Below are 144,179 nucleotides of genomic sequence, written 5' to 3' on the forward strand. Positions count from 1 at the left end.
CAATGGTGGAAGCCTTTACCTTCCACTCCTCCAAGGGCCTTCATGGCCTGTACGGAGGTAATTTTGCTTTTGCTTTATTCATAGCGGTCTGGCGGGCAGAACACGCTTTAACACGTGCTTGCAATGCAACACAAAGATTTGTTTAAAAATGGAGTTAACAATATGCTTCACTGTAAGCATTAAAAATATTTAGAGGTTGAATTTTTTAAAAATCTTCTAGCGGTTCGATAACATGAAAATATTTCTATATATGTACATACTGTATATACTTTCACAAACGAATGGACCACTAAGGATCACGCTACAAATTCATTCCTTTCTCTTCGTGCGGAGTTTTCTCTGTGTCCAATACTCCTCCATGCGTCCGCTGGCCTGCTTCCGTTGTTCGTCTGTTCAGGCTCTTCCGGTCTTCTTAGTTCTTCCTGCGGATTGAATACCTTCCAATTTCTTCACTGTATTCCTAAACGTATTCATTTCTAACAGATGGACTTCCAAGATGCTTACCCTTTCCATATCCTTCTTCCATGCTGTAGTGGTATTTTTTCTCCAGAAGTAATCAAATATCTGTTTGGTAAGTCTGTTTGGTTTCATTCTGCTAAACTTCTTTGTTGCTCCGAAGTTTCCATCCGCTTTCAGTTTGGACAGCTCCCATAATTTTTCTGAGGATTCCTCTTTCCAGGACCTCTAGCTTCTCCAGCTTGTAGTTCATGGACAGGCATTCACTGGCACGGTGTTGTAATATTTTAATTTGGAATTCCAGGATAAGCACTTCTTATTGTAGATTTTTTTTTTGTCAAACTGTATGCTCTCTCCATTTTTCAGATCCGATCTTCCGTTATATGTTTATTAAAATCGATTTTTATGTTGCAAAGTGTGTTAGGAACATAAAAAACAAACAGCCGCATCTCTCATCAAAATAAAAATTTCCATTTACTGTATGTTTTCAGTAAGTTTATTAACTATATTCATAGAGAAACATTTAAAGATGGCACATATTTTATAGGGTAAATGCACTTGTTTATTTTGCAAATGCTGTTTAAATTTGTAAAGTTTATTTTTATTTCGGAGGGGATTTGAACCCCCCTATCCTCCTCCCTGGGTAAGGCCCTGGTCAACGTTACTCCACACTACCAGATTTGTTGTTCACATAGCAATTCAGTGATTTCATAATTTTATCCTAATCAATCGATAGTGATAAGCGAGTCTGCTATTTATAAAGTACTGTACTTTCCAGTCATTAAACTACAAAGTGTGTCAAGGAGAGTCAAGTAATCAATATGCCGCACTGTAACGAGTTGTCTGTCAGTAAAGTAGAGTGTGCTAATCAGAACATTCAGTGGTTCCTCATCACATGAGTGATGTGAAGAGTACAAGGAAAAGAGTAACTGGGCTCGATTACATTTACATGATAATTTCCTCAATTATGATTATAAATTACTTTTTTTAAAGTAATTAATAAAATTGTCCGCCTCTGTGGTATAGTGGTTAGTGTGATTACCTGTCACCCCCGGAGGCCCGGTTTCGATTCCCTTCTCAGCCATCCTTGAAGTGGTTTTCCGTGGTTTCCCACTTCTCCTCCAGGCAAATGCCGGGATGGTACGTAACTTAAGGCCATGGCCGTTTCCTTTCCACTTCCTTGTCTATCTCTTCCAAACTTCCCCCATCCCCACCACAAGGTCCCTGTTCAGCATAGCAGGTGAGGCCGCCTGGGCGAGGTACTGGTCATCCTCCCCAGATTTATCCCCCGACCCAGAGTCTGAAGCTCGAGGACACTGCCCTTGAGGCGATAGAAATGGGATCACTCGCTGAGTTCGAGGGAAAAGCCAACCCTGGAGGGTAAACAGATGAAGAAGAAGATTGAGTAAAATTACAATTTCTTTACAGAATGTTGATCCTAGCCCGGGAGGAAGCTCGCTGCGGTTTTTTCGATCGCAGTAGTGTTTGTTTGTTTGTTTGTTTGTTTGTTTGCCAGTTGTTAAAATATATGGCGTATGGCTTTTAGTGCCGGGTGTGTCCGAGAATATGTTCGGCTTGCCAGCGGTATGTCTTTTGATCTGACGCCCGTTGTCGACCTGCGCGGCGTAATTTGTATTTATTTATCCGTGTCCGAAATCACTACAATATATTTACAACTACTTTATTTACACTTTGTTTTTCCAGTATTCAACTGTCGAGATGGCACATTCATTGGCTTCCACCAAATCCTTCATACTACATGGTTTAGGCAGATTTCTACAGATGAGAAGGTGTCCATGATCTTGCTTTTCACCACACTCACACAAATCTTGATCGCCTTTTCAGGTTGGTTTTACAACGTGTCACTCCAGATCTTCATCTGTTAAGTGTCTTCCAATGTCCATACTGAAGATGATGTCCTGCAGCTGGCTTCTCTTTCACGTCCCATAATCCTACAGGCGACTTCTTTCTCCAGAGTTCCTTTCTTCTTCTTCTTGCTAGGGGCTTTACGTCACACCGACACAGATAGGTCTTATGGCGACGATGGGATAGGAAAGGCCTAGGAGTTGGAAGGAAGCGGCCGTGGCCTTAATTAAGGTACAGCCCCAGCATTTGCCTGGTGTGAAAATGGGAAACCACGGAAAACCATCTTCAGGGCTGCCAATAGTGGAATTCGAACCTACTATCTCCCGGATGCAAGCTCACAGCCGCGCGCCTCTACGCGCACGGCCTACTCGCCCGGTCAGAGTTCCTTTCGCCGAGATTCGGCTGATGATAGGATTGACGTTGTTGTTTGTAGGAAGCTCTTCCTCGATTTCAATCTTGATGGGTGGGCGTGAAGTCCAAACATTGGATGTCTTGGATCTGTTTCTTGCTTCTTCTTCTACTTCTCCTCGATCTCTGCTGCATTTTGTCTCCTAACATCTGGAGGTGCTACTCCCATAAGTGGAAAGATCTTATTAACAGGAGTTGGTCGTAAGCAGCCTGTAACAATGCGACCTGTCTCATGGAGGGCAACATCCTCTTGATTTGTATGAGCGGAATTCCTCCAGACTGGAACAGCATGCTCTGCAGTAGAGAAACACAGGGCAAGGGCAGATGTACGGAGGACATTAGGCTGTGCTCGCCATGTTGTGGGTGTGAGTTTGCGAATGAGATTATTCCTGCTGCATACCTTCTGTTTGATATCTATACAGTGCTGTTTCTAAGTTAAGGCACGGTCCAACTTTACCCCTAGATATTTGGGTTGATCACAATGGTTTAATTTGTGTCCTTTCCAGGTTACATTCAACTCCTTTCTTGCTTCCTTGTTGCGAAAATGGAATGCACATACCTGAATTTTCTCCGGATTGGGTTTCAGGTGGTTCTCATCATAGTAGACAGATAGTTCTTCAAGAGCTGATGTCAGTTTTAATTCTACTTCTTCAAATGTCACTCCTTGAGCAGCAAGAGCTGTGTCATCTGCATAGATGAAAGCCGACCTGCGCGGCGTGATGAGGATGAAATGATGATGAAGACGGCACGTAACAGCCATCCCCCGTGCTAGCGAAATTAATCAAAGACCCTCGACCCTGCCGGGAATCGAATCCGAGATTCCTGTGACATAAGGCCAGCACGCTAACCACTTAGCCATGGAGCTGGACGTCAATTGTTGTACTGCTCTCTCGCCCCAATCATATCCCACTAGGAGGTACTGGGTAGCACATACACCACTGTCCATCCCTCAGTCGTGATTGTGTTAATGGTGGTGGTGGTGATTATTGTTTTAAGAGGAAGTACAACTAGGCAATCATCCTCTATTTAACAAAAATCAGAGAGAAGAAATGGAAGGGGTCCGACAATTCGAAAAATGAAGATATCGGCCAAAGGAAGACAAGGGCCACGAAAGGCGTGAAAATGAAAGACTTCCTAGCCCTCGCAAACCTAATAGCGTCGGGGTCGGAAAAGAACAAGAGTTGACCAAGGGAGGTCGGATAGGATAGATGAAAGTGAGGAGCCTGGCACAAGTAAGTGGAAGCAATGCCAGGACTCAGTTGAGGGCCCCGTGGTCGCCAACCCACGCTCCTAAGTTCAGAGCCCCTGGGGCTAATGCGGTGGTTGACAGTGCATTTAGCCCTGTGGAGTACTGAGTTTCTCACATTTATTTTACTGCTTATTCCTGTATTTTCGTTGTTTTGTTCAGTTAACAGACTGTATCTTTGACTTTATAATGGATCAGAAAGAATAGGAAATAGGAGACACATAACGAAGCACGTGACTTATTGTTGCCTATCCAAGGCTTTTTCTTAGCGTAGATCATAGGAGCCTACTGATAAAATTAGGGTGGACTAGAAAACTTAGTGGTTAAATGGGTGGCTAAGGAAACAAACATGCCACGGAGGCTTTTGGAGGGGTGGAAAGTAACGGCACCGTAACCTCGGCACTTGGTGGAGTAGAGTGGTTAGCTCTACGACCGGCCGCCTTTGCCCTAAGGAAATAAGTTGGTAGTCATTTTTGGTGTAGGCTGACTGAATCTCAGGGCCATGTACACCTCCGGAAGTGGAAGTCTCGTTTCTAAAGTTTTACGACTTCCTAACGTGGAATCGAACCCATACCATTCCGGGCGAACCAAGCAAGCCTTTACCGCCTCGGCCAGGCAGCCCCTGTATGGGTGTCTACATTTCTAGAAAATAGAACTCAAAGAATTAGAGTAGGTGAAGCGTCAATTGAGCCTGTAATTATTAAAAGGGGGGTCGCACAAGGCGCTGTTATGGGACCTTTGTTTCTTCTTATGTACATAAATGATATGAGTAAAGATCTGGAATCACAGATAAGGATATTTTCGAATGATGTTATACTGTGTCCGCTTATGTGGTGTAGTGGTTTGCATGATTAGCCGCCACACCCAGGAGGCCCGGGTTCGATTTGAAAAGTGGTACGAGGCCTGGAACGGGGTCCACTCAGCCTCGGAGGGTCAACTGAGTAGAGGAGGGGTCAATTTCCACCTCAGCCATCCTGGAAGTAGTTTTCCGTGTTTTCCCACTTCTCCCTCAGGCAGAATGTCGGGATGGTACTTAACTTTATGCCACTGCTGCTTCCTTCCCTCTTCCCTGTCTATCCCTTTCAATCTTCCCATTTCCGACAAGGCCCCTGTTCAGAATAGCAGGTGAGGCCACCTGGGCGAGGTACTGGTTCTCCTTCCCGATTGTATCCCCCGATCCAAAGCTCACGCTTCAGGACACTGACCTTGAGGCGGTAGAGGTGGGATCCCTCGCTCAGTCCGAGGGAAACCAACCATGGAGGGTAAACAGATTAAGAAAGGAAAAAAGATAATGTAATTTTAATTCCCAGTATACTTACAGCACCGCTACTCTATCTACGATACCCTCTACACAACTTACATGTTCGTAGAATGGCAGCAAATGATTCCTTCTAAGCGTCGATTCACGGGGAATGTCCCTTTTGGCATATTTTTTCAAGAAATATCCTGAAAATCATGATTAATTTTCTTCATCAAATATAGACGGCTATCATAGCGACACAAATCTCAGGAGAGAATTCGTCACTGCCTATGCCATTTGTCTCAGGACCAGAAAAGGATAGCGTGTGTCCTTATTTCTTCATAGTTTTTTTCTGATGCATCGACGTCTGTATTTGTTGTTCCAGCTAATACCTTTTTTGACATTTGATCTAAAATAATGGCAACATTTTAACGGTCCACTTAATTGGGTAATCGGCCCAAACGAGGATGGTAATGTAACCGTGGATTTCGACACACTTATTAAAAGTAAAATAGAATGACACAATAATAAAAGGATACCACCAAAACAAAGTGTGAAACTTAATTATTTCACACAAGACTGGCAGAAAAATATCCTTCCATCTGCGGGAAAGGATGAATCAGTAGCAATCCATTGCTTCAACAACACACTTCTACAACTTTTATCCTTTGGCATCATCACCTCCAATCTCACACAGAAGTACAAATAACTTTGGAATGACCTGATATGTTCTTAAACAGACGTTTTAAATATAGTAATATACCTATGCCCGGGTCCGTCAACTTCGGTTACGACTAAACCGTAGTAAAATGGTGCTTGTTGTTTAAAGGGGCGTAACATCGAGTAGTAAAATGGATAGCTTACCATGGTTAAGTTGAATTTCTGTTACATCAAGCCCGGTTTTGAAATTCGTGACGTTTTACCGCAGTTAAAATTAACCGGTCCTGAGCGAGTGGTTAAGCAGCTAACCGACGCTTTAAGACCTACAGTACGTACGCTACATAACCTCTCGAGTAAGTTGTATATTACGTGCATCCAAAGTGCCGTGATCTTATCGTTAAAATGGACTGGGCACCACATATCGTGGATGATGAAGAGAGAGAAAAAGAGGCTACGGCGTCCTCGTTACAAAATAGGGGACCAACTCGAGTTCCCAACTCATAGAAACAATTATTCTGTTTGGCTAAGAAATAATCGAAGTCAGTGAGCATTTCAGTTTCAGATGCACTAAAATTTGGCGTTCTCGTTCGCCTTTCCTTTTCGATATCGCTGATACTGATAACCTAACGTAACGTAACGTAACCTAACCTAACCTAACCTAACCTAAACCAACCTAACGAAACAAAATGAATTAATCTTAGAAATAAAGGGGTTTAATAGTAGATATGATAAAAATGACTACAATGATGCCGACAAGGAGAAAAATGATTATAAAGCTTTTTTTATACAAGTGTAAAATAATTTAAATAATATTCGTCCCAGAAATAGAGAGACAGCTGACGACTCCAGATAAAATTGGGAACTAGATAAATTAGATATATGACTGTCGAAAATATCACTGCCTTCTGAATACTACTTTGAATTACTTCCGAGGGGGATAATAGCGAGAAAGCGAGCGTTAAGAAACCGAGGTTTAGAAACCAAGGATTAGCAATGGTGCAACAGGTTAATGACAATACCACGGTAAGAGTTTTATCACGGTTTCGTAACGCCTGATATTTACCGAGAATGGTGAACCCGTGAAAGAAAGAAAGAAAGAAGATGACAAGGACTTATGCCAGGGTACACCATTCTCGGCACCATTCTCAGGCGTTACGAAACCGTGATAAAACTCTTACCGTGGTATTATCATTAACCTGTTGCACCATTGCTAATCCTTGGTTTCTAAACCTCGGTTTCTTAACGCTCAGATTTTCTCGCTATTGTTCACCTCGGGAGTAATTCAAAGTAGTATTCAGGGCCCAGTTTCATAAACATATTTCACTAATATTGTTAGCAAAAACTGTAACGGTTCAAATTCCTTTGCAAATATTTTTCTGTATTTTTTTTTTTTTGATTCGTTGTGCCCAGCTGTGGAGCGCGTTTGAACTTATTTTGCACAATGTTTCTTCTTCTTTTCTTCCCAATATCTCTTCATTTTTTCACTGTGTTCCTTTCTGCGTGTTTCTGTCCAGCCTGTATTTTTTCTTGTTGGTTTCTCTGCAAATTTATGTTTGTTTACTAAGCTTCTAAATGTCATTCTATCTTGAATGGTTTCGTCCTCAATACCCATTTCTTGTAGATCTTCATGAATTTCTGCTAACCAATTGTTGCGGATTTTCAGGGTTAGAGCTAGATTTAGAATTTTCTTTGTCAGCCTGTTGTTATCCATTCTGTGTAGGTGTCCGTAGAATTTTAGTCGTCTCTTTCTGATGGTATCTGTGATTTTTTCTGTGAATTGAAAAATTTCGTGTGGTTTCTTTTTCATCCAAATTCCATTTTCGAACTTTGGTCCTAGGATTTTTCTGAGAATTTTCCTCTCTTGTTTCTCAATGCTTTTCATTTGTGACCTGCCGCCAATGATCAGTGTTTCAGATGCATAAAGTGCCTCTGGTTTGATGACTGTATTGTAGTGTCGTAATTTTGCATTTTTTGATATACATCTTTTGTTGTATCTGTTCCATGTGATTTTGTAAGCCCTTTGCAGTTTAGCAGTTCTTTCTTTGTTAGCTTCCTGATTTAACCCTGCTGGCTGAATAATTTCACCTAGATACTTGAATTTGTCTACTTGGGAAATTATTCCACAATTGGTGATTAATGGTTGATTGTCGAATCTTGATTTAGTTCCTTCCATAAACTGCGTCTTTTCAAATGAAATTTGAAGTCCGGTTTTTGCGGCTATTTCATTCAATTTTTCTATGGATTGGATTGCTTCTTGTCTGTTGTTCGAAAGGATCGCAAGGTCATCTGCGAAAGCTAAGCAGTCAAGGTGAATTTTGTCTTTAAGAAGTCTGCCAATGTTTATACCTTTAGTTTCTTTTCTCCATTTTTCTGTATTATTATTATTATTATTATTATTATTATTATTATTATTATTATTATTATTATTATTATTATTATTATTATTATTACCGTGGTTGGTGGATCAGCAGAGGTGAAAGAAGGTGCCGGGGTGAATGGGTCTAACTACCAAATCAAAGTTAATTTAAAACTGTAAGAAGGTTATATTTTTTCTCTCTTTTTTTAAAAAAACAAGTAACAAGGTAACAGACACCAGTAGCAAAAAAACAAGTCTAGGAAAGACAAGATTGGTGGTATAAACAGAACTTGGGCTTCAAGCCCTCACTTTGCACTTCCTGAGCTACACGCTCAACCTAATCACCTTACTTAAGGGCAGAAATCCTCTAATGCCTGGAGCACATGCCCCCAAAAAGTCAATGTCAAGCCTCCCAGAGGCTCTTTTACAACACTTGAAAAGAGCTGACACGCTCTCAATTTTTCAAGCCTCTTAAAAGCAATACCAGACTTTACAATTAATTGCCATCAAGGCACAACTTACAAAAATGATGCTGGGGTTTCTTGTACCCAACCTACTGGGCCTTTGCAGAAAAAGAACAGGTTAAGTGAATGGCCCGAAATACAAAAATGAATGGAGGTGTGTACTTGCACTCCTAAATACTCATTCTAAAACCTAAAAGGCACTAGACCGATGAAACAGGGGCTATTCCCAAACTATGGAGGTGACTCGTATAAGAATAATTTAAGACATTACGGAAAAGGAAAAGACTAGTTACAAACGTAGTCACCTCAAACCAATGTGAAGTGGAGCTCGAGAGGGTACAGCACTCTCTATCCCCGATTTACAGTTAAAGATATTTACATAAGCCAGCAGATAATTACATTACAGAAAAGTAGATTACATCGTTAAAGTTTCAGACCTATCCCTCGGGTTAAACTGCGGAGCTAGCAAGAAATAAAGATGTTAAACGGCCATTACCTTTCTGAAGACCTGGTGCCTGATAAAAGAGGCACCTTCCGCCTCCTGCTTCACATACGCACACTTAGATGTTGATCAAGTGGCCAAGAGACGTGAAAATCCGCAGTTTATAAACCCTCGGGGAAAGTTCGAGACCTTTCGTGAATAATTAAGCCACACCCTCTCAATTTTATTGGTTAATGTAAAGTTACACACTAAATCGGAGAATAAACCTGTGATAGGCTGAAAATTAACTACAGAAATTAGGGATTGGCTGAATTCAGAACTGGCGGAAAGAAAAGATAAATATTGCCAACCCAAAGATGAATGAACAAAATTTAGTAAAGAAAAACTTATGAATACAAAATTTCTTCAAAAAAAGTTCTTTCACTTCGAACCAGGGTGCATGATCATAGTTTTTATAGTGACATATATGAGTGAATGTCCACACTTCTTGATCAATGGAAAACAAAACAAGTTGAAATTCACACAGTACTGGCAACTTCATATTCACAAAATTACGGTAGTGACATCTTCTGAGGAAAAGTTTAAGTAGGTTTAGTTCCAAGTTCAGTGTTTCTCCTGTAGAGGAGGTTTTAATTGGCGCCAGATTTAAATGTGCGGCGTAGAGGTGTACCTCCGGGTACAATTATTATTATTATTATTATTATTATTATTATTATTATTATTATTATTATTATTATTATTATTATTATTATTGCCAACGGCCGTAGCCGTGTTGAAACACCGGGTAATGTGAGATCTCCGAAGTTAAGCAACATTGGACGTGGTCAAGATTTGGATGGGTTGCCACGCGCTGTATGTGGGGGTAAGAGAATGGAGGTGCGGAAAGGAACTGGCCACCCTACCTTACGTAAACTCCGTCTCAGGCATACCTCTGCGGAGGTTCGGACCTGCCTTCGGGCAGAATACACCCTTACCTTATTTGTAATATTATTATTACTATTATTGTAACTAATATTATTGTTTGATTCAGTTCTATAATCTGATTTCGCTATGTATTAATCAATAATCGCTTGCTTTATTGTATTTAATTTATTGTATATATGTGTGTGTGTTTGTGTGTGTGTTAGCATCAAAATCATGTAGAGGGAGACTTAATGACTAATATCAGATGTGGATATATTTGTGATATTACTTTTAAAACATTGCAACATATGGTTTATAACTGTTATAGTATCTGTCGAGTCATCGCTCTGTCATTGTATGCTTTTAGCGATGAGATAATATTTAGGGAGTTCCTAATTTGCCTGAGGCTATTTCAACACAATATGTACAATTTGTAGCTGGATGGGAGTGACCTCATGTCTGTTTTTAACTCGGACGTGGGTGTTGTACCATGTGAAAACTAATGTCTATATAAAGGGCTGTATCCTATAGCAGCTAGTCAACTGGAGTTCAGTTGGAAGGAGAGTGAGGCCACAGTTGGTTGGAAGGAGTTGAATGGAGAGGCTTGCCATGAAATGTTGTAGTCAGATAGATGGAGCCTTCGTCGATGGATAGTCATTTGGAGAGTGAGACCACAGTTGGTCAGTCAGTCAGTTGAAGGCAGAACAGTGACATTGATACTTAGTCCTCGGTGACCAAATGTATTAAATGTACGGACTGTATCGTGTATCTGTTCGGTCGAGTCCTTGTGTCACTTCGGTGACAGCCGAATATTGAGTCGTCGTAATGCAGACTAACAGTTATCAGTGAATTACTTGTAAAGTTGACTGTAAAGTGTGATTATATTTTCAAGCCATGCTATATCTCGTTTGTGAAACTAAAAGGATACTTCACCAAATTAGGTTTGAGATACCTACAGCTGATACCAATTCAAAGGAATACGTCCTAATAACACGCAAAGTGTTGAAGGTACTATTAAGAGAACCAGTGAGGGATACATTTCTTGTACAACTTTTAAATGTCCGGTTAAGAGGATTTCAAATTTAATGCCGAGAGTTTCTTTCAGTTATAACGTCAGAGTTTTATATTATCTTTTGAATTATCGCAGCGGGTCTCACCCCTTAAAGTCAATATTTAAAGAATGTATTTTGTTTAGTATCAAATACAATTTATTGTTTTATTTCGATGGTAGATTAGATAACCTCAAATTTTAGTGGGGAAACCAAACTTCAATGTCCTTTTCCCAGAACCTATATGTTATGCTGTCAAAGTAAGCTTATTACCTCACACCCTAGAGATATTCAAGATTCTCATTCTATTATCGTTACATTTATTTGTAGCTGGCGCCCATCAACAAATGTGTAAGTAATTAGGTAAGTACTAAGTGTGAGAACATAGTTCGATGATTGGATATTTTTTATTTAATGAATATTTTAATTCAGTTTAATTTTGAAAATCAATGAGTAACCACAAAACCAATATTATTAACGAATAATATTAGTATTATGTTTCATAAAGTTATTACATAATAATACTCGTAATTAGTTTTATGAGTCAAAATTATTACGGTAGTAGATGTTCCTAATAATATCAGTAAAGTGTTTCATAGACATCATGACTAATAAAAGTTACTCATATTATTGGGATTGTTTCCATCACTGTATTTTGACTCAAAATCCATATTATTATTGAAACCAAAGTGAGTGGTATTTTGATATTTTGGTATAAAATTGTGAAGATGAGTAAAATAGTTGACTCTGATTCAAATAGTGATCTTTTAGGGCAAGAAGAGCCTATACAGGGTGGAATGGAATAAACATATGAATACCATGAGAGATTTAGGTTAGATTACAGAGCATTTGAATATGTGCATGCAACTTGTATGGCTTCTGAAATGGAAGACAATCCCTTGGAGGGAGAGGATATTCAGGAGGGTGAGGAAGCTCCAGTCCAGACTCAATAACAACTGCAATTCCTTTACGATCTCTTCACCTGAACAGACTTTGTGATGACTGAATAAAAATTAAATAAAAAATGGTATGGCCACCAAAAAGAGTAGTGCGTTTTATTTACTTTGAGGTCTGTGGATGATCCATAACAAAGTTTCCTCCATCATTTACTCTTTAACAATCATTGTTTGCAATGTAAAAATTTTGAGTGTGTGGCTCTTCTTCTCCCGTCTTCTCAATGCCACTTGTGAGGGGGCGAATGTTCAAATTTCAATGATCTTTTCTTTTCCAAACACCTCGAGATCCAGTTTACGAATTTCAATTTGGAGCTTTCTTTTCTTCAGGTATTGTATTTCTTTGGCTGTTTGGGAGAGTGAACGATATCTAGACAGTTGAAAGCAGATATTAGCCTGCAGCTACTCAAGTGCGCGCAGCTTGCTTATTTTTCCCTTCGGTTTTCTTAATCCTCCTCTTTTTTATTCACAATGATTTCAGCTGGAAGTAGTGGTAGCACACAGGTGTTCGCCACCAATAGTGCGGGAAGGAATTCAGTTGGTTGTGCCTAGCGCTGGAGGAGGACAGTTCCTGATGCATGCGTGAAGTGTAACTGCGTGATAACATGTGGTGTGGTCAACTACAGTATTTCCAGAAATATTTCAGGAAACACGTGTGTTGTCAGTGAAATGAAAGTGCGCATGCTAGTGTCACATTATCTAAAGAAATGTCAGTGATATTGTACCGAATTTTAAAGTGTTAAACCCCAGAATTTGCAGTGGTTTTTAATGTGTTCGACGTCAAAGAAATCCATTGCATAAATAAATAATGTGAACATTTCGAAGTGACACCAAGAACATCAATAGTTTACAAAATAATTTTGAGTATATAAATATATTTTTATAAATGAGAGAATAGCGATTCGTTAAAGAAATTCAACATAATTTACGTGTCTTTATGTACAAAGATTTTGATACAATTCTGATATATTTTGTGAAGCAAAGGGTTTTTAAAACCGTTTTATACCAAGGTACGTAAGGGTTCAGATGATTGCTGATTATATTTTTTGAAATATGGAACGATTTGTTGATGTCAGTTTGTTTAGGAAGAATAATTAGTGAACTGAATGCGGAAAAGAACCAGAAACATATTTTTAGTAACAATCAAATACAGGTACAGATTACACTACAATATAAAATATTTTTATCGGCACACTTTATCTTGGTGCATTTGTGTACGGGAGTGAGGAGTAAGGAGGGAGCTGTCCCGGTTCCGATAGTGCTGCCAACTGAATGAAAAGGAATTCTGAATTGAATCGAGATTATGATCGATCGATATGAAGTTTCAAAAACCGTTATTATCTTAAGCCAACAACTATGTCAAATACACGTTATATAACATTATATAACATTTCTCGATGCGAATCTTGTTCCTAGCATGAATTCTATACTTTTGCTTTGCTGTGTAAACAACCATCGCCCTCTACTATGACTGCGCTAATACGCCTTCTCATTCGCCCAGTCTCTCACGTAAACCAGCGAACACGGCGTAGTTACCAGTTCAGGCGCTTGGAGCGCTGAGAAGCTGGCATTGGTCTGCTTGACGATACATGCTCGGTGATCATTACTAAGAGTGCTAGTGTGATTTGAGCCTGTGTTTACCTTGTTTTATTGTTTCTTTTGTCGTGAACCGTTTTAATATTTATGTGCATAATATTGTTTACTGCTGTGTGCCTTAATATAAGATGAAAAGCAGGTCGGGAAGTGGGATTTCGTTTCATGAATTTCCTCTCAACGAGCAACAACGTCATAAATGGCTAAATGTTATTTCAAGAAAGTATTTCTCGCCGAATTTCAATTCCAGATCATCGAAACGATGTTTGCCACACCGAATACATCAACACTTTCACGCTACGAAGGAGATAAAAACTGCGACACTGGAATAACACTCTTAGTAAAGGAGCGCCCCTTAGAAGAAAGTCAGTGCCTAAATGAAGCAGAGAAATTGTGATTGTTGGTAGTCCATCGAACAGCAAATGTTATATGACAAGAAACTCGACACCTTCTTTCAACAGAGAGATGCTTCATTCCATAGAGGTAAAAAACAAAATAAAAGATAACAACATAATAGTAACTAAAGCCGATAAAGGAGGGACTAGTGTTTTAATAGATAAGAAAGATTACATTGAAAAAACGGAAGAATTTTTCACAAATGAGACTTACACAATAGTCAATAAAGATCCCACAATAAGAATCCAACGAAATTTAAAAACACTATTAAAGAATTCCACATTTTTACTCAATGAACAAGAACAGCAAAAACTAATCCTTATGAACCCTAAAACCCCCACAGCCAATGCATTGCCTAAATTACATAAGAAAAACACACCCATACGACCAATCATCAACTGTAGAAGTAGTCCGACATATAAAACCTCAAAATATATCCACTATTTTCTAAAAAGGCATTACAGGTTTAACAATAAATCCACTTTAAAAAAATTCAATAGACTTCTGCGAAATTTAAAAAAATTCACCTTAATACCAAATCACATTATGTGCTCTTTTGACATTACTAATATGCATTCTAATGAACCCACAGAGGAAACTGTAAATATTATCAAAGACAACCTCGCAAAACACAGCAACCTCAGCAAGCCTGAATTAGAAGACTTCATAAAAATCCTAAATGTTGTGCTAAAAAACAACTATTTCACTTTTAATGGTAAACTTTACCACCAAGATGGCCTAGCTATGGGCGATCCCTTATCAGGCATCTTAGCTGACATCTATTTAGATTCTTTAGAACATCATAAAATAATAAATAAAATAAAAGGCCTTAGCTTATGGCTTCGGTATGTAGACGACACATTCGTAATAATCAATGAAGATCTCAATAACAGTACCGATATTTTAAATTATTTAAACAACCTGGACCAAAATATTAAATTCACAAAGGAAGATGAAGTCAGTCGATCCTTAAATTTCCTAGATCTCACAGTAACTCATATTAATGGCAACTTCGATTTTAAAATTTACAGAAAACCTACTCACACCCAATTTAACAATCAAAAATAATTCTTCACATCCTAACTCCCATAAATTGGCCACTTTTCACAGTTTAATTTACAGAGCTTTAAAGATCCCTCTAACACCCAAGAACCTTCAAACAGAACTAAATTATATAAAGGATTTAGCAAATATCAATGGATATAAACCTGAAATGATTAACAGTTATTAACAGTTAACAGTTAACAGTTAACAATTATTAAAATAGTAGACAAAGGAAAGTTGATGAATGAACTTGAAACCATCTGTATATTTTTGTACCAATACTACAACAAAAATCTAAACCTCAACGATTTAATTGAAGTCAAGAATCCATTATACGAAAGTTTACCCAAATTATTGCAAACTCTAAATTCAATACATAACTACATTCTTAAAAATCTTAAGTTAACAGCTTCTAGAACTTCCACTACTTTAACTAACTTGACTCCCTTCATGTCCGCCCCCACAATTCTCCCGCAACCCAACACGACTCCCTCCCTGTCCGACCATGCAAATCTCTCGCAACCAACAACACATAAACTTAACGCTCCGCCTACCCCCTCCCCTCCACCACACCCTCCTCCACCAATCTCACATCGATACAATACTAGAAGCACAAGTGTCAGTCATTTCAACGCTACCATAGCAACTGCATAACAGTCAAAGAAATAAATGAACCTACACATAATGTTGTTTTTCTTCACCTAACCTTTCCATAACTGTTTTACATCTTTACAGATGAAAGGGTAAGTGTTTTATACATTTTCCATTTTTTATTTTTTTAAACCCACATTCTCTTAATAAATACCTTCCTAAGCATTCACTCTCCTCTTCTTACAGACTTCACACCAAAGAGCTCTATCAGCGTTGATAAACCTTCGACTTTCGCTCCTTCAAACAAGATAAATACATCTATAGACAACCGAATGCTTTTTCCTTGCTCCCACAATTACTTAAAGAAAACGCATTCGACTTTCACTCATTCAGCCAGTTAAATAGACTATAGGCAGCTGAACAGCCACTTAAGAGGGCTGTTATCTTATCACAACATACGAAATTGGCATCTGTAACAGTTAAACAGCTTTGCTTTTTCTTACCCTCTAACAGGAGTATTCAAGGAGGCACATTTCTGTTTCATTATAAAGACTGAGCTGATTATTGCTCTACCCCCAACAAGTTTTTCAACGCTCCGGAAAGTATAATCGTGTGAACTTTTGACATGCAGCTTGATACTGCAATTTTAGCCAAGGACATTCTAATAATTTATATGTTTGGACAGACACCTACAATGATATCCTCTTTTTATGACTTGTAAGAGCAATCAGAATCATGATTTTTCACCATACAGATTTGAGTTTGAGGCTGATGATGCCCTTAATATGGGCGAAACATGTCCCTTAACATTTTATAATAATATTTAATTTCTGAAAAGATCTCTTTGTATTGAATAGGTGGATATAAAAAAATAATAACACTTGACTGACTATATATTTGAACGGAAATATGTAAAACACTTAAGTGTGCTGTAATGAACAATCGTAATTAAATGCCAGCGATGCAGCGCTCGGTGGTAGAAATGGGAACTAGGCCCATATCGCTCATATTGCTGTATTGGGAAGGCGTATTAGCGCAGTCATAGCAGAGGCGTTGCCTACGCTATAATAGAAGGCCTGGACAAGCCGACACATTTCTGGTGTACAAAATAGTTCAGGCAATGGCCGCTTGGATCGCGTTTAAGTTCTGTTGTTCTCATGTTCTGCCTATATCCTTATATTGAAGATTCATACAATAACCCGAAATAATACATTTTTATTATTATTATGCCCGGAGTGAATCAGATATAAATATATAAAACAACTTAGAACACACTACACTTCATAGATTTCTTTCATTTTGCACTTGTTTATCACACAAGTATAAAGAATATGGAAATAGGCCTAACTAGAAGTACTCACCCAATTTTTCCCTATTTCTATAATTTCAACACTTTTCTGCTCAGAGGCTTGCTCTTGAATTTGTTTAAATAAATCACAGTCATTAGTCACTTTCTTTGCATTATTATCAAGAACAGGCCTGAAAAATTTTGTAAGTATAACATATGTGATGTGTGCTTGATCACAGTCGCGGCACTGGTCGGCCTCCGAATCCCAAGATAGCGGGTACAAACCCGGCAGAGGTAGTCGGATTTTTGAAGGGCGGAAAAAAGTCCATTCGACACTCCATGTCGTACGATGTCGGCATGTAAAAGATCTCTGGTAATACATTTGGTATTTACCCGACAAAATTAATTAAATCTCAGCCATAGACGCCCAAGAGAGATCCGGTTTACTCTGTCTGCCATCTAGCGGACCTAGAGTAAAACGGAACGTCGAAATTGACGAGCAGACAGCCAGATGGCGTCAAATCGAAATGTCTGCACACGGTAGCTGAGGCCATACGATTATTATTATTATTATTAACGTCTCTTTAAAATTTGGAGCGGTAAGGAATTTGAGCTTTCGGACAAGGTTACATTTTCCGAGATATCCTAACGCCCGCGCTGTAAATATTAACGCATTTTTAAGAAGTAGACGAATTTGCGTCGGCACTTTATTGGGGAGCAGATTTCCCTTCACTGTACTTACACTGTAATCTGATTCGACAAAGTGCAAGCTACATATTCTGGAGTTTATCATTAGGAGCCCAAAGAGATCATTTTCTGCTGCCCTGTCGAGAAATAACAAGCCTTGACTTCTCCCGTAAACTCGGATCTTTAGGAAAAAGAAGAACATTTATATTTGTGTATATTTCTTTGCTGTGTCAGATGTGCAGGTAGGCACGCAACAATAAACCATCTTAACCTACAGAATGGAAAGAGAAACTTGATGGTAATTGATTCCAGGGTCTCTGAAATTTGGAGCGTGGGTTGGCGACCACGGAGCCCTTAGCTAAGTCCTGGCATTTCTTCCACTTACTTGTGCCAGACTCCTCACTTTCATCTATCCTATCCGACCTTCCTTGGTCAACTCTGGTTCTTTGCCGACCCCGACGCTATTAGGTTTCTGAGGGTTAGGGAGTTTTTCATTTTCACGCCCTTCGTGGCCCTTGTCTTCCTTTTGGCCGATACTTTCATTTTTCGGAGTGTCGGTTACCTTCCAGTTTTTCTCTCTGATTAGTGTTATATACAGGATGGTTGCCTAGTTGTACTTCCTCTTAAAACAATAATCACCACCACCACCTTGAGGGTAATTTGGAACAAATGTTAAATGAATCTCAGCAACCATCCATATATTGCAAATCGTAAGACCAAATAAATTTAAAAAAAACCTCTTCATATTTCATGTTAGATAATGCCTTACTTATTAAATGAAGTTTTATATGTTACTTCTTCTCATAAAACATGTTGCAGTAACGCACGTAATCATAGAATTCACGCCAAACAACAGAACATAAACGCGAACCTAGCGGTGGAAAAGAGAAAAACTATTACCCCGCTTTTGATGCAAGAAATTGGCTTCCTGTCCAGGCCTTCTAGTATCTAGTAGGCTTTGGCAGAGGGCGATGCAACAACAGTACTAGTACGTAAAGTGTACGCCAGATGTCGAACAACGATGCTTAAGAGTACAGTGACTCTATATGTACAGTGTGGCCAAGGCCAGTCCAGCCGCCATGTTTTAGCCAAGTACTCAATCAGCTGATAGATGAAGGAGTGTGATATTAGTATATCAATAAAGAATAGACTAGATATGTATATAGGCCTATCAGTATTTGTTATATCCAGAGTCTGACTACCTGACGTAAGACTTCAACATTTAGTTATACGTGGTATAGGCCTACAAGTCACTATTATTGAAGAGGTTGGAAATTCTGTGTTGGTAGCTAGGCCTATCATAACATTTATATTATAATACATGTGGCATAAAATAGTACAGTCATTGTCTTGAATAATGTACGTGATGACTGTGAAGTTAACCTACATATAGATTTTTTCTATTTGCTTTACGTCGCACCGACACAGATAGGCCTTATGGCGACGATGGGACAGAAAAGGCCTAGAAATGGGGAGGAAGTGGCCGTGGCCTTAATTAAGGTACAGCCCCAGCATTTTCTTGGTGTGAAGATGGAAAACCACGGAAAACCATCTTCAGGGCTGCCGACAGTGGGGTTCGAACCCACTATCTCCCGGATGCAAGTTCACATCTGCGCCCCCCCCCCCCCCAGCCGTACGGCCAACTTGCCCGGTCATTTTAAATTTAAAAAATAACATTACCATATATCAGGTTACATGGTTTTACATATCAGAATATACAACGCAGTATCATAAAACTATACATAGAAATGTACTTTTTATATATGACTTATCGGTATGTACAGTATATAAGCTGAGCACGCGCAGAAGATAGAAAATAATATGACTAGTGAACTGATGGGTAGACAAAATTGTATACCTAGCTCCATATTTATGTTAACGTAATATAAGTTAACATAATATACTGTACAATTTTACTCGTGGTACTAATATAAATAATAGCGAAAACCTGCTACTCTTTAGTGGTGAAAACAATGCAACTGCCATGGTCCTCGGGTTGTGTATAGTGCTCCTTTAATGATGGCTACTGTCTGATCCCCGCAACTAGGAATTAAATATTAGTATCACTTCACAACAGGCCTATCGTTTGAGAAAATAGTACTTGTTGCTCGGTGAAAACAAGCCATTTTCCTGGTCCCAGTTTACTTGTATTCGGGACTCAATTATCGACCACCCGCTGTTCGATTTCCGTGATGAGCGACTAATTCTGTGCCCCGGTTCGGTTAGTATTAGTAGATATCCGCTGTATTTTAAACATTCTATTTGCTACTATCGGTTTTGCTAATACTTGTTATAACTGTTATCATTACCTTATTCTTTTTCTATCGCTCTTCCCAGAACTGTGGAGTTGTGTGGGGGAACTGCATCATACATGTGGATTTGGTCCTGTTTAACGGCCGGATGCTATTCCTGACGCAAATTCTATATGGAGGGATGTAATCACTATTGCGTGTTTCTGTGGTGATTTGTAGTGTGGTATGCTGTCTGAGTATGAAGAGGAGAGTGTTGGGACAAACGCAAACACCCAGTCCCCAAGCCCGACCTATTAAAATACCCCACCCGGCCGGGAATCGAATCCGGGACACTCTGAATCGAAGGGCAGTACGCTGACGATTCAACCACGGAGTCAGACTATTATTGTTATTATTATAATGTATGAGAAAACTCAACTTGATGCTAGGCGGCACTTATAACAGGTCCTTTAATAGATGAATAGCCATTAAAGTTTGAATTCGAGAATATATCAATCATAATACCTCATACGGTGAAAATGAATGAGACGTACAGTGAATGACTGGGAGTGACCTTTCCTGTAAGTTTTGTTTCAGATAAAACAGATATTTTCGGTGATACTTGAAAATGTGTGAAAAATAATATAATCGTCAAAATCACTGTTATTTTCCTTACACGGTGAAGTTGCATAAAACGTAAAATGTCGGAAATTATATTCTAAACAACTTTCCTTATGCACAGGTTTTCTATACGGCGAATATTAACGGAGAAATCTGACATTTACTGTTTTGACCTCTATAAAATTACTAACCCATTTTGTTATTATTGTTACCATTATAATGCATGAAAGAACTCTAGTCGTTGTTGGGAGCGTCTCATAACGTGCTGAAAACAAGCAATTGCCTAATTTCATTTTAAAAACCTTTCCTGATCTGTTTCTGCAACCATAAGCATAACAGCCTGGCGTAATTTTCTTCAAAACTCAGACCTCAGAAATACGTAAATTCACACATTTCTTAACTATTATTACTAAATAATCTTCCGTGTTTAATAAACACATATTTTCGGTGTATTAAGGTTAGAACAGGTAGCCTGTACTTCGCTGAAATTGCACAAACAGTGCTGAATACATACGTTTAAATAAGCTGACGGGACATTTGGCTAAAACATGGCGGAGCCAATCAGAATGAAGCACTCGTTGGCCACACTGTACATATAGAGTCACTGTACTTATTTATAGTTTGTGTTTCAAAGGTTGCCAGTACGAATCTCGAAGATCGCCGAGGTCGACCGATTCAGCATTAGTGTGTAAATGCAAGACCGACTCCAATCCTCAGACCTTAATGCTACTCTCGATCGTTCAAAGATGGCGAATCGAGTAGCCGAAATTGTTGGAAATGTGGGTTTATTTTGGTTTGTTGTTATCGTGTGTAGTCAGTGTAATTTTATTAAATTTGACGATAAATGTTAGTTTCTTTGTAGAATATAAGTGTGCGAGTGTATTTATATGAGTCGGTAGGTACATAGGATCTGTAATTATACGCAATAATGTGAGAATGTGCTTGTTTTGATCGTATTTTTACTCATTAAAAAACATGGGTGCACTAGGTGGACCAGTGTTTAGTCTATCTATGGCAATGCCTCTCATATAACTATTCTTAAGTTCCCTACGAAATAGAACATTAGAAGAGAAATCGATTAGGAATATACATCGTGATTATTTTGAAAACCGTAGCGTGCATACATCATTTTGAGGATAAGTATGAGGTTAGGAAATCTAGTTCTCTACTTCCAAACTATTCGTGTTCCTCGAAAAATATTAAACTTAGATAGAATACAATTGATATTGTGTTATTCCGTCAGTGTCTATGTGCTTCAGAGTGTCTAGTGATTTAGATGCAAGTGTATTTTACAATAATCTATGCTTTGCCTGCGGAAATGTTTGGCTGGATCTTGGAGTGTAACAAAACTTATAGTGTGACAGATGGAGCAATCTGTATACTGTTACACAAAATAAATAGTGACTTAGAGGGATTCATGCTGTGGCTATCAGTTATCAAACAGACTGTGCCGAACTGAAGCTCGTGCATGTGGTTAAATATCAATGTTTAGTCAGTAGAGTTTTTCCACTTATGTTATTTAATGGGTAAAAACCTATTAGGCTATATCTTTAGTGTCTGAAAGTTTCATTACTAAGGTTACTATCATTGCGTGAAGTGCTGTTATGCCATATGTCAACATTATATTAACATCATATTAACATAATCATTTCGGGTGTACTTGATCTGAGTGAAACCGAGCTCGAAAGCTGCAGTCGCTTAAGTGCGGCCAGTGTCCAGTATTCGGGAGATAGTAGGTTCGAACCCCACTGTCGGCAGCCCTGAACATGGCTTTCCGTGGTTTCCCATTTTCACACCAGGCAAATGCTGGGGCTGTACCTTAATTAAGGCCACGGCCGCTTCCTTCCCACTCCTAGACCTTTCCTGCCCGATCGTCGCCATAAGACCTATCTGTGTCGGTGCGACGTAAAGCAGTTAGCAAAAAACTAGCAATAATTTGAGAGACGGTTAAGGCGCTGGCCTTCTGATCCCAAGTTGCTGGATTCGATCCTGACTCTGTCCGGCGGTATTTGATGGTGCTCAAATACGTCAGCCTCGTGTCGGTAGATTTACTGGCACGTAAAGGAACTGTTGCAGGACTAAATTTCGGCATTTCGACGTTTCCGAAACCCGTAAAAAATGTATTTAGTAGGACGTAAAACGAATAACATTATGATTTCGGGTGTACTTCCCATTCATTGGGTGGTGAATTTAAGAAATTATCTACCATTTCAAAACTAAGACAACAAGTTATGTTTCACAGTTCTCATGAGAGCGAATAAATCGAGGAATTTTGCACCTTAATTTATTTTGAAATATTCAAAATGATGCTAGAAATATCATTTTAACAGTTTTATCACGTATTTTCATCTATCCAGCGAAGTGAAATCTAAGAGAAAACGTTATTTGACGAATTGAAATGTCTAAATAATCAGCTTGTTGGTCTCTTTTTCTAGTAGAATATATGTGGTTCTAGTTGATTATATGTGGTGCGTACTTGTTGGCGAAGCGTTTTCATACGTGTAAAAGTGATTTTCCTTACGATGTTACATTTATCCGTTGCCTACGTTATATTATAGCGTAGGCAACGCATTTATCATATTAAATTACCGCCGTTTATATGAAATGCACGTGATATTTTCGTGTTAGCCAATACCAGTAATTCGGCTACTTCGGCCGCCATGTTTTTCTTATATTACGGTCTGAGGATTGGAGTCGGTCTTGGTAAATGCACCAAGATAAACCGTTGCCTACGAGATACACAAGGCCGGGACATAGTTACTAATTTGTCGCTGAAAAAGCGGCCCGACCGTGTTCACGGTTTGGCCGCTAGATGTCAGGTTTCCGTTCTGTTCTTGGCGGACTTTAACATTGTGATATGCGGAGTAATTGTGATGCTGTGTTGATTTTGTCCAATTTATTGTGAATATTGTTTCTGTCGGTGAGTGTCTGTGAGGTTGAGAAGAAGATGCACTGTTGTGTACCTCTCTGTATTTCGGATGACACTAAAAAAAGCATGAAAATTGACGTTCCATAGCACCGAGCTCGATAGCTGCAGTCGCGTAAGTGCGGCCAGTATCCAGTATTCGGGAGATAGTGGGTTCGAACCCCACTGTCGGCAGCCCTGAAGATGGTTTTCCGTGGTTTCCCATTTTCACACCACCACATGCTGGGGCTGTACCTTAATTAAGGCCACGGCCGCTTCCTTCCCACTCCTAGCCCTTTCCTGTCCCATCGTCGCAATACGACCTATCTGTGTCGCTGCGACGTAAAGAAACTTGCAAAAGAATAACGTTCCATAGTTTCCCTTCCGAGTGCGGTTTTGAGGGGAAAATGGAAGCAAACTATTTCTAGGCAAGGTGATATAGTAGGATCTCTTTAGGTACCTAGCAATTCTTCTCATAAAACATATTTCAGTGTAAGCACATGAATCAAATTTCCTTCTGTTTTCATTGTGTATACTGTTCACAAACCGGAAAATGTCAAACACAGGAAGCGTCCAGCTCCCAAAAATGATGTATTGACATAAAAATTTAGTAAAAGTTTCGATTCAAATAACGATGAACATACCATATCTTCATACGTCAGCCACAAACGAAAAAGGAGTACAAGTCTCGTGTCTATATCAAGGAAAGTCTACGAGTATCTCTGTTAAATCTAAAAAATGTACGGATGAGAAAATTAAATACCAGATTGCAGAAAATAGTCTGTAGATTGAGAAGTACGATACGGGTAATGAAATCAGAAAAAATGTTTTACGGTATCTGAACTTGACCAAAAAGCAAACCAAATTGAAAAGCTTGCTAAAATTGGTCATTTAGGAGCTTTATTCCTGTTAGAACGAATTTAATTTTCTTCTTCTTTTTTCATCCGTTTACACTCCAGGTTCGGTTTTTCCCTCGGACACAACGAGGGATCCCACTTCTACCGCTCAAGGGTAGTGTCCTGGAGCACCAGACTTTGGGTCGGGGGATACAGCTGGGGAGGATGACCAGTACCTCGCCCAGGCAGCCTCACCTGCTATGCTGAATAGGGGCCTTGTGGAGGGATGGGAAGATTGGAAAGGACAGGCAAAGAAGCGGCCGTGGTCTTAAGTTAGGTACTATCCTGGCATTTGCCCGGAGAAGTGAGAAACCACGGAAAACCACTTCGAGGATGGCTGAGGTGGGAATCGAACCCACCTCTACTCAGTTGACTTCCCGAGGCTGAGTGGACCCCGTTCCAGCCCTCGTACCACTTTTCAAATTTCGTGGCAGGGCCGGGAATCGAACCCGGACCTCCGGGGGTGACAGCTAATCGCACTAACCACTACACCACAGAGGCGAACACAAATTTAATTTTACGGAAAGAAAAAAGAGAAATACGGGTAAACGCCGCTAAATATAGCGTAACGGGCATAACATCGCTCACCAAACAGCGGCTTCAAAACTAATGTCAAAATATCAGATGTGCGGAGGAAATGATTGGATCGCTGATAATTGGTGAAAGGGCGATTAAACCCAAAGTTATTTATGACCGCAATATCGATCCGCTTATCGGATACTCTGAGGCACAATTAAAGTAATCGGTAAGAAGTGATAAACTCGCTATCAGATTTCTCTGCTTCTTTCGTGAATTACTTATTTCGTTTAAGCATATTGTAAGAAATACGTTGTAGAAAATAAGTCAAACAATTGCTCTTGGTCTATCTTTGATCTCATATCTGTTTGCTGCCTTCTGAAATTACTAGTTTTAATGCATTTTTATAGTTTTTCATATTCAAACGTGCTGTAATGAGCGGGCGAGACAGATCAGTAAAGAGAACTCTAGCGGCGCTAGCCGGAAGTATCAGGAGGACGAGTCTAGTCGTTGCCTACGCTATAATAGTATCTAGTAGGCATCGGTCCAGTGTGCTGTATTTCCCGGGCTTGTGTATCTCGTACGCAACGGATAAACAAGAAAGGAAGCAATATAATATTTCCGTCGTAGCAACAGGATTTTAAAATTGAATATTTCTTGATATTTTTTCTTTAATCTGTGTTTTAGTAGAACGAATGAATACGACAATCATTTCACAGTAATATTTCCTGAAAAAGTGTGAATATATGGTAGGAATAGAATAATGATTAGAATGCATGATTTTTTAAAATTCTATTTTATTACGGGTGTTCGTACGATGAGATGTTGTGATATTTCGGTTGTACTAAAGGAAGCGGGTGACCATTAAAACAAAATTCTATAGGCTTAAATTAGTTTGCATTAAAAGCAGTCTTAGGAAACGAAGTGAAGAAAAGTTATTACGATATAGTCAGGAAGGCACTTACTAATTTGAGGGAAAGTTTAATTCAAGTAATCGAAGTGACGAAGCAGGATACTTAAAGTGAATTTTGTTGAAAATGTGAGTTCGTGAACTAAACGTGTGTGACAAAGTTTTATTGTTTTATGAAGTGACTGTTTTTTTGAAATATTGATGAAGTGTATCGAGAGGTTCTTCAGCGCTTGCCATAGGTCCAGGCGATCTATGCATTGCTTCTTACTGTCACTTCTCGTCTTCATGACATGCGCTGCGTTTGTGATCTATCAGCTAAACATCTATCTCACTGCCAGGAGATCATCTTACGTAAACGAATTCCCCAACAAAGATGCTCATCATCCGATTTTGTTCCTGGCCAACAAAAAGAGGATGTGCGTGCCAGATGCTACGGTGACGGTTCAAAGTGGTGGTCGATTAGGTAATTCGATAATGCAATACGCCTCCACGTGGTCTGTTGCTAAAATCTACAACTTGACAGCCTTCGTGCCGCTGGAGATACTCCATCGATTACAGGTAAGAGAAATGTTATAATTGAATCGATTTCTTACGAAATATATAGCTGCTTCTTTCACTTTCGAACACATCGTTTAGGCTGAAAAATAATTCCTACTGGGTATAGAAATTATTGAACAGTAATATCTCTATTTAATTTGGAAACATGCCATATCTTGGAGATGAACTGTTTTCTAAATTCTCTGTAGGCTATCCAATCTACTGCCGACTTTTCCTTGACTTACTTTCTGCCACCAGATTATTGCAGCATAGGCCATCAGCGGTCTAATGATAATTGTGTATATTCACATTACCATTGATGGTCTAAATCTATTAACACTAATCAGAGAGAAATAAAATGGAAGGGATCCGACACTTCGAAAAATGAATATACCGGCTAAAGAATGACAAGGACCACTAAGGGCGTGAAAATGAAAGACTCTGTAGTCCTCGAATGCTCTAATAGCGTCGGGATCGGAAAAGATCCAGAGTTGACCAAGGGAGGTCGGATAGGATAGATGACAGCCATTCCCTGCCTTATCTTTGACGCGTACGGTTGTCTGGTAGCTCCGTGGTGATTGGTGTTTGCGTGGGGAGTAGTGCATTGTTGAAATTGCATTGTTGTCCGACATTCGTGTGCCTTCTTCCTTCTGTGTTCCTGTGTTCCTCTGCCTGAGCCTTTCCACTAATGACGACTGCCCCGCCGGGAGGCGGGGTCCTTGGATCTCTACCTTCTAGCGCTTCTTCTTCTACGTCTTCCCTCCATCAATGGCCTGCTTCCGCTCCCGAGTCCAGGATACATGTGCTTCCCAATGTCGATCCCAGCCTGCTCCAAGCCGTCATCGACACGTCGTGTAAGTCTCACAATTTATCCTCTTCCTCTCGAGATGCTCCTGCTTTCCAGATGTTTGCGAAAGCTAAGCGCAAGGTCGCGGAGATTGAACGCAAACGTTTTAAGCAGCTGAAAACCCGGAACATAGCTGCTCCCGTGCCCTTGGCTAATAGCTTTCAGGTGCTTTCTAATCTTCCCACCAGTGGTAACTCTGATAGTGCTTCTTTAATTCCTATTGTTCAGTCAAATCCCAGTAATGTAACTGAACAGAGCACTTCCTCGCAGTCCCAGCCTGACCCCTCTCAGACTGGGACCCAAGAGGGCTCGAACCCTGGTGATGTTGTAAGTGAGAATATGGAGGTAGTCCCTCAAAAGAAAATCACTGTTCCCCCCATAGTTGTTTTTGATAAGTCTAACTTTCAGCAACACTTTAACTACCTACGTAGTAAATGCACTGGGGAAATTAAAGTTGTTAATCAAAGAGATTCCATTAAGTATCATGTGGAAAATGAAGAAGACTACCACCTGATGAAACAATATTTCGAGGATGCTAACAGTCAATATTTCACGCATCAGTTGCCTAGTAATAGATTACTCAAAGTAATCATCCGAAATATTGTTCCAACGGTTGGGGTCGACTGGGTGCGAGAGGAGCTCATGGCGCTCAGCTACGAGCCCCGTGATATATACCAGTTCACGCGGAAAGACCCCAGCTCGAATAAGCAAATTCCTCTGAGCGTCATGAGCGTAACCCTCCCTAAAACGAAATTCTCAGAGACTATTTACTCCCTGAGATATCTGTGTGGTACGAGGGTTACCATTGAGGCCTACCAGGGGAGAGAAGGTCCCTCTCAATGCTTTAAATGCCAGCGGTGGGGTCACACCGCCAATTATTGCCATATGCGTCTAAGATGCGTCAAATGTGGTGAAAACCACAACGCTGCTGCATGTCCTCTGAAACCTGAAGCCAAGGCTAAATGTGCGAACTGCTCTGGCGAACATCCAGCCTCCTGGAGAGGTTGTGCCTTATTTAAGAATATCATGGAGGCAAAAATGCTTAGAGAGTACGAGAGAGCCCAGAAGAAACGTGCTCTAATAGCGAAGGAAATAGATCCGAACATTACCTTCGCTAACGCAGTAACTGGCGGTACCCCCCCCCCCCCCCACCACTGAACCCACCCCCTCTTCGTCCTCCTTGGGGTCTGATTTGTCAGGCCTTAAGGAAATATTAGATCTCTGCAGGCAAGTTAATTTCTCTAAATTAATGCCTATATTACGTGATACCACTGCGAAACTGAAACAGTGCCAGAACACATTTGATAAGATCACTGTTCTGATAGGTGCTGCATTGCAGTACTTCTCAGAACCTTAGACTTTTGAATTGTTCTGACAATGGACTTGACAGTCTGTGCTTGGAACTGTCAGAGTGTTGTTAATCAGAAATACGAACTTGAGTCGTTTATTTCTGATTACAATATTGACATCATGTTGCTAGGTGAAACGTGGCTCAAACCACCACATACTTTCAAAATTAAAAATTTTACAATGTACCGTAAAGACCGTCTCCACACTGAGGCTGGGGGCGTGGCGGTGCTGATTAAATCTAGCCTTACTCACCACCTCATCGACCCCCTCCCTCAGGGTGTAATCGAATCCCTAGGAATTGAATTACAACATGGTAACTTTCATTATCGTCTAATAGCCGCCTATTTATCACCTAACGCCCCCCTTCATACCCTGGAAATTGACAACATACTTAATAACAATGAGCACGTTCCATCTATCATCTGTGGTGACATCAATTCCAAGCACCCGGGCTGGAATTCACGGGTGACTAATCCTAAGGGGAGAATACTGCAACGTCATGTAAGGGACAGTAATATAAAAGTTCATGGTCCGACGGAGCCCACTATTTATCCGGCCCGCGGTCGCCCTGATGTTATTGATATTGCTATTTCGAAATACTTCTCTCCATATATTACATTTACAGTACCTAATGTGCTAAATTCTGACCATAATCCCATTCTTTTCAATCTTACATGGTCCCGCCTACATGCGCCATCTCCCATTGTTAACCGCATTCCAATTGATTATAATAAGTTCAGGTGGCACGTTAATAAAAATTTACAACCTTTTGAACCACGTAGCAGGGAGGATATTGACCGGGCTATTCAACATCTATATAATAAGATGGGGAATGCTCGTAAATATGCTTCGAATGCTACTCAAAATTCTATTTCGGCCCAAACACGCAACAATGGCGTACACAACAATGGACCTCACAACAATGGCATTCATACTCCCGCCCGACAAGGCGGGAATATGACTGGCCCTGATGATAATAGTACTCCAGATATCATTAAAGACCTTATATATATTAAAAACAGATATAGAAAAAGATGGCAATTGTACCGCGACCCTGCTGACCGGGCCGAATACTACGAACTGGCCCGGGAAGTCCGCAAAAGACTGCTGGAGCGTAAGATTGAAAAATGGGAAGAATTTTGCCGCTCCCTTACAGAACACGAATCAGACCGCAATTTCTGGAGAACCACCCGCTGTCTGACTCGAACCCGGGAACCTAGCCGAGCTATTCACGGCACTAGGGGCCTGGTATTCTCCCCTTATGATAAAGCTGAGGCCTTTGCCGATTCTATTGAGAATCAATGTGTGACACATGACAATATTAACGATGACGCTGACGAACTACGGACCCGTGCCGCACAAAGAAAGGTCTCAACTTTCATAAGACAATGGACTCCGGACAATGACATAGAGAGAGTGACTCCTGCAGAGGTCCGTAAAATCATCAAGGACCTAAATGAGAATAAGTCTCCTGGCGATGACAAGCTTTCCAACAAAGAAATTAAATCCCTGCCTTATAAAGCAGTACTGTTTTTAGCGTCCATCTTTTCGGCCTGCCTTACTACGGGATACTTTCCTAAGCTCTGGAAAACAGCTAAAATAGTTGTTCTTCCTAAGCCTGGAAAGGACAGATTGTTCCCGCAAAATTATCGCCCTATAAGCTTGTTATCGCACTTATCTAAAATCTTTGAGAGACTTATTCTCAAAAGACTCAATGGACATCTTCGTCTGCAGGGCATAATGAGACCGGAGCAATTCGGATTCCGGTCGAGGCGGAGTGCCCCTCTTGCGGCGCTCCGCCTTACTCAGTATGCTACTAGGTCGTTCAATTTACGCCGTACAGTACCCGCGGTATTTTTTGACATTGAAAAAGCCTTTGATACAGTGTGGCATGACAACTTAATCTCTAAATTGCTGGATAAATATCACGTTCCCTCCTACCTAGTCAAAATTATTCACTCCTACCTCTATAATAGAAAATTCTACGTTTCATGTGACGGTGAAAAATCCACCCCTCGGTCTCTAAAAGCCGGAGTACCTCAGGGTGGAACGCTATCCCCCACACTGTACGGCCTATATGTGAACGATCTACCGATAATTCCGGGAGTAGAGATACAGCAGTATGCCGATGACATAGCCGTCTACACTACGAAACGACGGAGATGTGATGCCATTCGGCTACTGCAGTCCTGGATAAATCGTTTTAGGGACTGGTGCAAAATTAATAAAGTCAAAATTAATGCTGATAAAACCCAGGCCATTCCTTTTACTTGGAGAATACCTAGACTTGACCATCTTAGAATTGGCAATACGGTCCTACCCTGGGCCCGTGTCAAATATCTCGGCCTAAGTCTTGATCGTAAATTAACATGGCGCAACAATGTGAACCAGGCCCTAGAGCGAGCTTCAGCGAGGGTGGCCTGTCTCAAGCCACTGCTCCAAAATAAATATATCTCTCCCACCATAAAGAGAAATATTTATTTAGCATGTGTGAGACCCATCCTTCTGTACGGCTGTGAGGCCTGGGGCTACATTGCAAAAACTCATGTACGCAGGCTGCAAACTTTTCAGAATAAAACCCTTAGAAGAATGATAAAGCCTCCCTGGTACATTTCGAATAAAAAGATCAGGCAAGACTTGCGCATTCCCACAATCCGGTTCCAAATTAACAAAATTACTAGGATGGCCAAGTCTAGAATTCTCTCCACCCAGTCAAATGATCCAGGTATCTCTTTGTTGAAACAGGTTATAAAGACCAAGAAGCCGAATACCCGGTTTAAATTCAGAGGCCCTTGGCTCCTTTATAACCCGCAATACCGTTTGTTAAGAAGGCATTGGTATCCCCTCCCATCTTGCGCATATTTTATAACAATGTATAGAGATGTCGGGGGTTTTCATTACTGATTTAGGGGCTTAAACTCCCCTAAAACAGATCGCTTCCCCCCCCCCCCCAGTGCAAGTAACAGTGATTTTCCGTCTCATCGGTATCCCACGGAAACAGATGAGTAGAGGGGCAAAATTCGCCCCGGGGCTCCCACCTACTTGCCTACAAAAAAAAAAAAAAAAAAAAAAAAAAAAAAAAAAAAAAAAAAAAAAAAAAAGGATAGATGACAGTGAGGAGCCTGGCAAAAGTAAGTGGAAGCAATGCGAGGATTCACCTAAGGGCCCCGTAGTCGCCAAGCCACTCTCCCAAGCTGAGAACCCCTGGGGCCTTTTTTTAGTCGCCTCATACGACAGGCAGGAGATACTGTGGGTATTACTCTACCGGCCCCACCCGCAGGGGGATGTTCCTAGCAACCCTCTTTCTGCAGCAGGCGCATGACCCTGCGTTTGTTTACATTGACCAGCCATCGCTGATTATGTCTGTCTGACTGTTAGGTCATCAGCCCAGAGGCTGGTTGGATCCTCAAATAGCACCACCAAAGGTTATGCGGTTATAAGGAAACCCCAAAAGCCAATGGCAGCACCAAAATGACGCGTACTAGGCAAGATGAGAAGTGGGGTAGTTTGCCAATGCTTTCCTCACTGGGTCAGAAAGTACTATTGCAGCACGACTGATCCTATGAGCAGCACCTTTCATAACACTCAGATGCACTAGTCATGCTCTGAATGTCATTACTCAGCACTACCCATACCCCAGCAACTTCCATATTGTCACAGCCATGGATGTTGACTGGCACTTCGGTGGAAGCTACACTTTACTCTGGCCTGTGCCAAGAGATGGATGCAAAAGTACTGTAACCATCAAAAAATGACAGCAGGCAGATTATGTCTGTACAAGAGCAATAATAACTTTGTTTCTATTTTCATTGATCTGTCTCTGTCTTATTGTTGGCTTTCACAGTATGCAAAAGACTGAGGTAGGAGTGATTCCTTATGCAGCCAGTCCTTGTTATGAGTGGTGTGAAATGTTCCTCATAGGGTGGGTTGTTGCATGCGTTTCGGTGGCCTTGGCAGACTGATATGTAATAGCAACTTCTGGCTCGGTGAGGAAAGCAACGGGAAACTACTTCACTCCTCATTTCCCTAGCACGCCTCTTTAGTGATGCCTAGGCCATCTATGACAGCTGATGGCGGAGCTGTAGAGGATCCAACCAGCCTTCGGGCTGAGGACTGAACGTATAGTTAATAATACGTTTCCTCTTGTTATAACACTTATATGACTTGGTGTTTCAGGATGTCTTCCAGCCCTTAAGCATTCCTTCGATCCAACTGTTTCTTAAGAAGAGTACCTCGTGTCCTCCTGACATGACGGCCAAGGAAATTGTGGGTACCATGGAGAAAATTGACATGAAGCAAGTACCGCTTCACAGTATCGTCGAGATGGCCAGGAACAGGCACAAACTAATAGTGCTAGAGTGAGTACCAGCCACACTCTTCTTTTTATTTGCACAATATTCCTCTTCATCCAATACCTTTCCTATCCGACCAACAGAGTTAGCAGAAATACAATTACTAGGCCATCCAGAAGTTAAGTTTCCCCATTTCTTTTCTTATAAAGTGCATGTACTTCGATGGATGAAGAAAAACTAAGAGTGATTGATTGATATTTTACAAAAGGAAATCAATCAATCAATCAATCAATCAATCAATCAATCAATCAATCAATCAATCAATCAATCAATCAATCAATCAATCAATCAATCAATCAATCAATCATCACCGGGCGAGTTGGCCGTGCGCGTAGAGGCGCGCGGCTGTGAGCTTGCATCCGGGAGATAGTAGGTTCGAATCCCACTATCGGCAGCCCTGAAAATGGTTTTCCGTGGTTTCCCATTTTCACACCAGGCAAATGCTGGGGCTGTACCTTAATTAAGGCCACGGCCGCTTCCTTCCAACTCCTAGGCCTTTCCCATCCCATCGTCGCCATAAGACCTATCTGTGTCGGTGCGACGTAAAGCCCCTAGCAAAAAAATCAATCAATCAATCAATCAATCAATCAATCCCCTCAGTTTTAATTACTGCGTTGATGGGGTGAAAGTTCCTTTTGGGGATCATTGCAAGTACTTGGTGTTAATAGAAGGAACGATCTTCATTGCGTAATCACATAAATATGATTGTAAATAAAGGGTACAGATCTCTGCACATAGTTATGAGGGTATTTAGGGGTGTAAAGGAGAGGGCATATAAGTCTCTGGTAAGACCCCAACTAGAGTATGGTTCCAGTGTATGGGACCCTCACCAGGGTTACTTGAGAGTAGCGGTACAAAAATGTTGAAAAGTTTGGGCTGGGAAGACTTGGGAGAAAGGAGACGAGCTGCTCGACTAAGTGGTATGTTCCGAGCTGTCAGTGGATAGATGGCGTGGAATTACATTAGTAGACGAATCATTTAAGAAAAGGCTAGGAAAACAACAGATGGGAATTGATTTGAATCAATCAATCAGTCAGTCATGAATGATCTGCATTTAGGGCAGTAACCCAGGTGGCAGATTTCCTATCAGTTCTTTACCCAGCTTTTCCTTAAACATTTTCAAAGAACTTGGAAATTTATAGAATATTTCCCTTGATCATTTACTCCAATTCCTTACTCCTCGTCCTATAAATGAATATTTGCCCCAATCTGTCCTCTTGAATTCCAGCTTTATCTTCATATTGTGAGCTTTCCTACTTTTAAAAGCCTTACTCAAGCTTATTCTTGTACTTACCTTACTCCACGCCAACTCTCCACTGACAGTTCGAAACATACCACTTAGTCGAGCAGCTCGTCTCCTTACTTCCAAGTCTTCCCAGCCCAAAGTTTGCAACACTCATTTGTCGGAAAAAAATCGTGCTCCTTTCCTTTGAATTTTTTTCCAGTTCTCCTATCGAGTAGTCCTGGTGAGAGTCCCATACAATAGAGACATGCTCTAACTGCGCCCAAAGACTTCTCCTTTACATCCCTACTACGCACAACCCCTCATAACCATGTGAAGAGATCTGTAACCTTTTTGCTTTCACAATTTGCCTTCCCTCGCACCGACACAGATAGGTCTTATGACGACGATGGGTAAGGAAAGGCCTAGGAGTGGGAAGGAATCGGCCGTGGCTTGGTGTGAAAATGGGAAACAACGGAAAACCATCTTAAGGGCTGCGGACAGTCGGGCTCGAACCCACTATCTCTCGGAAGCCAGCTCACCGCTGCGCGCTCCTAACAGCACGGCCACTCGCCTGGTGTGTAACCTTTCTAACAACCTCGTTAATTTGATTACCCCAGTGAAGATCATTCTTTATATTCCTTACAGCTCTGCTCTTCGACCGGCCAACCGAGCAGAGGAGCTCTACGCCTCTGTATTCGGGAGACGGAGAGAGGCTGGTCCCCACCGGCTGTCCTGAGAATGGTTTTCCGTGGTTTTCCATTCTCCTGCACTAAGCCGAATGCCGGGACAGTTCTTAGTATAGACAACGGCCGCCAACCCTGTTACCTTCTCACCTTTAAGTTGTGGAAGGATGTCTGTTGTACAACAGCACATTACCTTTTCACACATAGCCTCTTCATAACTTTAACAGTTTGCCCGAAAATTGCGCTTTTACTTGTAATAGAAGCATTTCCATCATGTTTACCAGGTCGCTGTATTTAGTATAGAAAATAAATAGTTACCACTGGCTCATTTGATGTTAAGAAAACAGTATTGCTCTTATGGAGCTACAAGGAGTGAACACACCCCCTCTGAGACACCCACTTTATTCCTCGTGATTAAGGGATATTATACTGAACTTTGTAATGGATTATGAAAGACAGACAAAGAGGATGAGGTATTTTTACTCGTGATTTATTAAAATAACTACATAATATTTTCTTTTTCATAAATATATTCGTAGGGAGGAAGCACAGTGGCATGAACAGCCATCGCTTCATTGCCTTCCTTCTGTGTTGTTCTGGTACAAGCCTCGTGTAGTCCCTCACTCTGTGAACTGCTGTAGTGAAGTCACTTACAGTATTTATTTGTTGCGTGTGTGTTTTTAGGCTTTAATTCAGTGCGTACTTGTCTTGTGTTGAGTGAGTATTGGTTGTATATTGTATATCATTTGTGTGTGTTCTATTATTTTATTATTTTCCTACGTTATGACATAACTTATACTGATCAACAAAATGCCGTGTGTTTTACTTGTGCTTTGTTTTGTTATTTAGCTGTTCTTTCGTAAGCGCATTTTAATTTTACCATTTTTTACGACCGCATTTAACTTTTACTATTGCTTTTGTTAGCGATACGACAGCACAGTAATACCCCGCGTTGCCTGGGGGAAATTTATTAAATACATCCCTCATCCCTCGAGCCCATAAAAATATTATTTTCCTCTTTTCTCCCCCAATTTGCCTTAAAATTCAATGCTGAGGTTATTTTTTTTATGTGCACCGAGCTCGATAGCCGCAGTCGCTTAAGTGCGGCCAGTATCCAGTATCCGGGAGATAGTGGGTTCGAACCCCATTGTCGGCAGCCCCGAAGATGGTTTTCCGTTGTTTTCCGTTTTCACACCAGGCAGATGCTGGGGCTGTACCTTAATTAAGGCCACGGCCGCTTCCTTCCCACTCCCAGCCCCTTCCTGTCCCACCGTCGCCGTAAGACTTACCTGTGTCGGTGCGACGTAAAGCAACTTGTAATAATAAAATAATAAATTTTTAATGTGCCGTAGGTTACGTCTGAGTCTATACAAACCAAAAATAGTCCTTGTAAACTCCCCATCTCCTTTAGTTCATAAAAAATTGCAGTCTAGTTTGTTCCGCTTTTTATCTTGAACTTACACTGACTGACAGTGACAATGCAACACCAAGGAGGAGTGGTTCGAAAGGGATGAAAGTTGGGGAAAAACAGAGTCGGCACGGAAGAATAATTGATGTTTATTTCAAACCGATATGCAGGTTACACATTGCGCACGGCATCGACTCAGTAGGATGTAGGACCACCGCGAGCGGCGATGCACGCAGAAACACGTCGAGGTACAGAGTCAATAAGAGTGCGGATGGTGTCCTGAGGGGTGGTTCTCCATTCTCTGTCAACCATTTGCCACAGTTGGTCGTCCGTACGAGGCTGGGGCAGAGTTTGCAAACGGCGTCCAATGAGATCCCACACGTGTTCGATTGGTGAGAGATCCGGAGAGTACGCTGGCCACGGAAGCATCTGTACACCTCGTAGAGCCTGTTGGGAGATGCGAGCAGTGTGTGGGCGGGCATTATCCTGCTGAAACAGAGCATTGGGCAGCCCCTGAAGGTACGGGAGTACCACCGGCCGCAGCACATGCTGCACGTAGCGGTGGGCATTTAACGTGCCTTGAATACGCACTAGAGGTGACGTGGAATCATACGCAATAGCGCCCCAAACCATGATGCCGCGTTGTCTAGCGGTAGGGCGCTCCACAGTTACTGCCGGATTTGACCTTTCTCCACGAATCGCCACACTCGTCTGCGGTGACTATCACTGACAGAACAGAATTGTGACTCATCGGAGAACACGACGTTCCGCCATTCCCTCATCCAAGTCGCTCTAACCCGGCACCATGCCAGGCGTGCACGTCTATGCTATGGAGTCAATGGTAGTCTTCTGAGCGGACGCCAGGAGTGCAGGCCTCTTTCAACCAATCGACGGGAAATTGTTCTGGTCGATATTGGAACAGCCAGGGTGTCTTGCACATGCTGAAGAATGGCGGTTGACGTGGCGTGCGGGGCTGCCATCGCTTGGCGGCGGATGCGCCGATCCTCGCGTGCTGACGTCACTCGGGCTGCGCCTGGACCCCTCGCACGTGCCACATGTCCTTGTGCCAACCATCTTCGCCACAGGCGCTACACCGTGGACACATCCCTATGGGTATCGGCTGCGATTTGACGAAGCGACCAACCTGCCCTTCTCAGCCCGATCACCATACCCCTCGTAAAGTCGTCTGTCTGCTGGAAATGCCTCCGTTGACGGCGGCCTGGCATTCTTAGCTATACACGTGTCCTGTGGCATACGACAACACGTTCTACAATGACTGTCGGCTGAGAAATCACGGTACGAAGTGGGCCATTCGCCAACGCCGTGTCCCATTTATCGTTCGCTACGTGCGCAGCACAGCGGCGCATTTCACATCATGGGCATACCTCAGTGACGTCAGTCTACCCTGCAATTGGCATAAAGTTCTGACCACTCCTTCTTGGTGTTGCATTTGCTCTGTCAGTCAGTGTAAATTCTGAATTTCACAAATGTATGTGCCGCCGGTTTCTCGTGATGGTGTTGAGGAGTGTCGTTCGATATGGCAATACTGTTTTCTTAATATGGAATGAGATATATATAAAACTATCCATAACAATGGCTTGTGACTTTTGTGCCAATTCTAACTTTAATGAGTCTGTCCAGTGTTGTGATTATTGGGATTTGATTATTTGGACTCGGAAGACGGCGATGAATTGTGTATGTAAAGTATTTATTCAATTGTTTGTTTTGGTTTCTCCTCAGTATGTGAATTTTGGAATTGTTTAATTTGTTTGAAGTCGATATGATTTTAAAATTATTTGATTGTCATGGTAATTCTGGTGCATCCTGTACCACACGCGCCACATCGGCGTGGGAGATTTCCGGTTTCGTAAAGTTGCATCAATTTCGTAATTTCTAGAGGCTTCCTAAATGTTCTTTGTCAGCACTATTTTTTCTGCGCTCCTATTGGAGAAAATAAAAGGAAATGTGATTGGTAGGTGAAGGAAAACATCGTACGCTCATTGGCCGTGGTAAGATTTCATAATTTCCGGGGAGAAGCGTTGTCGTTGGAGCCTTGCTCTGCGAGGGCGTCTTTTCTGTTTGACCAGTGAAGGGAGCGGTCACCCTCCAAGGTACGGGTCTTCTTGGCCCCACCATCCGGTAAGCACTGATTTTTTTTTTAAACTTTTCAGGTATTCAGTTTCAGATGTAGTGTTTCATTTAATTTATCTTGCCGGAGCGTACCCGTGTTTCCTTCTGCTCCATACTGCAACCTCTCCAAAGGGTAAGGTTACAATTAATAGGTTTAATGAAGAGAAAATGTTTGCTACCGTAATGCATTCACCAAAAGTACTGTACACTAGGCATGTCAATATGTACGAAACTAAATTTGCAAGCACTTTAATCACAGAAAATAAACAGTTTAACCAACATGACTGTTAAGAAAGGATAACCGAGAAGCGGCTGGGAACCATATCCAGGCGGTGGAAGGTATTGGTAATACTGAAGAAGCGAAGTCAATGTAATCCTAAACTTTACTTAACAATTTAAATTCAATTTTATATATAAAGCAATAGCCAATATACCATAAAATTTTGACGGCATGATTTCAACAACCATTACAATTTACAGTTTACATGAGGGTAGCATTTAGTTATGAAAATTATTTTATACCGGAACATCACACATGACGTTCCACTGTCGTGGCGTTACCTTTAAAAACCCAAAACAGTTTGAAATAAATAAAAGGAAGGTAACGTTATACTAAAATGAAGAGATACATCTAAGGAGAAAAATATTTGCGTATAATCATGGAGCAGAGCATCTTCAGTGGGTAGCCCCCTCAAAAACACTTCTGAGAAAGGGTACCCGACATAAAGATGAATATTCCACGATGAAGCGGAATGAATGAGACAGTCCCGAGGAAAAAAATTACTTATAAGGATTACGTCGAAAGGCGTATAACATTTAATTTACAAAACAACAAACGGGAACTATCTCTTAACAAAGTGAGGTGACTTACCGAAACGGCTAAGTCATAATGATAACATTTGGAAGCAGAAGGAAACACGGGTACGCTCCGGCAAGATAAATTAAATGAAACACTACATCTGAAACTGAATACCTGAAAAGTTAAAAAAAAAAAAAAAATCAGTGCTTACCGGATGGTGGGGCCAAGAAGACCCGTACCTTGGAAGGTGACCGCTCCCTTCACTGGTCAAACAGAAAAGACCCCTCGCAGAACAAGGCTCCAACGACAACGCTTCTCCCCGGAAATTATGAAATCTTACCACGGCCAATGAGCGTACGATGTTTTCCTTCACCTACCAATCACATTTCCTTTTATTTTCTCCAATAGGAGCGCAGAAAAAATAGTGCTGACAAAGAACATTTAGGAAGCCTCTAGAAATTACGAAATTGATGCAACTTTACGAAACCGGAAATCTCCCACGCCGATGTGGCGCGTGTGGTACAGGATGCACCAGAATTACCATGACAATCAAATAATTTTAAAATCATATCGACTTCAAACAAATTAAACAATTCCAAAATTCACATACTGAGGAGAAACCAAAACAAACAATTGAATAAATACTTTACATACACAATTCATCGCCGTCTTCCGAGTCCAAATAATCAAATCCCAATAATCACAACACCAGTATTAAAGGAGCATTATTCTTTTGGTGTGTTGAAACTTCCATTACAAACTTCTGGTTAACCATGTCATAAAACACGCTTCTTCCTCTTGCAGGCGTTATAGTTTCATGATTGAGACCATCGTGACTCTCACCCAGGAACTGCGCGAGGAGTTCAAGTATAAGTCAGAGCTGCATGAGGCGGCCCAGAAATCCTTGAGGGAGTTCCGAGACAAGCTCATGAAGGGAAACAAGAATTCTGATCAGCAGGTAGGGGAGATACATCCCAGGTAACTATGTAATTATTATCTATCTATATATATTTTAAATGAAAATCAAGTCAGTCAGTCCGGCCATTCTATCCGGTCGATTTCCTTCATTTTTTAACTGAAAGGTATTCATGCACAGATTTGTCATCAGGTACTATAAATCAATTAACATCCGATTTCCTCAAATTATTTGATTTTTCAATTTTTTTGTCTCTTTGAAGCTCTAATTGAGGTACGGAGTTCGTTTTGGCCTAAGAACACTCAGTGGATCAAGCTCTTTCATTTCAGTTCTCAACTATTCAAATTGGTTGATTCTGAGGAATGTTATGGGTGCACATTCAATTTCACGTCTCATTTCTTCAACATTTTTTCACATTGAAGCAATCGTATCTTTCGTTCTAATTGAAGTACGCAGTTCGTTTTGGTCTAAGAACACTCAGTGGATCAAGCGCTTTCTTTTGAGGTAATAAATACTTAAACTGCTGAAATTGTATGGTCATCTTAAGAGGCTTCCAGAAACCAGACTAACCCACCAAATTCTTAAAAGAGTTGATAAACTGAAGATATTCCCTTGGATACAACAAACAAAAGCGGCCATGAAGAACGCACACATTCAACCTGAAGAAATTTTGAACCGAAATATATATAGAAAGAAAAATGACAAGTGGGAAGTTACTCCAGAGAATGAAGTACCAAAAAGGGGGCCTTTAGTCAACAGATGTAAAGCATCCTAGACCCTTCGCAAACGAAATCATAAATAAAGCTTCTTGTGTTCTGAAAGGGACCATTCACACATAATAATAATAATAATAATAATAATAATAATAATAATAATAATAATAATAATAATAATAATAATAATAATAATAATAATAGTAATAATAATAATAATGACCAGCATATGTACCCGTCCTTCGCACGGGCATTGGTAATCGATTTCACGATTCCTTCGTGAACATATGTGAAATTACATGCCTGTATTCAAAAGTTCAATACGGCATGTTAAACTGATGTTCTTCTACGAAAGCAAGTGGCAGTAGTCTGACGTGAAGTACGATAAAACTGGAGGCAGAATTAGGACGATCACAGAGTTTATAGAACCGTACAGTTCTTAGTCCCAAGTTGAGCGTAATTCTCCCTACTTCTCGGTTACATATTGTTGTTCATCTGAAGCCGACAGTGGCACTGTGGCTGGAGACTAATAAAACCAACCGTTGACGATAACCTCTCTTATTATCTGTCCTATCGAAAAGAGTAAAATATCTTTGTATGTGAACCCTTTAATCCACCCTGAAATGATATGACAGCCTTTAAAAGAGTACATTAATGATATATCCAGTGGCGGCTCGTGAAAAAATCGTCCTACGTGCTACAAAAAACAAGCTAAATACGCTGTTTTAAATCTGCATATTGCCATGATGAACAACGCAACTTCAAACTTGGTAATACTACTACTACTACCACTACTACTACTACTACTACTACTACTACTAATAATAATAATAATAATAATAATAATAATAATAATAATACAACTTTTCTCATAATTTATAACTCAGAACAAATAAAAACATTAATTTGGAAGCAGATGAATTCTTCGACAACTGTCTTCTACGAGATAAATAATTCATTGGAGAAATATTGTTTTTACTAACCTAATGGCGCAACTTACATCAGTGCAAATAGAATCGTGGGAATATAGATCCCCACTAAGAACACTAATTTAATTTCACTTTATATACACTGCAGTGGATAAATTATTTGATAAATCTTCGTATAAACTTTAGCACTAACACAATGACAGAAAAAACACGCACCAGTAATATAACCGCGAGATTAAAAACCGCACAAAGCAACTGAAAGAGCTGCCAACTGATTAACTGAGACCTCCCCTATTACCAGAGTAAATGTCCGGCTCCATGGCTAAATGGTTAACGCGCTGGCCTTTGGTCAGAGGGATCCCGGGTTCGATTCCCGGCAGGGTCTGGAATTTTAACCATCATTGGGTGTACGTGTTGTCGTCGTCATCATTTCATCCTCATCACGACTCGCAGGTCGCCTACGTGCGTCAAATCAAAAGATATGCATCTGGCGAGTCGAACATGTCCTCGGATACTTCCGGCACTAAGGCATACGCTATTTCATTTCACCAGAGTAAATTACATTGTAATGCGGGATAACATTTAGGGTCAGTCAAAGATTCTTTGACTCACCTACGAATTCCTTATTTTTGACACAAAAGGAAGATGGATATTTTAATAAGCATGTGTGAGATAGATTGCCTCCACTTAGGCTTTACTTTCGAACTCAGACGATGCTACTCTCTAGTGGCAGATTCGCTTACCACGTTCAACATAAGCACGGCCGACTGGATCCCTCGCTGCGCTCCGGGTAGCAGGAGACATTGAGTAATTCTACCCCCTTGCGGGAGAGGAAGTAACTATAGACGGGATCAGTGAAAGTTGATCCCGGTTTATGGTATACTCCGCCGGCTAGGGGGAGTGTTGCAAGCTTGGCTGCGCCTGCGTATTGCTTCCTTCAGGCTACAGGCAAGGGCTCACTTCACATGAGCACGAGCCTTGTTCCCCGGGAGAACGGCGCTAGGTGTTCGACAGATCTCGTCCTGATTTTCACAAAACACAAATTCATATCGTACTCAAAACAACGAAAAGGCACCAGGATAATTGTACTGTACATAAATAATATTCCTTACAGTTCCAAGCTACGTGCTGGAGCCCGGTAGCACGTACTGACCGGCCGCCACTGGATATATCCCTTATTAATCCTCGTATCGAAAAGATGGACACGATAACAAGTTTTAGAAATTGGTTTCCATTAAGTTTGGTTGTGTATATTTTGTGGGAGTGCAAAATCACAGTTTTGGTACCGTATAAACCCCAGTCACTTCAGGGATTTAGAAACAATATTGGCCTGAAAACCTACCCAATGACAGGAAGATTCTAAATATGAAGTTTGGTAAAAATATATCCAATGGTTTTCAAGTTATAAGAACTCGGACAAACAAACAGACACCAAAGCTAAAAAATATGCAGATGCTCATTACTACGCCTGAAACGGATAACTGAACGAAAATTTCGCCAAAACAGTCAATGTACAGACACACGGTCGTTACGATTTTATGTAAGTTACATAGAATTTCTTCTTCGTCTTCTTCCTCTTCTCATCCTGGCCCTTCTTCTTATTATTCTCCTTCTTCTTCTTATATCATTCATCAATAGTGTTAGAGAGTACTCAGCTGTTAACCTTATCCCGATCCCCATTTTTTAATGTTTTTCGCCGACAATAAAAACGCGAAAATTGTAACATTCGTTAGTGTGATATATTTCTAGAATTGGACAAATTAATTGTAAATATTAGTAGATTTCTTTATATTATTATTATTATTATTATTATTATTATTATTATTATTATTATTATTATTGCAATTCGTTGTATGTTAATTTTTTCGCAGGTATTATATTATTATACTTAGGAAATGAAATGTTAATTTATATTGTGTTTTACAATAGATATTTTATGTACAGTAGCATAGTAATTTGTTTGTCTTTTATTAAAATTCAGTATTCAAATATTTTTATTTTATGTTATTTATATATTTCACTGGTTAAGTGCAAGACAGAGACACGTGCCCCTAACTGTGCCAGTAAAAATAAACCATATCTATCTATTACATCAAGTGTCATTGGTATCGCTTACGTATCACAGTGCTGAATGAGACAGTTATAACAACATACATACCTTTATTCCTTGCAAGCTGTTATATATTTCAGCGTTCAGTATGCAGACCTCTGGCAATTGAAAAAGCACGCCTTCACAATCCCCTGGCTATTTGCTACTACTGTAGTTCTAATAGTTCTTTGTCGCCGTTGAGACCACACCCTTTTTCTGATTAAAAACTGAATCTAACCATCGTTGTCGTAGTCTGTCTCTACTTTTTTTGTCCTCCATGACTGAGTCCATTATTCGTGCATTATTAATCCTCCTCCTCATTATAATCATCATGTATTCAGCCTTACAACTGGTTTGTCTCTACGATAGGTCTTCTCCAATTCTATCTATCTTGGGCTGTTCTTTTAGCTTCTTCATAGTTTCTTTAGACCAGTACAGCTGAAGAACGTATTAACTTACGGTATTTTTATTTATTTATTTATTTATTTATTTATTTATTTATTTATTTATTTATTTATTTATTTATTTATTTATTTATTTATTTATTTATTTGGGAAACCAAAACAGCGAGAAGCCGAATTACAGCGTTCCGCAATGAAAAATATATTTACAATGGAGTAGCACAATGCAAACATTAAACAAAATAAGTGAAAGAACAATGAGGAAATCATCTAATGATAAAAATAGAGGAAGAAAATGAAAAACTAACAAAATAACTGTAGACACACAACAGTTAACAATAAAACATAAAGGCAGAAGAAAAGAACTAGGAAAATTAAAGATTGAAAAACGAAGATAAGAACCTATATATAGCTAGGCACAGTAAGATACAGATATGACACATAAGTAACGGTATAGTACAGTAAAAATAAATAGATATTACACTATGTACAATAGAGGGGACAGCAATGAGAAGAGAAAAAAGGAATGTAAAGGAAATGAGCTAGGTTAAGGAATAATCGATTAAAGGGGGCGTACGAAGAAAAAAACGTCCAAGTTCCTGTCAGAAGATAGAGTTAAGCAGGGTTGGAATGCGGATAAATAAAGTTCTTTGAACAAGAGAGAGGCGGGAATACGGGATAAGAATATGTAGGGGTGGATTTGTCCTTATTTTGCGAGTTGGGACATGTAGGGAAAAGAAGGATGCAGGTTCAGGGGAACGAAATAAATCGTTAACAGCGTTATATAGTTTGCCCTCAACAGCGCTTTAGACCAAAAATTCTCACAGCGTATACTCTAATACAAGGTATGCCAAGTCCCAAGGTATGCAAGGCCAGCTAGGGTTACAGCTAGTTACAACAACCTTCCCTCAAATGGGCATAAATCAGGGGCCTGTTCCACGAACGAACTTTGCAACTTTGCACTTTGCACTTTGTACTTTTCAGTTCAAATTTCGTTCCACCATCACTTTTCAGATTTAGTTTGCAAAGTGAAAAGTTTGGAGTATTTTCACTTTTCAAGCCTGTTATGTTCCTCCATTGGTTCAGAAATGCAAAGTGCAAAGAAATTAAGTGAAAAGTTTTCATAAGTCTTGCAAAGAGATGATTCCCTTTTCATCTGTTAATTAACAAGTATATACACTAGTTTCTCGGCGTAGAATTTGGTTTAGTGATATCAACATGTTACGACGAGAGGTTTTGTTATCATCAAGTGAGGACAGTGATGAAGAATCCAATAAGAGAACGTACAAAGGCAGGATTAGTTTTCATAACCTCACTTCGACGGAATTTTGCAACTGTTTCCGTATTACTCCAACAGAGGCTGACTATATTCTTGAAACGATCGGTCATTTATTGAAACATGCAACAAACAAAAAAATCCCTTTCCGAGAAAGAACAGTGTAGTACCTAGCAATGAATGGGACATAAAAATCAATGATTTGCAAAACTGTTACCAAAGTCGTAGATGTTAAAAGTAAATGTAATATTTCCTAACATAGTACGTTGACCTGATAATCCACACAATATAGCGACGGAATTTCTAATTAAGGGTGGATTTCCTTCTGTGTGTGGATGTGTTGACGGTACTCGCGTTAATATTGATGCTTGTCATCATTTGAGAGGTTATTTTTAAAGTTGCCAAAAAGATGCCTCGTTTCTCCTTGACAACTTCTAGCAGAGCCAGCTTCTTGTACCCATCTTCCTTTCCCATGATCAAAGCTTTAAACCTACCGGTACCACAATTATACTGTCAAGTTCGCCGCGATAAATAAAGCATTAAAATCATTGAGTATTATACAGTTTGCCCATGGAATAAACTTGATCGGATCACTCATTCGCAAAGACTTTTCACTTTGCGAATAAATTGAAAAGTAAAACCTAGATCATGGTGAAACAGAAAGAATTGAAACGTGAAAAGTGCAAAGTTGAAAAGAGGACATATTATGATGAAAAGAAAAAATCACATTTGAATGCGCTAGTTTGACAAGCTTAATTTGTTTACACAGTAGTTTTCTACTGGACCTACTTTCAGCTGTTTATTTAAAAAAAAAAAAACAAATCCAAGGTGCCACTTTTGATATCCGTCACCCTTATCACTGGAACAAACTTTTGAATTGGTGTATGTTGCAGTACGGTGGGTTTCCAGCCACGTCTTCATATATTTCTCAGCCTTAAATCGGTCAACTGATGAGACATTTGAACATATGAACACAAGGCTCAAGACGTAAGCAACGAACAGTGAAGACCTTAAGTAAGTGATGGCCTGATAATGATGTTCAATCAATCAATCAATCAATCAATCAATCAATCAATCAATCAATCAATCAATCAATCAATCAATCAATCAATCAATCAATCAATCAATCAATCAATCAATCAATCAATCAATCAATCAATCAAAATTTCGAAATAATCAGCTTGTTGTTCTCTTTTGCTGTGGGGTTGTCCATCTATTCTAGCACAATATGTGTGATTCTAGTTAATTATATGTCATGAGTACTTGTTCGCGAAGCGTTTTCATCGGTGCAACAGTGATTTTTTCCTATGATGTTACATTTATCATGTTAAATTACCTACCACCGTTTGCAAAATATGTACGTGATCTTTTCGTAATTTCTGGCTGATTGGACCAGATATTGTGTAGCTCTTTCAGTGGTATCAACTAATAATTTAATGTGACCCCAACTTGGCGGGTTTGATCCCGGCTCAGTCCGGTAGTATTTGAAGGTGCTCAAATACATCAGCCTCGTGTCGGTAAATTTACTGGCAGGTAAAACAACTCCTGCGGCACTAAATTGCGACATCTCCGAAAATCGTGAGTTGGTTTATCGTCGAAATGAAGTTATTGCGTGCTACCAAAACCTTCATCAGTCGGCAGCTACTGCGCCCACGATGTCCACCATCTTGGTTTTGATATTACGGTCTGATATATTGTAGTCGGTCTTGGTTTCACTTAAGCCTTTTAAACTACATTCGGTGTGGACATATTTCAAAAAATCCAAAATTACCCGAGGTTATTGAACCAAGCAACACGTTACAGAAATAATTATGTAAATAAGTTCATTTGGCTAGGATTTCAATCTAAAAGAAAACGACTCAAGAAAGAAGCGACTTTAGGCTGTTTTTCCGGAACTGCACTTACGCCGGAAGTGATTTTCGATTTTTTAAAAGCTTGATAGAACTATTCAAGACTCGCAATTTGAAGAATTTCCTGGCCATTTAGCCCTTCAAGTTCTGGCACAATTGAGGAAATTGCTCAAAGTTACATTTTCCGTAGTATGTGGATCCCGGCTTTGTCTGCAAGAAATATTTTCAACATTAAAATTAAAACGATAGAAAAAAAAGGTTAGATAGTGATGTGACGTACCCACTTGGCCCACAGATGTATGACAAAATTATAACGTGGCGGGTCACTTTAATATTAAAATAAATAAATGATATGTCATTGTTTCTCCAGAAACAGTATCCCAAGGGCGCCAGTCTTCAAGCTTATGGATTGAAAACAAAAGTAGATAATTAATAATAATAATAATAATAATAATAATAATAATAATAATAATAATAATGCGTAATGAGACTCAAAAAACTCCCAGGGGTGAGGTGAACGGAACACAAACCATTAAGTACACTAACTTGGAATTTAAGGATCATTAATAATCATTTCATAAAATACAAATTAGAACAGCTATTTATTAAGATGAAAAACGTGACGTAACGGCGTTTTAACGACATCTGAACTTACGGAAGCAAAATAAAAATTGAATGAAATTAATTTTAAAAATGAACTGTTGCGCGAAGACTTGCAGTAACTTATGCCATAAGCTCACCATATGTAGACTCTGTTGTCTTGAAGCTGATGATGTGTGGATCTCGTACCGGCTGCGTTCTCTGTTGTTGGATTCCAGTCCTACTTCTCCATTTCCTGTCCTTAACACTTCCTACTGTACTCCTTACATAAAGTCGTAATGAGTCCTAATTTTAAGTGTAAAACCACCATGGGTTATGTTCATGGAGAGAATACATTCATATTCTTCCGTATTACGGAACAGTAGCGTAGCTAAATTCCAGGGGCGAATGCTGGTCATGAAAGTCAGGCTTGCTCTTCCATTCGTGAAAGTTGGTGGGGTGGGACATGCATAGTTCTGAATGAATAAAATTTATAAACCCAAAAATCGCTAAATCACACGAACATTTTAATCATGCATTCAAACTGGTTACGTCACACATTCAAGAATGGCCAAAAGAATAACAATCAGACAAATTTTATAATTATTAACAAATCATGACAAGCCAGTGATTATATAATTTAAAGAAGTAAACGTCCAACTACGTACACAGAAAAACTGCAACTATTTATTAGATCTTCCTACTTGAAAACAAACTCTACTCTGCGGCTTCTCTTTACAAAACCATCCATAACTTCATCATAGAAAGAGGACTGTAATCTAATTTTTGCAAGCAATCCTTTTTCAATCGACAACATAGCTGAGATACAGAGAACGAACATACATATTCTCTGTTTTTCTCCCTGTGCCGTGTCTTTAAATCTGGCAGCGCCGGACAGGGCCTACCATTCTTAATAATGTCAGTTTTATCTTGGATAGTCCTCCGAGAAAATAGATTTGATAACAAGCTGTCAATAATGCACGGTTCGGAACCCATTGCAGCACGTCAAATCATTTAGAATAGATGATCAGGAACTTACAGTACACTACTCACTGACATAACACACTAGATATGTAGCTCTCAGACCAGAGCTTCCAACTACACATTACAAATGTGACAGCTTGCAACCGGCTTTGGAGAGAAGAAACCTGCGCGCGCATACATTTCTCGCTGTGTCGACAGCTCCGCTGAAGCTCCCAAGATACGAGCAAGCCTCGCTAGACTCGCCAAGATAAATGCAACATGCGATTTGTATAATGCAGATCTATTACAGATACGGTACATATTGTAATTTTTTAACTCGCCTACTTTAGAAAAATATTGCGCTTGCGCAGCAAGCGTAGCATGCTCGGAGAAATCGCCCCTGCTAAATTCATAATAAAAGCTCTCCTCCCCTATACCAGTCAGAACCGGTCTCCCGTTGACTACCTCTCGTCATTGAAATAACAAGTCCCAATGAGAGTAACTTTTGAGTAGAATATACGCAGATGCGAAGTGAACTAAGTTAAAATCTTCTCCGATGTGTAGACGTAGAATCGTAGTGAGAGTATGAATAAGAATATAAATGAGAATGCGAATGTCCTCTCCAGCCCTTGTCGGTGGTATTTATCGGTTCAAAAGCCTCCTTCCATCAGCCATATCACATGGTCCAGTAAGATTCGAGGTCTCATCCCTTCTCCCTTGTATTGCTGTGAATCCATCACGTTGCTTCATTACGTTCATTCACATAGGCTGAACTTTCCCGCCGAAATAAAGCGTCCCGAAGCTGAGTTTTAAAAGTGGGTGTTAATAATGTATCAACTGTCTCTTCATGAGGTGGAGAGGGTAATATCTCTCGTAACCTCGATGACGTACTTTTCCTGGAACTGGGCTGAAATTAGCCTGCTGACTCTGGTCACCTCACAACGGCTATTGGAAAATTTACTGCAAGTTATAAATATGCGTGATGTTGAAATACTTTACCCAATAATTTGTTCGTTCAGAATACGTTATAGCCGCGATACAAAGAAATGAAATGATGATTGAAATGGATGATAAAAACCCTATATATATACATATTAATTTAAACATGACCTATCAGTGATTAAATATATACATCTTATCAATTAAATATATAGTTCAATAATTAAAAACATTCAGTGATGTCCCAAACATCACAGTGATTCGAACCCTTGCACCTTACGATACCACAATGATACCAGATTTTTTTTGCAAATACTGGCTTTGGTTTATATGATTGCTTTTTTTATATTGAAAATGAAAATTCACAGCAAGGAATTGATGAATGTAATCCCCATCTTGCGGCGAGGATAGGAACCGTGCCGGCTGCCGAAGCCTATCGCACTCCTCTGGGGCAATGATTAATGAATGAGAGATGAAATGAAATGATAGTGGAGAGTGTTGCTGGAATGAGACATGACAGGGTGAACCGGAGTAGCCTACTTGGTGAAAAACCTGTCCTGCCTCCACTTTCTCCAGCACAAATCTCACATGGAGTGACCGGGATTTGAACCACGAAACCCAGCGGTGAGGGGCCGGCGGGCTACCGTCTAAGCCATGGAGGCTTATTGTTGGTATTTGAAAACTGAAACCCTGAAAGCTCAATAATTTAAACCTATTCCAGAACATTTCCAAATAGGTATTACCGGGCGAGTTGGCCGTACCGTTAGGGGCGCGCAGCTGTGAGGTATCAATCAATCAATCAATCAATCAATCAATCAATCAATCAATCAATCAATCAATCAATACTGATCTGCATTTAGGGCAGTCGCCCAGGTGGCAGATTCCCTATCTGCTGCTTTCCTAGCCTTTTCCGAAATGATTTCAAAGAAATTGGAAATTTATTGAACATCTCCCTTGGTAAATTATTCCAATCCCTAACTCCCCTTCCTATAAATGAATATTTGCCCCAGTTTGTCCTCTTGAATTCCAACTTTATCTTCATATTGTGATCTTTCCCACTTTTATAGACGCCATTCAAACCTATTCGTCTACTAATATCATTCCACGCCATCTCTCCGCTGACAGCTCGGAACATACCACTTAGTCGAGCAGCTCTTCTTCTTTCTCTCAATTCTTCCCAACCCAAACATTGCAACATTTTTGTAACGCTACTCTTTTGTCGGAAATCACCCAGAACAAATCGAGCTGCTTTTCTTTGGATTTTTTCCAGTTCTTGAATCAGGTAATCCTGGTGAGGGTCCCATACACTGGAACCATACTCTAGTTGGGTTCTTACCAGAGACTTATATGCACTCTCCTTTACATCCTTACTACAACCCCTAAACACCCTCATAACCATGTGCAGAGATCGGTACCCTTTATTTACAATCCCATTTATGTGATTACCCCAGTGAAGATCTTTCCTTATATTAACACCTAGATACTTACAATGATCCCCAAAAGGAACTTTCACCCCATCAACGCAGTAATTAAAACTGAGAGGACTTTTCCTATTTGTGAAACTCACAACCTGACTTTTAGCCCCGTTTATCAACATACCATTGCCTGCTGTCCATCTCACAATATTTTCGAGGTCACGTTGCAGTTGCTCACAATCTTGTAACTTATTTATCACTCTATAGAGAATAACATCATTCGCAAAAAGCCTTACATCCGATTCCACTTCTTTACTCATATCATTTATATATATAAGAAAACATAAAGGTCCGATAACACTGCCCTGAGGAACTCCCCTCTCAACTATTACAGGGTCAGACAAAGCTTCACCTACTCTAACTCTCTGAGATCTATTTTCTAGAAATATAGCAACCCATTCAGTCACTCTTTTGTCTAGTCCAATTGCACTCATTTTTGCCAGTAGTCTCCCATGATCCACCCTATCAAATGCTTTAGACATGTCAATCGCGATACAGTCCATTTGACCTCCAGAATCCAAGATATCTGCTATATCTTGCTGGAATCCTACAAGTTGAGCTTCAGTGGAATAACCTTTCCTAAAACCGAATTGCCTTCTATCGAACCAGTTATTAATTTCACAAATAATCAAATAATCAAATAAGTACTTCAGATATGGTACTATATCCCAACCCATTGTCTTTAGTATATCCCCAGAAATCTGATTAATTCCAGCCGCTTTTCTAGTTTTCAACTTTTGTATCTTATTGTAAATGTCATTGTTATCATATGTAAATTTTATTACGTTGCATCCGGGAGATAGTGAGTTCGACCCCCACTGTCGGCAGCCCTGAAGATGGATTTCGGTGGTTTCCCATTTCCACACCAGGCAAACGCTGGGCTGTACCTTAATTAAGGCTACGGCCGCTCCCTTCTCACTCCTAGACCTTTCCTATCCCATCGTCGCCAGAAGACCTACCTGTGTCGGTGCGACGTAAATTAAATTGTCCTAAAGAAAGCTTGATAAAATCTATGCCTGCCACGTTATAGACTCTCTTGTCAGTTTTTAAGAAAAGATAAAATCTGTTTCCTTGTAAACTTCTTCCCATTCACGGGTCAATGGGTAAGGCGGAGGCTTGTTCCAAGTTGGCTCTAGGCATCGCCCACGGCAACAGTTCTTATCCTTTTTTTCTTCAAAGGATACACCTGTAAAACTCCAGCGATTCCTGAAAGGTCAGTGGACGAAGAACAACACATGCGTGTCCGTTCTGGATACGGAACAAACTGAGTGTTCCCATCGACTTAACGCTAAGATTACTACTGGATTCCGTTTGACAACCTTACAAATAGATTTAGAGCAACAATTGCCACATATTTCTTTCCCATGGAGCATTATTTTGGTTTAGGGGCGGTGTATTGACACTCATAACTGAATGGTGAGAAAGTAAAAAAGATTAGGTTTGCTGATAATAATAATAATAGTAATTGTACCGGGCAGTACACCCCTACGCCGCAGTTTTAAATCTTACGCCAATAAATCCTCCTCTACAGGAGAAACTCTGAACTTTAAAAACTGGATTAACTCATAAGTTTCTCAGAAGATGTCACTACAGTAAAATTTGTGATTACAAAGTTGTCAATACTGTGTGGATTTCAACGTGTTTTGTTTTCTATTGATCAAGAAGTGTGGACATTCTCTTATAGATGTCTCTACAAAAAAAAAATCCCACAACTATGACCATGCACCCTGGTACGAAGTAAAAGAACTTTATTTGAAGAAATTTTGTACATATACGTTTTTGTCCTTACTAAATTTCGTTCTTTCATTTGTGGGTTGGCAATATTAATCTTTCTTTCCGCCAGTTTTGAACTCAGCCAATCCAGAATTTATTTAATTAATTTTTGACCAATCATGTCTTTCTTCTTCGATTTTAGTGTGTAACTTTAAGCTACCCAATAAAATTGAGGAGGTGTGGCTGTTTTATTCATGAAAGGTCTCGAACTTTCCCCGAGGGTTTAAAACTGCTGATTTTCACGGCTCTTCGCCGCTTCATCAACATCTAGCTTAGTGTATGGACATGTAGCATGAGGCGGGAAGCGCCTCTTTCATCAGTCAGCAGCTCTTCAACAAGGTAATGGCCGTTTAACATATTTATTTTCTTGCTAGCTCAGCAGTTTAACCCGCGGGGTAAGTCCGAAACCTTTAAGATGTAACCCATCTTTCAAACATGTAATCTTCCATCGTTCTTGTAAACTTCACATATCTTTAACTGTAAACCGGGGATAGAGAGTGCTTTACCCTCTCGAGCTCCCCTTCTTTTTTTGGTTTGAGGTGACTACGTTTTGTAACTGTTTTCTTCCCTTCTGTAACGTCTTAAATTTTTCTTATACGAGTCACCTCCATAGTGTGGGAATAGCCCCTGTTTAATCGGCCTAGTGCCACTTAGGTTTTAACAAGCTTTCATGTAGGAGTGCAAGTTCACGCCTCCATTCATTTTTTGCATTTTTGGCCATTTACTTAACCTGTTGTTTTTCGACTAAGGCCCAGTAGGCTGGGTACAAGGTACCCCCGTTTCATTTTGTGTAAGTTGTGTCTTGATGGCACTTTTGTGTGGTATGCCTTTAATAGGCTTGTACAATTGAGAGCGGGTCAGTTCTTTCAAGTGTTTGAAAAGTGCCGCTGGAAGGCTTGGAGTTAAAAGTTGGGAGCAAGTGCTCCAGGTATTTGGGGTTTTCTGCCCTTTGGTAAATATGTGTTTGTGAGCTGAGAGCTCGGGAATTGTAAAACTTGGGGCTCGAAGCCCAGAACTTGTAAAGTCCCCTAAACTTGTGCTTTTGGGCTCTTGTTTGTAAAATTATTCCTTGTACCTGATATTCCATTGTTATTTCACCTTGTGGAAATTTGTTAAATCTTGTTGTCTACTGAAAATATAATTTTCATTTAAATTTTAAGTTTAGTTTCGTATTGTGGATAGGCCCATTCCAGCCCGCACATTCTTTCACCTCTGAATTCCACGGGTAACCCCGTAACAAGTGGTAGCAGAGCGTGGTTGAATGGGTCTCAATTAAGTCCCTTTTGTCGGCTAAACATTGTTTCCATTCGGAACTCTAACAATTTTCTCAGTCGCTGGAATTTTTCCAATTTTCTAAATTTATTAATTGCTGTCATCATGTCCGGCCCTCGCGAAGTCCTCCACCCCGGCTACTTGCGCAAGGAGGGATTGATTTATGAATTAACTATTAGAAATGTTCAGTCTGGAGGCACGGTTGCGGTAGACACCAACAAACTTAAGGATTCCCTTGATTTGCCGATTAGTATCCCAACTTTGGGAGAGAAAGGTATTGATGAGGCTGTCTCCACTATCACTGACAATACTACTGAGCTAGCATCTGTAGTTAGTTTTTTGAAGTAAGTGATGCATCTCTAAATCAATTCAAAAGAGTACAGGGTAGATTGTACCATTTATAATAGGGTGAGCGATCTACTGTCTCTTAAGTTAAATGAACTTCAGGGTAGGGGGGGCTAGTAATCTTGTAGAACATCTTTCTAGAATGTCTAGTAAGGTTAGTCAATTGTTATCTGGATCTGCTGTTCCAAAAACCGACCAGCCCACGGTGGTAAATATTGTAAGTGAGGAGGATTCCTCCAAAGGGGAAGAAAGTAGTACATCTGTGGCTACTCTACGAACATCTGCCCCATTAGAAACCAAGTCCGATCGTTGCACATCCATTCCACCATTTGTTTTGAATAATGCAGTCCCTGGAACAGCTTCTCCGCTCCCCTAGGCCTTTACCTACTATGTCACCTGGGTTCAGTAGCTTGCCTCATCCTTTAGCGATGTTGCTTAGGGGTATTTCTAAGTTCTCCCTTAACACCACCAGTGACATTATTTCATTCTTAACATTTCTAGTTGAGTTCCAAGATCACGCTCTTGTCTTTTCTCTTTCTCCGTGTCAAATTCTTCAAATTATTTACCCTGTAATGGATTTAGAATTACTCCTCGCCATAGTACGATGTATTTTGCATCTCATTCATGCGTTCATATGATTGTCATTGTCACCGTGAGTTCTAATATCGAGATTGTATGGCCTTTCCTCTGTTTTGGTGCTGGTGAGCCATCTAACGGTCGACTTGGTACTAGTATTACGAGCTGGCTAGTTGGTGCTGCTCTCTAGCCGCGAGAAGATAAGCTTGCTATGCGATGAACCGTGGCTCGACAATGTAAGCGAGAAGCGTTTGTTTTGATTCTTGATTCTTAAATTAAAGAAGACGCTTTGGAAGCTAAGCTCCTGGTTGTGCATTAAGGAATAAATTATCACTTCAGAACGTGAATATGGTAATGGGACTCGATCCTGGATGATGGTTTATCCATCTGGGGCATAAGGCCCGAAGATTTGGTTTGTTTTTTCTAATTTAATCGTTTCTAATCGTCCGACCTCGTAAGTAGACTTTAGACCACTTCACTACTGGGTTCACCTAGCCAACGAAAACTACTATTTCATGGTGTTAAGAGACATGGAGACCCTTAAGGGCTTCTATATGTGAAAAATTCTGGAACTAATCTTTCGGACATTTGAGGTTTTAAAAAATTAAATATTTAATGAACAGGTCTTCATCATAACTATGTAATGTTCAAACTGTTTGGGGTTTCAATTTTTAATTGTAATCATGATATTAATTTTACCTTCTTGATACAGTAATTTACAGTTTCATGCACGTAAGAAAAAGAATTTATGTCGAGGAGCTCCTAACTAAGCTAATTATGTACGAGGTGTTTGTATAACCCAGATGGCGGTGTAGTTTCATTTTCCTTATTTATCGTTGTAATCGTATTTATTATTTAAATATTTTCAAGACGTCTTTCGGGCAAGTAAAAAAACATTTAGTAGAAATCTTTTCTAATGAACTCTTCGGTACCTTTTTAGTTGCCACTTTGATTATGGTGGTAGTCATCTCTTACACAGCTGTGTAATGGAATGCAAACGGTTGGGGGGCGTTCCTCTGTTGTATTTTGACATATCAGTATCAGCTAATTATTGATGAGATTGGACATTCATCTGATATGGAGATGATTTTTCGTGCGTGTTGATGACTTTTCTGCAGTGTTGAGTTACTCACTTAATTAAAGTTTCGGTCGCTAGTGCGATATTTGATTATTTATCCTACTTGTGGATTTATTTGCATGTTCATTGGATTACTGTATTTCTTCCTGATTACTGAAGTTGCGTGTTGTTGTGGGTTATGACAGTTTTCATGCACCATTTGGGTAACCGAGTTAGTCCATTAGAGACATTTTCAGCGTTCATAGTGTAATAGTTGTTTTTAAGATTTTAATTTTGAATTAATCTCCCATTTATTAATTGCTCTGAAATTGAGTTGTAGTTTTGGGACGTCGGAAGTTCTTTTAAATGATTTTGCCTTATTAACGTTTTCTTTCAAAAATTTAATTGGGGGTTTATTATTTCAGCCAATTACTTAATTAAACTTAGTTTTAATTGATTCACTTGGCCTCTTGTGCCCTAGCTTCTGCAAATCGCGACGGCCTTTTCTTTGGGATATCTGGTATATATACTGATTATTATTAGTCTATTTCTTATTTGCTTGTTATTATCCCAGGTCGTGCTAACACTCTTGCCTATTTATTTTACTGTGTTTGTTTCTTTACCATAAAAGTAAAATTTATTTTTAAAAACAGATAATTCAGGTTGAAAGATGACTGTCTCGTTTTACATGAGAATAGTATGAGATACAGGATCTTCCTGTCGTTTATTAACGTATAAAAATCGTTACAAACTTAACTGTGATCCGTATTGACAGTTATCAGTTCCAAAATACTTGAAGTAAAGTCAGTCTTACTTGTGATGAGTCACAATCTGTTAGCACATGCTTCGGCCTGCTTCAAGCCATCAACAGCTGACTAACAATGGTAAAGAATCTGTTTTGTCAAGTCAACATGATGTTGAACACACAATAGTTAATAGCTACATTTTTCAACATCTCAATTTTGAGATTTTCACTTATATTTGAGAGATTAAATTAACTAAAGCCTATGTTCTTTTTAAAAATTTAATATGCCTTCAAGTCTTTTTTGACATAAACTAATTTGAAGAATTCCTAATAAAGGTCAATTATTTTAATATGCATTGATTTTAACATGACATTCCTCGTGAAGGTTCATATGTTTTTAATGTATATTTTACATACGTCTTTTTGTTTATAAAAGAATGATTGTTCTTTACCATCGATTGTCAGCTCGATGATGGCTTGACACAAGCCGAAACACGCACTGACCGACCGCAACTCATTGCAAATTATACGGGAATTGATTAGGTTGACCTTAATTAACGAAGTATTTTATAAATTAGGGTGACTCAGACTGAATGTGATAACACCTAGTATGTTGTGTGGAAAGACATAAAAACCACTTTTCAACCGGGGATTCCAGTCCAAAAATGCATGGTTTAGGAGCTGTAGGTTGTCCAAGTTTGATAATGCTTTGTACATAGGGACTGGTGTGCATTAGACTTTTTGTCATGAAACCTTTATCCCCCTAACAAGAGCATCACAACGTGCATTAAATTACAAAACAGGTTCGAACTGTCGACCTCCAACTTTAGTAGAGAGCCTGGTGGTGCAGAGATTGGTGAACATGGTTGTGTGCTTGGTACTTCAGTTCCTGCATTGATTCTTGCAATAAGGTCCTCCTTTGATAATTACAGGAGTCTTGTACACCATACTCTTGATGGTACCCCAAATACGTACGCCAATCTCTCAGTAATCAAGTTGAAATTCATGTATATGCCCATAAGCCGGATACCGCATCGCACCTTCCCAAGTATGTCGGCAATACATTGTGCTTATCACAGGATACCTTGCAGTGGTGTCGCTACTGGCGTGCTAGCTGCCCAGTGTCTTGGGAAGGCGTGACACCCAACTGATGTGTCCATGCCGCACTGGGGCGAAACACCGGCAGTCTTTGACGATTGAGTTTCCTGAACTGTTTTTAGCTATCTCAATCGGAAGCCATATTTTTAACCTCTTTTACAACTCAATGCACGTCGGAGGTGCCAGCACCTGATCTGAAGTGTTTTCAAATTGTAACGCCCCACAGCACCCAAACCAAGCATTTCCAGAGATGGATCCCTTTTGAAAAATTATCAATTTACCCTCCTGCATAACATGCTAAACTCTGTTACATTTATTCTGAATCACTCTGTGTATCTTTCTTTTATCTTCACTATCATCTGCCACTTCGGAGGAACTGCAATGCTAGCTCTGGTAGCGAAAGTCCTGTATCAAGAGGCTTATCATCATCAGACTCGTCTTCATCACCAAGCCTCCTCTTTTCCACGTGTTCTTGCCATCAGATAGTTTTCTCTTAAGTGGAATGGTTCTGTAAATGGGATCCTCTGACTGTAAACCACTGTCTGCTTGAGAATCACTGTCCGATTGTTCAGAATAATCGCTAGGACCAGATGCAGAGCCATCTTGTTTGTAGACCTTGTCAGGGTCTGGAAGTCAGGACAAATCTGGCCCACTATCACTATCCTCCCCTTCCCAATCACCTCCACTGTCTCCTTCCTTATCTTCTTCCTCCTCGTCCTCCTCCTCTTTAGGCTTCTTCAGTTTCCGTTTCTTTTCTCTATGCTTAGCTTTCACCCTCTCACGGAAGAGTTGCTTGTCAAACTTATCCTCTTCTCGCAGGACAAGTTTTGTTTTTTCAATGTCAATTCCTCCAACATCTTCAGTCTCATATTCTTTGGCAAGTTCAGAAACCCTCTCCTTCGTTTTGTTCAGGACAGCCTCTCCTTCCTCATCGAACACAGTCTTCTTGTTGGCAACTATTTTCTTCTTTAGGATTTTCTTTGCAATAGCTGCCTTAGTGACAATCTTGTTCTTTTTCTTGCTCATTTTCTCCAAACCAGGAGCACTGTCTGGTACTTCCAGTTCCCCTTCAAAGTTATGATCTTTACGTTTTATCTGCAAGATATCATCTTCTTCACTATCACTGCCAGTTAGCCCGAAGTTGAGGATCTTCTGCTGCTGCTTATGTTCTGGAGGTACAGACTTCGTCACACTTTCTTCCTTCTCTTCCTCTGATGACAATTCTTCAGAATCATTTTCCTTTCGCGATTTGAGAGCAGCAATAAGATCTTTGTTATTTGCTCTTCATTTCCCTGAAGATCAAATTGTGCACGCCATTGTGGAAGGCATTTCCCCATCATACAGGTCGTATTTGTGTTTTGTGTCGCGTCCTCAATCTTTTGTCGAGTTAGAGGCGATGGCTGCCTCAGCCGAAGGAGTTAGATATGCGGACACGTCACGTGTTGCGAAGGAGCCCCCTCCATCTTCAAGTAATTTGCGGCCTCCACCCCGCCGAACCTTCCCTGCTCGCAAATGTTACGCTTGCGGGTCGACGGATCATCTCCGGAACAAGTGCCCCTCGATCAAATCCAATAGGACAAGGAATGAAGCAGGGTCATCCCAAGGCTGTTTTAAATGCGGCTCGTTTTCCCATATAGCCAAGAATTGCCCTAATACTAATACCACCCATCCTGCTCAACTTCTGGTACAACTTCCACCAACGCCAATAATCAAAAGTGACTAGTGGCATCGGCTGAGTCGGTAATTTCATCTTTCAAGACTCAGCCCCGGTTAAAGCCTCCGAAAGCTTGGAACAGGATAGAAGTTCTTCTAAACCGGCAGTGGAATGCCCTAAGGAATGTCTCAGGATTGCGGCGGATGCCCCCGCACCTGTACCATTTCTCAAAATTGAGTTGAATAATGAACCTGTTACCGCTCTATTAGACTGTGGGAGTGTGTGTTCAATTATTTTGGCTGAATGGTATTCAAATTAAGGTCTGTCTGTAAACTTTCTGATTATCGTTCGTCTTCGGTTCAGTGTGTTTCGGCTAACTTCTCTCCATTAGAAATTTTAGGTGTCCTGTATGCCAAAATTCGTGTTTCTAAATTTACTTGGACAATTAAACTGTTCGTGGCTAAGCATTTGTCTTGCCCCATTATATTGGGAGCGGATTTCATGTCTTTTACCGGTCTAGTGCTCGACATTCAGAGCAAGACGTGCACCTTCATGTTTGCCAATAATCATAAAATCCCTTTGTTAAAATGTAGCTCTGTGTCATGTTCATCTGTTTCGCCTACCCAGGATGAGATGTTGTTAGACCTTAGACATCTACCTGAGGAGCAGGCTGAGAGTATTCGTAAGCTGTGTCAGTCGTTTCCAGATGTTTTCCCTGATACTCTTGGTGTTACTGACCTTATCGAATACAAGATTGAGGTTACGGATTCGATCCCTGTTAGGTTTCCACCCTATCGGTTATGTCCATCTAAAATCAAGGCTCTGAAGGAGATCATAGATCAGATGTTAAAAGATGGTATAATTCGGCCCTCTAAGTGGCATATTCATCACCTATTTTCTTAGTCCCAAAACACCAAGATGGCTTCAGGCCTGTGATTGACAATAGGGCTTTAAATCGGAAGGTGGTGTTACAATCTGTGCCCCTTCCCGACCTCCACTCTTGTTTTTCATAGTTTCGAAAAGCTAAGTTCTTCACCATCTTAGACTTCAATCAGGCTTATAATCAGATCCCTCTAGCTAAAGAATCCAAACATCTGACAGCTTTTGCTACGGATTGGAACTTGTATGACTACAACCGCGTGCCTTTCGAGCTCCCCACGGGAGCAGCGGTGCTTACGAGACTGCTAGATAGGGTCTTCTCCGACATCAAATTCGAGTACTTATATCATTATCTTGATGATGCCGTCGTATTTTCCGAGACTTTTGAAGAACATCTAGATCATCTGAAAGAAGTCCTTAATCGCCTTCGTAAGGCAGGGTTAACCGTGAAATTGTCCAAGGTTGCTTTCGCTAAGCCTTCCATGTCATTTCTAGGGCATATTGTGTCGCCCGATGGTGTCGCAGTGGATCATTCTAGAACTCAGGCCATCCGTGACTTCAAACCTCATAAGGAAATCAAAGGTATTGCCCGATTCATAGGCATGGTGAATTTCTTCAGGAAATTTATTCCTAACTTCGCTAACAGAGTGGCGCCCTTGAACTTACTCCGTAGGAAAAGCGTCAAATTCGAGTGGGGGCCTTCTCAACAAGCCGCTTTTGAAGACCTGAAATTAGCCCTTTATAATGCCCCTGTTCTTGCCATGCCTGATTTTGCGAAGAAACTCATTGTCCAAACCGACGCGTCGTCGTCGGCGGTAGCTGCAGTTCTTCTTCAAGAGACTGAACTAGGGAGGCGACCCATCGCCTATGCATCTAGGACTCTATCGGCTCAAGAAGCTAAGTATTCAATCTATGAACTTGAGGGCTTGGCAGTCTTATTTGCGCTAGAGAAGATCCACCTTTATCTGGAACAAGTCAAGTTCGACTTGGAAACTGATAACCAAGCCTTAAGTTGGGTCTTAGCTAGGCCGCGTCGTACTGGTCGTATAGCCCGCTTGGCCATCAGGATTTCTGCCTTCGTTTGATGTTAGGCATATAAGAGGGTCTGAAAATGTTGTGGACGGACTAAGCCGTATGTTTTCTAATGATGTAGAGCCCTTTAAACAGGAAGACAGTTCTTCACTTCCCGAGTCCATATCTCCTGGTGTAAACGTCATTCTAATGGATGCTCCCATGTTGTTTAGGGATATTGAAAAATATCAACGTGAAGATCCTGTGCTGGCTCCCATTATGGAAACCCTTTCTTCTGCGGAACATGTCGTCCCTTATGGGTTGATGAATGGGGTTTTATGTTGCCCGTCGGGGCATGATAAGAAGATGAAAGTTGTAGTTCCAGCTGTTCTTGTACCTATGATCTTCAAGTACTACCATGAGACCCCATTAGGGGGGCTTTTAGGCATCTTCAAAACTCGAGAAAAGATCCGAGAAATGTTCATTTGGAAAGGTATGGACGGTGAAATTCGTGAATTGGTAAAGGCTTATAAATCTTGTTTGCTTAGTAAACCTTCCATGTACACTAAGCAAGGGCTAATGTCTTCTCATCAAGCGTCGCGCTCCATGGAACGTCTCTATATCGACTACGTAGGACCCTTCCCCAAATCAGAGGGGAATGCCAACAAATTAATCCTTGTGTGTGTAGATGGCTTCACAAGATTTTCCTGGTTATTTCCGACTAAGCTGGCTACCGCTCAGTCCACTATTGCTTGTTTAAATACCATCTTTGCTTCTTTTGGTCCGTGTCAATATGTTGTTTCTGACAATGCTAAAGCTTTCACCTCCAATCTCTTCCGTAAATTCTGTTTCGATCTGTCCATCTCTCATGTGACTACTTCTGCATACTATCCTCAACCATCTCTGGCTGAACGGGTTAATCGTAATCTGAGGTCGGCTCTAATTGCCTATCATCATGATGATCATTCTAGGTGGGACACGTCCCTGCATTGGTTAGCCTTCGCTTTAAATTCGGCGGTTCATGAATCTCATAAGTTCACTCCAGCTTCATTGATGTTTAAGTTTGTACCCAACACGCCGTTCTCTAACCTGTGGTCTCTTAGTGATATTCTGAGACAATAGACAATAGATCCAGATAATATTAGAGATCTTTGGAAGAAGGCTAAGGCCAATCTTAAAGTTTCTCATGAAAAGGTTAGGGAAAGATATGATCGTAGACGGAGGCCCACCAATTTAAAAATAGGAGATCAAGTCATGGTTATAAACTTTGTTCCCACGGGCAAGCTTGCCCCCAGATTTCATGGGCCGTGCATCATTTTAGATTTCCTAACTCCGGTTACATTAAGTGAGCAATCCAGCCACCGAGAGGATCTTTAGGGTACATATATCGCAGATTAAACCTGTGTAACATCCTGGTTAATTTAGCCACTAAACTTTGCTGAAACTCTGAAGGTTATATTTTCTATTAATCTTAGGCCTTCTGCCCTTTGTTCTCTCATCTGCTCTGTATAAGTATGTAAGATCTTTCCCTCTGGTTACTCTGCTGTCCTTTCCCTTACGGCCATTACCAAGCTCCCGTCTCCTGCTAAACCATACCAGTACCAGTGGCTAATAAATCTCCACGCCGCTGGCCCCTCACCCTCACCAACAAGATCGTACCCTAAAATCATATGTCAACAACAATTCTGCCGCCGAGATTTTACTGTTTCAGTGCCCCGCAACCGTTCGTCGCCTTACCGCCACCGTGGTGGGGTAAGGGCCCACTCCACTCCCGTGATGTCTTTTTGTGTACGGCGTGCCGGAGTCCATCTCCCGGCAAAGGCTGATGTGCGGCGCACCAACCGCCAGCTCATCTGGGGACTGTAATTACACTTCGCATCTGCGGCGTCTTTCACCACGTCTACCCCTCTTATAGTAGCGGGAGAGGTGTATCTCAGGGTACTTGAGGGGTCCGGGCGACCTCGACTGGACATCAGCGGCGGCAAGTCTTGCCGTCAAAATTAGCAGCATGTAATTGGCATTATACAACAACAAAGACACTCTCAAGCCGGAGTTCAACTAACTCCTACCTATCTACTTCAAACAAAAAAATGTTGGTGTAATGTTCTTCAAAATTCCTCTACAAGACTTTGGAAATTCTTAATGTCTCATCCCTACTCTCCCACAAATCTATTTGCAAGGAAGCAGAAATTTTCTTCAGTTGATGATTAATTTTTGGTAAAACAAAAACTTATTCTGTGTCACCCCTTGGAAGGACATTTGGGGGGGGGGGAGGTCTGTACCGGGCGGTACACCCCTACGCCGCAGTTTTAAATCTTGCGCCAATATATCCTCCTCTACAGGAGAAACTCTGAACTTTAAAAACTGGATTAACTCATAAGTTTCTCAGAAGATGTCACTACAGTAAAATTTGTGATTACAAAGTTGTCAATACTGTATGGATTTCAACGTGTTTTGTTTTCTATTGATCAAGAAGTGTGGACATTCTCTTATAGATGTCTCTACAAAAAAAAAACTATGACCATGTACCCTGGTGCGAAGTAAAAGAACTTTATTTGAAGAAATTTTGTACATATAAGTTCTTGTCCTTACTAAATTTCGTTCTTTCATTTGTGGGTTGGCAATATTAATCTTTCTTTCCGCCAGTTTTGAACTTAGCCAATCCAGAATTTCCTTAATTAATTTTTGACCAATCATGTCTTTCTTCTTTGATTTTGGTGTGTAACTTTAAGCTACCCATTAAAATTGAGGAGGTGTGGCTGTTTTATTCATGAAAGGTCTCGAACATTCCCCGAGGGTTTAAAACTGCTGATTTTCACGGCTATTCGCCACTTCATCAACATCTAACTTAGTGTATGGACATGTAGCAGGAGGCGGGAAGCGCCTCTTTCATCAGTCAGCAGCTCTTCAACAAGGTAATGGCCGTTTAACATATTTATTTTCTTGCTAGCTCAGCAGTTTAACCCGCGGGGTAGGTCCGAAACCTTTAAGATGTAACCCATCTTTCAAACATGTAATCTTCCGTCGTTCTTGTAAACTTCACATATCTTTAACTGTAAACCGGGGGTAGAGAGTGCTTTACCCTCTCGAGCTCGCCTTCTTTTTTGGTTTGAGGTGAATACGTTTTGTAACTGTTTTCTTCCCTTCCGTAACGTCTTAAATTTTTCTTATACGAGTCACCTCCATAGTGTGGGAATAGCCCCTGTTTAATCGGCCTAGTGCCACTTAGGTTTTAACAAGCTTTCGTGTAGGAGTGCAAGTTCACGCCTCCATTCATTTTTTGCATTTTGGGCCATTTACTTAACCTGTTGTTTTTCGACTAAGGCCCAGTAGGCTGGGTACAAGGTACCCCCGTTTCATTTTGTGTAAGTTGTGCCTTGATGGCAATTTTGTGTGGTGAGTTCCTTTAATAGGCTTGTACAATTGAGAGCGGGTCAGTTCTTTCAAGTGTTTGAAAAGTGGCGCTGGGAGGCTTGAAGTTAAAAGTTGGGAGCAAGTGCTCCAGGTATTTTGGGTTTTTTGCCCTTTGATAAATATCTGTTTGTGAGCTGAGAGCTCGGGAATTGTAAAACTTGGGGCTCGAAGCCCAGAACTTGTAAAGTCCCCTAAACTTGTGCTTTTGGGCTCTTGTTCGTAAAATTATTCCTTGTACCTGATATTTCATTGTTATTTCACCTTGTGGAAATTTGTTAAATCTTGTTGTCTACTGAAAATATAATCTTCATTTAAATTTTAAGTTTAGTTTCATATTGTGGATAGACCCATTTTAGCCCGCACATTCTTTCACCTCTGCATTCCACGGGTAACCCCGTAACAGTAATAATAATAATAATTGTTACCGTGATTTGGTGGATCAGCAGAGGTGAAAGAAGGTGCTGGGATGAATAGGTCTCAATATACGAAATTAAAGTTAATTTAAAATTTAACAAGGTTATATTTTCTTTTCAAGATCAAGAAATAACAAATATAACAGGTACACAGTAGGCTAGCAACAAAATAAGAATGTACAGTTACAGTTTATTAATATATATTGGGCTTCGAGTTCCAAAACACAATCCCTGAGCAATGAGCCTAACTTTATTTATACACAAGGTTTAACAAAGGGGCAGAAAACCCCAATCATGCCCAGGAGCACTCGCTCCCTATTACTCAGAAAAGCCTGCTCAAGGCACACAGAAACCAAATTTCAAAAGAGCAACCCGCTCTTAAAGTTCAAGCCTATCAAAGGCCACACCAAACTCGACTTTCAAGCTGACCTCCAAGCACATGAAAACAGGGGTAAAAATACCCAACCTACTGAGGCCTATTCAGTAAAGAAGCAGGTTAATTACATGGCCTCCAAAATACCAACTTGAGAGGAGGCGAAACTGCACTCCTAATACATTTCTTTAAAACCTATTTGGCACTAGGCCACTTATGCAAGGGCTAATCCCATACTACGGAGGTGACACGATTGAAAAAGTTATGACATTACGAGTATGAGGGAAACTGTTATAAAAACGTAGTCACCTCAAAACAAAATGAATGGGAGCTCGAGAGGGTTAGGCACTCTCTATCCCAATTTGTAGTTTAAAGAGACAGAATTTATGCCAAGAGTCTATTACATTTTAGAGGAAAGTTACATGGTAAAAGGTATCGAACCTGCCCCGAGAGTTAAACTGCTGAGCTAGCAAGAAAAGAAGTTATTAAAAGGCCATTACCTTATTGATGAACCGCTGCCCGAAGAAAGAGGCGCTTCCCGACCTCTGCTACATAATTTACACAATGATAGATGTTACTGAAATGGCGAGGAGACCAGAAAATCAGCAGTTTATATACCCTCGCGGAAGATTCGAGACGTTTCATGAATGATTACAACCCGCCCACAAAATTTTATTGGCTAACAACGAAAACCACTACACCAGATGAGGAAGAAACACATTATTGGTGGAAAATTAATTAGAGAAATTCGGGATTGGTTAAATTCAAAACAAGCGGAAAGAGAAGGGTTATACTGCCTGTTACCGTGTTTTTGTGGTAGTTATGCGTGAAAGAAGGTGCGGGGTGGTGAACAGGTCTCAAGCTACGAAAGTAAAATTAATTTAAAATTTAACAAGGTTATATTTTCTTTTCAAAATCAAAAAATAACAAACATGGCAGGTACAGAGTAGCAAGGCAACAAAAGTACAATTACAGTATTTACAGGATTTGGGCTTCGAGCCCCGCGATCACAATCCTTGAGCAATCAGCTCAGTTTTACCCCAAACACAAGTGTCAACAGAGGGGCAGAGAACCCCATTCATGCCTAGGAGCACTTGCTCCAAAATACACAGTAAGGCCTCCTTGAGGCGCGCAGAAAACAAAATTTTCAGAAAAAGAGCAACTTGCTCTCAAAATTCAGGCCTGTCAAAGGCCCCACCTAATTCCACTTTCAAGCTGTCCTCTCAGGACATATACACAGGGGTAAAATACCCAACCTACTGAGGTCTGTTAAATGACAAGAAGGTTAATTACATGACCTCTAAATCAACAATTTGAGAGGAGGCGATCTGCACTCCTAATACACTTGTTTTTAAAACCTAATCTGGCTCTAGGCCACTAATGCAAGGGCTAATCCCATACTACAGAGGTGACTTTAGAAAAGAACAATTTGTTTTACGTTAACGAAGAATAGGTTGAGAAAAATAAGTTCACCTCAAAACAATATGATTGGGAGCTCGAGAGGGTTAAGCACTCTCTATCCCGATATGCAGTTTAAAAGATGGAATAGATACAAGTTTCTTTACATTTTAAGGAAGGTTACATAATGGAAAAACTTCGGACCCACCCCGAGAGTTAAACTGCTGAGCAAGCAAGAAAAGAAGTAATTAATCGGCCATTACCTAGTTGTTGACTGCCGCCGAAGAAAGAGGCGCTTCCCGCCCCCTGCTATGTACTTTACACACGAAAATATGGAACAGAAGTGGCCCGGAGACCCTAAAATCAGCAGTTTATATACTCTCGCGGAAAGTTCGAGGCGTTAGGGGAATGAGAACACCCTCCCACAAACTCTTTATTGGGTAGGATACAGCAACATATTCAAGTTGGGGGAAGATACATCCGATTGGTCAGAAATTAATAAAAGAAATTCGGGATTGGCTAAATACAAAACAAGGGGAAAGAGAGGGGTATAGAGCCAACTTAAACAATAACAGAAAGAAATTTAACAAGAAACAAACTTTTGAAATAAACATTTCTCCAAAAAAATAGTTCTTTCACGTCGCACTAGGGTGCACCATTGTAGTTTTTCAGTAGTGTCCTCTAGAAGAGAAAGTTCACACTTCTTACTACCGGTAAAACAAAAATACATCAAAAGTGGCACAGTTCAAAAACTCCAAACTTTCCACGTAGTGACATCTTCCCAGAAACTTGAAAATTAATACCGTCGATAAAGTTCAGACTTCCTCCAGCAGAGGAGTTTCAATTGGCGCACATTTTAAATTAGCGGCGTGGAGGTGTACCGCCCGGTACAGACCTCCCCCCCCCAAAAGTTCCTCCAGGGGTGACACATGAAATTTGTTTGAAAACAAGGTCCAAGTTTTGATGTTGATATGGAGATTAATTGCCGAAGTATTTATCGAAATGGCTGAAATTTAGTTTGATTCAGTTTCAAGATTTCTTTTAGTAACAGCGGAAGTACTGTCTTAATGTTTGTAGAAGGTTGAATTGAGAAGGAAAACTTTAGTTTTAAAGTTGAGGAAAATTTTCTAAGTCCACCAAATATTGCAGTAGAATACCCAAGAAGAGGTAGTAAGGTTGATCTGGAATGTCCATATAGTAGATGTTGATTAAGTTGGATGGCCAGACCGGCCGTTGCAGCTTGCGTCCAAAGGCGGCCGCTCGGACCCTACAAGTACCCTGAGATACCGCTCGCCCGCACTATGAGGGGAGCAGTGGTGTTGAAGCACGCCGCGCCCGCGGTGAACATATACAGGCTGCGGGCAAGTAGCAGGTCGTGCGCCGCACATCAGCCTTGGCCGGGAGGAGGGCTCCGGCTCGCCGTGCACATGACGTCCTCTCTGGGGCCGAGGGGGCCCTTCCTCTAACCCAGTCGCAGCACGGCGCCGCGCGGCTGCGGGGGCACTGAAACATTAAAGCTAGGCGGCAGAATTGTTGGACCATCATCATTTTTTTTGAGGGCACAGGCTTTGTGGAGAGGTTGAGGGGCCAGCGGCGTGCAGAAATTCATGGCATTAATTAAGCCACTGTGTAGAGTGGAGCAGGAGACGGGAGCGTGGTAATGGCCGTGGCAAGGACAGGATGGCAGTTTAATGGTTCGGGGCAGGTTTCACAAAAAGCTTACATATAAAACAAAATACTAGAGAAGGGGCAGAAAGCCTTAAAAGAGAAAACTCAAAAAAATATAACCTTCATATTCCTTTCACGATTATATGAAGCAAGTTAACACAGAAATTACACCGGTTTCACCTGTGACAGGTGAACCCTAAATATCCTCTCGGTGGCTGGATTGCTTAATAATAACGTAACCGGCGTAAGGAAATCGAGAATGACACACGGCCCATGGAATCTGGGGGCAAGCTTGCCCGCGGGAACAAAATTCTTGACCATTACTTGGTCACCTACCTTCAAAGGGGTGGGTCTCCGTCCACGATCATATCTTTCCCTAACCTTTTCATGATAGACTTTAAGATTGGTTTTAGCCTTCTTCCAAAGATCTTTAATGTTGTCCGGATCTATTGTCTCAGGTAGAATGTCACTCAGGGACCAGAGGTTAGAGAGCGGCGTGTTGGGAACAAACTTGAACATGAAAGAAGCTGGAGTAAACTTGTGAGATTCATGAACCGCCGAATTCAAAGCAAAAGCTAACCAATGCAGGGACGTGTCCCACCTGGAATGATCTTCATGATGATAGGCAATAAGCGCGGACCTGAGATTACGATTAACCCGTTCAGCCAGAGATGGTTGAGGGTAATAAGCAGAAGTTGTCACATGAGAGATGGACAGGTCAAAGCAGAATTTACGAAATAAATTAGATGTAAAAGCCTTAGCATTATCAGATACAATATATTGGCACGGACCAAAAGAAGCAAAAATAGAATTTAGGCAAGTAATGGTGGACTGAGCGGTAGCCAGCTTAGTCGGAAATAACCAGGAAAATCTAGTAAAGCCATCTACGCATACAAAGATGAACTTGTTGGCATTTCCCTTTGACTGGGGGAAGGGTCCTACATAATAAAAAAAAGGCGTTCCATGGGGCGCGACGCTTGATGCGAAGACAAAAGGCCTACCTTGGTGGACATGGTGGGTTTACTGAGCAAACAAGATTTACAAGCTTTTACTAGTTCACGGATTTCACCGTCCATACCTTTCCAGATGAACATTTCACGAATCTTCTCACGAGTTTTAAAGATACCAAGATGCCCCCCTAATGGGGTCTCATGATAGTACTTGAAGATCATAGGTACAAGGACAGCTGGAACGACAACCTTCATCATCTTATCATGCCTCGAAGGGCAACATAGAACACCATTCCTCAGAACATAAGGGACAACATGTTCCCCAGAAGAAAGGGTTTCCATTATCGGAGCCAGCGTCGGATCTTCACGGTGGTATTTCTCTATATCCCTAAAGAGCATGGGAGCATCTGTTAAGATGGCATTAACATCAGATATTATGGACTCGGGAGGTGATGAACTGTCGACCGGTTCGTGGGTCTCGACGTCGTTGGAAAACATACGGCTGAGTCCATCAGCAACAACATTTTCGGTACCTCTGATATGCCTGACATCGAATTGGAAGGCAGAAATACAGATGGCCCAACGGGCTATACGGCCAGTACGACGCGGCCTACCTAAGACCCAGCTTAAGGCTTGATTATCTGTCTCCAGGTCGAATTTGACATGTTCAAGATAGAGACGGAACTTTTCTAAGGCAAATAAGACTGCCAAACCTTCGAGCTCATAGATAGAATACTTGGCTTCTTGAGCCGACAAGGTCCTAGATGCATAGGCGATGGGTCGCCTCCCTAGTTCAGTCTCTTGAAGAAGGACTGCAGCTACTGCTGATGACGACGCGTCGGTTTGGACAATGAATTTTTTTGAGAAATCAAGCATAGCAAGTACAGGGGCATTACAGAGAGCTAATTTAAGATCTTCAAAAGCGGCTTGTTGAGAAGGTCCCCACTCGAATTTGATGCCTTTCCTACGAAGAAGGTTTAAGGGCGCCGCTCTATTAGCGAAGTTAGGAATAAACTTCCTGAAGAAATTCACCATACCAATGAACCTGGCGATACCTTTAATGTCCTTGGGAGGTTTAAAATCACGGATGGCCTGTGTTCTAGAATGATCGACTGCTACACCATCAGGTGACACAATATGCCCTAGGAATGACATAGAGGGCTTAGCAAAGGCAACCTTGGACAACTTGACAGTTAACCCAGCCTTACGAAGGCGATCGAGAACTTCTCGCAGATGATCTAGATGTTCTTCAAAAGTCTCTGAAAATACGACGACATCATCCAAGTAGTGATATAAGTACTCAAATTTGATGTCGGAGAAGACCCTATCTAGTAGCCTAGTGAGCACCGCTGCTCCCGTGGGGAGCCCGAAAGGCACGCGGTTGTATTCGTATAAATTCCAGTCCGTGGCAAACGCAGTAAGATGTTTAGACTCTACGGCTAGAGGAATTTGATTGTAGGCTTGATTCAAGTCCAAGATAGTAAAGAACTTGGCCTTACGAAACCATGAAAAACAAGAATGAAGGTCAGGAAGGGGCACGGATTGCAACACCACCTTCCGATTGAGAGCCCTATAATCAATGACAGGCCTGAAGCCTCCTTGGGGTTTCGGGACTAGAAAAATAGGTGACGAATACGCCGACTTAGAGTGCCTAATAATACCGTCCTTCAACATCTGATCGATGATTTCTTTCAGAGCCTTCATTTTAGGTGGAGATAGCCTATAAGGTGGAAAACGGACAGGAATCGAATCCGTGACCTCAATTTTGTATTCGATAAGGTCAGTAACACCAAGAGTATCAGAGAACACCTCTGGAAACGACTGACACAACTTACGAATACTCTCAGCCTGCTCCTCAGGTAGATGTCTAAGGTCTAACAACATCTCATCCTGGGTAGGCGAAATAGATGAACATGATACAGAATTACATTTCAATAATGGGATTTTACAATTAAACGCAAATTTGAAAGAGCACGACCTGCTCTGGAGATCGAGCACAAGACCAGTGTAGGAAATGAAGTCAGCTCCCAATATAATGGGGCAAGACAAGTGCTTGGCCACAAACAATTTAATTTTCCATGTAAATTTAAAAATACGAATTTTGACATGTAAAGAACCTAGAATTTCTAATGGAGATGAATTAGCCGAAACATATTGAACAGGAGATGAGACATAGTCAGGTAGTTTACAAACAGATTTCAATTTAGAATACCATTCAGCCGAAATAATCGAACAAACACTGCCTGAATCTAAGAGAGCTGTTACAGGTTCATTATTTAACTCAATCTTATGAAAAGGAACAGGCGCGGGGGAACCCGCCGCAATCCTAAGACACTCTTTAGGGCATTCAAAAGACGAAGTTGAAGACTGATCGTTCCCTGAATTTACAACCTGTTTACCCGGGGCTGAGTCTCGGGAAGATGGATTAGTTGACTCAGCCGAAGCCACTAGTCACTTTTGATTGTTGTTGGAAGTTGCACCAGAAGTTGAGCAGGAGGGGGTGCTATTTGAATTTGGGCAATTTTTGGCGATATGTGAGAAAGCCCCACATTTAAAACAGCCTTGTGATGAACCAGCCCCATTCCTTGTCCCACTCGACTTGATCAGTGGACACTTATTGCGAAGATGGTCAGGCGACCCGCAAGCATAACATTTACGGGGATTGACTGGTCGGCGAGGTGGAGGCCGAGGATTACTAAAAGAAGGAGGGGGTTCTTTCGCGACACGCAAAGAATCGGCGTATCTAACTCCTTCCGCTGAGACGGCCAATGCTTCAAGTTCAGAGAAAGTTTGCGGGCACGCCGCGAAACACAAATATGACCTATAGGATGGTGAGATACCTTCCACAATGGCTTGTACAATCTGATCCTCAGGGAAGTGAAGAGCAAACACCCTAGTATAAAACTTAATGTCCTGTATGAAATCAGCCAAGTTTTCATCCAAGCGCTGTACACGATAATAGTACTTCTGAATCAGAGATGACCTCACGCGAGCAGGAATAAAATTTGCAAGCAAGTGTGCGTGAAAATCTTCAATAGATGACTGTTCAGCTATGGCTCTTACTATTTTGTCGGAGAGAATACCAATTGCATAAGGATAGATGATTTGCAAAATTTGACATGGGGAAAGAGAAAACACAAGGGCATGATCCTGAAATTCAACTAGAAATCTTAAAAATGAAATTACTTCACTGGTGGTATTAACGGAAAACTTCGATATACCTCTGAGCAACATTGCCAATGGATGAGGCAAGCTGCTGAACCCGGGTGACATAGTAGGTAAAGGTGTCAGTGGCAAGGAAGTTAATTCAGAACGTATATTATTCAATGAGTTACGGCGTTCAGACTCGTTGTCCAATGGGGCAGAGATAGTTTGAGCAGCAACGGTTATCCTATTGACTTCTCCCTTAGGAGGCTCTTCCTCGGAACCTGCATTCATCGTGGTGGGTTGATCAATTTTGGGAGGAATTTCCCCAGTTAACAATTGAGTGACCTTGCTAGATAACTCAGAAATAGTTTCAAGTAGCGTACTAGCTTCCTTCTTCTGAACGTCATTCAACTTTAGAGACAACAGATCGTTAACTCTATTTGAAAAATGAAACAGCCTGGCTTGCACACGCTTAATTTGATTAGGCGAAGGATCATTTTCATCAAAAAAACTAACTACAGATGCTAGCCCAGTAATATTCTCGACGATCGTGAAAAAAGAGTCGTCAATTTCTTTCTCTCCCAAGGTGGGGATGGAAATGGGCAAATCAAGGGACTCTCTAAGCTTGTTTGTGTCTACCGCAACCGTGCCTCCAGATTGCACATTTCTAATAGTCAATTGATAGATCAACTCCTCCTTGCGCAAATAGTTAAGATGGAGAACATCGCGAGGGCCGGGCATGATGACAGAACAATTTTGAAAAACTCAAAAAATTCCAGCAACTGAGAAAATGGTTAGAGTTCGGATCAAAACAATGTTTAGCCCTCAAAAGGGGCTAAAATGAGACCCATTCAACCACGCTCTGCTACCACTTGTTACCGTGTTTTTGTGGTAGTTATGCGTGAAAGAAGGTGCGGGGTGGTGAACAGGTCTCAAGCTACGAAAGTAAAATTAATTTAAAATTTAACAAGGTTATATTTTCTTTTCAAAATCAAGAAATAACAAACATGGCAGGTACAGAGTAGCAAGGCAACAAAAGTACAATTACAGTATTTACAGGATTTGGGCTTCGAGCCCCGCGATCACAATCCTTGAGCAATCAGCTCAGTTTTACCCCAAACACAAGTGTCAACAGAGGGGCAGAGAACCCCATTCATGCCTAGGAGCACTTGCTCCAAAATACACAGTAAGGCCTCCTTGAGGCGCGCAGAAAACAAAATTTTCAGAAAAAGAGCAACTTGCTCTCAAAATTCAGGCCTGTCAAAGGCCCCACCTAATTCCACTTTCAAGCTGTCCTCTCAGGACATATACACAGGGGTAAAATACCCAACCTACTGAGGTCTGTTAAATGACAAGAAGGTTAATTACATGACCTCTAAATCAACAATTTGAGAGGAGGCGATCTGCACTCCTAATACACTTGTTTTTAAAACCTAATCTGGCTCTAGGCCACTAATGCAAGGGCTAATCCCATACTACAGAGGTGACTTTAGAAAAGAACAATTTGTTTTACGTTAACGAAGAATAGGTTGAGAAAAATAAGTTCACCTCAAAACAATATGATTGGGAGCTCGAGAGGGTTAAGCACTCTCTATCCCGATATGCAGTTTAAAAGATGGAATAGATACAAGTTTCTTTACATTTTAAGGAAGGTTACATAATGGAAAAACTTCGGACCCGCCCCGAGAGTTAAACTGCTGAGCAAGCAAGAAAAGAAGTAATTAATCGGCCATTACCTGGTTGTTGACTGCCGCCGAAGAAAGAGGCGCTTCCCGCCCCCTGCTATGTACTTTACACACGAAAAGATGGAACAGAAGTGGCCCGGAGACCCTAAAATCAGCAGTTTATATACTCTCGCGGAAAGTTCGAGGCGTTAGGGGAATGAGAACACCCTCCCACAAACTCTTTATTGGGTAGGATACAGCAACATATTCAAGTTGGGGGAAGATACATCCGATTGGTCAGAAATTAATAAAAGAAATTCGGGATTGGCTAAATACAAAACAAGGGGAAAGAGAGGGGTATACAGCCAACTTAAACAATAACAGAAAGAAATTTAACAAGAAACAAACTTTTGAAATAAACATTTCTCCAAAAAAATAGTTCTTTCACGTCGCACTAGGGTGCACCATTGTAGTTTTTCAGTAGTGTCCTCTAGAAGAGAAAGTTCACACTTCTTACTACCGGTAAAACAAAAATACATCAAAAGTGGCACAGTTCAAAAACTCCAAACTTTCCACGTAGTGACATCTTCCGAGAAACTTGAAAATTAATACCGTCGATAAAGTTCAGACTTCCTCCAGCAGAGGAGTTTCAATTGGCGCACATTTTAAATTAGCGGCGTGGAGGTGTACCGCCCGGTACACTGCCAACCCAAACAAATGACTGAAAGAAATTTAACAAAGAACAAACTTATGAACACAAAATTTATCCAAAAAAAAAAAAAAACAGTTCTTTCACTTCGCACTAGGGTGCACAATTGTAGCCCTTCAGTAGTGCCATCTAGAAGAGAATGTTCACACTTCTTACTACAGGGAAAACAAACATAAATCGAAAAGACACAGTTCAGAACTCCAGTAGAGGAGTTTCAACTGGCGCAATGTTTGAATTAGCGGCGCGGAGGTGTACCGCCCGGTTCAATAATAATAATAATAATAATAATAATAATAATAATAATAATAATAATAATAATAATAATAATAATAATAATAGCTGGCCTGGTGGCCATGATCGTTAAGGGTTGAAGTCTAAACGGTCTGACGCTGCGGTTAGCTGGTTAGAGTCGCTTTGGTTGAAAAAAATCACCATCAGAATGTTGACCAGTAAGGTAGGGAAGGTGGTGGTATACAATTTCTAATCACCAATTTGCGTGCAAAAATCCTGGATTAAATTCCGGATTTCTCCACAGTGCTCATATAGAGTGAGGTCATATGATGCTGTTGATGGTGATTCTTCGGTCGGATGGAGACGTTAAGCCTGGAGCAGACCCCTTGGTGTTATTCGACAGGAGTATGTTAGGCTATGTGCCGGCACCGGGTTTCACCCTCTCCCTACTATCATATATCACGTCATTAGCTTCATCTCTCATTAACTACTCTGATGAGGACGCCAGGAAGGGCATCCTGTCATAAAAACCCGCCACGACAGATTCATTTCTTCTCATACCCGACCTCGTAGAGAAACGGGACAAGGGTTGGACGGACAAACAAACAAACAAACAAACAAAAAAGGACAATGACGTCGACAACAACAACATACTGCATCTTTTTAGATACAGGCTGTCGGGTGCAAAACATACTGTACCAGTAAAATAGCCTGACTTTAAGAATTAATATTAAAGTTAGCACAAATAGTTCTCGGGGCGATTCTGGGTGGTTTGTAGCTAGGGCTTGGTACAGGAGGCAGGGTCCTATCTACAAGAATTTTTTTAAATAGATTGAATAATAGTTTTTTATTCAGAAAATGCATTTCAAAGTGCACATCACCTTACTGTTGATAGTCGCTGTCTTCAATATCGCCTTTTGATGACCCGTGCTCCCAGTTCACCAGGCTGAACGGGGCTGGAACAGGTTCTGGAAGTTGCCAATATTACGTTGAGATAAGGCCGGAACACCCAGGTTGATTTGATATGGGTTTGAGTCTCGACCTTTCGACGTTGTGGACGATCTCCGACGGTGTTGCGGGGTAATCACTCGTCACATAACTTACACGAGTGTCCAAATTTACACAGTCCCCCGACACTTTGGTTTAACAGCACTGTTTCATTTAATGTGGTTGTGATATGCAGTTGAATTCACTTTTAATCCTGTAGATAGAATTTACAAGTTCAATAAAGATGTAGATGCGAGTAGCATCGAGATTGGAAGAAAATAAAGCACAGTTTATGAATGGAAATAATGAAACTGAAAATTATTCACGCACTTGGCACAGTTCGTGGTGATTTTCCACTGAATAAAGTAGCCCTTGACATTGAAAGAAATGTATGACTGCTCTAGAGTTGATCAAAGACACTGCTGTCAGTCATGAAACAACACTAAACACTTTGACGAAGAAATAAGGTTGAAATGAAAAGCACAGTTCGTTGTTAGGCGCACTTGACATTAAATAAAATATGTGACTGATCGAGAGTTTATCAAAGACACTGTTGTCAGTCACGCAAAAATAATTTACACACTGTTCAGAAGAAATAATACACAATTTTGTTTGAATTGGATAAAGAACACAGTTTGAATTTGGAGTGAAACCTTGGTGTCGTAGCACACGATTATGGTAATCACTTGCATTAACACTCTTGCGAAAGTTCGAACACTTTCATAAACACTCTAAATCCCAATGAAATTATGCTGACTGAGGTATTTCAAAATATCACAGTTAATAGTATAACGCAGTAGTGTCACATTGAAATTAATTATGTTTGTTCAGATGCTAAGTTTCACACAGGCAACGTGGTAATAAACTCAGTTCTACAAGAACAAAAGTAAGTTGCATCGAGAAGTTTCTACATGCGCACAAAATATAAGTCCGACTTGACTGTTGTTGTTATATAAATCGTAAAAACTACTGAATTATAAGAGGACTTCTCCGTCGTGTTCACAATATCACATTTATTATTATCAACAACACACATGTCACAGAGTAAAAAAAGGTAACTATACACAAATACAAAGAATACATTTATCACATAGTTGACGTATCCAATGTCAATCTGCGACATCCTACCCACCCTGGTCTATCTCCAAACGGATGACCAGCTGCACTGGCCGAGTAATGAGCGTGTTGTCAGACTACCGCAGAACGACCGTTGTAGTACGTCCATCCCTCCCTGGGCGCATCTCTTCTATCCTCGCTTTCTTCCACATGTGGCGGGGTCTGACGTCTTCTTGGAGGAGGACGATGTCTCCGATCTTGGGCAAATGTGTAATGGTCCTTTGATTTTTGACCTCATGGTGACTTCTCAGTTAAAGCAGATACTCCTTTTCCCAGCGTCGTGAAAAGTCCCCCAAGATCTTTTGTTGTAATCTGCATTCCTTTACGAGATTTTTCCTCGTGCTCGGATCTGACCCTTCCGGGATGGACGTTAGTTTTCTTCCAACTAAAAATGGGATGGTGTCAGGAGATTTCCCGTGTCTGTGGCCTGAGTGATTGGCCTGCTATTGAGGGTGGCTTCAACACTTGTCAATATTGTATTGAGACCTTGTTCGTTCAGCTGGGAATGGCCGAGTACCTTTCTTAGACATCTTTTTACAGAGCCAATCATTCTCTCCCAAAAGCCTCCCCACCAAGCCGCCCTCGGTGCGATAAACTTCCAACGAATACCAATGTGAGCACAGTGGTGGTGCACCTTGGTGTCTGTCACAATCTTACTGAGTTCTATAAGCTCGTTATGATGTGGCGGTCGAAAGATATGAGTATGTCTCAATAATCAGAGTTCGATAGAATAGTGTTATTGTCAAGTATTAGCGATTCTTGGCGAAAGATAAACAACAGCACTTAAACAAGCAGGAAGCGAATGACTCAACCTTGACAGAGCTTCGAGCAGCAGAACGCAGGGAAGCGTGTAGTATAAGAACACTGCTCAGTCCAAGTTTCCACAAGTAGCGCAAACCAGTTCCCTAAACACTAGCGATGCATCGTACTAATAAGTTTTGGGCCACAACCCAAGAGAATACCGCGGTAGGTACAGAAATAATACGATAAGGAAGGGAACACATATATAGAGAATTACCCAAAGAACAGGGCTCAATAACAGATATATATATATTGTAATAATTCAAAGGAGATGACAAATATTCACATAAAAATGGGTAAATAAAACCTGTTGAGGTTTAATGCAAATCAAGCAAGCAATTATATCTATCGCAGATACATCTAGGTACGAGAAAAAGCAGAATTACATAGTTGCTGCTTATTATCTTTGGTGTAATCATCTAATATCTATTAACATCTATCATCAACATACATCAAAATGAGAACAAAGGGAACCATGGAAGTTACAGTTAGATTTCATTTTTTTTCTCAAGATATTTGCAGATACAATAAAGAGGAACTACTCTTGGTATCACCCTTATCTTTGGTAAACACGAATCGTGAAAGGAAGAACCACGTGAATTCTTATTATATTATAGTAATAGACTTGGACATGAAATTTACAACCTCAACACACTTAGCAAATTATTTTTAAGTAGATAATCAATCTCTTACGAGTAGTACGAAACATTCCCTTGACTAACGAGCGAACAGGTAGCATAACAGCTTATCCTGCAAAGCATTAGCACACGCGCTGGGAAGGGCAATTACTAGAAAGTTCGAAATGTAAACAAGAGACATACAACAGTTTTAGCAGACCAGAAAATAGCAGTGTTTCTCATACAATCTGATTAAATTGTACTAACAAGAGAAAGGGAAAGAGGGTGGAAAAAAAGCCGGAGATAAAGACAAGAGCAAGAAAAGAAAAATAAGGAAGTGACAATAAAGGGATGGGAATTTGAGCAGGGATCAGGCTGCCGAGTCCCCAGCACGATATGACGCGGAAAAAAAATTCACCATACCACACGTGAAGTTTTAGGGAGCACTATTATATTGCCAGTCCAGAGCACTTTGGCCACCACATTCCAAAATAATAATGTCTTAATTGCAAAGTTAAGTGCACCAAGGCTATGGTAAGTTCTGAAGGGACTAAAGTTCGAATCCACACCTGTGGCAAAGCACAAGCCAAGAACATAGGGGCTTTGGTGAAATGAGATAGTGAATAAAAGTATCTGCTCACCCAGTCAGTTTTGAAGCACGAAGTAAGTTAAAATTGACACGGTCCAGCCGTGTCCAGAGTTCCAGGCCCACTGCGTATTACAAAGTTGAATCACAGCTAATCCGTGAAAGAAATAAACGGGGAGTATATATATGTCAGGGGAGCGCTATCTGGAATTTACTAGAGGCCGATGACGTCACGGTGGATGCGCAAGGAGAAGCTCCAGTCTCAGCAGTAGTAAGACATGTTGGGAAGCGGACAGTTCGTATCGCCGCGTAGCATAAGGAGCACCAAATCGGAGGTAAAAATATCATCAGGTAAGAGAAAAAGATCTCGTTACACATACTCCCACCATCCAGGAAAAATCCGAAGGATTGGTGCAAAGGATGATGAAGCAGCACGACGACAAATAGAGGGTGGTGGAGGCGGCACAGATGATCCAAAGGAGTGCAGATGCGGCGCAGATCCCACGACGGTAGACAACCCAGAAGAAACGTAAAGGGTCAAAGAAAAGACGATGCAGATTCAACAAGGTCCAGAAGCGGCGCCGTAACCGAGGCTGGCAGGATGATGCAGCAAAGGGGAAAAAAGAAAGAATAAATAACATGAAGGAACCAACAATGAAGAAAAGGGGGGAAGGAAAAGGACAAGGGAACGATCCAGATCGATTAGCCATAAGTTACAATAATTAGTGGTCTGCCAGATAATATTATGATACAAAAGATAAAATTAGTCATAAAATGTTTTCAAAAAGGGGTGATAACAAGCAAAATCCATATGAGGGGGGGATCAGGCGTGAAAAATTTAGGCAGTGGGAGCTGGGCCGGGAGAGCAGAAACCCAAAACAATGAGGAGGAGAAAGAACACTGGACAGCAAATAAATAGAAAAATGGAAAAGAAATTGCACTTATAAAAAAAAAGATAGCAAACCTGATCAATATCCAACTCCCACCCTACGAAAAAAGAAAAAGGAAGGGGAAACTAGGCATGGAACGGTTTTAATAAAGAAAAATGAGCTTTTTAAATGTCCGTAGGGGAATTTAGAGATTGAAGCTGAGCAGTATTAGGGGAAGGAAAGGAAAGGATCCGATAAGGGCCTAGCCAAAGTGGGGAAAGTTTTGCGGAAAGATTTTGAGAGGCGGAACTAACGGGATGATTCTTAAGAAGAACCAGGTCAAACAATTTAAATTTAGATTTAGCAACACGGGAGTTGCAAGCCCTCTTTTGTACCTCCCTAACCTGAAGGAGCTTGTGATATGCCAGTTGCAACTGGGAATGGCTGAGGCGATGAGAGGGGGTATTCAAAAGGGAAGGTAAATCCCATGTGAGAGAAAGAGGGGTATTCAATTCGCGACCTAGAAAGAGTTTAGCTGGGGTACAACCCGTAGAGGAATTTACAGTGGAGTTTAGGGAAGAACAAAAGAGGGAAGTTCAGTATCCCATAGCTTCTGATTCTGGGAGTGAAAGATAGATAAAAATGTTTTCAGATTCCTATGGTAACGTTCAACAGTGTTGGCTTGTGGATAATAAGGGGAGGTACAGATCTTTTTAATACCCAATGAGAAGCAAAAATTGTAAAACTGTTTGGAAGTGAAAATGGATGCATTATCGGAAACAAGAAGCTTAGGAAGACCCGTAATTGGAAAGATGTGATTAGACAAAAGATTAATAACAATTTGGGAAGAAATGTTTCGCAAAGGCCGAACAATAAGAAACTTGGAAAAGCCATCTAATAAGGTGAAGATATAAGAATAGGATTTAGAGGATTTCACAATTGGACCGACAATGTCAACATAAAATTTTTCGCAAGAATAAGTAGCCGGAGAAGCAGCATAAGTGCCATAAGGGAGATGGTTCAATGGCTTATGTCGTTGACAGGAGGCACAAGAATGGACCCATGAAAAAATATCCTTGCGCATTTGGGGCCAAAAAAATTGGGAGGCAAGGCGGGCATAGGTCTTAGCTCTCCCAAAATGCCCCCCAACAGGAGAATCGTGAAAATATTGAAACACCATAGACCGTAGACTAGAAGGGAGAACAAGGCGAGGAGTAGCCTTGGGGGTGGGCTTAAAATGAGAAGTTGCTGTTGGAGACGAAATGGGCCAGAATAATTTGGGGAGGCAAGTTCACGAGAAATTTGTTGGCAATAAGGGTCAAGCTGCTGATGTTGTAAACACGATTGCAAAGAAAGGGGAAAATTGGTTAACGAGGAAACAGAAATGACAGAGTTGACGGGGAGGGAATCGAGCTCGGAGGCTTGAAGCCGATGGTCTTCAAATAAACGAGAGAGGGCATCGGCGACGAAATTATTGTACCCAGAAATGAATTTAAGAGAGAACTTGAAACGTGATAAGCGGAGTAACCAGCGACCCGTGCGACCAATTTTGGGGGCATTATGGAGAAGCCAAGAAAGGGCCTGGTTATCGGTAGTAACAATGAATTCGCGATGGTCGTGGTAATACGCGAAATGTTCGCTAGAAAGAATAAGAGCAAGAGCTTCTTTTTCGTAGATGGAATATTTACGTTCTACGGGAGATAAGAGGCGACTAAAATATGCAATGGGGAGTGTACAATCATTAATGGTTTGTTGGAGGACGGCGCCAATAGCAATATCAGAAGCATTGGTGGACAATTCAAAGGTGACATTAAAGTCGGGAATCTGTAGAAGAGGGGCATGAGATAATTTAGCTTTTAAGAGATCAAATGCCCTTTGTTGAGGAGAGGACCAATGGAATTTAACACCTTTGCGTTTGAGAGCATTCAATGGTTCCGCAATAGAAGAAAAATTAGGGATATACCTGGCGTAAAACTCAACCATTCCCAAAAAGGATCGTAAGTGTTTTAAGTTAGAGGGAGGTGGAATTTTATTAATAACAGAGACTCGCTCAGGGTCAACGGAAATACCTTCAGAACTTAAAATGTGTCCAAGAAATTTAATGGAAGTTTGAGCTATTAACACTTTAGAGGGATTAACAGTTAAAACGACGTTGCGAAGGCGAGTAAGGACTTCGCGAACGTGGGACAAATGAGATTCAAAATCGGGTGAAAAAATCAAAATATCATCAATAAAAGGAAAAAGATACTTGTACTTGATATCAGAGAAGAGGGAGTCCACAAAACGTTGCATGATTTGGGAACCTAAATTCAAACCAAAGGGGACTTTTTTAAATTTATAGAGGCCATTAGGAGTAATAAATGCAGTATACCGAGAGCTAATGTCGTCCAACGGAAGCTGATTATAGGCAGAATTAAGGTCGAAAATAGAAAAAAAATTTGAACCGGAAAAATGTTGAAATGCCGAGTTTAATTTAGGCATAGGATACGCATCGTAAACAATTTTCTCATTGAGCTTACGAAAATCTACAATAAACCTCGCCGTACCATCAGGCTTATTAACTACAAAAGCAGAAGAAGCATAATCCGAAGATGACGGAATAATAGTATTATCTTGCAACATTTTTTGAATTAACTGATTCAAAACCTTCATCCGGGGCGGACTAAGAAAATAAGGGGAAGAGCGAACAGGAGTGGAATCGGTAAGATCAATATGTGCAAAAAAAATCCTTGACGGTACCTAAGTTAGGAGTGATGACATCAGAAAATTGTGAGCAAAGCTTGAATCTGATCAGAATGAGTAGAGTTAATAGTAGGAAAAGAGGAATGTAAATTAGAAGGGTAATCATGGGTACTTATTAATGGAACAGACTTCTCAGAAAAGGGAAAAGAAACTTTAGAATGCGCCGAATCAAGAAGAAGACCAGTATAAGCAAAAAAATCAAAACCCAAAATGATAGGGCAAGATAGATGCTCTGCAATCTGAAAAGAGAAAGGCCAAGAGAAGTGTTGCATTTTAATATGCAAAGAGACCGTACCAATTATATTCAAAGGTTGGTTGGAAACAGAAAGACAGCGAGTGGAGGATGGAAGATACTGCAGATGAGAATCCAGTTGGGTTAATGATTTATAAAATCGGGAACTAATAAGGGAAACAGCTGCCCCGGAGTCAAGAAGAGCGACAGAGGGAGAATTATTAGCAGTTACCAAAACATGACAAGTAGGAGGTAAAAACGAGCCCAAATCCGGACTGGATTGGGAAGATGCTGTCACAGAAGTAGGGTGAGTAATACAAGGCAGATTTTCCCCACATGAACGTCTACTGCCTAACGACGCGGGTGGAAGACGTTTCCCGAAAACTGAGTGGTACATTGGCGAGCCAAGTGACCAGGCAGTTTGCAACGGTAACAAGTTATGAGAGGGCGAACAGTGGGGGCGGGAAGTGCGGGCAAAGAAGAATGTGAAAAGGTAGAAGTAATAGTTGGGGGAGGAACAGATGCATAAAACGAACCATCACCTAAAGAATTTATAGTGTGTTGATGGGCTAAATTGTAAAGTTGCAAAAGAGAAACAGGGGGAGCCAGGACATTAAAAAGCATGCGAAATGAAGGAGCAGCATAAAACTGTATAATAGAAATTAATTCAGGAGTGTTATGTGAAATATTTAAGACATCACTATAAGTAATGATAGAGTCAAGATAATCATGGGCAGGTTCATTTGGTAACTGATGACGTCTGATAAATTCGGTACTTAATTTATATCGTACTTCCAAGGGTAGAAAATAATTATGTCTTAATTGCAAAGTTAAGTGCACCAAGGCTATGATAAGTCCTGAAGGGACTAAAGTTCGAATCCACACCTGTGGCAAAGCACAAGCCAAGAACATAAGGGCTTTGGTGAAATGAGATAGTGAATAAAAGTATCTGCTCACCCAGTCAGTTTTGAAGCACGAAGTAAGTTAAAATTGACACGGTCCAGCCGTGTCCAGAGTTCCAGCTCCCACTGCCTATTACAAAGTTGAATCACAGCTAATCCGTGAAAGAAATAAACGGGGAGTGTATATATGTCAGGGGAGCGCTATCTGGAATTTACTAGAGGCCGATGACGTCACGGTGGATGCGCAAGGAGAAGCTCCAGTCTCAGCAGTAGTAAGACATGTTGGGAAGCGGACAGTTCGTATCGCCGCGTAGCATAAGGAGCACCAAATCGGAGGTAGAAAATATCATCAGGTAAGAGAAAAAGATCTCGTAACAATGAGCAATGAGGAAGGTCTGAGCGTTGTCAGAATATATGGTGTGCGGCACACCTCGTCTGCTTACAAATCTTTGCATGGCCATCAAGAATCTATCCTTAGACATATCTGTAGATCGCTCGAGATGGATAGCGCGGGTGGTGGCACAAGTGAAAAGAATGATGTACGATTTGTTAACATTGCTGCCACATTTAACGTACATGGGTCCAGCGAAGTCGATCCCAATCACAGAGAAGAGTTGTGTCAACTGTACGCGTTCTGCTGGTAATGGCGCCTCAATCACCACTGGTCTGCTGTTGTGCGCTAATTTGCACGGTGGACAAGAATGCAGAATCTTCTTAGTTACTTGTCGAGCTCGCAGAATCCAGAATTCTTCACGTAATTCTGCCAGTACTATGCGTACTCCTAGATGGTGAAGTTTGATGTTGGTCTCTTGAATGATTAACTCAGTGAACCGATGACGGCCGTCCAGAATTGTTGGGTGTTTCTCAGTTTGAGACAAATTTGGGAATTGTAGTCTGCCACCAAGTCGGATGATACCCTCATGTAGAAATGGGTTAAATCTAGCAATCTGTGAAGTGCCTGGTAATCGTTCACCATTTCGCAATGCAGTTAGTTCACCAGTGAACCGATCCTCTTGAACCCTTTTGATCCAGTATGTGCGTGACGCACGTAGCTCTTGTCTGATGTAGTCCCACATATGGTTGTAACAGATGTGTTTCAAGTCCTTGTTTCTCTGCAGTTTAGCCTCTAACAGGGTGAATCATTTTTTAGCGGTGGTGTGATTGTCTGCTAAGGGAATGCCCACTTTTCGAGGTAATGATACAACTCTCCGTTCATGTTCGATGCGGTAAGGGTCGCGAAACTCTTGAAAAATAGTGTTTTCCTTAATGGATAATTTTCGCTCCTGGTTATCCACAATTCCAATATTTTCCAAGTCCCAGAACCGTCGCACGCTTTCATCAGTTATCTGATCCATTTTGAGGGTGACATGATGGACCATAATTTGGTTGATCGTAGTGCCAGATCTACTTCCGCTGAGAATGTATCCGAAGATAGTAGAAAGAAGAACCAGTGATTTTTATACTCTGATAGGTTCTTTCATTGTTACTATCTTCCAGTATGAATCCACGCCTATAAGTACCTCGATGGGAAGATCTTTGTCAAGGTCGTCACTCGGATCAGCCAGCTTAATCTTCCTTAGCGATGCTAGCGTGGTTATGTTTTGGGGTGCAGTTGGTTGAAAAGTGTAGGAGCTGTGACTTTCAAAGGCGGTAATCGATACTTGAGCTCTGGTTGAGTAGCCCATAATGTCGAAACAAACCTTCCGTCTAATATCATACATAGTGGAGGGTAATTCAAACGTGCTTATCTCAAGAGTCTTGCGATCAGTAACATTAAGCTGCAGCGAATCAATCAGAGAATTGTGGATGAAGCTCGATTGACTCTCTCCATCCAGGATACAACGAGTTAGTCTTTTTCGCCCTGTCGGCTCCTTGATCCATACACGGGCCGTTTGCAGGTGTGTGAAATCGGACGTGATGACTCCTATCTTGCCCACGGAAGTGTGTTGACTGCTGCCCTCAGTACAAATGGATACATGGTGTGACCCTCGACATTTGTTGCAGAATGCCTTCCCTTTCTTAAAACACTGTGTCTTGTTGTGCCCACGGCGTAGGCAAAGAAAGCACCGGTTTGTGGCTTTAAGTCTCTCGACTCTCACCTGGGGATCCTTCATCTGTTGACAATCCTGACCCCAGTGACCTGGGTTTTCGCAGTACACACAGAACGGGTCTGGTCGAGTTGTCTGCTTCCCCTTTTGTTTGTTTGGTTTTGTGTTCACGTGAAGAGTGGCTGCTGTGGGTAATGAAGAGGTCGTTAATGGGGCGTCAACCCCGTAAGAGCTCCTTCCACTTCTTCGTTAAGGAACGCCATTAGTCGGGTAGTGTCCCCTTCTTGTATGCCTAGTCTTTTAGCGTGGACGAGCCAACGGCGACAGATGTCCTCTGGAAAGGCTCGTAATAGTTTGGGTGCTAAAATTCGACCATATGCGTCGACGTCTTCACCTAGTGCTCTTAATGCTTGTATCCGGCGATGGCATTCAATGTAGGTCATGTTTAATACTTCGGGGGCCTCCGAAACTGCAACTTCGAGATTTTCCAAGTAATCGAGGTGAGACTGGATAATCCTCTTCTTATCACCATATCGTGCTATCAGAAATTTTTTAGTTTGCTCATATGTGTCTGCCGTTATAGATATACCGTCTACACGACGCCTTGGTTCTCCCTCTTAAGTACCCACGGAGAAACACGTGTTTGTTTACGACGGACACCGACGAATTTTTGTCAATGGAGGACTCGAATTGCTCCCAGAATCTCGACCATTCTTCTACGTTCCCCCAAATTGACTGCAGTTTAATGGTAGGAAGCTTTATCTCCGCTGTAGGCGTGGGTCGAACAAGGACACTCGCATACGTAGTGGCAGAGTAGGCCTCATTCCTCGCGCTTTTCTGTTGTATGAGGCCCGTGGCCTTTCTAATCGCCCGTTTGGAGTTGTCCAGGTATTCTTCACAGGGTGCCACGTCGTCTTCGTACTCCGCGTCATCGAGTAAGTCTTGGATACAGTCATTCAACGTTTTTAAGGACGCTAAAGTTTCCTGTGGACGGTCGCGGATATGTTCTATTTCATCTAAGTCCTGGACTGATTGAACGAATGAATCTGATTAATAAAACGCGTAGTGTTCGAACGTTGATTTACTTGTCTACGTTTCAATTTCATGAGCTGATTCGCTATACTGCCTTCCATAATGTCTCCTGCAATAAATTAATTCTTCATTGATCTGAATACTATTACTCCTTGAGATATTCAGACAAAAAATAAGCACATGAAATGATTGCGCGGCTCGGCGTTACGTCATACACTATTGTGTCAATGAATGGTTGTCAGAGAGAATGTCTTATCAGAGAGAATGTCTTATTAAAAGTTAAAGATCATAGCTTAGTTACTCCTTTTGTACAACAGACGGCGCTAGTGTTTTACTCGAGTGTTGCATGCATAGATCCCTTTGGAATGGAATCCATTGCCGATATTTTGACGTTGGTGGGGTTATATTTCTTGTTACGAGTAATATTGAAATTCCTTCGAACTTCTATGCAGTAAATGTTCAGAAAAAATTACCAATCTACGGTTAACACTACGTATACTGTAATTGTGTTTCGTCTTACCTGTTGTGTTTGAAGTTGTAGCTGGTTCTGCGTTGGTGATCCTTTCTTCTCTTCAGAGATGCGTAGATATGCGTGATTGATTGATTGATTGATTGATTGATTGATATGTCGAGATTTAAGTCGCTCAACATCCGTGTCCGTGATGTGAAAATCCTCTTCTGTTCTCCCGTGTCGCGTTGCACTCGTAATATTCCCGGAGGTTTCAGCACCAAATATATTGTTATATAAATCGTAAAAACTACTGAATTATAATAGGACTTCACCGTCGTGTTCACAATATCACATTTATTATTATCAACAACAAACATGTCACAGAGTAAAAAAAGGTAACTATACACAAATACAAAGAATACATATATCACATAGTTGACGTATACAATGTCAATCCGCGACAGTTGTCACCTAAGTCCAATACACGACTTGTCCTAATCAGAGTTCCAATACGCGCACAGATTATAAGTTCAACTTGATTGATAAACTCAATGTCCACTATAAATACTTTGTTGTACATTAGAGTTCACACGCGCACAATTGATAAGTTCAACACGACTGTCAGAGTTTACGCCCCACATGAAGACTTTGAATATTCGATGATGACGATTATGCTTGTTGTTTTATGGGGCCTAACATCGAAGGTCATCGGCCCCCTTTGAATATTTGAAGGTAGACTCTGTCAGCACTTCGGCGAACACTGCAGCGTGGAGAGTCAGGCTGAACACTCAGCTATGACTGTCTGATATGGGTACTACTATTCTCGTTTTCATTCCCCACCCTGAAGCGGTGGGGCGGGCCACTTAGAAGGTGACGCCCTCGCTCTGGCCAAGAGGTGCGGGCGGGTCAAGGAGATGTGTGGAAAATGGAAGGTGGGTAAACAAAGTGAGAAATGATAGGGTATGTGTTCGAAGAGGAAAAGTTACAGTAGATAGATGGAAAGTAGAATTGTGGAATAGGGAGGTGCATGTGGACGGTTTTAATATATGACGGATGGGATTTAATTGTCAGGGATGTGTGCTAGGGTTAAATATAATGGAAAAGGAAGGTGGGTAAAGGAAGCAAGAAAAAGAAGGAGATGGGTGGGGAGGGTTTTGCCTATTGGGTGAAAGATTTTGGACTTTATTTTATTTCTTGCAGTAACAATAGCTATGATAGGGATTGATTGTATACATCGATGGCAATTTTTTTAAATTACAAAAGAGAGATGAGTAATTATTGAGCTGAGATCGACCGCTGATCCGTCTGGAACTGGAAGACCGATGTAAGTTTGTCGCTGATGCGATACTAGAGCTTTCTTCCCCCATCATTGTTCTGTTTGCTGACTGGATCCTGTAGTGTTCACTGAAAAGAAGAGTTAGAGGTGGGGGCGGAAGGACGGACAGGGTTCAGACAAGTGTTTCCAATGGGGTGAAATGGAAGTGAGTATTTAGGCCGGAATATGCTGTTTGAAAGTGGACATTGAGGGTTTGGTTTGCGGCAGCTTGTAGGTGTGTTAGGGCGAGAGGACGGTTGTACGGGTGAATATTGTAGAGGGCTATGGTGACAAATCGAATTAAATCGTCGACGGTAGGAGATGGGAAAAGAGAGCGACTGGGACTGCTAGGTGAATCGACTGTGCGGATAGATGCCACGAGTTCGGGGTTGTCAGGAGGAGGGGCGGGACGAGCTTTACATCTTCGGGCGTAAGTCGGATGTGCTTCTCCACGGGAGTTGCAGACAGGAGGTTGCGCAGTGTTAGGGCACTTGTACGTTGGATGTGCTTGTGAACAATGCCCGCACTTAGGGCGCGGAGCTCGACACTTGTTGTTCGTGTGTGAGTTGTAGATAAGACATCTTTCGCAGCGAGGTGATTGCAGTGGTGGTGCACGTGAGGATTCAACTTTTTAGTGGCGTCGGTAGATGGACTCACCCGAAGCCAGCACCCTGTCGAGATCTGCGGTGGTAGGCAGTAGAAATTCTCACCATGTACGTTGGGCCTGTTGCATTGCGGATTCGGTAGGCTCTACGAGCTGAATACCTTCGGTGTTCAATTCGGTGACGATTTCCTCTTCGGTGATAGTTGGATCTATACCACGAACCACACAGCTGAAGAGGCTATGTCTGGGTGGCGGAGGTGGTGACTTGAGCGCTGGTTGTGACAGAAGCTTGAAGGGAGTGGTGGAACCAAGTTGACCTGCTTCAATTGACAGAGTGAGTTTTTGGGCGGCGAGGTCTCCATTCAGTTTGATGACGATACCGTTGGTGGTTGGCCGTATGTCTGCAATCTCTTCACGGCGCATATTTAACTTAAGGAGGGTGAAAAGGATGTTGCGTGGGGATCGAAATTGCTGAGTAGGATTTTCAAGGAGATAGACGTGGGTACCAGTAGGTGCGGTCTGAAGAGAGCGTGAATTGTTGAGAGGATGGCGTTCTCCTGAGACTGGAAGTGAGTTGCTGGTGGGAGGAAGAGGAGGTTCAGATGCAGTTTCCTGACGAATATCTGTCATGTTGACCGCCAAGCGTCGGCTGGGTTGAGCATCTTCTGGAGGGGTGGTTGGGGCGGACCTTTTATACTGAGGGCTGGTGGTGTCCCACGTTGGAGATGGAACTTAGGTAGAAATTTCGCCTGGTAGTTGGGATCAGCGAAGGAGGACAAGATGGCGGCACGGTAGGCTACGGTGGTGGAGTCGAGGGCGGCTGACGCAACAGAAGTCTTAGATGTAGTGGTGGTACAGGTCCCGTTGCTGGTGCTGACGGCGTTATCACACATGACGATCCGGTTCGCTGCTCTGCAATATTTGGTGGAGAAGGCAGAGACGTAGACTGTCCTCTCGGTGAGCTTGGAGCAGAAAATAAGTCTCCCTGAAGTAGGAATACCAGTCCTGAGATTAAACCTCAATTCGAGCACCACTCAGTCCACCTGTCTATAAACTTTTTAAGCGACTAAAAAATCGCCGTGCTAGAGTTTGGTGTGCGGATGTCGACGGACGTGAAGACTTATGCAGTGTAAACTGTCACTGCAGTCGACGAAGGATGTGATCTGGGTAAAGTGAGCTCTCCTTATATTCGGCTTGGGGCTCCTACGTCATCATACAACGTGATCTCTTGAGGCTGGTTATCTCGCGAATCCCTCGACGGATTTCCTTGGGATTCGCAATTTGAGACTTTTACGTTATCCTCTTCGAAATGAATCGCTCACGTCGCTGCGATTAATATTATAGAAGTTTTGAATTTTTTCAATCGAATGTCCGCGAAGGCGTGATGTTCATATCCAGAACATACCAGGCCACGCAGTCTACACGTGGTGTAAGGCGGGTAGTCTATCTTGTTCCTGCAGCTACGTCACACACACAGCTGTCAGCGGCTAGACTGCTCGCTCTTCCGAACGTAAACAAACCAAGTTAGCTCTGAATATCTTGCGCGATAATTGAATACAATTATTCATAAAAAAATACGGCATGTACAGGTCGTAACCGGTACAATACATCTTCGTTATAGACTGTCATGACTTTCAGCGTTTAATCTGCAAGCCTCTGTGAATGTACTAATCCCCGTTACAATCCTCTGTTTGAAACTAGTTCTGTCGCTTCGTTTAGTTGTATACCTCTTACATTTAAATCGCTAGGAACTGATTCTAGCCATCGTCGTCTTACTCTCCCTCTACTTCCCTTATCTTCCATAACAGAGTAGATTATTTTTCTATGTAAGCTGTCCTTCTCCATTCGCCTCACATGACCCCACCACCGAAGCCGGTTTATGTGTACAGCTTCATCCATTGAGTACATTCCTAACTTAGCCTTTACCTCCTCATTCCAAGTACCCTCCTGCCATTATTCCCACCTGTTTGTACCAGCAATCATTCTCGCTACTTTCATGTCTGTTCCTTCTAACTTATGAATAAGAGATCCTGAGTCCCCGCAGCTTTCACTCCCGTAAAGCAAAGTTGTTCTGAAAACAGACCGGCGTAAAGATAATTTCGCCCGGGAGCAGACTTCCTTCTTACAGAATACCGTTGATCGCAACTGCGAGCTCACTGCATTAGCTCTACTACATCTTGATTCAATCTCACTTACTATATAATAATAATAATAATAATAATAATAATAATAATAATAATAATAATAATAATAATAATAATAATAATAATAATAATAATAATTGAGCGTTATACATTTCAATGGTGAATGTATTCTATAGCGTCTGATGTTTTTTCAGGTAATATTTGTTGGAGTCCACGTCAGGCGCACAGACTACAAGGGCCACATCAAACTCCTGTACAACGCGACAGAGGAGGCTGGTGTTGTCTATTACCAGAGGGCAGTTTCCTGGATGAGAAGTACCCTCAGTGAAGAGGCGAACGGTCGTGCTGTCAACATCGCCTTCATCGTGACGAGTGACGATCCTACATGGTGTCAGGTGAGTTTGAATGGCAATGTGAGTTTAGGAGGGCTTAGATCAAGTTTGTTTCCCGCCCCTTGTGGGTGGGGGCGGTGGATGTCGTGAAAACATTGCTTGCACTTACCTGTGTCAGGCTTATCGGTTTCTTCCTATCCAACTTTCTTTGGCATGGTTATGTAGATACAAAGAAAGTTCGACTCGAATTGAGAAGGGGCCGATGACCTTCGATGTTAGGTCCCTTTAAACAACAAGCATCATCATCATCATCATCATCACGAATTGAGAAGAAGAGCTTTTGACAACTGGAATAAGAAAGTGCATAAAGGCAAAGGTGTAGTCCTATTTAAACAGTATACTCCAGCGAATACATGGATTAGTGATCATAAAGGATTGTCTTGCAGTGAATGGCGTGATGCAATAAAAATGAATGCCAATGTCTCTGCTGTGCGTACTGTACCTGGCAGATCGCGTTGCCACAGAGAGTTCGCAACTCTTTCTGTGAGCCTGTCCACATGGTCCCCTACTCACCTCACGCCATAACGTAGCCAGATAAATGATAGCTAACGCATTGAGAGGACAAGGTTATAATGTCTATTAAGAAGTACACGGTCTCTCCAACAGAGGAAGCACCCGACGCACTGACATTATTGTTTTTAAGCCATCCTGTTCTGAAAGTTTCATCAGTGGGGCTGGAAAGACTCTCCAGGTTGTGACTGTGGTGCTGAAGTGCAAACCATCCTGCACATTCTGAAGGACTGCCCTCTGTGAGCTTTGCTGGTTCCATCGAGGACATTCACCAAGTGACCTTGAGGCATGCTCTTGGCTGAAGAGCTGGACATTCGTCTCTAAGAGACTGAAAGCCCTCACATTAACCTTTTTAATGTGGAGTTTGTATATATTGTATGTGTATAGAGTCAATTTATTTTGTGCTTATTAAGAACTTGTATATAGTCGATTGTCAACTGTAGCATCATACGCTAAATAAATAATAATTGATCCAACAATTAAATTTGAGACCAACGAAAACCAGCCAGAAGAGGTCGATGCGGAAAAAAAGAATTTACGAAGAAACATTGGACTTCTATAAGCAACAGTATAAGCTCTCATCCATCTCTGTAATTGGCTTGATGTTAGGTGCACGAGGAACCATACCTACAATTTTTGTCAACTTCTGCAATAACTTTGGGCTGAATAGAGATTTTATCTATAACATCGCGATTACCACACTCAAGAAGTCCATCGTGATCTTCAAGAGTATTCTGTTTCTGCTACATTCAATGTGGCGAGGCTCGTGTTGATTTCTTGGCATACGTTTCTCGCTGAGTGTAAAAAAAAAAAAAAAAAAAACCGTTATTGGAAGATTTCAAAATTTTGCATTCAATTAATATGTTGCAGCTATATTTCCCATGATACACAAAATAAACCCAGACCTTTAAATTTCATTTCAGCGTATATCATATCATTCGGGACATCCATGGGAAGTTGTAGAATTTTCTTTAGCGCTCTCTTAACCATAATATCGGCGTCATTTATAAATTTGACTGGAATCTTTTGTGGTGGTCCTGTCTGAAGTTTATATACCAAACTGGGACAGATTGAAGTATTTATGATTACAAATGCAAAAGCGGTGAAGAAATGAGGAGCTCTAGGGTGGTTTTGAGCTTATTTAGGACCTCGGCGGACTGGCAAGTAATTTCATTACAGAACAACTGTAAGGGAGCTCAACTTCACACATTCCAGCAGAAAAGCATGGTATCTCATCCGTAAACTCGATCAAACTTCTACACCATCAAGAAATCACTCCTCAATGCATGTGGAAACCATAGCTAATTACCTTGTCTCAACATCGCGGATTTCAGGGGATAAGAAATTCACCAAGCAGGTAAAACCGGAACTAAGGCAGAGAAAAAAAGGCACCCAGCCAAATGACCAGTATACAAGTCCATTTTCTCCAGAAGAGGTACAAAAAGGTTTGTACACACTCAGAAATGGTAAAGCTGTAGGATTTGATGGCATATACGCTGAACTTATAAAGAACTGTGGTCCAGCAACCAAACGCTGGCTTGCTCCTTTCTTCAGTGATCTTCTGCAATTGGGTCGCCTGCCTGCTCTATTTAAAACAGCTAAAATTATTGCTATCTTGAAGCCAGGCAAGGATCCCAAATCACCTCAAAGATATAGACCCATATCTCTATTAAGTGTTACATATGAGCTTCTAGAAAGGCTGATCCTCAATAGAATATCTCCTGCAATTGAACACCTTATTCCTCTTGAGCAAGCTGGTTTTCGGCATGGTCGAGACAGCGGTGATCAGGTTCTCACTTTGACTTCCTACCTTGAAGCAGGATTCAAGAGGAAAATGAAAAATCTATCTGTGTTCCTTGATCTCACGGCTGCTTTGACATCGTTTTGAAAGAAGGCCTTCACCTGAAACTCATCAGGACTATACCATGTCTTTATATTTTCACCCTGGTAAAAAATATGCTCAGTAACACATTTTTCCAAATTCATACAGAACCTGTCCGTAGCAGATTCCATTACACTGCCTCTGTGGATCAGCGGTAGAGTGTCGGCCTCCGGATCCCAAGATAGCGGGTTCAAACCCGGCAGAGGTAGTCGGATTTTTGAAGGGCGGAAAAAGTCCATTCGACACTCCATGTCGTACGATGTCGGCATGTAAAAGATCTCTGGTGACACATTTGGTGTTTGCCCGACAAAATTCATTAAAAATCTCAGCCATAGACGCCCAAGAGAGTTTCGGTTTACTCTGCCTGCCATCTAGTGGGAGCCTAGAGTAAAACGGAACGTCGAAATTGACGAGCAGACAGCCAGATGGCGTCAAATTGAAATGTCTGCACACGGTAGCTGAGACCATACGATTATTATTATTATTATTATTTTTTCCATTACACTTAATAATGGCTTGCCACAGGGATCAGTCTTGTGTCCCATTCTCTTCAACTTATACACCCATGATCTCCCAGAAACTGTATCTCGCAAGTTCATCTATGCAGATGATATCAACCTCACCATACAAATAACAGACTTCGATGAGGCAGAAGACATTCTATCCCAAGACCTTGACAAGATGGGTGATTATTTCAAAAAATGGCGCCTGAAACCTTGTCCACTAAAGACAGAGGTAGCTACGTCCCACTTAAATAACAGGCTAGCAAACTATCAACCTACGATCTGGTTCGGAAACCACACACTGCAGTGTAATACCAACCCAAAATATCTTGGTGTAACTTTAGACAGGTCCTTAACCTATCGACGCCATCTTGAGAAGCTGGCTGCTAAGCTTAAAAGTCGTAACAACTTGCTGGGTAGACTAGCTGGTACTTCATGGGGAGCAGATGCATGCACACTATGAACAACTGCTCTAGCAATAGTATATTCACCAGCTCAATATTGCTCATATGTATGGCTCAATAGCTCCCATACTAGTCTGGTTGATGTTCAACTGCACCAACAATGAAAATCATATCTGGTACATTGCGCTCTACTCCTATTCAATGGTTACCATTACTGAGCAACATTCAGCCTCCTCACATCAGACGGCAAAGCGCCCTTGTTAGACTGTGGACCAGGATAGTGAAGAACAGTTTCCTCCCAATACATCAGGATACAGATGAAAATGCCGTAATGAGACTGAAATCACAAAAACTTGCCTGGAAGACGTTAAAGGAATTAGTTAATTCACATTTCAAGCCTGATGAAATATGGAAACATGAATGGTCTCAATCACACCCTCATGGCATTGCGAACATCAGGGATCCAACTACAAAGTTGTCTGGGTTCTACCTTCCTCGCTCCACCTGGACCACACTCAACAGGATACGCTGCAGAGTAGGAAGAAGTGCTTCTGCTTTGCATCAGTGGGGCTGGAAAGAATCTCCAGCTTGTGACTGTGGTGCTGAAGTGCAAACCCTCCTGCACATTCTGAAGGACTGTCCACTGCAAGCTTATGCTGGTTCCATCAAGGACATTCACCGAGTGACTCCTGAGGCACTCCCTTGGCTGGAAGAGGTGTACATTCGTCTCTAATAGACTGAAAGACCCCCACGTTAACCTTTTTAACCCTCTAGTACCCATGACAATTAATACTGGCTTGAGAAGTGAATCTTTTCTCTTCAAAGGGTTGAAATTGTCTTTTTATTGAAGACAGTTTATAAAAATATTTAAAAGTTGCTCTTATAGCATTTTATAGCCTTTTTACATTGTTGTTACAAATGTGTAACAGTGGTCTTTAAGGGATACTGATCATTCAACTTCAGTATTAATTATATACATGTGTTTTAGTTCAAATGAAAGAATTTATTGTTTATTTGACACCACAAACATATTCAGTCTTTACATTCTATCAATTTACACTCCTGATAAAACACAAATTTACCGAGCTCGATAGCTGCAGTCGCTTAATTGCGGCCAGTATCCAGTATTCGGGAGATAGTGGGTTCGAACCCCACTGTCGGCAGCCCTGAAGATGGTTTTCCGTGGTTTCCCTTTTTCACACCAGGCAAATGCTGGGGCTGTACCTTAATTAAGGCCACGGTCGCTTCCCTCCCAGTCCTAGCCCTTTCCTGTCCCATTGTCGCCATAAGACTTATCTGTGTCGGTGCGACGTAAAGCCAAAAAAAATTCCAGAAATACAGAAATCTCTTCGACTGAGGACATTGAACAATAGCTTTTACATTCCTGAAATGTTAGTAATTCAATTTTTAGTCATAGAAATAATTAAGGAACACTCAAAAATTGCGTATTTTAGAACTAGATCCCAAAAAACTCAACTCTCTAATAATAGAACCTCCTGAAACAGTTGCGGTCTTTGTTTAGGCAGAGGAAAACTTTGCATTTTTGGTACTGAAAAAAGAGTTAATATTTTTGCAAATCTTGCACCTTCCTCGTGTCTCGTTCCACTCTGGGAAGTGATCATACTTATCCTTCTGGCTGTCCAGCACTGGTGTCACTGTAGTTGCTGCTTTCTTCACTTTCTTTGACATATCCTCAGCACTTGGTCGTCTCCTCTTCAACTTTCCCTGACCTGCAGAGATCAGTGCGCTGGCAACGTCAGCCTGAATTTTTTTCAGAGGGACATGTTTCTCACACAGTACCTTGCAGTCTTCCCCGTATATCAACCAGCAGTTTAAAACGGCAATCGTAACAATGTGCCAAAATATGTACAGGTACCACCTTCTTGAATTTATGGGAAATTTGTACAGGGAAGTCAGCATATCATGGAGATCAACACCTCCCATATGACAGTTGTACTCGTGAACAATGTTTAGTCTTGGGACGAGAATGTGCCCTTTCTTAGTCTTGTCCCATATTTTGGCCTTATCTTGCGGTTCTATACCAGTCAAAGACGACAATAATGTGACAGATTTATTATCATACCATTTCACAATAGTAAACTTGTCAGTCGTATCTACTTTTGAATCTGCAGTGCCTCGTCCCTGGGCTTTCAGTTCTTTTACGTCAGGCAGGGTGCATTTTCTGAATCTTCCAGCTCTTATGGTACCGGTATAATAGGTCCTTCCAAGTAAAGACTGAGCAACCTGACATGTTCTAAAAAGTTGTCTGCAAATAACCTAAAAAATCGATTATCTGCCATTGTTGCGGTTAGTTTCATTACTACATTGTAACCGAGTCCCTTGCCCGATAAATTTTTCACCCTGTTAGCATCTGCGCCCTGATACACATCAAAGTCATACAGATATCCTGTAGACCCACCTCTAGCCCATAGCCCATATTTTCAATCCCCAACGCGTTGGCTTATTCTGGATGAACTGTCGAAGACTACTTCTCCCTTTGAACGCATCATAACGTCATCAATGCACCGTCTTTCCTCGGGTGGTTTTCTGAGACAAGCTTCAGGAAACATATCAAGCCAAGGCCTTATTTTCCATAATTTATCTTCTTTCTTTACCTCATCCAACACAGACAGGTTGTTTTGGAAATGTAAAAGTGATACTAATTTTTGAAAACGGTTCCGAGACGTGACATCAGAGACCAGGCTGTATGCCATGTTTGATTCCCAGAAGCTCCGCATACTACGCATTTGTGCTAAACCCATTCTCAAATATATTCCCAATAGTTGTTTCAGTTCCGGCTTGGAAAGATTTATGGACTCAGCTGACTTCTGCGAACTATAAATATTTGTTTGCTCAACACAAAGTTCAATCATTTGATCAGTAATAAATCTCCTGTAGTACTGCAAAGGGGTGAGAACTTCATCAGGTGGAATTGTTGAAAGCTGCACAATGGAATCGATCACAGGAGAAAAAAACACCATCAGTCCAGATTAGTTAATTTTCTGCAGTATCGTCTTGTGACATCGCAGAACTGGTACCGTAGCACTTTCTTCTTCAACTGTGTGAGAAGTTGAAAGGGCTTCTTCTAGGTTATCGGGAATTTCTTGAAAATTTTAAGGAATTCCTCACATTCATCACCATTTTCATAGAGATCCGAAAGATCACTCAAATTTGGATCATTTACAAGCTCGGTTACGTCAGCAACAGACAACTGAAACAAATAGAAACGAAATAAACTGTAATTCAAGTAAACATGCTGAAAATCTGAAAACATAACCACGAATACCCAACGTTACATATACTATGTAACATAACTTCATTGAGAGGTGTTGTACCCATGTAAATACTTCAAATATGATAAAAACTAATGATTTATTGTTTCATTCGTTCCTGGAACGGATATAACTTTTATACATCCATGTAGGATACAAAGATAATGAAGTAATTAAATAGTAATACATACCTTGTGTTTCATACTAGCTGCCATCTTGCAAACTACTCACCAAGGAACATACAAAACGATTCTCCAAGGAATACCTGCATATTAGTTTTGAGTTATGTTCATAGAATGCAACACATACATCTCACTAATATATTGTAACAGTGGGAATTAGTGAAGAAAAGTTACCTGGAGGCCAGTGGGATGCTTGAAAGCGCAGTGTTACATATATGTAACTCGGGGTCCTAGACAGGTAATGTGGAGTTTGTATATATATATATATTGTATGTATATATGTATATATTGTATATACATAATATATATTTATATATGTATATATATTGTATGTACATAGAGTCTAAATTTTTTGCGCCAGTTAGGAACTTGTACATAGTCGATTGTCAACTGTAGCATCATACGCTAAATAAATAATAGTAATAATGGATTCAACAATTAGATTTGAGACCAACGAAAAGCAGCCAGAAGAGGTCGATGCGGAAAAAAGAAGAATTTATGAAACGGCGAACTTCTATAAGCAAAAGTATAAATTCTCATCCATCTCTGCAATCGGCTTGATGTTAGGTGCTCGAGGAACCATTATGCACTACCTTTAGGCTGAATAGAGATTTCATCTATAACATCACGATTACCACACTCATCATGATCTTCAAGAACCATGCTTGCGGACCTCAAATAAATGTTTGACGTGCCTCACTCGGTTGCCTACACTTAACGTCATACGATCGCATTATCTACTGTATCTGTATCCATTATTGTTGTTAAGGTACTCTTTGTCTTTGAGCAACCTGCAGCCGTTGCAGGAAGATTGTATAATAATAATAATAAATATTCAAAGAATGCAGTCCAGTCTGTACCCTATAGCTCATTCACGTTAAGAAAACAATATTGCTCTTATGGACCTACAAGGAATGAACACACCCCCTCTGAGACGCCCATAATTCCTCGTGATTAAGGGATATTATACTGTACTCTGTAATGCATTATGAATGACAGATAAAAAAGACGAGGCATTTTTGCCAGTGAGTTATTAAAATAACTACATAACATTTTATTTTCCATAAATACATTTTTAGGGAGGAAGAACAATGGTGGGAACAGCCATCGCTTCGTTGCCTTCCTTCATTACCTTGTTCTTTGTTGCTGCGGTACAAACCTCGTGTAATCCCTCACTCTGTGAACCGCCGGCAGCTTACTTCTGTAGTGGAGTCATTTACAGTATTTATGTGTTGCGCGTGTGTTTTTAGGCTTTAAATCAGTACGTAATTGTCTTGTGTTGAGTGAGAGTTATGCGATAAACCTACGTGTGTTATTTCTTTCTTTAAAATGAATAATGTGATCTTTTGTAGAGTCATCTACAGTATTTATTTTTTGCGTCTGTCCTTTATTGCCTGGAGAAATTTATTAAATGCAATTAAATGTATCCCTAACCCCTCGAGCCCATAACAAATATTTATATATTTTCTCCCCTGATTTGCCTTACACTTCAATGCTGAGTTTTTTATGTGCCGTAGTTTACCTCTGAGTGTGTACAAACCAAAAATAGCCCCAGTAAACCCCCACCCCCTTTAGTTCATAAAAAACAATTTGTAGCTTAGTTTCTTCCGCTTTTTGTCTTGCACTTAAATACTGAATCTCACACATTTTTGTGCCGCCGTTTTCCCGTGATGGTGTTGAGCAGAACCGTTCGATATGTCAGCCCTGTTGTCATAAGAGCAAACTGTTTTCTTAACATGGAATGAGCTGTAGGGAGACAAGAGAAAACAAGGAAGACCATGAGAAACATGGCGTAGAGCATCGCATGGGAGGATATAAAAGTTGCTACTTCAGACAGGAACTGAAGAAGGAAGCTTGCTGCTCTGTGCATCCATGGCGTGAAAGGATTTGATTGTGATAGTAGATACTTGAAGATTTCTACTCCTTCAATATTGTGCATCCGATTCTGTTTGTAACTTGATTATTCTGTCGATGTTTGATATTCTTCGTCATCGTCATCATCATCATCACCATTCGCCAGGTCAATTTTTCGGAATGTCGTATACAACCACTTGCCATTTGTTCCTATCTCCTTGTTCTTGTACTTCTTCCCACGTGAATCCCTTTTCCTCCACCTCCGATGCCATCATTTCCTTGATGTCCCTTTCCTTGCAGTTCTCTCATTGTCCATTCTCATTACGTGCCCATACCACTGAAGTCTAGACTTCTTTATATCAATGGTGATAGGAACCTTGATACCAGCTTCCGCCCTAATCACTTCATTTCTTATCTTGTCCTTTCTGATTTTTGCCATAAATTGTTCTGATGAATCTCATTGCTACGATTTTTAATTGGAGAATTCTTTCTTTGTTCTAGGATACGTTGATTCCTGCGCTGAGTGGGCCAAGCAACGACTCCTCGGGTCAATTCGAGGTGTACTGGGGAGGTCAGGGGGATATCACCACTCCAGAACAAGATATGAGTCTGCTGTCTGCCTGTAACCATTCTATCATCTCGTACGGGACCTACGGAATATGGACGGCGCTAATGGCGGGCGGGCACACTGTGGTCTATAACATGACGGGAAGTGAAGGGAATAGGCACGCGCATGAGTACAGCCCAGCCATGCTGTTTGCCAGGAACATGGAGGGATGGATTGCCCTATGGTGAAATCATTTGTTGACGGGTATTCCCCGACCGTATTTGTCAGGAAAATTGACATATGCACATTCCTGCTAAGCACTTTACGCAGTGGTTGAACACAACGTGTCAACAAGCGAGTTAAGAGATAGCAAACCGGGAAGAGAGAGAGCCCGCTAATCAAACTTTCCACACTACTTACAGGAGCACGCCCCACCGATCACTCAGAAGGACGTTTACTAAGTTTTCGGACTATAGTGAACAGACTAGAAATATATCAATCAGTTTCACAAGGTAATTGATTATTCCTTTTTCAAAATACTAGTCTTAGTTTATTAGACTAGTGCTTTATGAGAATATTGCTACAATCCTCTGAAGACAAGGTATTTCTGTGTTAGTTTATGGTGAACAAACTTCTCAGTAGTTAAAATACAGAATTATAACATACGGTCTTTGATTCGAGTGAAGTTGTAAGAAAAGCCAAATATTATGGAGAAAGAATAGATTAGGCATTTACGGAAGCATTATATGAATATAATCAACGTTTTAGGTTACGTGCTCAAATATTAGAGAGGTCTTCTTAATAAATGCGTAGTTTTATTTTTAACTATCAAGTGTCAATGCTTGATAAAATTAAGAATTTTTTGTTCATTCTCTTGTTTTATTAAAAGCTACTTGAAAAAGCACCACATATTAGCTCACTTGATTCTCATAAGAAGAGTCAGCTTTTGCTTTTATCACTGGCATTTTCGTTAATATTTCTTACAAGTAGGTCTACACCTTATTTTTTGTTTAACTTCAAAATAATAACAATAAATAGAAATGAGCACAATAATTTGACTTATAAATTATTGATTACAAGACTAGTGAATGGTGTTACTTGGGGTGCCGGGCTGAGTGGCTCAGACGGTTGAGGAGCTGGCCTTCTGACTCTAACTTGACAGGTTCGATCCTGGCTCAGTCTGGTGGTATTTGAAGGTACTCAAACACATCAGCCTCGTGTCGGTAGATTTACTGGCACGTAAAAGAACTCCTGTGAAATAAAATCTGGCACCTCGGCGTCACCGAAAACCGTAAAAGTAGTTAGTGGGACGTGAAATAAATAACGTTATTATTTGTTGCTGGAGTAATAATAATATCAAGTTACTAAGTAGAGTGGTAAAATTATTGAAGAAACAGAAATTACTCGGACTAGTGGAATTTACGCTAGTAACTAGTACTTGGTGAGCTAGTATTTTTGAGATAAAGGACTTTGATGGAACAGGTTTAGGAACCAACGATGTTGTCATGTCTTGAGCTCTTGTTTCTTCTACGCCGAGATACATGTTTTAGTACACCGTTAAAGTAAATGTTCAAACAAGTATGTGAAATGTGTAAAAAAATCTGTACTTTATCAGTCCTGTGGAGGAACTTCGTAAATTTACACAATGTGAGAGGTCTTGTTACCTAATTTTTTGAATTCACCCTGGTATTTAAGAAGAAAATAAGCAAACGAATAAATAAATTAAACGTAAAATAAAATGATACAGTCATAATGATGTGTTATATTAATTTTACCTTCCTTCTCCCTTGGACGTACTATTGTAATAATAATGATGCCATTTGTTTTACGTCCCACTAACTACTCTTTTACGGTTTTTGGAGACGCCGAGAGTAGTATAATTGGATGGTTCGGCGGCCTCCTCCTCCTCCGGCTCTCGGGAGAGGCCTCCTCCTCCCGCGGGAAATTTGAATTTTGGCGGGAAATTTGAATTTTGGCGGGAGATTTGAATTTGTAAACAAAGCCACGTGCTTTTTGACAGCTGTCATCGACAACAACGCATCGCTAACCTCAGTACTGCCATCTTGACGGGCCTAAACCTCACTAGTGCCAACTTAACCTAACTAGCATGAGGTAAACAAACCCACGTGTTTTTTGACAGCCACGTGCTTTTTGACAGCTGTCATCGACAACAACGCATCGCTAACCTCAGTACTGCCATCTTGACGGGCCTAAACCTTAGTGGTACCAACTTAACCTCACTAGCGCGAGGTAAACAAAGCCACGTGCTTTTTGACAGCCACGTGCTTTTTGACAGACAACAACGCATCGCAAACCTCAGTACTGCCATCTTGACGGGAATAAACCTTAGTGGTACCAACTTAACCTCACTAGCTCGAGATAAACAAATCCACATGCTTTTTGACAGCCACGTGCTTTTTTGATAGCTGTCATCTGCCATCTTTGAGCACAGTGCTGCCCTCTTTAGCTACTTACCTTTGAAATGTGGTGGCGGATAATTTGAAAAAATGCTTTTCGACATGCAGCCATCTTTAATCCAGAGAGAACAGTGCTGCCCTCTATGTGGTGGCGGCAAATTCCACGTGCTCTTGTTTGAAAACATACTCACGTGCTTTTTTTGACAGCTGTCATCCGCCATCTTTAATCCAGAGAGAACAGTGCTGCCCTCTATGTGGTGGCGGCAAATTCCACGTGCTCTTGTTTGAAAACATACTCACGTGCTTTTTTTGACAGCTGTCATCCGCCATCTTTAATCCAGAGAGAACAGTGCTGCCCTCTATGTGGTGGCGGCAAATTCCACGTGCTCTTGTTTGAAAACATACTCACGTGCTTTTTTGACAGCTGTCATCCGCCATCTTTAATCCAGAGAGAACAGTGCTGCCCTCTATGTGGTGGCGGTAAATTCCACGTGCTCTTGTTTGAAAACATACTCACGTGCTTTTTTGACAGCTGTCATCTGCCATCTTTAATCTATAGAGCACAGTGCTGCCCTCTTTAACGCATCGCAAACCTCAGTACTACCATCTTGACGGGCCTAAACCCCAGTAGTGCCAACTTAACCTAACTAGCATGAGGTAAACAAAGCCACGTGTTTTTTGACAGCCACGTGCTTTTTGACAGATTTGTAAACAAAGCCACGTGCTTTTTGACAGACAACAACGCATCGCTAACCTCAGTACTACCATCTTGACGGGAATAAACCTCGGTGGTACCAACTTAACCTAACTAGCTCGAGATAAACAAAGCCACGTGCTTTTTGACAGCCACGTGCTTTTTGACAGCTGTCATCCGCCATCTTTAAACTACAGAGCGCTGTGCTGCCCTCTTTCGTCACCTGTCATCGGCAGTGCTGCCATCTTGGCGGGCCTAAACCTTAGTGCTACCAACTTAACCTCACTAGCTCGAGATAAACAAATCCACGTGCTTTTTGACAGCCACGTGCTTTTTTGACAGCTGTCATCCGCCATCTTTAATCCATAGAGCACAGTGCTGCCCTCTTTAGCTACTTACCTTTGAAATGTGGTGGCGGATAATTTGAAAAATGCTTCTTGACAGCAGCCATCTTGCATCGCAAACCTCAGTGCTGCCCTCTTTAGCTAGGTACCTGTGGTAGCAGACAATTCCACGTGACAGCAGCCATCTTTAATCAAGAGAGCACCGTGCTGCCCTCTATGTGGTGGCGGCAAATTGAAAAATTCCACGTGCTCTTGTTTGGAAACAAACTCACGTGCTTTTTTGACAGCTACCATCCACCATCTTTAATCAACAGAGCACAGTGCTGTACTCTTTAGCTAGATACCTTTGAAATGTGGTGGCGGCAATTTGAAAAATTCTATGTGCTCTTGTTGGGAAACAAAGCCACGTGCTTTTTTGACAGCTGTCATCCGCTATCTTTAATCAATAGAGCACCGTGCTGCTATCATGCGGGCAATTTCGTCACCTATCACCCGCCATCTTTAATCTACAGAACACCGTGCTGCCCTCTTTATGGCTACTACCTTAAGCATGTAGTAGCGGGCAATTTGAAAAGTTCTGTTAGCTATCATCCGCCATCTTTAATCAAGAGAGCACCGTGCTGCCATCTTTAGCTAGATACCTTTGAAATGTGGTGGCGGCAAATTGGAAAATTCCACATGCTCTTGTTTGGAAACAAACTCACGTGCTTTTTGACAGCTACCATCCGCCATCTTTAATCAACAGAGCATAGTGCTGCCCTCTTTAGTTTGAAATGTGGTGGCGGCAAATTCCACATGGTCTTGTTTGGTAAACATAGCCACGTGCAGCTATCATCCGCCATCTTTAATCCAGAGAGCACCGTGCTGCCCTCTTTATCGCAGTAGATGTAAATTCGTCACCTGTCATACGCAGTGCTGCTATCTTTAGCTAGATACCTTTGAAATGTGGTGGTGGATAATTTAAAAAGAAAAATTCTACAGCAGTCCTCTCTCGACGCTAATTGCATAAGATGGCGGCTATACATGACTCCTTAAGGGTGCTTACGCAAGACGGCTGCTATACAAAGGTTCTTATGAGACGCCCTTGGGATGCTTGCGCAAGATGGTGGTTATACAAGGCTCCTTATGAGACACCCTAGTGATGCTTGCGCAAGATGGCGGTTGCTCTTATGAGGCGGCTTAAGGGTCCTTGCACAAGATGGCTAGAGACGCCCTAAGGATGCTTGCGCAAGATGGCGGACACAAGATGGCGGCTATACACGTCTCCTTATGAGACGCCTTAAGGGCGTGGCGGTTGCTCTTATGAGGCGGCTTAAGGGTCCTTGCACAAGATGGCTAGAGACGTCCTAAGGATGCTTGCGCAAGATGGCGGACACAAGATGGCGGCTATACACATCTCCTTATGAGACGCCTTAAGGGTGCTTGCGCAAGATGGCTGCTGCTCTTAGCTTAGAGGCTAACGTGTCGTGCTAGTTCGATTCATTAAATTTAGGGCTTAAATGCAAAATGTTAAATATCTCGAAAGCAGTGCACCGTAGAGCAAAACGGACAAAATTTTTCTGCCTAATACCTAGGTTCGCAGTATGAGGAACAAGAAAATCATAGTCTAATGATGGGATCAACGGTTCGGTTCCTACTTAGGCCCTTTGGCATTTGCTCTGTTTTAGCTTGTATTGAAGCGAGTCTTCGTAACATGATCAGGTTTAGCTATGGTAGAGAGTATAACGTGCCGTGCAGGTTCGATTCATTAAATTTGGAGGCTTAAATGCAAAATGTTAAATATCTCGAAAACGATGCATCGTAGAGCAAAACGGACAAAATTTTTCCGCCTAATACGTAGGTTCGTAGTATCAGGAACAATAAAAAACATAGTCTAATGATGAGATCAACGGTTCGATTCCTACTTAAGCCCTTTGCCATTCGCAGCTATCTATTTCTACAAGATGGTGGCTGCTCTTATGAGAAACAAGATGCCTTGAGACGTCCTAGGGATGCTTACGCAAGATGGCAGACACAAAATGGTGACTATACATAGCTCCTTATGAGACGGCCTAGGGGTGCTCGCACAAGATGGCGGCTACTCTTATGAAGAAAGCTAGCTTAGAGGCTACTGCGCAAGATAACAGCTGCTGTTATGCATGTGGTGGAGGGCAATTTGAAATTCTATGCGCTTAAACAACAGAGCACCCTGCTGCCCTCTTTAGCTGAAATGTGGTGGTGGATAATTTGAAAAATTCTTTTGACAGCTATCATCTTTAAACAATGGCGACTATACATAGGCTGTTAAGGCCTTATCATTCTCCTCCTCCTCCTCCTCCTCCTCCTCCCCTCCTCCTCCTCCTTCTCTACCTCCTCCTCCGCCTCTTATGTCAAGGCATAGCTTTATATCGAACAAGTTTAAACCTGCATCGCGAAGGCAAGCGTGTGCAGCGATAACATTATTGCGCATGTTTAGAATTTCGAAACATAAGAAGAGTAGAATCAAACGCTGTACTCGATACGACATGTGATCAGAACATTGATTGATGCGTTCAGAAAACAAAATAAGTGATCAAGACTAGAATCGAACGATGTACTCAATACATCATGTGTTTAGAATATGTCAGGGGATACGCTTGTTCTAAGAAGATCAGATTGAAACATAACAAGACTAGAATAGAACACTGTAATCGATGTTGTTAACTTCAACATGTGATCAGAACATTGATTGATGTGTTCAGAACACAAAATAAGTGATCATGACTAGAATCGAACACTGTACTCGGTACAACATGTGATCAGAACATTGATCGATGTGTTCAGAACACGAAATAAGTGATCAAGACTAGAATCGAACACTGTACTCAATACAACATGTGTTTAGAACATGTTAGGGGGTACCCTTGTTCTAAGAAGATCAGAATGAAACATAACAAGACTAGAATCGAACACTGTAATCGATGTTGTTAACCTCAACATATGATCAGAACATTTGTTTGATGTGTTCAGAGCAAAAGTACAATTTTGATGATTTGCGCAGCTAACTCGCTCGGTAAACGATGTGGCCAAAGTATAACTTCAAATTATTTACCTTCCATCATTCGTCTTGTGTGTAAAAATCAGTCGAACAAGCTATCGCATAAACATAGCTGAAAAAAAATCGTGATAGGGTATGGAACCCAGGGGTTACATCTTGTCAGAAGAGCAAAAAGGATGAAAGGACTCTTCCTCCTCCTTACCGCACATTCCTTGGCTAAAGGGCTAATGGGCTAAAGGGCTAATGGGCTAAAGGGCTAATGGGCTAAAGGGCTAAAGGGCTAAAGGTGCAACAACCTCGTCGATCGCTATCAGCAAGAACGCTTGTACTTTGTAGAAAATTAATCTTTATTTGTAAATGGTTTCATGTTCAGAACAAGGAATGGAACCTAGGGGTTACGTCTTAACGTAATAAAATCCCCGAGGTGCGATGAGTTACGTTTTTCGAACTAGTGTTTGGAACACTGAACTTTTCAAGATGATAGCAGAGAGTTTAGCAATGTTCTGTTGTTGGATTTTAAATTCCGCGCTACAGCATGCATAAGGTGGCAGCCTTGAGGTTTACCGCCGTAAAGATGGCAAGAGTGAGGTTAACAATGTTCTGTTGTTGGATTTTAAATTCCGCGCTATAACATGCATAAGGTGGCAGCCTTGAGGTTTACCGCCGTAAAGATGGCAGCAGTGAGGTTAGCGACGCTCTATTGTCCTTCAAAGTGAGGTTAGGGTTCGTCAAGAAGACAGCTGTCAAAAAAGCACGTGGCTATGTTTACCAAACAAGAGCACGTGGCTGTGACGTCACGGTCACGTAGTATACCGCCTCAGCATGCAAAGTTTAATGTCTACAACTACGTAGTAAACATTCTGCTATGTTCACAAGATTTTTTACACATAACTATTCTTTATGCTTTAAGTTCATTCACATAGGCTATGCTAAGATAGCAGCACAAACACATGCGAACTTTGTACATTCTAATGGAATAAGTTTAGTACTATGTGCATCATGGATACATGATATGTGTACGCATTTAAACTTGACTATACGTAATGCTGCTGCTTTGTTTACAAGATTTTTATACATTGCTATTCTTTATGCTTTAAGTTCGTGCACACACAAGCGATAGTCGTACGCTCTGGCAGGAGAAGTTTAGTACGACAGTCGTTGCATACATTATCGATAGGTGATGTGTACACGCTTTAGAACATAGCTCATCTTTATGCTTTAAGTTCGTGCACATGGGTTTGGGATACACAAAAGCGATTGCTATATGCTCTAGCGGAAGAAGTCTAGTACGATAGTCGATGCATGTAAAATCGATAGGTTATGCTAAGATAGCAGCACACTTACATGATTTTAGCACAATCTAGTGGAAAAAGTTTAGTATGATAGTCGTTTCGTGCAAAATCATTAGGTAATGTGTAAACGCTTTGAAACAAGGCTATTCTTTGTACTTTAAGTTCATGCGTACAGGTTATGCTAAGATAGCAGCACAATCTAGCGCAAGAAGTTTAGTACGAGATATGCAAAATGGATAGGTGACGTGTACACGCTTTGAAGCATGGCTATTCTTCGTACTTTAAGTTCATGGGTATAAGTTATGCTAAGATACCAGCACAATCTAGCGGAAGAAGTTTAGTACGAGATTCGATGCATGCAAAATCGATAGGTGATGTGTACACACTTTGAAACATAGCTATTCTTTGTACTTTAAGTTCATGTGTATGAGTTATGCTAAGATAGCAGCACGATCTAGCGGAAGAAGTTTTGTACGAGAGTCGATACATGTAAAGTTGATAGGTAATGTGTACACACTTTGAAACATGGCTATTCTTTTTACTTTAATGTCATGCGTATAGGTTATGCTAAGATAGCAGCACAATCTAGCGGAAGAAGTTTAGTATGATATTCGATACATACATTATCGATAGGTAATGTGTACACGCTTTAAAACAAGGCTATTCTTTGTACTTTAAGTTCATGCGTCTTAGTTATGCTCGCGATAGTCGATGCATGTAAAATCGATAGGTTATGCTAAGATAGCAGCACACTTACACGATTTTAGCACAATCTCGTGGAAGAAGTTTAGTACGAGAGTCGATGCGTGCAAAATCATTAGGTAATGTGTACACGCTTTGAAACATGGCTATTCTTTGTACTTTAAGTTCATGCTAAGATACCTGCACAATCTACCCGAAGAAGTTCAGTACGAGATTCGATACATGCAAAATCGATAGTTGATGCGTACACGCTTTGAAACATGACTATTCATTGTACTTTAAGTTCATGGGTATAGGTTATGCTAAGATAGCAGCACAATCTAGCGGAAGAAATTTAGTACGATATTTGATGCATGCAATAATAATGTGTAATGTGTACCCGCTATGAAACATGGCTATTCTTTGTACTTTAAGTTCATGTGTATAAGTTACGCTAAGATAGCAGCACAACCTAGCGGAAGAAGTTTAGTACGATATTTGTTGCATGCAAAGTCGATAGGTAATGTGTACACGCTTTGAAACATGGCTATTCTTTGTACCTTAAGGTCACGCGTATAGGTTATGCTAAGATAGCAGCACAATCTAGCGGAAGAAGTTTAGTACAAGAGTCGATGTGTGCAAAATCGATAGGTGATGTGTACACGCTTTGAAACATGGCTATTCATTGTACTTTAATTTAATGGGTATAGGTTATGCTAAGATAGCAGCACGATCTAGCGGGTGAAGTTTAGTTCGATGGTCGATGCATGTAAAATCGATAGGTCATGTGTACACGCTTTGAAACATAGCAATTCATACTGCTGCTCTGTTCCCAAGACTTTTAAGCATAGCTAACCCTAATACTGCTCTTAACGACGTCGAGCTAAGGATTGATTACGTGACCGTGACGTCACAGCCACGTGCTCTTGTTTGGTAAACATAGCCACGTGCTTTTTTGACAGCTGTCTTCTTGACGAACCCTAACCTCACTTTGAAGGACAATAGAGCGTCGCTAACCTCACTGCTGCCATCTTTACGGCGGTAAACCTCAAGGCTGCCACCTTATGCATGTTATAGCGCGGAATTTAAAATCCAACAACAGAACATTGTTAACCTCACTCTTGCCATCTTTACGGCGGTAAACCTCAAGGCTGCCACCTTATGCATGCTGTAGCGCGGAATTTAAAATCCAACAACAGAACATTGCTAAACTCTCTGCTATCATCTTGAAAAGTTCAGTGTTCCAAACACTAGTTCGAAAAACGTAACTCATCGCACCTCGGGGATTTTATTACGTTAAGACGTAACCCCTAGGTTCCATTCCTTGTTCTGAACATGAAACCATTTACAAATAAAGATTAATTTTCTACAAAGTACAAGCGTTCTTGCTGATAGCGATCGACGAGGTTGTTGCACCTTTAGCCCTTTAGCCCTTTAGCCCATTAGCCCTTTAGCCCATTAGCCCTTTAGCCCATTAGCCCTTTAGCCAAGGAATGTGCGGTAAGGAGGAGGAAGAGTCCTTTCATCCTTTTTGCTCTTCTGACAAGATGTAACCCCTGGGTTCCATACCCTATCACGATTTTTTTTCAGCTATGTTTATGCGATAGCTTGTTCGACTGATTTTTACACACAAGACGAATGATGGAAGGTAAATAATTTGAAGTTATACTTTGGCCACATCGTTTACCGAGCGAGTTAGCTGCGCAAATCATCAAAATTGTACTTTTGCTCTGAACACATCAAACAAATGTTCTGATCATATGTTGAGGTTAACAACATCGATTACAGTGTTCGATTCTAGTCTTGTTATGTTTCATTCTGATCTTCTTAGAACAAGGGTACCCCCTAACATGTTCTAAACACATGTTGTATTGAGTACAGTGTTCGATTCTAGTCTTGATCACTTATTTCGTGTTCTGAACACATCGATCAATGTTCTGATCACATGTTGTACCGAGTACAGTGTTCGATTCTAGTCATGATCACTTATTTTGTGTTCTGAACACATCAATCAATGTTCTGATCACATGTTGAAGTTAACAACATCGATTACAGTGTTCTATTCTAGTCTTGTTATGTTTCAATCTGATCTTCTTAGAACAAGCGTATCCCCTGACATATTCTAAACACATGATGTATTGAGTACATCGTTCGATTCTAGTCTTGATCACTTATTTTGTTTTCTGAACGCATCAATCAATGTTCTGATCACATGTCGTATCGAGTACAGCGTTTGATTCTACTCTTCTTATGTTTCGAAATTCTAAACATGCGCAATAATGTTATCGCTGCACACGCTTGCCTTCGCGATGCAGGTTTAAACTTGTTCGATATAAAGCTATGCCTTGACATAAGAGGCGGAGGAGGAGGTAGAGAAGGAGGAGGAGGAGGGGAGGAGGAGGAGGAGGAGGAGGAGGAGAATGATAAGGCCTTAACAGCCTATGTATAGTCGCCATTGTTTAAAGATGATAGCTGTCAAAAGAATTTTTCAAATTATCCACCACCACATTTCAGCTAAAGAGGGCAGCAGGGTGCTCTGTTGTTTAAGCGCATAGAATTTCAAATTGCCCTCCACCACATGCATAACAGCAGCTGTTATCTTGCGCAGTAGCCTCTAAGCTAGCTTTCTTCATAAGAGTAGCCGCCATCTTGTGCGAGCACCCCTAGGCCGTCTCATAAGGAGCTATGTATAGTCACCATTTTGTGTCTGCCATCTTGCGTAAGCATCCCTAGGACGTCTCAAGGCATCTTGTTTCTCATAAGAGCAGCCACCATCTTGTAGAAATAGATAGCTGCGAATGGCAAAGGGCTTAAGTAGGAATCGAACCGTTGATCTCATCATTAGACTATGTTTTTTATTGTTCCTGATACTACGAACCTACGTATTAGGCGGAAAAATTTTGTCCGTTTTGCTCTACGATGCATCGTTTTCGAGATATTTAACATTTTGCATTTAAGCCTCCAAATTTAATGAATCGAACCTGCACGGCACGTTATACTCTCTACCATAGCTAAACCTGATCATGTTACGAAGACTCGCTTCAATACAAGCTAAAACAGAGCAAATGCCAAAGGGCCTAAGTAGGAACCGAACCGTTGATCCCATCATTAGACTATGATTTTCTTGTTCCTCATACTGCGAACCTAGGTATTAGGCAGAAAAATTTTGTCCGTTTTGCTCTACGGTGCACTGCTTTCGAGATATTTAACATTTTGCATTTAAGCCCTAAATTTAATGAATCGAACTAGCACGACACGTTAGCCTCTAAGCTAAGAGCAGCAGCCATCTTGCGCAAGCACCCTTAAGGCGTCTCATAAGGAGATGTGTATAGCCGCCATCTTGTGTCCGCCATCTTGCGCAAGCATCCTTAGGACGTCTCTAGCCATCTTGTGCAAGGACCCTTAAGCCGCCTCATAAGAGCAACCGCCACGCCCTTAAGGCGTCTCATAAGGAGACGTGTATAGCCGCCATCTTGTGTCCGCCATCTTGCGCAAGCATCCTTAGGGCGTCTCTAGCCATCTTGTGCAAGGACCCTTAAGCCGCCTCATAAGAGCAACCGCCATCTTGCGCAAGCATCACTAGGGTGTCTCATAAGGAGCCTTGTATAACCACCATCTTGCGCAAGCATCCCAAGGGCGTCTCATAAGAACCTTTGTATAGCAGCCGTCTTGCGTAAGCACCCTTAAGGAGTCATGTATAGCCGCCATCTTATGCAATTAGCGTCGAGAGAGGACTGCTGTAGAATTTTTCTTTTTAAATTATCCACCACCACATTTCAAAGGTATCTAGCTAAAGATAGCAGCACTGCGTATGACAGGTGACGAATTTACATCTACTGCGATAAAGAGGGCAGCACGGTGCTCTCTGGATTAAAGATGGCGGATGATAGCTGCACGTGGCTATGTTTACCAAACAAGACCATGTGGAATTTGCCGCCACCACATTTCAAACTAAAGAGGGCAGCACTATGCTCTGTTGATTAAAGATGGCGGATGGTAGCTGTCAAAAAGCACGTGAGTTTGTTTCCAAACAAGAGCATGTGGAATTTTCCAATTTGCCGCCACCACATTTCAAAGGTATCTAGCTAAAGATGGCAGCACGGTGCTCTCTTGATTAAAGATGGCGGATGATAGCTAACAGAACTTTTCAAATTGCCCGCTACTACATGCTTAAGGTAGTAGCCATAAAGAGGGCAGCACGGTGTTCTGTAGATTAAAGATGGCGGGTGATAGGTGACGAAATTGCCCGCATGATAGCAGCACGGTGCTCTATTGATTAAAGATAGCGGATGACAGCTGTCAAAAAAGCACGTGGCTTTGTTTCCCAACAAGAGCACATAGAATTTTTCAAATTGCCGCCACCACATTTCAAAGGTATCTAGCTAAAGAGTACAGCACTGTGCTCTGTTGATTAAAGATGGTGGATGGTAGCTGTCAAAAAAGCACGTGAGTTTGTTTCCAAACAAGAGCACGTGGAATTTTTCAATTTGCCGCCACCACATAGAGGGCAGCACGGTGCTCTCTTGATTAAAGATGGCTGCTGTCACGTGGAATTGTCTGCTACCACAGGTACCTAGCTAAAGAGGGCAGCACTGAGGTTTGCGATGCAAGATGGCTGCTGTCAAGAAGCATTTTTCAAATTATCCGCCACCACATTTCAAAGGTAAGTAGCTAAAGAGGGCAGCACTGTGCTCTATGGATTAAAGATGGCGGATGACAGCTGTCAAAAAAGCACGTGGCTGTCAAAAAGCACGTGGATTTGTTTATCTCGAGCTAGTGAGGTTAAGTTGGTAGCACTAAGGTTTAGGCCCGCCAAGATGGCAGCACTGCCGATGACAGGTGACGAAAGAGGGCAGCACAGCGCTCTGTAGTTTAAAGATGGCGGATGACAGCTGTCAAAAAGCACGTGGCTGTCAAAAAGCACGTGGCTTTGTTTATCTCGAGCTAGTTAGGTTAAGTTGGTACCACCGAGGTTTATTCCCGTCAAGATGGTAGTACTGAGGTTAGCGATGCGTTGTTGTCTGTCAAAAAGCACGTGGCTTTGTTTACAAATCTGTCAAAAAGCACGTGGCTGTCAAAAAACACGTGGCTTTGTTTACCTCATGCTAGTTAGGTTAAGTTGGCACTACTGGGGTTTAGGCCCGTCAAGATGGTAGTACTGAGGTTTGCGATGCGTTAAAGAGGGCAGCACTGTGCTCTATAGATTAAAGATGGCAGATGACAGCTGTCAAAAAAGCACGTGAGTATGTTTTCAAACAAGAGCACGTGGAATTTACCGCCACCACATAGAGGGCAGCACTGTTCTCTCTGGATTAAAGATGGCGGATGACAGCTGTCAAAAAAGCACGTGAGTATGTTTTCAAACAAGAGCACGTGGAATTTGCCGCCACCACATAGAGGGCAGCACTGTTCTCTCTGGATTAAAGATGGCGGATGACAGCTGTCAAAAAAAGCACGTGAGTATGTTTTCAAACAAGAGCACGTGGAATTTGCCGCCACCACATAGAGGGCAGCACTGTTCTCTCTGGATTAAAGATGGCGGATGACAGCTGTCAAAAAAAGCACGTGAGTATGTTTTCAAACAAGAGCACGTGGAATTTGCCGCCACCACATAGAGGGCAGCACTGTTCTCTCTGGATTAAAGATGGCTGCATGTCGAAAAGCATTTTTTCAAATTATCCGCCACCACATTTCAAAGGTAAGTAGCTAAAGAGGGCAGCACTGTGCTCAAAGATGGCAGATGACAGCTATCAAAAAAGCACGTGGCTGTCAAAAAGCATGTGGATTTGTTTATCTCGAGCTAGTGAGGTTAAGTTGGTACCACTAAGGTTTATTCCCGTCAAGATGGCAGTACTGAGGTTTGCGATGCGTTGTTGTCTGTCAAAAAGCACGTGGCTGTCAAAAAGCACGTGGCTTTGTTTACCTCGCGCTAGTGAGGTTAAGTTGGTACCACTAAGGTTTAGGCCCGTCAAGATGGCAGTACTGAGGTTAGCGATGCGTTGTTGTCGATGACAGCTGTCAAAAAGCACGTGGCTGTCAAAAAACACGTGGGTTTGTTTACCTCATGCTAGTTAGGTTAAGTTGGCACTAGTGAGGTTTAGGCCCGTCAAGATGGCAGTACTGAGGTTAGCGATGCGTTGTTGTCGATGACAGCTGTCAAAAAGCACGTGGCTTTGTTTACAAATTCAAATCTCCCGCCAAAATTCAAATTTCCCGCCAAAATTCAAATTTCCCGCGGGAGGAGGAGGCCTCTCCCGAGAGCCGGAGGAGGAGGAGGCCGCCGAACCATCCAATTATACTACTGCCGAGGTGCCGGAATTTAGTCCCGCAGGAGTTATTTTACGTGCCAGTAAATCTACCGACACGAGGCTGACGTAGTTGAGCACCTTCAAATACCACCGGACTGAGCCAGGATCGAACCTGCCAAGTTGGGGTCAGAAGGCCAGCGCCTTAACCGTCTGAGCCACTCAACGTACTATTGTGTGACAATGTATCCACTTATGGCAAAGTTCTCTTTCACCTTTATAGTCCATTTATCCTTGGTCAACTTCTCTTCCCTTCAAGCTCCAACAAAATTATGTTTACAAAAATGGTTTAAATATTTAAGTTTACTCCTTCGATAATTAAGCATTAAGAAAGAATGTTGTCGGTCTAGAAGCTACTTGGTACTGTCGTGTATCAACAAGCGTACGCCGGAGATACATCAACGTACCCGCGATTCTATACGACGGCGGGTTATATAAATTTAGCCACGCTTGCTCGTTGGGGGCTCACGTCCCAAAACCCCCGCCACTCTTCTTTGTAAGTCAGTGTAAACTAATGTCACCCCAAAAGTTGATTTTGTAGCTCTTTACGATTATTGTAAACTATTTTTCAGGCACATCGAGAATGACTCTATCTGCATTTTTTTTTTTTTTTTTAACATTTTGTATTATTTTGATGGAATACACCTTAGATTGAGTTAGAAACTTCGATTAGGCTGAAATTTGAAGTTAGCTACAAAATGCCTCCAAACGAAAGTCTGTGTCATCACTAAAATTGTCTCAATATTTCGATAGTTTTGGGGGGGGGGGTAAAAAGTTGATCCTTTTTGGAATTTCTCCGTCGGTTACAGGCTAAAAGCTATAAATCTGCCAAATTTCAATTTTCTAGCCGACTTGGAAGATTGCATCCGCCAAATTTGTCTAGCATTTAACATTTGAACTCTTTGGAATCTTCCGTGGGTTGCAGCCTGCAGCCTAATGGCTATAAATTTGTCGAATTTCAAGTTTCTAGTTCGTCTGGCAGAGGGTAAACTATAATGCCAGTCAGTCAGTGAGCCATGCGGTTTTATATTATGTAGATTTATGGCCTTCATCTTTAGAATATGTGGCTATCAACAATGCACAATGATTAAACTATTACAGTGAAAGGAGAAAAACACTATTGGTTTTTAAAGTAAAATACATATAGAATGATCGAAAGGGCCTATAATAGAGCGAAAATACAGACAGGAAAAAATAAATATTTACACCAGTTTTCTTGAAGTATTCTGCTATTGCACTGTACACACGTAGATGTCCGATTGTCAGTAACAGCTGGATATGTGATGGAAAGCGAACCCGAAGATGCACACAATTCTGTGCGATAGGATACAGTAGAGTTCGGTCCTTCTTAATTCGGTCGAATTATGGACAAGCATGGCGTTCGTAGATCTAGAAATGGTATTCGATAATGTTGATTGGACCAAACTATTTGAGATTCTGAAGGTGATCAGGATCAGATACCGAGAAAGAAGAACGATCTAAAATCTGTATAAAGATCAGTATGCAGTGAAAAGAATCTAGGGCTTTGAAAAAAGAAGCAGTAATCCAGAAAGGTGAGGCTGGACTGCAGTTTGTCCTCTCTCCTTTCCAATGTTTATACTGAACAGGTGGTAAAGGAAATCAAAGAGGAATTTGGAAAGGAAATCACAATCCAAGAAGAGGAAATCAAAATCCTGAGATTTGCCGATGATATTATTTTGTCTGAGTCCGCAGGAGATGTGGAGAAATTGCTGGATGGTATGGGCAGAGTCTTTGGAGAGGGAGTACAAGATGAGTAGTATAATACAGGGATTCGGCCGCCACCGCCACCTCCGGCTCCCAGTGGCCACCTCCACCTCAGCCAGAGGCCTCTTCCAGTACTGCCAACTTAACCTAACTAGCGCGACAGTACTGCCAACTTAACCTAACTAGCGCGAAATTTGAATTTGTAAACAAAGCCACGTGCTTTTTGACAGACAACAACGCATCGCTAACCTCAGTACTGCCATCTTGACGGGCCTAAACCTCAGTAGTGCCAACTTAACCTAACTAGCATGAGGTAAACAAAGCCACGTGTTTTTTGACAGCCACGTGCTTTTTGACAGATTTGTAAACAAAGCCACGTGCTTTTTGACAGACAACAACGCATCGCTAACCTCAGTACTGCCATCTTGACGGACCTAAACCTTAGTGATACCAACTTAACCTAACTAGCGCGAGGTAAACAAAGCCACGTGCTTTTTGACAGCCACGTGCTTTTTTGACAGCTGTCATCCGCCATCTTTAAACCACAAAGCACTGTGCTGCCCTCTATATCGCAGTAGCTGCAAAATTCGTCACCTGTCATCGGCAGTGCTGCCATCTTGACGGGTCTAAACCTTAGTGCTACCAACTTAACCTCACTAGCGTGAGATAAACAAAGCCACGTGCAGCTGTCATCCACCATCTTTGAGCATCGTGCTGCCCTCTTTAACTACTTACCTTTGAAATGTGGTACGTTATCCGCCATCTTGCATCCGAAACCTCAGTGCTGCGCTCTATGTAGTGGCGGCAAATTCCATGTGCTCTTGTTTGGAAACAAAGCCACGTGCAGCTGTCATCCACCATCTTTGAGCATCGTGCTGCCCTCTTTAGCTACTTACCTTTGAAATTTGGTACGTTATCCGCCATCTTGCATCCGAAACCTCAGTGCTGCGCTCTATGTAGTGGCGGCAAATTCCATGTGCTCTTGTTTGGAAACAAAGCCACGTGCAGCTGTCATCCACCATCTTTAATCACCGTGCTGCCCTCTTTAGCTACTTACCTTTGACAGTTGTCATCCGCCATCTTGCATCGCCAACCTCAGTGCCGCACTCTATGTAGTGGCGGCAAATTCCACGTGCTCTTGTTTGGAAACAAATTCACGTGCTTTTTTGACAGCTGTCATCCGCCATCTTTGAGCACCGTGCTGCTATCATGCGGGCAATTTCGTTAGCTGTCATCCGCCATCTTTAATCCAGAGAGAACAGTGCTGCACTCTATGTGGTGGCGGTAAATTCCATGTGCTTTACAAACCTATGTGCTTTTATGACAGCTGTCATCCGCCATCTTTAATCACCGTGCTGCCATCTATGTGGTGGCGGTAAATTCCACATGCTTTACAAACCTATATGCTTTTCTGACAGCTGTCATCCGCCATCTTTAATCCAGAGAGAACAGTGCTGCCCTCTATGTGGTGGCGGCAAATTCCACGTGCTCTTGTTTGGAAACAAAGCCATGTGCAGCTGTCATCCGCCATCTTTGAGCACCGTGCTGCGAGCAATTTCGTCAGTTGTCATCCGCCATCTTTAATCTACAGAACACCGTGCTGCCCTCTTTATGGCTATTACCTTAAGCACGTAGTAGCGGGCAATTTGAAAAGTTCTGTTAGCTATCATCCGCCATCTTTAATCACCGTGCTGCCATCTTTAGCTAGATACCTTTGAAATGTGGCGGCGGATAATTTGAAAAATGCTTTTTGACAGCAGCTATCTTTGAGCACCGTGCTACCCTCTATGTGGTGGCGGCAAATTCTACATGCTTTACAAACCCACGCGCTTTTTTTTTGACAGCCATCTTTAAGCAACAGAGTACAGTGCTGCCCTCTTTGTTGTGGCGGCAATTTCCACGTGCTCTTGTTTGGAAACAAAGCCACATGCTCTTTTTGACGGCTGTCACCCGCCATCTTTAACCAACAGAGCACTATGCTGCGGGCAATTTCCTTAGCTGTCATCCGACATCTTTAATCAACAGAGCACCGTGCTGCCCTCATGCGGGGTAATTTCGTTAGCTGCCATCCGCCATCTTTAAACACCGTGCTGCCCTCTTTATGACTACTACCTTAAGCACGTAGTAGCGGGCAATTTCGTTAGCTGTCATCCGCTATCTTTGAGCACCGTGCTGCTCTCTGTAGTAGCGGGTAATTTGAAAAGTTCTGTTAGCTGTCATCCGCCATCTTTGAGCACCGTGCTGCCATCTATGTGGTGGCGGCAAATTCCACATGCTTTACAAACTCACGCGCAGCTGTCATCCACCATCTTACATCGCAAACCTCAGTGCTACACTCTATGTGGTAGCGGATAATTTTAAAAAGAAAAATTCTACAGCAGCCATCTCTCGACGCTAATTGCACAAGATGGTAGCTATACATGACTCCTTAAAGGTGCTCATGCAAGATGATCGCTATACATAGACGCCCTTGGGATGCTTGCGCAAGATGGCGGTTATACAAGGCTCCTTATGAGGGATGCTTGCGCGAGATGGTGGTTGCTCTTATGAGGCGGCTCAAAGATCCATGGCTAGAGACGCCCTAAGGATGCTTGCGCAAGATGGCGGATGCAAGATGGCGGCTATACATAGCTCCTTATGAGACAGCCAGTACAACATGTGATCAGAACATTGATTGATGTGTTCAGAACACAAAATAAGTAGAATCGAACACTGTACTCGATACAACATGTGATTAAAACATTGTGTGGTGTGTTCAGAACACTAATCGAACGCTGTATTAGGGGATACCTTTGTTTAGATTGAAACATAACAAGACTAGAATTGAACACTGCACATTGATTGATGTGTTCAGAACACAAAATAAGTAGAATCGAACACTGTACTCGATGTCGTTAACTTCAACATGTGATTAAAACATTGGCTGGTGTGTTCAGAACACTACATAAGTAGAATCGAACGCTGTATTAGGGGATACCTTTGTTTAGATTGAAACATAACAAGACTAGAATTGAACACTGCACTCGATGTCGGAAGATCAGATTGAAAACATAACAAGACTAGAATTGAACACTGTACATTGATTGATGTGTTCAGAACACAAAATAAGTAGAATCGAACACTGTACTCGATGTCGTTAACTTCAACATGTGATTAAAACATTGTCTTGTGTGTTCAGAACACTACATAAGTAGAATCGAACGCTGTACTCGATGTCGTTACATGTGACCCGATACAACATGTTAGGGGATACCTTTATCCTAAGAACCGAACACTGTACAACATGTTAGGGGATACCTTTGTTTAGATTGAAACTAACGAGACTAGAATCGAACACTGCACTCGATGTCGTTACATGTGATCCGATACAACATGTTAGGGGATACCTTTGTTTAGATTGAAACATAGCAAGCCTAGAATCGAACATTGTTTGATGTGTTCAGTACAACTTCAATGATTAACATACACACTGTGCACATATCGCATAGCTAAAAACACACTGTGCACATATCGCATACCTAACACTTCAAATGATTTGCTTAGTACGAAAATAAAAATAAAAAATCTATACCGCGTAGCTAACTCGTTCATCACACTGCTAAGACGCTTAGTAATTGTGAATACACTCATACGAAAATCAAGAAAGCACACTGCGTAGCCAACTCGCTCGGCACGAAAAAAATCTATACCGCGTAGCTAACTCGTTCATCACACTGCTAAGACGCTTAGTAATTGTGAATACACTCATACGAAAATCAAGAAAGCACACTGCGTAGCCAACTCGCTCGGCTCACTCGCTTAGTAATTGCAACACACACGGATAAGAATGTTCCGAGATACTTACATGTTTTTTAAGGGGGGTGAAAGATCATAAATTATATGTACACACATGTTGTCTCCTCCAAGTTGTAAGATGAAATAGACGCAGTACTGCGAGTTTCCACTCTAGCTGGCGAACGGAAGTAGCATGATATATCAGCAAAAAATAAAAATACGCGTGAGCTTGCAAGTCAGACACAATGATGGATACCGCGATTCAAATCCTGGTAACTTATGCCGTCGGGAAGGGCATCCGGTGAGCATCTAGCTGTAAATCCCCGATTCTCGACAGATTCTTAATCCGAGTTCTTTGACGTCAGGAAGGGCAGCCGGTTAACAACAATTATCAAACACGCATCGCGAAGGTAGGAGTGTGCAGCGATATGCATGTTTAGACTTGCAGATTACGAAAGAGACATAACAAGACTTGAGTCTTAAAACAAATTCTTGCGATTTAAAATCTTAGTCGGGAAGGGCATCCGGCAGTAAAACAATAGTTCGTGATTTAAAATCTAAGAAGAGCATCTAGCTGAAAAACCCCCCGATTCTCGACAGATTCTTAATCCGAGTTCTTTGACGTCAGGAAGGGCAGCCGGTTAACAACAATTATCGAACACGCATCGCGAAGGCAGGAGTGTGCAGCGATATGCATGTTTAGACTTGCAGATTACGAAAGAAACATAACAAGACTTGAGTCTTAAAACAAAATTCTTGCGATTTAAAATCTTAGTCGGGAAGGGCATCCGGCAGTAAAACAATAGTTCGTGATTTAAAATCTAAGAAGAGCATCTAGCTGAAAAACCCCCCGATTCTCGACAGATTCTTAATCCGAGTTCTTTGACGTCAGGAAGGGCAGCCGGTTAACAACAATTATCGAACACGCATCGCGAAGGCAGGAGTGTGCAGTGATATGCATGTTTAGACTTGCAGATTACGAAAGAAACATAACAAGACTTGAGTCTTAAAACAAAATTCTTGCGATTTAAAATCTTAGTCGGGAAGGGCATCCGGCAGTAAAACAATAGTTCGTGATTTAAAATCTAAGAAGAGCATCTAGCTGAAAAACCCCCCGATTCTCGACAGATTCTTAATCCGAGTTCTTTGACGTCAGGAAGGGCAGCCGGTTAACAACAATTATCGAACACGCATCGCGAAGGCAGGAGTGTGCAGCGATATGCATGTTTAGACTTGCAGATTACGAAGGAAACATAACAAGACTTGAGTCTTAAAACAAAATTCTTGCGATTTAAAATCTTAGTCGGGAAGGGCATCCGGCAGTAAAACAATAGTTCGTGATTTAAAAACTAAGAAGAGCATCTAGCTGAAAAACCCCCCGATTCTCGACAGATTCTTAATCCGAGTTCTTTGACGTCAGGAAGGGCAGCCGGTTAACAACAATTATCGAACACGCATCGCGAAGGCAGGAGTGTGCAGTGATATGCATGTTTAGACTTGCAGATTACGAAAGAAACATAACAAGACTTGAGTCTTAAAACAAAATTCTTGCGATTTAAAATCTTAGTCGGGAAGGGCATCCGGCAGTAAAACAATAGTTCGTGATTTAAAATCTAAGAAGAGCATCTAGCTGAAAAACCCCCCGATTCTCGACAGATTCTTAATCCGAGTTCTTTGACGTCAGGAAGGGCAGCCGGTTAACAACAATTATCGAACACGCATCGCGAAGGCAGGAGTGTGCAGGGATATGCATGTTTAGACTTGCAGATTACGAAAGAAACATAACAAGACTTGAGTCTTAAAACAAAATTCTTGCGATTTAAAATCTTAGTCGGGAAGGGCATCCGGCAGTAAAACAATAGTTCGTGATTTAAAATCTAAGAAGAGCATCTAGCTGAAAAACCCCCCGATTCTCGACAGATTCTTAATCCGAGTTCTTTGACGTCAGGAAGGGCAGCCGGTTAACAACAATTATCGAACACGCATCGCGAAGGCAGGAGTGTGCAGCGATATGCATGTTTAGACTTGCAGATTACGAAGGAAACATAACAAGACTTGAGTCTTAAAACAAAATTCTTGCGATTTAAAATCTTAGTCGGGAAGGGCATCCGGCAGTAAAACAATAGTTCGTGATTTAAAAACTAAGAAGAGCATCTAGCTGAAAAACCCCCCGATTCTCGACAGATTCTTAATCCGAGTTCTTTGACGTCAGGAATGGCAGCCGGTTAACAACAATTATCGAACACGCATCGCGAAGGCAGGAGTGTGCAGCGATATGCATGTTTAGACTTGCAGATTACGAAAGAAACATAACAAGACTTGAGTCTTAAAACAAATTCTTGCGATTTAAAATCTTAGTCGGGAAGGGCATCCGGCAGTAAAACAATAGTTCGTGATTTAAAATCTAAGAAGAGCATCTAGCTGAAAACCCCCCCGATTCTCGACAGATTCTTAATCCGAGTTCTTTGACGTCAGGAAGGGCAGCCGGTTAACAACAATAGCGTATGATGTAAGAGCTTAGATACTACCAGTTTTGCGTCAGGAAGGACAACTAAGGACAACTAGTCTTAAAACAAAACAGATTCTTAATCCGAGTTGTCAGGAAGGGCAACCGGTTAAAAAACTATAGTGTATGAGGTTAGATACTGCTAGTTTTACGTTAGGAAGGACAACTCAACAAATTCATGCGATTTAAACACATTTTATTCCCAAGAGAATCGAACCCGAGACTACCGGGTGAGAGGCATGCATACTGTAGGCTATAGGTTTGTTCTACAGTCCTTGAAGTATCGGCACAGTCATTCTGAGCGAGCAGCGGAATGCGTGTGTTAGCTGAAATTGTACACGTATCTTCCGGCTCAACCTTGAGCGAGGACACTGATAAGCGACTTGTAACTCGCGAACGTCTTCTTAGCTGAGTGTAAGCTCTTAAAACACAGTACCAATTAAGGTTGTAAAATATTCTGAAATTGTCCTCCTCTGTGGTGTGATTAGCTGCTACCCCCGGAGGTCCGAGTTCGATTCCCGGCTCTGCCACGGAATGTGTAGCATTTAGCCTATGTAAGTTCCTAACGTAAAATATCATGATTGTACGGAGAGGTTAAAACACACACAGTGCCTACTCCTATCGAAAGAACCTGCACGGTACCGGCATGTAGGCTTCTCCTGGTGAAGGAGCCTGCACATAGTTTAACGCCTCCTATCAACAGCCCTTACTTAATGCTGGCTTTTTTTTGCACACCCCGCCTCACACCATAGTTTTATACGACCGGCTACCCTTCCTGACTAGGATTTTAAATCGCAAGAATTTGTTGAGTTGCCCTTCCTGACGCAAAACTGGTAGTATCTAACCTCTTACACGGAATGTGTAGCATTTAGCCTATGTAAGTTCCTAACGTAAAATATCATGATTGTACGGAGAGGTTAAAACACACACAGTGCCTACTCCTATCGAAAGAACCTGCACGGTACCGGCATGTAGGCTTCTCCTGGTGAAGGAGCTTGCACATGGTTTAACGCCTCCTATCAACAGCCCTTACTTAATGCTGGCTTTTTTGCACACCCCGCCTCACACCATAGTTTTATACGACCGGCTGCCCTTCCTGACTAGGATTTTAAATCGCAGTATACGCGATAAATTTGTTGTAGCGGGTTTTATAACTAGATATCCCGGTACCGATACATAGCCTACTCCACTGAAGAAGCCTGCACAAGGCTTATTGCCTCCATCCGACAAATGAATCAGCATCAACACTCTTGTACTCAAAAAATAATTTTCGACCGAGTTCGATTCCCGGCTCTGCCACGGAATGTGTAGCATTTAGCCTATGTAAGTTCCTAACGTAAACTATCATGATTGTACGGAGAGGTTAAAACACACACAGTGCCTACTCCTATCGAAAGAACCTGCACGGTACCGGCATGTAGGCTTCTCCTGGTGAAGGAGCTTGCACATGGTTTAACGCCTCCTATCGACAGCCCTTACTTAATGCTGGCTTTTTTGCACACCCCGCCTCACACCATAGTTTTATACGACCGGCTGCCCTTCCTGACTAGGATTTTAAATCGCAGTATACGCGATAAATTTGTTGTAGCGGGTTTTATAACTAGATATCCCGGTACCGATACATAGCCTACTCCACTGAAGAAGCCTGCACAAGGCTTATTGCCTCCATCCGACAAATGAATCAGCATCAACACACTTGTACTCAAAAAATAATTTTCGAAGGAGTCTGCACAAGGTTTAACGTCCCCATCAACAGCCCTTACTTATTGCTAGCTTTTTTGCACACCCCGCCTCACACCATAGTTTTACGACCGGTTGCCCTTCCTGACTAGGATTTTAAATCGATATCCCGACATAGCCTACTCCTACCGAAGAAGGCAGCTTAACGCCTCCATCCAACAAATGAATCACACTAAAACACTCTTCAATCATTCTCGCTACTTCGGATGATAGCGGGTTCGAACTGGAAGCTGTAAATGCTAGGCGTGGGACCTGTGCGATCATCATTACATGATCTAGCCGGATGCCCTTCCCGACGGCATAAGTTACCAGGATTTGAATCGCGGTATCCATCATTGTGTCTGACTTGCAAGCTCACGCGTATTTTTATTTTTTGCTGAGATATCATGCTACTTCCGTTCGCCAGCTAGAGTGGAAACTCGCAGTACTGCGTCTATTTCATCTTACAACTTGGAGGAGACAACATGTGTGTACATATAATTTATGATCTTTCACCCCCCCTTAAAAAACATGTAAGTATCTCGGAACATTCTTATCCGTGTGTGTTGCAATTACTAAGCGAGTGAGCCGAGCGAGTTGGCTACGCAGTGTGCTTTCTTGATTTTCGTATGAGTGTATTCACAATTACTAAGCGTCTTAGCAGTGTGATGAACGAGTTAGCTACGCGGTATAGATTTTTTCGTGCCGAGCGAGTTGGCTACGCAGTGTGCTTTCTTGATTTTCGTATGAGTGTATTCACAATTACTAAGCGTCTTAGCAGTGTGATGAACGAGTTAGCTACGCGGTATAGATTTTTTATTTTTATTTTCGTACTAAGCAAATCATTTGAAGTGTTAGGTATGCGATATGTGCACAGTGTGTTTTTAGCTATGCGATATGTGCACAGTGTGTATGTTAATCATTGAAGTTGTACTGAACACATCAAACAATGTTCGATTCTAGGCTTGCTATGTTTCAATCTAAACAAAGGTATCCCCTAACATGTTGTATCGGATCACATGTAACGACATCGAGTGCAGTGTTCGATTCTAGTCTTGTTAGTTTCAATCTAAACAATGGTATCCCCTAACATGTTGTACAGTGTTCGGTTCTTAGGATAAAGGTATCCCCTAACATGTTGTATCGGGTCACATGTAACGACATCGAGTACAGCGTTCGATTCTACTTATGTAGTGTTCTGAACACACAAGACAATGTTTTAATCACATGTTGAAGTTAACGACATCGAGTACAGTGTTCGATTCTACTTATTTTGTGTTCTGAACACATCAATCAATGTACAGTGTTCAATTCTAGTCTTGTTATGTTTTCAATCTGATCTTCCGACATCGAGTGCAGTGTTCAATTCTAGTCTTGTTATGTTTCAATCTAAACAAAGGTATCCCCTAATACAGCGTTCGATTCTACTTATGTAGTGTTCTGAACACACCAGCCAATGTTTTAATCACATGTTGAAGTTAACGACATCGAGTACAGTGTTCGATTCTACTTATTTTGTGTTCTGAACACATCAATCAATGTGCAGTGTTCAATTCTAGTCTTGTTATGTTTCAATCTAAACAAAGGTATCCCCTAATACAGCGTTCGATTAGTGTTCTGAACACACCACACAATGTTTTAATCACATGTTGTATCGAGTACAGTGTTCGATTCTACTTATTTTGTGTTCTGAACACATCAATCAATGTTCTGATCACATGTTGTACTGGCTGTCTCATAAGGAGCTATGTATAGCCGCCATCTTGCATCCGCCATCTTGCGCAAGCATCCTTAGGGCGTCTCTAGCCATGGATCCTTGAGCCACCTCATAAGAGCAACCACCATCTCGCGCAAGCATCCCTCATAAGGAGCCTTGTATAACCGCCATCTTGCGCAAGCATCCCAAGGGAGTCTATGTATAGCGATCATCTTGCATGAGCACCTTTAAGGAGTCATGTATAGCTACCATCTTGTGCAATTAGCGTCGAGAGATGGCTGCTGTAGAATTTTTCTTTTTAAAATTATCCGCTACCACATAGAGTGTAGCACTGAGGTTTGCGATGTAAGATGGTGGATGACAGCTGCGCGTGAGTTTGTAAAGCATGTGGAATTTGCCGCCACCACATAGATGGCAGCACGGTGCTCAAAGATGGCGGATGACAGCTAACAGAACTTTTCAAATTACCCGCTACTACAGAGAGCAGCACGGTGCTCAAAGATAGCGGATGACAGCTAACGAAATTGCCCGCTACTACGTGCTTAAGGTAGTAGTCATAAAGAGGGCAGCACGGTGTTTAAAGATGGCGGATGGCAGCTAACGAAATTACCCCGCATGAGGGCAGCACGGTGCTCTGTTGATTAAAGATGTCGGATGACAGCTAAGGAAATTGCCCGCAGCATAGTGCTCTGTTGGTTAAAGATGGCGGGTGACAGCCGTCAAAAAGAGCATGTGGCTTTGTTTCCAAACAAGAGCACGTGGAATTTGCCGCCACAACAAAGAGGGCAGCACTGTACTCTGTTGCTTAAAGATGGCTGTCAAAAAAAAAAAAGCGCGTGGGTTTGTAAAGCATGTAGAATTTGCCGCCACCACATAGAGGGTAGCACGGTGCTCAAAGATAGCTGCTGTCAAAAAGCATTTTTAAAATTATCCGCCGCCACATTTCAAAGGTATCTAGCTAAAGATGGCAGCACGGTGATTAAAGATGGCGGATGATAGCTAACAGAACTTTTCAAATTGCCCGCTACTACGTGCTTAAGGTAGTAGCCATAAAGAGGGCAGCACGGTGTTCTGTAGATTAAAGATGGCGGATGACAACTGACGAAATTGCTCGCAGCACGGTGCTCAAAGATGGCGGATGACAGCTGCACATGGCTTTGTTTCCAAACAAGAGCACGTGGAATTTGCCGCCACCACATAGAGGGCAGCACTGTTCTCTCTGGATTAAAGATGGCGGATGACAGCTGTCAGAAAAGCATATAGGTTTGTAAAGCATGTGGAATTTACCGCCACCACATAGATGGCAGCACGGTGATTAAAGATGGCGGATGACAGCTGTCATAAAAGCACATAGGTTTGTAAAGCACATGGAATTTACCGCCACCACATAGAGTGCAGCACTGTTCTCTCTGGATTAAAGATGGCGGATGACAGCTAACGAAATTGCCCGCATGATAGCAGCACGGTGCTCAAAGATGGCGGATGACAGCTGTCAAAAAAGCACGTGAATTTGTTTCCAAACAAGAGCACGTGGAATTTGCCGCCACTACATAGAGTGCGGCACTGAGGTTGGCGATGCAAGATGGCGGATGACAACTGTCAAAGGTAAGTAGCTAAAGAGGGCAGCACGGTGATTAAAGATGGTGGATGACAGCTGCACGTGGCTTTGTTTCCAAACAAGAGCACATGGAATTTGCCGCCACTACATAGAGCGCAGCACTGAGGTTTCGGATGCAAGATGGCGGATAACGTACCACATTTCAAAGGTAAGTAGCTAAAGAGGGCAGCACGATGCTCAAAGATGGTGGATGACAGCTGCACGTGGCTTTGTTTCCAAACAAGAGCACATGGAATTTGCCGCCACTACATAGAGCGCAGCACTGAGGTTTCGGATGCAAGATGGCGGATAACGTACCACATTTCAAAGGTAAGTAGCTAAAGAGGGCAGCACGATGCTCAAAGATGGTGGATGACAGCTGCACGTGGCTTTGTTTATCTCACGCTAGTGAGGTTAAGTTGGTAGCACTAAGGTTTAGACCCGTCAAGATGGCAGCACTGCCGATGACAGGTGACGAATTTTGCAGCTACTGCGATATAGAGGGCAGCACAGTGCTTTGTGGTTTAAAGATGGCGGATGACAGCTGTCAAAAAAGCACGTGGCTGTCAAAAAGCACGTGGCTTTGTTTACCTCGCGCTAGTTAGGTTAAGTTGGTATCACTAAGGTTTAGGTCCGTCAAGATGGCAGTACTGAGGTTAGCGATGCGTTGTTGTCTGTCAAAAAGCACGTGGCTTTGTTTACAAATCTGTCAAAAAGCACGTGGCTGTCAAAAAACACGTGGCTTTGTTTACCTCATGCTAGTTAGGTTAAGTTGGCACTACTGAGGTTTAGGCCCGTCAAGATGGCAGTACTGAGGTTAGCGATGCGTTGTTGTCTGTCAAAAAGCACGTGGCTTTGTTTACAAATCTGTCAAAAAGCACGTGGCTGTCAAAAAGCACGTGGCTTTGTTTACCTCATGCTAGTTAGGTTAAGTTGGCACTACTGAGGTTTAGGCCCGTCAAGATGGCAGTACTGAGGTTAGCGATGCGTTGTTGTCGATGACAGCTGTCAAAAAGCACGTGGCTTTGTTTACAAATTCAAATTTCGCGCTAGTTAGGTTAAGTTGGCAGTACTGTCGCGCTAGTTAGGTTAAGTTGGCAGTACTGGAAGAGGCCTCTGGCTGAGGTGGAGGTGGCCACTGGGAGCCGGAGGTGGCGGTGGCGGCCGAATCCCTGTATTATACTACTAAGATGAAAATGAATGAGCCCAAAACAAAAGTAATGGAGTAGATTAATATAGTTACTTGGATTGTAAAATAACGAATGATGGTACAAGTAAGGAGGACATAAAATGCAGACGAACACAAGGAAGGAAGGTAGGAAGGAAGGAAGGAAGGAAGGAAGAAAGGAAGGAAGGAAGGAAGGAAGGAAGGAAGGAAGGAAGGAAGGAAGGAAGGAAGGAAGGAAGGAAGGAAGGCCTTTCTTAAGAAAAGAAATTTGCTCACTTCGAAAACTGGTACAGGAATGAGAAAGATGGTTTTGAAGACTTACGTTTGGAACGTGGCACTGTATGGAAGTGAAACATGAACGATAACTAGCTCAGAAAAGAAGAGAATAGAAGCTTTTGAAATGTGGTGTTACAGAATAATCCTGAAGGTGAGATGGATAGATCAAATCACGAATGAAGAGACACTGGGTCGAATTCTTGAGAGGAGATAGATTTGGCTACGTGATTTAAACTGTTCAGCCAACTCACATAGTTATATATGTATGACCCCCCTCCGTGGGTAGAGCCGGTAGAATACATCCACTCTGGATGAACTTTGAAATTCGCTCCATATTAAGTTTCTTTTTGTACTCATCAAATACAGTAGAGACAATACGCGACACTTACGGATTTAGCGTTGTTAAAATGGGAGACAATTCGACGGTGGCGCTCCTAGTGACTTGATCTGAAAAGTCGCGCTAAATTCAAATATCAATGGAAATGCATATACGAAAAAGGATAAATAAATTACGTCTAGAAAGAAAGTATTATTGAGATATTAACTCCGAAGTTGCTAAAGCAATTCTGGATAAATGAATGAAGAATTATTTAAAAGGTTATTATTTAAAGACTGAAATTAGACATATAAACAAGATGTGAAATGGACTGCTGTGAAGTGGCTTGATCTTTCATTTATGCATTTTTTTTTTTTTTTTGCTTTAGCATTCCTGCCTGAACTTTTACGGTTAGATTTGTCTTTTTCTCATTTAAAAAAACATTGTATCATCTCATTAAGACACTTGTCAATAAAAATATCGGCACATTCCAGTGGCGGCTTGTGGCTGTAAAGTATGGTGAAGAGCTATTACCCGTTCGGTTTCGAGCGACAGATTTAGGAACTTCTTTCTTTCTTTCTTTCTTTGCTTATCCTCCAGGGTTGGTTTTTCCCTCGGACTCAGCGAGGGATTCCACCTCTACCGCCTCAAGGACAGTGTCCTGGAGCTTCAGACTCTGGGTATACAACTGGTGAGAAAGACCAGTACCTCGCCCAGGCGGCCTCACCTGCTATGCTGAACAGGGGTCTTGCGGGGGGATGGGAAGATTGGAAGGGATAGATAAGGAAGAGGGAAGGAAGCGGCCGTGGCCTTAAGTTAGGTACCATCCTGGCATTTGGGAAACCATGGAAAACCACTTCCAGGATGGCTGGGTGGGAATCGAGCCCACCTCTACTCAGTTGATCTCCCAAGGCTGAGTGGACCCCGATCCAGCCCTCGTACCACTTTTCAAATTTCGTGGCAGAGCGCGGAATCGAACCCGGGCCTCCGGGGGTGGCAGCTAATCACACTAACCACTACACCACAGAGGAGGACAAGATTTAGGAACTACGTGTTGTTTTTGGATGTTTTGTACTCGTACCTGTGACTGGCGGAGGGTCCAGCACGTGACCACGATTTATTGAATTTAATGTATCGTCATGACCACGAAAAGCTAGTTCTTGCTTACTTAAATAAAGCACTGCATCAATTACCAACTGAAGGAAAAGCCTATTTAAATGTACATTTTCACTGAACTGTACAATTACAATATACAGTCTGGCATTTTCCTTCAGGACATCAGAGATCGTATTTTGGTTTGTTTCCAATGTCTTGAAATCTAGATGCCGTATTTTATGTTCTGCAGAGTCTGAGTGCTTATGTAAAGAAAGTGTTATGTTCAAAAGGGCTGAAAATCCTTCTTTATTCCAAACGTTATTTTTATTGGTAAAAGGCAAGCAGGCCCAACAAAACAACTTCTGTGGAGCTGGAGAGGAGCACAACCATGGAAATTCCTTAAACCACGATCGTTTGAAACTAAGATTGTAAGATTTACCGGAATGTTTCACTTCATTGTAGCACAAATTTGCAGTGATTCAGTAGGGCGATCAAAACGTAGAACTTCATTCTGATCTTCGTTTCTCCAACGTGAAAATGGTGTTTGTAATAAAATGCACACTATGTCATAAATAGGATACATATTTAAATAAAACAGCACAACACTACGAATGAACCACGATGCGTCGGTACTCGTCCTTCACACAGGATGACGCAGGGAAGACGAAACATTCCGCTCTTCCGACAACTTCACTAGCACATTCCGCTATGTGGGAAGTACGCGGGTGACGTCACGGTTGTCATGGCAACCGCCAAGGCCAAGCGCTAGGAGGGAGCACTTGGGAGGTAGAGGCAGCTGCGGAATCTCTCATCTTCACTCGGTCTCTCGCGCTGTACTGTGGCCGACAGCCGGCGCTTTCGTGAGTTCCCCTGGTTCTCATCAGGTGATGAGGTGCTCCAAACGCCGTACAATAAAACATTTTCTTTCCGTAAAACCAACAAATGTCATAAGAAAAATAAATTTAAGTAATTCATTATGGTAAAAATAAGTGGTGAAGTGGCACTTCACCTACTTCACCTGAAAAGCCGCCTCTGGCACATTCCTTACACACATGATGCAATGAATTAACATTTAAAAATCTGGACAATTTTCCTCTTAACATGAAGCCTACTAACAGAAAGAAAATCTATAAAATCCCGGCTTTAATCTGAGAAGAGGGATAAAAGAAAGAAAAGTATGAAAATGTTGTCGATAGTGATGCTTTGAGGAATATTTACGTACAATTAGAGTAAAAATGTAACATACCCTTGGCTGTATAGTCGAGGATTTCTAAAGTCGCTGGCCTGGAAATGATCTGAACAGATCTTATAATTCTTATATAAGCGTAACGTCCCTTCTTTTTTGTACACCTTATCCAAATCACTTCTTTGACATTTCAAAACCCACAGATCACACGTACAACAACACATCGGTATTGAAGGTTAACTGCTGCACTAGACAATAAAATATGAGTATTATATTTTAAGTCAGTTAAAATATGGGTTGAGCAGGTCAGAATATTATGAAGTACTATACAAATCTCCTTGTCACAGGAAGAATATATATACAAACACAATATAACTTACATTTCCTTGTCACGACGGAAGCGAAAGAAAGACCGCGCATTCTTCTCTACTTCACAGTTACTGCTGCCAAAGACAGCACATACCTTTCCCCTCATGTTGAGAGGAGATATCAAGGAATGACACACGGTACTATTTAATTATGTCAACTCACTGAAAACGCATAAATAACACCAAAAACTTCACACACAATACACGTGCTCTTATGACAGAATCAGTAGTTCTCAGGTCTACCCGCTAGAAAGAGCTCTAATAGTTGTCCCTCGATATCTCGCTGAGTGTCGCGTATTGTCTCTACTGTATTTGTACTCATAGTGCGCATTTGTTTGCTGCGTAGACAGTCAGCTGTTACCATTTGCCCGCACCTTTCCAACGATTCATCAGTCGCTTTTCTTGTTGTAATAGAAGTGTTCATTGTGTTACCTGCGTCCCCTATTTACTATTATCTCGTATTGTTTACGAGTGTTATTATTATTATTATTATTATTATTATTATTATTATTATTATTATTATTATTGTTGTGCCCGTTGATTTCTGAGTTATAAGTCTTATCTTAGTGTTTTACAGTTCAGTTTTAAGTTTAGGTTATGAAGGTGCGATTCGAGTGCGTTAGTTTTACTCCTAGGTTTTTCATTTCTTTCAAGTTTCGTGTTATATTATGTGCGTTTAAATTGTGAATTCTAAGAAGCCGCAGGAAACTCAGAAGACCAGCTGCAGCTGTTAGTAAAAAGTAATAGTCCGAGTGGTGAGTAAAAGTTTGTTTTACTTGTTAGAAGGCACCGTGATTTCGCGGGTGTTATCTAGCCTGTGTGTTTTACAGGCTACTGTGTTTGTATGCTACTTAATATGGTCATTATTTCGATATTTATAGGCCTATTTGATCGGAGGTCTCTGAATTTCACAGTTTGTTTTTAGATCAGGTACAGGTAGGCTGTGACAATGAATGTGGAATGTCATTAGATTTGCCGGCTGGCCTTCTGACTCCAACTTGGCAGATTCGATCCTGGTTCAGTTCGGTGGTATTTGAATGTGTTCAAACCCGTCAGCGTCGTATCGGTAGATTTACTGTCACGTAAAAGAAGTCTTGCGGGACAAAATTCCGGCACCTCGGCGTCTCCGAAAACCATCAAAATTAATTAGTGGGACGTAAAAAATAGCATTATGACATTAGTAGACGAATAAATTTCACTGGTGTTTTAAAAATAGGAAAGATCACAATATGAAGATCAAGTTGGAATTCAAGAGGGCAAAATTCGTTTATAGGAAGAAGGGTTAGGGATTGGAATAGTTTACCAAGGGAGATGTTCAATACACTTCCAAATTCTTTGCAATGATTTAAGCGGGGAGTCCTAGTTTAACACGGGGAAAACAGGCCAATATTCATTCGATTGTTACCGTATATGCTACAAACGTTGTTGACAAATACTGCACGTGTCCCAGTATTGGCATGCTTCAGAGCAATCAGAAGCAACTTCAAGAATGTCAAAATAAAATGTTCAAAATTTCTCGCCTTTTTAACATCATATTACGGTTTCATTCATAACTCTCTTACTGTTTTACGGATAATTATGATTGTTTTCAGAGTTTCCTCCCATGGTGTTGTACTACAACCTGTATCTCATTCAGATCAATAGGATTTAAATTACATTTTATATAACATATTTATTTATAAAAATATTAATATTTTCTGGTGCTCGGAATGAAAACCCGACAAAAAATCCAAATCACAGTCTATGTTAATGATTGAGGTTCATTTTGTAGCTGGAGTTTTGATACACACTTTAAAAAAGGAAAGGTACGAAAATTATTTTTCTTTTTCTGTTGCTAGTTGCTTTACGTCGCGCCGACACAGATAGGTCTTATGGCGACGGTGGGACAAGGGAAGGGCTGGGAGTGGGAAGGAAGTTGCCGTGGCTTTAATTAACGTACAGCTCCAGCATTTGCCTGGTGTGAAAATGGGAAACCACGGAAAACCATTTTCAGGGCTGCCGACAGTGGGACCAAAATTCTTATAAACTTGGAATTTATAAGGGAAACAGTGATATATTGTTAAAAAGGCGGGAAATTTTGAACATTTTATTTTAAAATATCAAAATTATTAAAATTATTGAAATTGCTTCTGGTTGCCAGGAAGCATCCCAATACTGGGATATGTGCAGCAATTGTCAACAACAATTGTAGCATATTTAACAATCGAATGAATATTAACCTTCTTTTTTCACTTGTTAAGCTGGGTCTGCCCCTTTAAGAAAAGATTAGGTAAACAACAAATAAGGAATCTGCCACCTAAATGCAGATCAGTAGTGACTGACTGTTTTTTATTGCCATCATTCCGTGGACACATGCATTGATGGTTGTCATTGTTATGCTGGCGGTTGTTGTATGTGTTGCATTATTGAATGAATGTTATGAATTTGTTACAGTGCCTTTGTTGAGAGTCATTTCTTTATGTTTCAAGACATCAGACGAAATTTTCCAGCTAATATTACGCGCCCTCCTGTATTGGAATTGTATAATAATATCATTACAATACGGCTATTAATAACTACGAATGCATGTTGTCGGTTGGTCGAATCTATGAATTTCGTAGCGTAGAGAAAAATACGAAGAAATATCAGTCGGCGATCGAAAGGCAAGTCAGCTGATGGGTATCTCGCACTGCAATGCATTAGTTCTTGTCCACCATTCAACACAATGTAAAATATTTGAAATTTATTAAGCGAAGACCGGTTTCGACTCCCTTGGAGTCATCAACAGTTCTTGCTGCATTTGTCAAGATCCGTCTCTCGGGCAGCCTGTAGTTCTGTGTAGCAAAATCCAAACTCGTTTGCGACCTCCTTGGCACCGAAATGGTGTTAAAACTTGGGACCGCCGACCTCAAATAAGGGTCCTATGTCCCACTATGGTACAGTACCCCAACCCTTTGCCTTTAGTATATCCCCAGAAATCTTATCAGTTCCAGCTGCTTGTCTAGTTTTCAACTTTTGTATCTTGCTGTAAATGTCATTGTTATCATAGGTATTTGATAGGGTAGATCATGGAAGACTACTGGCAAAAATGAGTGCAATTGGACTAAAAAAAAGCGCGACTAAATGGGTGGCTATATTTCTAGAAAATAGAACTCAGAAAATTAGAATAGGCGAAGCTTTATCTAACTCTCTAATAATTAAGAGGGGAATTCCTCAAGGCAGTATTATCGGACCTTTATGTTTTCTTATATATATAAATGATATGAGTAAAGAAGTGGAATCAGAGATAAGGCTGTTTGCAGATGATGTTATTCTGTACAGAGCAATAAATAAGTTACAAGATTGTGAGCGGCTGCAGGGTGACCTCGGTAGTGTTGTGAGATGGACGGTGGACAATGGTATGATGATAAACGGGGTTAAAAGTCAGGTTGTGAGTTTCACAAATAGGAAAGGTACTCTCACTTTTAATTACTGCGTTGATGGGGTGAAAGTTCCTTTTGGGGATCTAGGTGTTAATATAAGAAAAGATCTTCATTGGGGTAATCGCATAAATATGATTGTTAATAAAGGGTACAGATCTCTGCACATGGTTATGAGGGTATTTAGGGGTTGCACTAAGGATGTAAAGGAGAGGGCATATAAGTCTCTGGTAAGACCCCAACTAGAGTATGGTTCCAGTGTATGGGACCCTCACCAGGATTTCTTGATTCAAGAACTGGAAGAAATCCAAAGAAAAGCAGCTCGATTTGTTCTGGGTGATTTCCGACAAAAGAGTAGCGTTACAAATATTGCAAAGTTTGGGCTGGGAAGATTCGGGAGAAAGGAGACGAGCTGCTCGATTAAATGGTATGTTCCGAGCTGTCAGAGGAGAGATGGCGTGGGAGGGCATCAGTAGACGAATAAATTTGAGTGGTGTCTTTAAAAGTAGGAAAGATCACAATATGAAGATAAAGTTGGAATTCAAGAGGACAAATTGGGGCAAATATTCGTTTATAGGAAGGGGAGCTCGGGATTGTAATAACTTACCACGGGAAATGTTCAATAATTTTCCAATTTCTTTGCGATCATTTAAGAAAAGGCTAGGAAAACAAGAGATACGGAATCTGCCACCTGGGCGACTGCCCTAAATGCAGATCAGTAGTGATTGATTGATTGATTGATTGATTGATTGATTGATTGATTGATTGATTGATTGATTGATTGATTGATTGATTGATTGATTGATTGATTGATTGATTGATTGATTGATTGATTGATTGATCCCGCTACGACGACGAGTTTGAAGGTTGCTTGTTTCACTGGTTGAAGTTCTGGCGAATTTACCATCTTGATGGTGTCGAAGTTTTGTCCTAAGCTTCTGGTGATTAGGAAAGGTAAGAAGTGTGATGTGTGTGGAGTGGTTGCGATATGGTGTTGGAGGTGAATTCCTATTAATGATCATGGCGAGTTTCGTTTTTTATCGGGGAGGTGCTATTGGGGCTTTAGAGCATGGCTCACGATTATTATTATTATTATTATTATTATTATTATTATTATTATTTTAAGGGGCCTAACATCGAAGGTCATCGGCCCCCATGGCTCACGAAGGAATGTGCCAGCTGTACTCGCCAGTTTATGAGGGCTACGAGAGACTGTGTGGGATGTTATTGTTTAGGTATGCAGTGTTTAAAAGGGAAGGTATTTTCATGCTATTAAACACTTGTATGAAATGTAAACGTAACTCTCTACCAGACTAACGCGATTCACCCACACTAAGACATAAAATCATGCTCATGAATAAATAACTGATTGGACAAAAAACACTACCTACAGCTGTGGCTGTTCCAATAGTACAAACAATACGCGCATACTGTAGTTTGTGAGAAGTATCACTCTATCAGTGTTCAGTGTTAAAACAAATGTTCACTTCTCTTAGATTACACAGTTTGTTAATATACATGATAAATTCATTAGTAAAGTTTAAAGAAAACCGTGTAACAAAACCCACAAACATGAAGAAACACACTTAAATACACATTCCGGTTTCATTTAACGACGGCCTCGTGTTGTAGGGGTAGCTTGCCTGCCTCTTATCTGGAGGCCCCAGGTTCGATTCCTGACCAGGTCAGGAGTAGGGGAGCTGTGAGAGTTCTGAACCACCTCGTCAGCCTTTTTTCTGCTGAGTCAGCACCCGAGGTCATTGACCCCGGTCACGTGACCATGACGTCATGCCCACGTGCTCTTGTTTGTAAACAAAGCCACGTGCTCATGTTTATAAACAAAGCCACGTGCTTTTTGACAGCTGTCATCCGCCATCTTGAATCGCTAACCTCAGTGCTGCCCTCTTTACGGCACTAAATCTTACGGGCGGGAAATTTGAATTCCACGTGCTTTTTTGACAGCTGACAGCTGCCATCATTAAACAACAACGCATCGCTAACCTCAGTGCCGCCATCTTGACGGGACTAAACCTCATGGGTGCCACCTTTTGCACGTAGTGGCGGGCAATTTGAAAATTTCCGTCAGCTGTCATCCGCCATCTTGCATCGCTAACCTCAGTGCTGCCCTCTTTACGACACTAAACCTCACGGGCGGGAAAATTCCACGTGCTTTTTGACAGCTGTCATCTGCCATCTTGCATCAGTTCTGGCATCTTAACAGAGCAAAATTCTCATGGTTGCCACCTTAGGCTAACCTAATTATGCTTTATTGACTTCGGGGCAGTATAGGGAGTCCTCTTTCCCCTAGCTCCTCTTACCAAAAATAAGGGATTGGTGAGTGAGAGATGTGCTCTCTCTAGAGATCCACTGCCGTAGCAATGGCTCCTCTACAAAACAAAATATTGCCCTGGGAAGGCCTTGAGTGCTATTTCATAATAATTAATTTCTGTGACTGCTTTGCTGTGATAAGTGTGTGGACTATTTTTGGTGGAGATCAAATTGGCCAGTGTGTGGCCTGGACCCGTTAAGGGCACTTGTATTTATACCTAGAGAATGCTTAGATCATCATATGCGCGCGCACCTCCTGCTATCTACTGCTCATCGATCTGCGCACACATGCGATTGCTGCACGCTCTAGCGGAAAAAGATTAGGACGTTAGTCGATGCAAGCATTTATCGATAGGTGTGCGCGCGCGCATATGCGATTGCTGCACGCTCTAGCGGAAGAATTTTAGTACGATAGTCGATGCAAGCATTATCGATAGGTGCGCGCGCACACATGCGATTGCTGCACGCTCTGGCGGAAGAATTTTAGTACGATAGTCGATGCAAGCATTATCGATAGGTGTGCGTACACGCTCTAGCGATAGAAAATAAAAACTTACGTTTACATGATTTTTCAACATCGCTTGTAGCTATCTCGACAGATTCTAACCTTATTGCTACAACACGTGTTTAGTTTACTGAATAAAACATAAGAAGACAAGAATCGAACACTGTACTCGATGTTGAACATGTGTTTAGAACACAACAAGACTAGAATGGAACACGATACTCGGTGTCGTTACTTTCAACATGTTAAGGAATACCTTTGAGGGAAAAAAATATCGCTTACTGCAATGCTAACAAGACTAGAATTCTGAACAGCTTGCGCAGGATAGCGACTGTTGTAACCTCCTCTTCTTCCTCCGCCGCCGCCACCTCCTCCCGCTCTGTCAAGACATATCTCTATCGAAAATACAACGCGATCTTATGCATAAGGCAGTGCATATAATATGTATACAGCAGAAGTACATCGTGAATGATTTGCCTTGTCTTGTGCGAAAATTAAGAAAATGATACCGCGTAGCTAACTCGCTGAGTAAACGATACAGCAAAAGTACATCTTCAATGATTTACCTTGTTTTGTGCGAAAATTTAAAAAAACCATACCGCGTAGCCAACTCGCTCACCGCACTGCTAACACGCTGAGTGATTGCAAATACATGAGTTATCGACCAGAATACTGATAAACGTCATGCTAAAATAAAAACCATACTGCGTAGCCAACTCGCTCAGCAAACGATACAGAAAAAGTGCACCTTCAATGATTTGCTTTGTCTTGTGCGAGAATAAAATAAAACCATACTGCGTAGCCAACTCGCTCACCACACAGCTAACACGCTTAGTAATTGCAACACGGGTTATCGAGCAGAACACTGATACACGTCATGCAAAAATCAAAAACCCATACTGCGTAGCCAACTCGCTCAGTAAACGATACAACAAAAGTACAGCTTCAATGATTTGTCTTGTCTTGTGCGAAAATAAAATAAAACCATACTGCGTAGCCAACTCGCTCACCGTACAGCTAACACGCTTAGTAATTGCTACACAGGTTATCGAGCAGAACACTGATACACGTCATGCAAAAATCAAAAACCCATACCGCGGAGCCAACTCGCTCACCGCATTGCTAACACGCTGAGTGATTGCAAATACATGGGTTATCGACCAGAATACTGATATACATCATGCTAAAATAAAAACCATACTGGGTAGCCAACTCGCTCAGTAAACGATACAGCAAAAGTGCATTCCCAATGATTTGCCTTGTCTTGTGCGAAAATAAGATAAAACCATACTGCGTAGCCAACTCGCTCACCGCACAGATAACACGCTTAGTAATTGCAACACGGGTTATCGAGCAGAACACTGATACACGTCATGCAAATATCAAAAACCCATACTGAATAGCCAACTCGCTCAGTAAACGATACAGCAAAAGTACAGCTTCAATGATTTGCCTTGTCTTGTGCGAAAATGAAAAAACCCATACCGCCTAGCCAACTCGCTTACTGCACAACTAACACGCTCAGTGATTGCAAATACGCGGGTTATCGAGCAGAACACTGATACACATCACTCCTTTTTTTCGGAACACTCGGCAAAGAGGCTGCGAGATAGCACTTACACACACACACACACACACACACACACACACACAGATATATGAATTTCCTAAGATACTTACATAAGGGTGTAGAGGAAAAAGATTAAATTCATATTTTTTTTGCATGTAGTCTGCTTGAAGTTATAAAGGCAAATGAGAACAGTACTGCTACTGTGTGTGCGGAAGTGACATGTTATCTCAGCAAAAATGCACAGTAAACGGAAGTGACACGGCAAAAATATACATCACCTTGATCGCCTACACATGATGGATACTGCAATTCAATATCCCGGTCCTAGCGTCAGGAAGAGCATCCGCCCGTAAAACAGATTCTCGCTGAGCAGGAAAGGTAGAAAGGAAGCAGCCCCCAGCATTTGCCTGGTGTAAAATTAGCAGAGCTGACAACAGTGTAGTTTGAACCCCGCTACTTTATAACGCAGTTGATCGTGATTTGTCTGTTAGACGTACACTGTTTGCAAATCCCGGTCTTGGCGTCAGGAAGGGCTCCGGCTGTAAACAGATTCTTGCAATTTAAAATCCCAGTCTTGGCGTCAGGAAGGGCAACCGACCGTAAAACAGATTCTTACGATTTAAAATCCCGGGTCCATAGACTTTTGGCGTTACGAATGGCATCCGACCGTAATTGCGATTTAAAATCCCGTCCTTGTGTTAAGAAGGGCATCCGGCCGTAAAACAGATTGTTAAGAAGAAAGGGCAGCGGTCGTAGCTACCTCCCTAGCATTTGCTAACGACAGTGTAGTTCGAACCGCGGTATTTAGGCTATGTGCCAGCACCGGTTTTCGAATAAGGAGTAGGCTATGTTCCAACACAGGGTTAGACATGCGTAAGTCCCACTTGGCAAGAAATATCATAGGTGTGTATGTGTTTTACAGAAACGTTGTATTAGAGTGAGCTTCAAGCTGCTGCAAGAGTCGGCCCATCGCGGGTGCAGGAATGAGATGAATTAGCAGCTCTCTTCCGGTACAATGTCTAACCGCTTGCTCGCCAACTGTACCATAAGTTAATTACACACACACACACACACACAGCTCTAAAGACATGAAAGTGTTGTTTTCGGGCCGGGCTGAGTAGCTCAGAGGCGCTGGCCTTTTAACATAACAGGTTCGATCACGGCACAGTCTGAAGGTGCACAAATACGTCCGCCTCGTTTTACTGGCAGAACTTCTAAATTCCGGCACCTCGGCGTCTCGTATTGTTCTCACCCTAGCTCAAAGGTCGCTAACAGGCAGGGGATACCGTAGATGTGGGCTTAGCTCAGTGCCCGAGGATCACTTCTACATAAAACTCAGCTCAGCGCCCCTGTCTACCTACAGCCAAGGGATACCGTAGATGATGACTCCCTCTCTTTTTGATCAGCTCAGTGCCCCGCGAAGTTCAGGCAGGGGATACCGTAGATGTGGGCTTAGCTCAGTGCCCGAGGATTGCTTCTACATAAAACTCAGCTCAGCGCCCCTGTCTACCTACAGCCAAGGGATACCGTAGATGATGACTCCCTCTCTTTTTGATCAGCTCAGTGCCCCGCGAAGCTCAGGCAGGGGATACCGTAGATGTGGGCTTAGCTCAGTGCCCGAGGATCGCTTCTACATAAAACTCAGCTCAGCGCCCCTGTCTACCTACAGCCAAGGGATACCGTTGATGATGACTCCCTCTCTTTTTGCTCAGCTCAGCGCCCCGCTAAGCTCAGGCAGGGGATACCGTAGATGCGGGCTTAGCTCAGTGCCCGAGGATCGCTTCTACATAAAACTCAGCTCAGCGCCCCGTCTACCTACAGGCAGGGGATACCGTAGATGTTGGCTTTTTCTCTTTTTGCTCAGCTTAGTGCCCCGTCTACGCTTCCTAAGTTCGGAGGTTGAGGATCGCGCGCTGGCTTTCTAATCCCAGGTTCGATCCGGTAGTATTTAAAGGTGCTTAAATACGTCAGCCTGCAGAACTCCTAAATTCCGGCACCTCGGCGTCTCTGAAAACAGCAGGTTCGATCCTGGCTCAGTTTGGTGGTGCTCAAATACGTTAGCTTCGTGTTAGTGGCAGTACTCCTAAATTCCGGCACCTCGGCGTCTTCGAAAACAGCAGATCCGATCCTGGTTTAGTCCGATAGTGTTTAAATACGCCAGCCTCGTTTACTAGCAGAACTCCTAAATTCCGGATCTGCGGCGTCTCCAAGTTCAATCCTAGCTCAGTCTAAAGGTACTCGGTAAATTTACAGAGAACTCTTGGTGCATAAACTTTTTGTTACAACTGTAGTGCAGACGTTACAACTGTAGTGCGCACGTGTGCACATTGCATAGCCCGCCTAGTAACTATTCGCATTTTTACTGGGTGTAGTCTGTGCGAAGCGCACGCAGTTCTCCGTGTGGGTTAAGTGTGTGTGCATATACAATTCCTCTACTTTATCGCCTACCGTCTAGTGTAAAACAAAAGGTAAGATTAATTCTTTGATTATTATTATTATTATTATTATTATTATTATTAATATTAATATTATTATTATTTACGATTTTTTCTCTTTGTTTTTAGAAAATCACCGTCTGTTGTGAATATTATTCCAGTAACCATTCTTCAGTTTGCAGCCTTCAACTTAAGG

General features: G+C 41.5%; 1 protein-coding gene across 1 annotated transcript; it reads left to right on the forward strand.

Moving 5' to 3' along the window:
* Window positions 1-21,266: 21,266 nt before the first annotated feature.
* Window positions 21,267-103,288, forward strand: LOC137503000 (galactoside 2-alpha-L-fucosyltransferase SEC1-like). The gene is made up of 6 exons (XM_068230339.1): window positions 21,267-21,389; window positions 25,719-26,279; window positions 32,632-32,813; window positions 39,857-40,010; window positions 92,200-92,400; window positions 101,506-103,288. Exons 2-6 carry the CDS (start codon window positions 25,923-25,925, stop codon window positions 101,797-101,799), a joined length of 1,188 nt encoding a protein of 395 aa, XP_068086440.1. The 5' UTR covers window positions 21,267-21,389; window positions 25,719-25,922; the 3' UTR covers window positions 101,800-103,288.
* Window positions 103,289-144,179: the final 40,891 nt, after the last annotated feature.

The sequence above is a fragment of the Anabrus simplex genome, chromosome 14 (genome assembly GCF_040414725.1).
Source record: "Anabrus simplex isolate iqAnaSimp1 chromosome 14, ASM4041472v1, whole genome shotgun sequence".
Classification (NCBI taxonomy): Eukaryota; Metazoa; Arthropoda; class Insecta; order Orthoptera; family Tettigoniidae; genus Anabrus; species Anabrus simplex.

Bases quoted from the DNA above. Each gene is read 5' to 3' on its own strand.
- LOC137503000 (XM_068230339.1), top strand. From the start codon at position 25,923: ATGAAGTGTATCGAGAGGTTCTTCAGCGCTTGCCATAGGTCCAGGCGA. The intron at 32,814-39,856 runs GTGAGTACCAGC...TTCCTCTTGCAG, and splicing joins CACAAACTAATAGTGCTAGA to GCGTTATAGTTTCATGATTG. The intron at 92,401-101,505 runs GTGAGTTTGAAT...TCTTTGTTCTAG, and splicing joins ACGATCCTACATGGTGTCAG to GATACGTTGATTCCTGCGCT.